The 105,145-nt window shown below is 41.9% G+C and overlaps 1 protein-coding gene across 3 annotated transcripts; it reads left to right on the top strand.

The window, feature by feature from the left end:
• The first annotated feature begins 20,664 nt into the window (after nt 1-20,664).
• Nucleotides 20,665-79,668, top strand: PLEKHA1 (pleckstrin homology domain containing A1). 3 transcript variants are annotated; one of them, XM_081074486.1, is made up of 13 exons: nt 20,665-20,827; nt 33,950-34,110; nt 39,489-39,545; nt 42,941-42,986; nt 51,129-51,226; nt 57,189-57,314; nt 60,962-61,105; nt 62,663-62,731; nt 70,346-70,410; nt 71,021-71,084; nt 74,355-74,444; nt 75,683-75,723; nt 77,034-79,668. In XM_081074486.1, the coding sequence occupies exons 2-13, from the start codon at nt 33,970-33,972 to the stop codon at nt 77,239-77,241; spliced, it is 1,149 nt and encodes a 382-aa protein (XP_080930612.1). In that variant the 5' UTR covers nt 20,665-20,827; nt 33,950-33,969; the 3' UTR covers nt 77,242-79,668. The 3 variants fall into 3 exon arrangements, with proteins under 3 accessions (XP_080930612.1, XP_080930611.1, XP_080930610.1); XM_081074485.1 differs by having other exon boundaries at nt 20,691-20,827; nt 75,683-75,753; nt 77,034-79,646; XM_081074484.1 differs by lacking the exon at nt 75,683-75,723 and having other exon boundaries at nt 20,691-20,827; nt 77,034-79,646.
• Nucleotides 79,669-105,145: the final 25,477 nt, after the last annotated feature.

Genomic DNA, 105,145 nt, shown 5'->3' with positions numbered 1-105,145 from the left:
GCCTAATGCATAGTAGCTGCTCAATACAATGTATTCCTGTTCCTCCTCTCTGCTTGTAGTCATTTAGCACTTGTTGAAGGTCAGGGTAGATGCTGTGTGATCATGGGCAAGTCCTTTTCCGTGTCTGGGCCTGCTGCCCCCGCTGCAAAATGAAAGGGTTGAACTAGGTGCTCTTGGTAGACTTTCCAGCTGCAGTCAGTGAGTCCTCTGATTCTGAGTGGAGAAGAACAAAAGTGAGTTGGTTGAATGTATGAGCCAGGAGGAGGACCTGGGGGAATAACGAACTACCTTATTTTCCTGTGGGCTCATCAGAATGAGACCGAATTAGAAAGAGTGCGAGGTACTGTTTTCATCTCTCCTCTTTAGAGGGTTTTGCCTTCTGGAGACTGGTGTGTCTATAGGCCCAGAGAGGAGAGGGGAAGTTTTCGCCCTTGTAAGCCTAGGATGAGAAGGGGAACTTCTGGGGAGAAGGGCGGGCTCCCCAGGGACCGTGGAAAGTCCTACTCGCCATTTGCACACTGGGGACTGGTATAGGATGTGGTTTAGGCTGGTTCACAGGCCCTGAGCCCTTGAGAGCTGGAGGCAGGGAGGGCAGATTCTCCTGGAGAAGACGGAGAAGGGAGAAACCTCTGTGAGGGAAACCGCAGGGACAGTGCTGTCCAATAGAACTTTCTGCAATGATGGACATGTCCTATATTCACCTTGTCCATGGGGTAGCCACTGGCCTGTGTGGTCACTGAGCACTTGAAATGCAGCTGGTTTGGCTGAAGAATTGAGATTTTAATTTTAGTGCATTTTAACATATTTAAATTTAAATAGCCATAGTGCAAATAGAAGGAGCAGGATAAAAACAGTATCATATCCACCATGGAACAAGAGCCTGGTCCCTTCTGATTGTGGAGACCCTCCAGAGTACCGGGCCTCGGTCTCTCCCCAGGACCTGGAGCAGTGGGGCATCAGCGGCCAGCCATGCCTAAGGCTCAGCCTGCAACCACCCCGTACATCCACCAGGACACAGGGGATGAAGGCCACCTGGGAGAGGCAGGGAGAAGCCATGTTGGGGGAAAGGAATGTTCTACAGTCAGGGAAGCAAACTCAGTTCTGTCGTGGGTGTACCACTGTTCCCTGCTCCTTCTACCTGCACTGATGGTTATTTAAATCCAAATAAAATGAAATAAAATTAGCAACTTCATTTCTCAGTCACATTGGCCACATTTCAAGGGCTCAGTGGCCACACATGACTGGTGGCTACCATATTGGACAGGGTAGATATAGGACAAAAGGCTCCCGTCGCCTCTTTGAGACTTTGTGCTTTGTGATTTTCAATGAGTCATGTATTGTTTGTGCTTTCGTTCCCTGACTCATTCATTCATTCCACAGAGTTCTAGTGGGCAGCTGCTGTGGGTTGGGCTTGGGTTAGGGTTTCAAAGGTGACAAGCCAGGCCCTGCCCTCATGGAGCCTAGCATGTGGGAAGGGACAGTGTTGATGGAATAATTGCACAGCAAATGCCTGAGCACCCTGAGGAGAGGGAACCCAGTTCTGGAAGCATAAAGCAAAGAAGCAGACCTAGACCCCAGGATGGGGTGTAAGGCTCAGTGAGGGCCTCCCCAGGGAAGTGACGCTTAGGCTGAGAACTGAAGGAGGAGTGGAATTACAACAGGTTTGCATACAGAAATCAGAACCCTCATATGCTGCTGGTGGAAACTTAAAATGGGGCAGTTGCTTTGGAAAACAGTCTGGCAGTTCTTTAGATAATTAAACATAGAGTTACCTTCTAATCCAGCAATTCCATTAGCTATATACCCAAGAGAAATAAAAACATATGTCCACACAGAAACTTGTACACTAATGTTCATAGCAGTGTTATTCATAGTGGCCAAAAGGTGGAAATAACTCAAATGTCCATCAACTGATGAATGGATAAACAAAATGCAGTGTAGTCATATAACGGAATATTATTCAACCTTAAAAAGGAATGCAAAACTCTCTGAATATGCTAAAAACCATTGAACTGTACACTTTAAAGGGTGAAATGTATGATGTGTGAATTATATCTCAATAAAGCTGTTAAAAATAAAAAGAGGAGTTGGGGGTTCGGGAAAAGATTCCACCCAGACAACAGGTACAGGGGACTTGGCACCTTTTGAAGATGCGGAAGAAGGCCGAGAGGCAGAGTGAGCAGAGCAAGGAGAAGTAGCTGGAGCCCTGGGTGTGTGGGACCTCACCGGGACCTGTAAGCCACCTGAGGGATTTCGGTCTTTTTCTGGAGAGCAGCCAAGAGTATTGAAGAGTTTTAAATGTGGGTCTAACCTGATGAAATCTGCATTTTGAAAAAAGTCACTCTGGATGATATATGGCAAAAGGAGTGGGTGGCAGGCACAGTGGGAAAGAGGATACTAAAGAGGCTTTTGTGGTGATCCTGGAAGAGATGAGGGGCTTGGGCGTGAGTGACAGCGTGGAAAGGGTGCCAAACAGCCTAGGAGAGACAGAGAGCTTGGCCCCCACTCTGTCCAAAGGGAGTGACCATCCCTGACTGCCTGCATGAATGCTAGGTCCCAGGTTACCACCCAGGGGTATAACTGTAGCCCCTCAGGGGACAGAAAACCCCTCTGCTATCGCATATTGTGTGCACTCTTCCAGACGTGGCTGCATCAGTTTATTTTAAAATAAATATTCCCAAAGGATACTGACAGGGGCAGAGTAAATTGGCGCTGCCTTCCCGAGGACAATTTGACAGCATATTAGCAAAGGGCTTAGGATGGAAACTACTGAGATAGGTCATTATGATAATGGCCCCAGGGACTCCCACCTCCCTGTCTCCACACCCCTTGGCCTTACGAGATGGTGTCCATTTCTTCACCCTCTAGAATGTAGGCTGGTCCTGGGCCTTGGTTTGGCCAATAGAATGTGGCAGAAGTAGAATGTGACTTCTGAAGTATTGACTCCAGGGACTTTGCAGCTTCCACCCTTGCCCTCTGGGAACCCTCAGACCATGCCAGCAGCAGCCCAGACTAGCCTGCTGGAGACTGAAAGGTCGCGTGGAGGAGAACTGAGGGCCTCAGCTGAATGCCAGCACCAACTGCCAGAAACGTGAGTGAGGCCACCTGAAGCCTTCCAGCCCAGTGGACCCTCAAATGGAATACGGCCACGGGAGTGACCCCAGAAGGGGATCACACCACAAAGAATTTCTCCCGTCAGCCCTTAGAATCATAAGACATAATTAATTGTTGCTTTAAGCCACTTAGTTTTGGGGAGGTGTATCTCCCAGGAATAGATACTGAAATACATACCCTTTTATACGTACATACCCTTTTATACAGACCCTGCCACCTTTTAATTAAACAAATCCACCTTAGGTATTTATACCAATAAAAACAAAACCCAGAAAACGCCAACGATTTAGCTACAAAGGTGTTCTTACAACATTGTTTATAACACTATATAACATCAGCACCATCCTAGATGTCCCACAGCAGGAATTCGATACAATATGGTATATCTGTACACTGTGAAATCACTGAGAAGTTATTGTTGAAGCATTCTAGTGGCAATATTTCCGGAATATACCATTCATTAGAGAAACAAAACAATGTCTAAAAGTGCATAAGATCCCATTGAAATATGCATATTTTAAATATATTTTAATATGAAATTAATGGGTCCAAAGGCATGTGCCACTTCCATTCGATATTGTTACATGTTCTCTAAAAGTGGGTGTTAACACTTAATCTTCTGACCAGTGGTCATGAGCCTTTCTGCTCCTCTCTGTCCCAGTCACTTCCCACCAGCCAGTGGCTGACCCATTTGAGAGGCAGGTCAAACCACTCTCAGAGCTGATGTGAATTGCAGCAAAGGTAGCTCCCACCTTTATTTCACTGAACAGGCTTTCCTGGTTTCTTGGTCACCCAGAGACATCTTCCCCTGACCCATTTCTCACCCAAATAAAGGGACCTGAGTAAAAGGGACACTCAACTCTTTACTCCTAGACTCCCTTACTGAGAGGGACGTTTGGGTGCAACATCAAGAAAAACCAGTAGGAAGCCAGGTGTCACACATGAGACTGCAGCTGGCAGCAGGGGAGTTGTCATGTGTTGGCCTGGCGCCCCAGAAAGGGCTCAGTGAGTCTGGAACACAGTGATTAACTTGGCTTTAATCTCTGCATCACTGAACAGCACGGCCAACGGCGTGGCTTCCCCAACAAGCTCTGCTTGAGTCACTCAGTGTCTTACTATGGCCTGAGCACGTTTCATTCCATGCAGGTGCGACTGTTCCTTTATGTGCCCTTGAGATACCCAGGGAGGGAATGACGCCTGCTGTCCCGCTCAACACCAACTAAATATTGAATCTACAGTGCCTTATTTAAAACAAAATAATGTTGTTCTAGAGTCTTTTTGTGCTGGTTCAGAACCAAAGAGATGAGGCCCATTTCTTTCCCCTTTTCCTGGCTGTTGAATCAAGGTGGAAGATCCCCGGGATAAGGAGCCACTCCTTAAGTAACAGGAAGTTCATGAACTCATGGGTTAATTGAGAAAATCATTTACCAAGCTGCATTTGTGCACACTGTTTGGGCAATCCTTGAACTGCCATAAAGACCGGGGCCCAGCTGTGGCCTGCTTAGCTCTTTATTCTAATGTGGGTCACTCCTTAAACTAGGACAGTCTGCAGGTGTTCCTTTTGTGCTCAGACACTCAACTCTTACCCCTTGAAAGAAAGGAGAGGAACAAAGGCCTGCTGGGCATGTGGACGAGCAGAAATCACGGAGAGAAAAACTGCAGACGTTTGTCACACTGCAGATGACTCGTCCTCCTCTTACTCTGTGATATAATCTGCTCAGTTCGGTCAGAATCACACAGACCTCTGCTCCACCTCCCCTTCCCTACAACTTCCTAGCTGTGTGACTTTCGGCAGATGGCCTAACCTTCCTGAGCTTTGGTTTCTCATCCACAGAGTCATTGTGAAGACAAAATGAGGGGATGAATGGGGATGTGTGGTAGCCAGAATAATGGCCCCAAAGTTGTCCATGTCCTAATCCCCAGAACCTGTGAATGTTACCTTCAAGGCAAAAGGGACTTTGCAGGTGTAATGCAATTAAGGGTTTTGAGATGGGAAGAGTAGCTTGGATTATCCAGGTGGGCCTGATGTAGTCATGGGGTCCTTAGAAGAAGAAGGCAGCAGATCGGAGAGGCAGAAGGTGATGAGAGTATGGAAGCAGAGACTGGGGTGATGTGACCACAAGCCAGAGAATGCCAGCACTCTCTAGAAGCTAGAGGATGCAGGAACAGACTCTCCCCTGGATCCCTCAGAAGGAACCAGCCCTGCCGACACCATGACTTCAGCCCAGTGGGACAGTTTCGGACTTCCGGCTTCCAGAACTGTAAGATGACAAATGTGCATATTTTGTGGGGACAGAGCCCCAGAGAGCAGTTTCCAGGCTCAGGTAGTAGATGGCCGTCAGCTGTGGCTAGTTGGCCGTCGGCTGTAACCAGTGAGCTATTGGCCACTAATATAACTGCTGTGGCTACGCTGGCAGAAAAAATGGGAACTAGCAAGAAGATGGTGGCTGAGCTAGCAAGAGCGGATTGCAGAGAGGCGGATGCCGCCAGCGAGAATACAGTGATATGACTTCCCTACCTATGGCTCCGTGGGTGTTCCTTTTTGGCGTCGCCATGTCCTGCTTTCTTATGTGGGGAGCGGGACCAGAGACCCTGCAGGTCGTCCCGCAGGACAAATGGCGCAGCGAGCAGGGTCTCCCGCACAACAATATTGCAGGCCTCACAGTTTGTGGAAATGTCTTACAGCAGTCACAGGAAACAAATACAGGATAATATGTAAATAATAAAATCCTGAACAAATGGAAGAATTTGCTGTACTGTAGCCAGAGCCAGGTGGGGCCAAACACAGTGGGCGTGTCTGATAAGCCGGCAAGGTGTCTATTTGCATAAGCTTATTTGCAGGGAGGGAAGGTGCCTCCGCAAAGGGCTGTGAGTAGCTGTATGGCTGGTCACCCAGATTGGAGCCCCAGGCCAGTGGGGAGAGGCTCCAGACAGAGCAGAAGGAACTGTTTTCCAGGTGACAGCCTGTGCTGCTTTGGGGCCCAGTGACAAGGCAGGACACGGAAGGACGAGGGAGCATTTGCCCTGTAGTGCACCGGACATGGTGTCGCTGCACCTCAGTAGGCACTGCCTGGCATGTTCTGGCAACTGGAGGCTGCATCCCAAGGCCACTGGCCTACCTCAACCTTGACCTAAGTCACTGCTCAGGTGGCAGTGGAGAGACACCATTCTTGGGGCCTTGCAGGCAGCAAGTGTCACCAAGAGATTAAAGCCAAAGGCCCAAAGTTTTCCCTGAAACTCCCCCAAAGAAATAATGCCGTGTGCCATTGGGGCGGTTGGATAAACAGAAGCCATTGGCATTCAGACGAATGTGTGATAGAGCCACCCGCTGACAACGCCTTGGGACGCCCAGGTCACTGCATGGCCAGCCTGCTGGCCTTCACCAAAGTTTCTCCCCAGGACAGCCGTTCTCCAGACTATCCACGGACCTGGGTCACGGCCACCCCTGCACTCCCTGCACAGGTGTGAGCACACGTCACATTTTGTAATGTGGTTAATCTACTGGCACTCATGTGTGAGTTCTGGGAATTCCTCCTCTCCTGCCACACTCATTCTGAGTCTACCCAGAGAGCCATCAAACGTGGTCGCCAGGCGAGCTGCTGGATGTCACAAGGCTTCTCATGCTCCAGGTGTCTCAGCGAGTTTTGTTAACCCAGAGGTGCTGCAGCTGATGAAGGGCTCCTGCAGCCTGGGGCTGGCGGGAGCAGTGGCATTTCCTCTGCCCACGTGTTCAGGCAGCAGATCCGGAGGGGATGCGCCTCGGGCTTCCTCTGTGGTGAGTGCATGCCCACCTGCTTGGCCGCCTCCTCGCTACCGGGCTGGTCCAGCAGCCTCTCCTCCCTCCTAATCTTCTGCCATCCCCACTTCTCCTGCCCCACCACTTCCCATGAGCCCCATGGTGGGCCAAACAATACCAATAGGGTATGAATCAGATCAGATCGTCACTCCATCACTTTACCCTCTAAAGCATTCCAAATAGGGCTTGGAAATACATTTAGCAAATAACAATACAGGATGCCGAGTAAAATTTGAATTCCAGATAATCCATGGATAATTATTTTTTAGTTTTTAGTTTGGGGACATACTAACCAGAAATTCAAATTTCACTGGGTATCCTGTTTTTATCTTGTTTCAACCTAATAGACACGATTAATGCAATCTCAACTGCTCACCGGGCCGACGAGATCCTGGGTCTCACCTTTGCCACCTTGTGGATGTCATATTATGCTCTCCCTTGCTCCACATGTCCCACCACATTAAGCTTCTGCCTATTGTTTAAACACATGAAACCTCCCTCCCTACCACCCTGTGCCCAACTAGCTTGTACTTTCTGTTCCTCTGGCTGAACAGTCCTGCCGAACCTCCCACAGCTGACCTCTGCTCAGCTCAGGTCTCAGCTCAGGGTCACCCCTCGAGGCAGCTTCCCTGCACCTGTCCAGGTGCTCTCTGCCTCATCACTCTCCTATTTTCTTCCTGCTGCACAAACACTGCACATGCAATTCCACTGCTCACAGGGCTGGAAAATCTCAGAAACTAGCCAAGTAGAAAAGGCGCAGGAAGGCCACAGAGTGATTTTCCATCGGGATGGCCTGAGCGAGGGTCAGTGGAAAGCTCTGGAAAAGTAAACCAGGCTCTTCTGCCACATTTTCATTTACTCTTCTCCGAGGATGCTGGAGAGATGGAGGGGGGAGAGGGAGGAGGAAGCAGGAGGTGTTTCTCCTCTGGGGTCTTTTTCTGCCTCTCTCCTCGTTTTTGGCCTCGTTCTGAGCATCATTACAGGTTGCTTCTTTCCAGCCTCACCCCTGTCCTCCCTTCTCAAGCTTGGCTCCTCTGGTCAGGTATTAAGAATACTTGGAAAGTTCCTCCTGGTCACCGGTATTCAGGAAAATTTCACACAAGGGTCTTAGCATTGCTGTAAGTGTTCTTCTGGATACCTTTATCTAAACAGAGTGTCCTGAGTCATTCTACAATTCCAAAATTTATAGTACCACGAGGGAGCCGGGTAGAGCGAGAGTCAGAGAAGCTCTTGGTTTATGTAAGGTCATCTCCTGGAAGTTGATACCCAGTCTTCAAAATCCCACACGTTCTTCATCTGAGTCTCTCAAAGGCCGCAGAGGCAATGCTCGTCTGTGGTAGGGACCAGTTTTCTTTTCTTCCCCCAATCCATCTCAGGTTGACACTTCTATAAAATACAATGAAAAAAGGAGTGACTAGAAAAACAGACAATGAAATGCAACCTCCCCGACCATGCATTTGTATTTTGTAACAACATCAAAATGCTACAGACGTTTCTAAATGCTGAGCCTCAGTTTCTGCATATGTCCCATTAAGGGTAGATAATAAATGTTTGGGTGCTTGTACCCATCCACAGGGCATATTTCGAGAGCATGGTACTGATTGGTTTGTTTGTTTAAAGTGAGGATCTTGAAAGTGTTCTTTATTCTTTAGTGTATGAATCTACAATTAATGTGATATGCAATGAAATGACCAACTCCTAATACATCCTAGAGGGCCCCGTTTCATGCAAGTAAATCAGGAAAACACACACAGATTCAGTGACATTATTCTTGGTTTCAATGAGCAAGGATTTGTTTTGATTTTCCCATTGGGGAATTGTGCGTGGAGGATTATGACAGTATAATGCACTGGTGTGTGTGTGGGTGTCTGTCCATTAAGCTCAGTGCTCATTTATGTCCATTAGACACATGGTTGGTGTGGAAGGAAATGCAAGGCCTTGAATCCAGGCTCTTTCACCTCCCAGGTGCATGAGCTCCAGTTTCCTCACTTGTGAAATGGGAGAGATACCTGACAGGACTGTTGTCAGCTCTAACTGAGACAACGCACATAAGACAAGGTGTAAATAAAGCAGGGTCTGGCCCACATGTCTGTGTGTTAGTCAGCGAGAGACGATTACAGGTCCACAGTTCCTTTGCTGCCTTAAGGACATAGCAAAAGTCTAGATGCAAAAAGGTCTGGAGGGGAGAAGCAGGCAACAGGTAAACAGCTAGTTGGCAGACATGACTGACTGTTGCAAGATGTTAATGGGGATCTTTAATTTAACTGAAAGTGGGTCTCAGCTTTTTATTGAGAGCCTGGAGAGAGCCTGGAGAGAGGGGTGGGGGCATGTTTTTCACGCTCTGCTGTTTCCCTCTTAAACCCTGGGCAAGACTTTTTCCCTAACTGGGCCTCTATCTGTTTAAGGGCTGACCGAGGGGTGAGCACTGCCTGGCTGCCTCCTAGTACGATGATAAGAAAGAGACCAGCACTGTGAATGGGTCCTTGTTCCTTGCCCCAAGGGTGATAATGTGAATGATGGAGCCATATCGTGCCCACAAGCTCATGATCAGCAGGACGGGGCCATGGCCCACCTCGCTCCAGATGCTCTCTTCCTTGGATCAAGTCTGACCCACTTCCGTAGCTTGCTCATGCCAGCTGCATCTTCTCTAATGAAACAAATGATGTGCACCCCCCCCAATAGGAGGTCAGTGGCTGCCAAGGATGTAACCCCACTCCAGACTTGGACAGCACCTGGCCTGAATGTGCCCACTGATTGCTCAGAGCGGGCACGCTCTCTAGTCCATGTAGCTCCAGAATGTTCGCCCTTGTAGCCAAAATAGACCCGGAAGCACTTTCTAAGGAGCCGAGTGCTGCTTCTCTTCAGGAACCTGGTTACCCTGGTTACCTAGCAGGGTTACCTCTCTGTCTGCCACTAAGGGTGGGCTTTCAAGGTAACTAGTGCTTTTCTCCCACCATAAACACCACGGGAGATGGTGGGCTTCTGGGCTAAAGGAAAACAGTCTTTCACTGTCGTATTCCTCCTTTCACTCATTTAGTGATTCATTTACTCCATTCATTGCTCATTCATTCAGGCATTCATTTGCTCCTTGATTTTATTCAGTTTGGTCATCCACTCATTGATTCCTTCATTCATTCAGTCAGACATTCATCCATCCATCAGTCATTTACCCCCCCCATCCCCACCCCATGTATTCATCCCTATATTTTGTGGGTCAGTATTTAAATTAGCCAGGCAATCAAAGACATATATGTACTCCCATGTCTAAAGCACTGTTGTTAGGCCGTGAGGAGGACAGGGCACAAACACCCATCACCAGGCTACTTTGTGCCAGGCTCGGTGCCAATCTCTTACCATTAATCTCAGAGGCAGGTTCTAAGCTCCCCACCTACAGAAGAGGAAGAGAAGTAAGTCCAGAGAGACTGGGTAGCCTGTCTAGAGATAGTCAACCAGTAGGAGACAGAGCCAGTATCCCACCCCGGGTTTTCCGGGTTCTGCAGCCCTGCCTTCCCTAGTTTTTATTTAACATCACTGTCTACAGAGTGCTTTTACCTTCCCTTGATACCTGCCACAATCCTGGGAGAGGCATCATATTGCCCTATTGTGCAAATGAGCAGTGTGACTCAGAGAGGTGGGCTGATTTACAGAAGACCACAAGATGCTAAGGACAGAATCTGAACTTGAACTCAGGTCTTCTGACTGCAAAGTTTTTGTTCTTGCCACAGCACGAGTGCTCCGAGAATTAGTCACGCAGGGCAGTAAGTTCTGAGTGGCTCTGGCCATTGGGTGGGTGGCTAAGAACCTTGGGTTCTGGGAAGTGAGCAAGGAATCTGTGCTGGGGGCCAGGGCAGGGTTTCTGGAGGAGGGAGAAATAAGCCAGGCCTTGAAAGACAGTGCTCAAGTGGGGCAGAGGTGCAGAGTCTGTTCAGGCATTTGGCTAGAGCAGAAAACCTGTGTGGAGCAAAGAAAGGAGATGATGCCGCAATGTAGGTGGGGCCTTCCCTTCCAGAAAGACTCATCAAAGAGTCCAGAACTTTTCTAACCCACAGATCTGATCGTGTCCCTTTCTTATTTAAACCCTTTAGTGCTCCCTCTTTGTTGCCCCAGGATAGAGCCAACACTCTGTGCCCAGCCTACAGGCCCTCTGTCCCCTCATCACTCTGTCTGTGCACCCACCCTACCCCCCAGCAGTCCTGCCCACAGAGTAGTGTACCTCTGACATGTCTGTGTAGGTGCTTGGATGTGTTGGCTTCTCCCAGCAATGAGTCAGGGAGCAATTTTTGTTTCAAGGAACCGCATGGGCAGGCCCGCCACTCCCTGGCTGGCCTCCTGCATCCAAAACAAACAGTCTGGCGGGCGGCATGTGGGCACCAGAATGAAGTGGGGGAGGGCATTTCAGGATAACCAGGAGAGCTTCCAGAGAGAAGCCTGTTTTGTTGTTAGGAAATAAAGATGATGAACCCAGGAACGGGGCTAGGAGTGGGGGGAAGGGAGCAGATGCCTCCTTGATGGCCTGGTGAATACTCTCATGACAGTCACTTATTAAGCACCTGCTGTGCACTAAGCCTCATCCTCACAACCTCTATGCAGCAGAGAGATCATCAGGCCAACGACGAAACTGAATCTCCACACTGGAGTGAGCGGCTCAGAGCTGCACCGCCAGCAAGTGATAGGTTTAAACTCAGGTCTGTCTGGCACCAATGGCGTCCCCTTCAACAGAAATCATGGGTCAAAAACCTTACCGTGTTTCCCCCAAAATAAGGCCTAACTGGAAAATAAGCCCTGGCATGGTGTTTCAGGATGCCATCCCCTGAACATAAGCCCTAATGCGTCTTTTGGAGCAAAAATTAATATAAGACCCGGTCTTATTTTCAGGGAAACATGGTAGGTCACAGAGATGTGATCACTTAGTTCTTTGCAAAAGCAGATTTTCTAAACAATGCTCATCATCTCTATGACAAAACACATGAATTGATTAAGAGCAGTTGATCCAGAGACTGGGCTTCCTGAGTACTGCTATTGGATTGCCATAGTGGACTGAGAACCATACTGATGGCGTTATTTAAATGACCTACCTGAAGGACAAGAGAGAAATCAGAAAAGGAACCTGCAGCGGGAAAGGCAGTCAAGTCTCGCTGGCCTGCTCTGACCAGCTTCCTAGGCAGCTCCAAATGCCCCACTGGAAGACGGATGGCAATCAGGAGGGGTCAGACCAGGTGGCAGTGCTCCAGAGTTCTGGGCCAGGCCAAGGCTTGGCAGCCCCCAGTCCCTCATAGCTGGACCCACTGATGCCCTGCCTCAGGGCTCCATTCTCCCAGGCTCCTGAGCCCATCTCAGGTGTGTGGGACTGTACATCCACAGCTAAACCTGGGGCTTGTAATTAAGTCAGCTGGGGCTGCCACCAGGAGCCCCGGACAGCTGTACACCGTGCTCATGCCCAGTTTGTCCCACTGGCCTTCCTGTCAGGCTGTCCTTCACGGCCTCTAGGCCCTTTCTAGGCCTGGAACCTGCCTAGTTTCTGCCAGCCTCCCTTCCCAAAGCCAGATCTGTCCCATACCCCGGTAGCCTCCCAGAAACAGGCTACAATTCCTAGGTTCCTTCTATTACCTGGGTCTGTGCTTGGGGCTGAGGCAAGAGAGAGTATTAAGATATGGTTCCTGCCCTTGTGGAAATCATGGTCCCTTGGCAGAGAATATAACCTTGGCAGAGATGCCCCTATAATTTCGAGATGGGGAGAAGTGGGGTCATAGGAGAGAGGGTCACTTCTCTCTGAAAGGTCAGAAAGATTCTCAGAGAGGATGAATTTTCACAGGGATCTTCAGGCTTACCTCTCAGTACAGGCAGGTTTCACCTGTGAGAGATTAGAGGGTGGGAAAGGGCTGGAAGGAAAAACCATTCTGGGCTGGAAGCAACATGAATAAAGAAACAGGGGCACCAATCAAAATGTCCATCAACAGGAGACAAGATAAATTGTGTGTTACTCATAAAATGAAACATTACACAGCAGTAAAAAGGAACAGACTATTACAGCACACAGTGACGTAGATAAATCTCACAGATACAATGTCGAGCAAAAGAAGTTAGACCCTAAAGAGTACATAACACAGTGTATAATGATATTTATACAAGATATTTAAGATATTTATACAAGAACAGGGAAAACTAATCCCTGGTGATAGAAATCAGAATGTGGCTGGTTTAGGAAGCCTTTGGGGGGTGTTAGAAATGTGTCTTGAGCTGGATGGTGGTTACACACTTCATCAGGCTTCATACATAAGAGTTGTAGACTTTATGTCTTAGCTTGGGCTGCTATAACAAAATACCACAGACTGGGTAGATTAAATAGAGATTTATTGCTCACACTTCCAGGAGCTGGGATGTCCAAGATCAAGGTGTTGGCTAATTCAGTTCCTGGTGAGAATTGTTTCTGGGCTTGCAGACAGCTGCCTTCTGGCTGAGTCTTCACATTGTTTTGAGGGGAGGGAGAAGAATGAGCTTTCTGGTGTCTCTTCTTATAAGCACACTAATCCTGTTGGATTCAGGCCCCACCCTTATGACCTCATTTAACCCTAATTACCTCCATAAAGGCCTTATCTCCAAATACAGTTACATTGGGTGTGGGAAATTCAATATATGAGAATTTTGGGAGAGACACAAATATTCAGTCCAGAAATCTATATTTCAGTGATACTTCAAAACAAAAAGAAGAAAAATAATACCAACGTCAATTCCTCGTTCCCAGAGATTCTAGTGCAGCTGGTCTGGCATGGGGTCTTGTCCTAAGAATTTTTTTAAAATACTCCCTATGATTCTAACATGCAACCGGGCTTGAGACCCACTGGAATAGTCCTTAAAAAGCATCCCTCTCCGAGGTTCTAAGACTTGAACCTGCAGAAGAAGCCAGCAGATGGGCTTATCCTGGAATGCACAGGCTACAGGGCCAGAGAAGGAAATTAGTGCAAAGCTCTCTTTTATCTAAAGGAAGTCTTGCATGAAGTGCTGGTGTAGAGAAGGCTGCTGAAGTCTCCAGCCTCGGGGCGATCCGGCTCTGTGACCACGTGACTTCAGGCTTCTCGGGCCAGCCCTGGTGCACACCTGCATGAGCTGCTCTTGGCAGGGGTCCAGGCTTGGCATCCCTTTCAGCCTCTTGAAAGCCTGGCCGAGGAGGCTGGAAAGCAGTGATTCGAATAAGTCACAGTGGGGCTAGGCGAATAATTGTGAATGGAATTCATGTTTGAGACTTCTGGTTCTCACAGCTGCGGCTGGGTAGGGGGTGGTTGGGGGATGGTGGAGGTCACCATGGGAATTCTGAGTATTGTTCAGTGCTGCCTGCCACTTCCATTGTTGGGCTCTGATTACAGCTTTTGTTTCACTATAAAGAACAGTTATTAAATGCCAGCCAGGAACAAAGATGTATTTACATGCCAGGGGGTCGGTGAAGGCACACTAATTTTAGAGCTGCCCCTGCTGTTAGCCGGCTGGATGGGGGAGGGGCTTGTGAGGATGGGGGGGGGCGCCTTCCAGGTTTTAGGTAAAAGTGAAATGTTTCTAAAGGAGCCAGAGATGATTAAAAATGGTGTAGATGCGGTCACAATCCTGTAGTCTACCTAAATCAATTTGTTTATACAGTATTTATTTATTTGTGTGGTCCAGAGAAGGTGGGGTGCACTTGGGAAAGCGAACTGAAATCCTCCTGTATTAGTCAGGGTTCTCTAAAGAAACAGACTAATAGGATATCTTTATATAGATAGATATACACGGGAGGATTTATTATAGGAATTGTTTCATGTGGTCATGGAGGCTGAGAAATCCCACGGTCTGTTGTCTGTAAGCTGGAGAACCAGGAGAGCTGGTGGTATAATTCAGTTTGATTCTGAAGGCCCAAGAAGCAGGAGCCCCAAAGTCTGAGGGGAGGAAAAGATGGATCCTGAGCTCAAATAGAAAGAGAGTGAATTCGCCCTCGCCCTGCCTTTTGGTTCTATTCAGGTCCTAAAAGGATTAGATGATGTCCACCTACATTGGAAAGGGAGATTTTTACTCAGGCTTCTGATTCAACACTTTCTTCCAAACATACACACACACACACACACACACACACACACACACATACACACACACACACTCACACAATGTTTTACCAGCTATCTAGACATCCCTTAGCCCTGTCAAATTGACACATAAAATTAGCCATCACGTCCCCCTTACACTGGTATCCTGGGGCCTTCCAACTCAGGCTCCTCCTACTTTCCCAGCACCATCCTCACATGGCCCTCCTCTATAGCCATACCAAATTCCCCAAGATCCGAGATGACAATGAGCCCTTCCATCCCAGTCACTCCAGGTTATGTGTGGGGTTCACAGCAGTCAAAGTCATTCTAGAACCTACCCACTGCCCAGGTGAGAGACTCTGAATGTGTCATCCACTTTGGTCAGGTGAGCTCAGGGATTGGGCTAAATGAAATAATACCATTGCTGACATTGATGGAGCTATTAATATACGCCAGGCACTTCGCCCAGAGCTTGACATGCATTATTTCCTCTAAGACTCATGATGAGGCTATGAAGTAGGAATTATTATCAACTGCATTTTACAGATGAGGAGATGCTGAGGCTCAGAGAAATAAGATAACGAGCCCAAGGTCATGGCTAGTCAGTGCACATGGACTCCAGAGCCCAGGCTCCTTGCTTTCCTTCCCTGGGGTCGGGCCCATGATGTCCACAGGGTCTGCTGGTGGAAGCTGGAACTTTGGCTTCTCTTCCTCTGGGGGTCAGAGAGCCACAGCCCTCCCAAACACTTCAGGCATTGGCTCTTGTTGTTGAACCTAAATAAACTTTTCTGACAAAAGGCAAGATGGATGAGAAAAACCAAGGGCCTTTGACTTAAGGAGAAGGTTGGCTAGAGCTGAACAGGTGAGTTGCAGGGGTCTGAGGAGGAATTCCCACAGGCTGAAGACCTTGTAAAGCCCCAGAGGATCTGGGAATCCTCTCCCAGCTTTGTCTGGAAAGAGCCCTACATCTTCTAGAATGTTCCCCACTTTAGTGTGGCAGTTAGCAACCCAGCTGTGACCCTGGACAAGCACCTTGGCTTCAGAAAATCTTCCTTTTCAAGTTTTTATGTCACGTTGGAGCGAGAGCCCCCCGTTTGGATGACAGCAGGCATTCTGTGCTCCGCAGTTCTGGGGCTTACCGGCATCCCAGACCTGCCATAAGTGGTCAGGAGAGTTAGAATAGGACCTAACTGGGGTATCTGCTGGGTCTGGATCCTCACCAGACCCCAGACATCACAGGGCTTGCTGGGGACTTTTAGGGTTCCTGTGGCATTACGTGATATTCAGTGTCAGGTTCCCTTCCTTGTTGCCTAATGACCCTAAGCAGGAAATACCTGGTTTTGAGCTCTGAAAATCTTGGAGGCGATCATCTCCTCTGACCCCCATTTTTTTTTTCCTCTCTGAGACTGGAATTTGGGTTGGTTGCTGACCTGTTCGGAAATCCTGTTCTTGCACCTCAGTAACTATGATATGTGGATCGTTGGTTCCTTCTAGTTCCTCCCTGAACGATTGTCCTCCCTGGGACAAAAGGGTTCGTTTCAGGAGGACAATTCAGTTACCTGATCTGTGTTCTGGGCATGTCACTTAATCCCACCCCACCTGCAGTAATTACCGAGGATCATCCTTTCTATCCTTGGCTGAGGACAGGTATGTGGGAGGGCCAGGAGGGCCAGGAGGGCCAGCCTTCGGACTCAGTCACAAAAGCAACCCCACCGACTCCCTTCCCAGGTTTCATTTTCACACTTTAAAATAAAGAGCTGTTTTTAACTCTCTGCTACCCAGTTTCTGGAGGGGACACAACAGGAACAAAGCTGGGTTCGGAGAGTATTTAGTTCATTTTTAATCCCCGCTCTATCCCAGTCCTGATTTCTAGTGAGAATGTGACCGAACATATATATGCTGTGTATATATACACAGCCTTAGAAGTAGCCTGGCATAGACTTTTATTTAGAATTCATCACTTGGCTCAGACTAACCTGTAAATCCACTTATATCACCTTAGTTGTTATCAGGTGTGCTAACCACATCTGTGATTTGCTAAGAGTTTAACAGAGGGCTGAGATTTAATTAGTGAAACTTTCTTCTCTACCAATGCCATCCCTCACCTTGGCAGTTGCCAGACCTGTTCTTTTCAGGGAGACCACGGAGATGATTTGCACAACCAGGGGTCTTGCCAAAGCAGCCTGGAGGACCCTCTGCTGCCCTCTTCCTGAACTTTTCTCATTATAATTAAATCTCCTCCCGGGGTGGAGATTTTCCATCATTTCTGAACATGTGGTGTATGTATAGGCAAGTTTGCTAACTGCGCAGGTGCAGGAATGTCCCCACCTATACGTGTGATGATGAAAGCTCGCCTTGATGTTTATGCATGATTTCCCTGAGTGAAGAGGAATCCAGTCCTTTGTTCGGGGATGCACTGCTCTGGGAGTGATCCCCAATTTGTTACTTGCTTGCCGGCTGGCCATAAAGTTCCTTTTCATAGAATCATCTTGGAGTTGTCTTTTGACTGGCAACTGCTGAGTAATCGGACCCCGTTCGGTCTGGTCACAAGAACAGGGCTTACTTTTGGAGTTGGTCCTTCTGTTGACTTCTGATTCTATTCAGTCAATAAGAGGGGCTGGTGGCATTCATCACTAAATATTTCTGTGCTAGGCACTGAGAATATAGCGATGAACAAAACAGATAAAAAGCCCTGTTTGTGTGGAGGTTACACTGTAGTGAGACGTGCAGAAAATAAACAAGATGAGGTAAATATATAATGTGTGGGAAAGTAATCACTGCTAAGGAGAGAAAAATAAAGCCGGGAAGGAAGATATGAAGTGTCTGTGAGCACAGGGAAGGTCAAATATTAGAGGAGCACCAAGTGCTCAGTAACTTTCTGTGTGACTTTGAATCAGTCGCATGACCTCTTTACATGGTTCTACTTTGAGCTGTCAAAAGGGTTACACACAGGGCCCAGTGTGTAAACATATAGAAAGGCCTCCAAAGATATTTCTGAACACACCTCCAAGTGCTTTACACACACAAGTTATGATGATGAGCATGACAATGATGTTTTAAAGGTAAATTGCAGATTCTGAAATTCAGACTCCTCCTCTCCCTTTTCTTCAGATGACAAGTATCCATGGAATATTCCAGCATTCCTCAGAGCTGTCTGTGGGTCCTGAACGTTCTTGGTTTGCTCTCAGACTGTAATTTCAACAAGGGAATATTCCACATACTTTAAAAAAAAACACAAAACACTGAAAGCACTGTTATGTAACAAACCTCTCCATCCAAAAAAAAAAAAAAAAAAAAAGGCTGGAGGAAACGCAGAAAGAATATATATTTTTTGTCACTGCATTTACTGGCTGCTCCTGAGTCTTCCTCACAGAAATGTGTTAACAGGTTCTGGTTATACTGCAACCTCCAAGTAACCTTTGGATTACCTTGCTGTGTGTCTTTGGGCCACTGGAGTCACACCTCTGGCTTCCCTCATTGTAAAGTGGCTGTCATATTAAACAGCCTTTGGGGCTTGTTAGGCAAAAAAAGCAAAGGAATCATTTAAAACCACTAAGTCAATAACGTCAAATGGTAATAACAATGAAGGGAAAGAGTCCCTCTGGGTTCTGCCCTGAGGGAGTCAGAGGCTCTCTGCCTCTGTGGTCTGATCTCTGGGGTAGACTTCTCAGATCAAATACAGGACACTAAATTTGAATTTGAATGTCAGAGAAACAAGGGACATTTTTTGTTTTGTTTTCAATTTAAGTATGTCCCAAGTATCCCATCTAGAATCTTCCAGGATTCCGGAGCTGGAGATCCCTTCCAGACCTTCTAGCGGGGAAAGGCAAGCTCAAATGTTTAGAGGGACCAGGCAGATGACATCTGGATTTTTATGTGAATGCTCCCTACTATTAAATGTTAACCACATATTCAGTTAAAAGAGAAATTAAAAAAACAAAAAACAGCAACACATTGTGGATTAGAGGAAACAGTGCTCTGGCCAGTTCATAAACTGTGATGAAGCCAAACACTTTCAACTATTGTACAGGTGGAGACATGAGGCCTCTAGAAAACAGGTGTCAGCAAGGCCACACAGTTAAGTGTTTAAAAAAGATAACAGAGCAATCATCTGGGAAATGGTTGAAGATGAGAAGTCTGAAAGAGCCAGGATGAGGGCATTCCAAGAAGTTTGCAAGTGTTTTCACCTCCATCAACTTAAGGGACTCTGAGAACATTCTGTAAGGTGAGCAGTTGAGGTCACACGATGCCTAAGGTCACACACTAAATCACCAAAGATAAGTCTAAGGTTGTCTTTCACTTAACCTCTGATTCAGATGAGATAATGTCTAAGCTGCCTTTAGGATCCTGAGAGAGACAAACTCCAAATCGATTTTCTGCCTCATAAACAGAATGGAGTCAGGAGGCCAGGTCGAGGGCCCAGAGTTTTAACCCAGTTCACAAATAAAGAAAGGTTAAGTAGTTAGGGTTCCCACCATGTCACCAGGCTCATTAGCATTTACCTGTTTTCTGTCCTAGCAGCTGGACATTTTCCTAGCTTGTCCTACCGCTGGACGTTGATTTGTCTCCTGTACATCTTCACATAGGAAGGATGTTCTGAAAGGTGTTGATACAGATTTTGAAGGGGGAAGGATGTGATCTGGGAAGGATGTGATCTAAGGCTGTGCCGGGGAAGGAAAGGAAGGAGGACCGAAATGGAACACATATTTATTGAGAGCCTAATGTGTGCCATGCATTCTGAAAGGTGTGGCATATAATTCTTTCCCAGATCTTCGCATGTCTGAATAATTCTCATTTTCAGGTTTCAGTTCAAACATCACTTCCTCAGAGAGGCTTCCCTGACCACCCTCTATAAAGAACCCCTTCTCCCTCGCTATCTCTTTAACTTGCTCAGTTTCTCCACCGCATTAAAATCTGTAGTTATCTTGCTTATGGACCAGCTCCCTTTCCAGATTGCCGACTCCAGGAAAGCGGGACGGGTATCTTGTTCTCAGATGTATGCCTAGCGCCTATCACGGGACTTGGCACAAAGTAGGTGCTCAACAGATAAATGTTAAGTATTTACGAATAGATATTTATGAGACTACATGTTTATGCTCCATCCTTCCTGCAAGAATTTCAACCAATCCTTTTAGTTTCTCTTCGCCTCCTGTCCTTTTAAGTAGGAGGTGGAGCTACAGCTTTAGGGAGGGAGAGATGGTTAGGAGTGAAGAATTGGCGCGTAGAGCTGTAAATCGTTTTTCTCCAGTTCACATAGCAGCCTGTGAATTTATGCTTTCTGGACCGATTATGGGACAGCTTGCAAACAGATTAGCTGCAAACAGACGAAGCCTATTTTTAAAGATCCCCGTGCCTCGGAGCTCGCAGCGATGACATCACAGTTCCACCCCCGAGCCAGCCCTGTGGTCCTCGAAAACTACGAATCCCAGAATGCTCTGCAGCGCAGGAGCCCCAAGCTCCTCGCACAGCTCTCCCGACGCGCTCCAGCCCGCCTCCCCTGGAACCAGGAAGACACCCTATCCCCAGCCCGCCACGCCGCCGGGATCCGCGCGGCGCCTGCCGGGACTTGTAGTCTCGTCCGCGGGGAGTGCCCGCTCCGGAATGTCGGCCGCCGTCTGGGGGCAGAGGCGGCGCGGGTACGCGTGCGCAGTGCGCGGGCGGGCCGTCCTGGGCACCGCTCCGGCAGCTGGGCGCCTGTGGGATTCGCGGCCGAGGCGGTGCGGGTGTTCCGGGCTGAGCGCCGCGGTGAAGTTCGGCGTGAGGAGCGCGGCCGCGCCGGGCGGAGTGGGCGGGGCCGGGCTTCGGCGCGCGGGGCCGGCCGAGGCGAGCTGGGAGGCGGCCGCGCGTCCGCCGGGGGCCGCGGGCGCTGGTGAGTGCGGGGCGGCGGGCGGCGCGTGGTCCCTGCTGCCGGCCCCGCGGTGCCTGGCCCCACGTGTCCGCACCTGGGCGAGGCCGCGGGGTCGGCCCACCTGCGCGCGCGGGCTCGGGGCGGCGGGAGGGAGCGGCGTGCTCTTCCCGCGGCGGCCGTATTGTTTTGCTGACCTCAGCCCCGCGTCCGGCCGAGCAGGGCGGGAGGCCGGCGGCTGTGGCGGCGGCGCCGGGCTCGCCGGGGGCTGTGCCCAGAAGCTCGGGGGCCGCTGCTCCCGGGCCCCGCGCCGCCAGCTGCTCGGGGCTCCCCGGCGGGCGACGCCTGTCGGAGCGGCGGCCTCCGGGGCCGTGCCCACGGGGCTGCACTGCCGCGGGCATCGCGTCCCAGCGCGTTGTGCTCCTTCGCCGTGGGGCTGCCCGCGTCGGAAGTCGGCGCCGCCCCGGGTCGTGGGACCCTGGGTGTCCGTGTCTCGCCGTGGCCGCTCCGTGGTGCAGGTGGCGGTGCGGGCGTTGAAAGGGACTTGTCCAAGGTCACCCGGGGAGGGGCGGGGGCGACCGGCACCGGGGGTTGGGGCTCGGGGCCGTCCCGAGCGGCGGGGGCTTGGCCCTGTGCTCTGTATCGACTCCCGGACGGACGGCGGAGGGACAGTGCTGTCACCAGCAGCGCGGGCTCGCGTCCTCGGCGTTCGCCGCCCGCGGTGGCGCTCGGCGGGGCGTCCGCTGTCCCCGGGCCGGCACCGCGGGGGGCGCCGGCGCCGCGTGTCCGCGACGAGGGTTAGGGAAGAAATTCGGTTTCACCTTCACGTCCTCGAGCCCTGTCGTCGCCTTACCTCCCAGTGGGCCGCTGTCTGTCTGCATGCGATTTTCCGTGCTGTAACGAAGCCATTGCCCTCTGTGAATTAGTTTTCTCACTAGAGAACCGCGTTTCCTGTGTGTTTCATGAGTGGAGCAAACGGCGCAGCGCGAGGCCTAACGCGTCGTCTCATCTCACGACCCCGGGCGCTCTGCCGGGTGTCCCCCCGCGCGGCGGATGCCGTTGACACGCCTTTCGGCGAAGCCTGCCGACGCTCGGTGTGATGCCGAGGAACCCTGACGTCGTTTCGTGAGACTGTGCTTTGCTTCGCCATCTGAAGAACTGGGACTGTTCTTTCACAAACAGCGCGATTTGTTCCCACTGAAATGCCTCTTGGCACGCTCAGACTTACACGTTAGCACACTCGTGGCAAAATGTGTTTCCCTACATGGAGGTCGTTCAGTACTCCTTATCTCGGCCCACTCTTCCCGAGAGAAATGACATTTTAGAATGTTGTCATAGTTAAACACGTCTATGGAAGCTTAGCAGAAGGCGGGTTAATAGTTAGTTTATTTTATGGTGCTATAAACCGTACAGTGTATCCATTCAGAGATTGCTCTTGAAGAGTGCACCTGCGTCAAGAAAGATGACTGGGAACTTGCCCTTTGTGGTCCGCAGTGGAGAACTTTTCGAGGTTGAGAACACAGGCGTTGAAACTGCTTCCGATGGCACTTTGTTGGTTTTATTGTTGCTTGGGGGGGAGGTAGCAGGTTTGTATCTTTTCATTTTCCAATTTTAGCAATGTAGCAAAAATAGGAAAGAGAGGTGGTGTGTAAATTTGAGTTTGTCATAGACTGGGAGAGACAGTAAAACAGGATAAGTATACAATTGTTAAGGAAATTGCCATGAGTTCATAAGCCGGAAGGACCTTTTTAGAAATGTTTAAAGACATTAAGAATAGCATTGGATTATTTTGTTTAAAAAGTCACTGGGCAATACTCACGCATTGTTAACGTGTAGGATAGGATATATCGAAAACTCCTAGGAAAATACTTGGGAAAGATGGAAACATTTTATAATTTCATAGAGACTTTTTCTGTAAAAACATTTAATGCACTGAAAAAAAAAAGACTTTAACTTAAGCCTGTACGTTCTTACAGTCATACTGTAAAAACCATAGTTATTTTGACTCTATGGTATTTCCTAACCCAGAATGAAATCTATGAAATAATTTAGTAGCATAATTAAGTCACTTTGCTATTGAAATATTGCTTGATATCAAATAGTGGTGTAAATAACTCATTTAAGAATGGGGAAGATAAATAATTTTATGAATAAAATGTAGTAATTATTCAGATGTGAAAATAGTTATACTCTGGTTTTGTTAGATAGAAAATTTCAAGTACTGTAGCAGTAACGACCTCAGCTGTGAGCTGACGTAATATACAAATACTACCTTTTCACGCGCTTGCACATTTTACTTTTGGTAATACGAAAACTTGATATTACATTTCAAGAGAATTACCTTCCTCTCACTTCAGATCTGCAATGATACAATAAAATGGCATCAGTAGGAGATAAATATTAAAATTTGGTTTTAATTCTTTTGACCATTTGTAAGTACACAGCATTTGGAAATTTACTGATGTAGTGTCTGAAACAAGTTCTTAAGGCAGAAACTTTTGGTAGTTTTAGATGCTTCTCTATAATTTGTAATTATTTTTAGAAACATAAAAAATGGGGTATTTCTTTTTAAAAATCAAAATTCCTGCTGGTAGTTGTTATAGCAATAGGACTCTGTTATGCTTAATGAGTAATGTTAAACCATTTGAACTCTTAAGTGATATTTTTTCCTAGTAGCTCCTGTGTAATAAAGAATGTGAGCTTATGATTCCTAAAAGATATTTCAGCAAACATGTTTGCTGTTTATTTTGGTAAGCCTTTTGATTAGTTGAATTGCTTTGATTCAGGAAGATAGTATTTTGGGGATTTCCCCCCCTATTTTATTTATTTAAAGATTATTGGGGTGACAATTGTTAGTAAAGTTACATAGATTTCAGGTGTACAATTCTGTAATACATTATATATATCACATTGTGTGTTCACCATCCAGAGTCAGTTCTTCCATCACCGTATATTGGATCCCCCTTTACCCTCATCTACCACCCCCTCCCCCTTACCCTCTGGTAACCACTAAACTATTGTCTGTGTCTATGAGTTTTTGTTTCTTCATTTGTTTGTCTTGTTCTTTAGTTGTTTTCGGTTTTATATACCACATATCAGTGAAATCATATGGTGTGTTTTGGGGATTTTATATCATAAACTTTTTGCACTGAAATTTCTGTTGAATATAAAAGAAAATCGGTCATGTAGGATGTTTTTAAACATTTAAATAAGTCTGAGAGTCTTAAATATTTAAACATTTTTAAGTCTGAAGTATTTTTTCCTACATAGAATCCTTATCAGATTTGTCAATCTGATAGTTTTATTCTCCAAAAGTTGTGATTTTATCCCTTTACGCAGCCTCGCTTTTTATGAGTTTAACCATTGAACTCTGGATTCTGTATTCAGTTTACCCTCTTCTTGAAGAAAGGACAATCACAGGCACTTAGAATTGGAAGCAGTCTCAGAGGACTTCTAATGTAGCATCTTACCCAGTACAGTACGTCCCCCCTGGGAATTTCCATGTCAGGTGTTCCCTCTCATTACTGAGGGCACTACTGCTGTTCAGTATGTCATCAGGTTAGTGAACAGTCGGAACTTGGTGAGAACGAACACAAAACAGTGTTGTTTTTTCAATATTCACTGCTTTCAACTGTGATTTGTAGGATATTCCTCTTTCTCCTTTCTCCTGTGACCTCTTGGGCAAATGATGGCTTTTATACATTTACAGCTATTAAAAGCTGCAGTCTAATCTATTTCAGTTTAAACCTTCAGTCTCCTATTCAGTTGAAAGCTTCTCTCTTCCCTTATCCCATTGTCAGTCCCCTTATGCTTGAAGCACTTGGAGTGAGGAGGGATTGTGGCATACCCCCAGGATACCGCTTTCTCTTTGCCCTTCTGGGATCTACTTGGACAGGGACTAGTCAGAAGAAAAAGGACAAGTATTTCTTACCTGGTACTATTAGGTTGGTGTGAAAGTAATTGCGGTTTAAAAGGTTGAAAGAAAACAAGTGCAAAAACCACAATTACTTTCGCACCAACCTAATATTAAAGCCCTCTTTTGATTAAGAGCGGTGAGGCACCGATATCCATTGACAGGCACCCAAACTGGAATTTTTGGTGGTATTTTTCATGGCGACTCCCCCCTACACAGAGTTTCTGAATATGAAATTTGCTGTAGGTCAACCGTTTCCAACCTACACTCTCATCTCCTTGTTCCTTTCCTGTCAGTCCATCCCCTGGTTCCTGAGCGTGTAAGCATGAGGTGGGTTGGGGATCTTCTGTCTGCAGCCACAGTTTTTGATGCTAGCAAGATAGCTCAAGTCTAGCCACCTTCTGCAATGTCCACTTAACCCACTGGAAACACACTTCCTTTTGATGCCAAATGGTGGCATGCAGGCTGCTTAAGTCTTCCCCCCCTTTCTCTTCCCTGCCATTTCTCATCAATTCTCTTTTTCTCCTTTCTCCAAAAGGGATAGGGTCAGTCACTTAGTCTACTAAATAAGCAGACTTTGAACTGGAGAATGAGATGCCAATGTCTTCCCATCTCCCCAATGTCTCTTTTTTTTTTTTTTTTTTTTAAGATTTTATTGGGGAAGGGGAACAGGACTTTATTGGAGAACAGTGTGTATTTCCAGTACTTTTTGTTGGGGAACAGTAGTGTGTTTTTCCCGGGACTCATCAGCTCCATTCAAGTCAAGTTGTCCTTTCAATCTTAGTTGTGGAGGGCGCAGCTCAGCTTCACGTCCAGTCACCGATGTTACTTGCAGGGGGCGCAGCCCACTTCCCCTTGCTGGAATCGAACCGGCAACCTTGTGGTTGAGAGCCTGCACTCCAACCGACTGAGCCATCTGGCCACCCCCGGAGCTCAGTGGCAGCTCATTGACTTCATTCTAGTTGCGGAGGGCGCAGCTCTCTGGCCCATGTGGGAATTGAACTGGCAGCACTGTTGCCCAGAGCTCGCGCTCTAACCAACCGAGCCACCCGTCTGCCCCCCAATGTCTCCTTCTTGTAGGTACTTCTCTTGGTGAATGACTCTTGGGTGCCTCCTGCCACGGTTTTTGGGTGAAACCCCCTTTCTTTCCCTGTGCTCTCCCTGAAGACTTGAAAGACTTCTTTCTAACTTTTTTCTCTCTCTTATGTCAACTGCTTGTATAGCGTGGAATGATGGTAACGCATTGGTGAGGGTGCCAGAGCCCTGAGGGGTTGTGTGTGTGGGGGGCGGGGGTGTTAGTACTGGACTCAACAGATGTTTGATCCTTGATGTCTCGATATCCTCACTTTCTGTTTGTCAGCAATTTGGGGACAACAGGGTTAGTCCCACCCAACATCTAGTTCACAAGTAATGGTGAAGTCCTGGGCCTAAGGTTGTCTCACTGCAGAATTTAATTTTTCTTCTTTCTGATTTTTGTTTTGTGTTTGTTTTATGGCTTACTTCCTGGTTCCTGACTGATGGAAGTATTAACTCTGAGTTTGTTAACTTATTACTGATTGTATTATCTAATTACACCTTAGAGCGTAAGTAATATTGAAGGATAAATTTTGGTGAGGTTTTACTAATATAATTGTATCTATTTTAGCCTCATATTAGCTTTACTAAAAATATAAATCCAAACAGAAATACAGTGTTTGAACCTTTTTCCTTCCATCTTCTAAACAGACCAGTCAGTTAAATCTGCTAAATGATTTCTTGTCTGATGAGGAAAAAGCAACTTTTTATTTGGAAAAATTAAACATTCGTATTGATGCAGTAATTATGGGTTTCTTAATGCTTCATTCAGCAAATAATTATTGAGTGTCTTCCATGTGCCAGCCACTGTTTTCAGCAGTGGAGAAACAATATTAAACAGATAAAAAAGTCCCTGCTCTCATGGAACATACATTCCAGTGTGGGGAAACAGACGAGAAAGAGGTAAATAAGTAAATGACATCATTTGTTAGCAATAAATGCTAAGAAGGAGAAGCAGAGGCGGGTAGGTGGGAAGTAGCAGGACAGTTTGGAGCATTTGCAGTTGTAGATAGTGTCAAGGGAAGGCTTCACTGAGAAAGGACATTCAAGTTAAAAGGCGGTAAGTGGGGAGCTTGTGTGATGCAGGAAGAGTCCAGTGGGCAGAGGAGTGAGTGATGGGGGATTGGGGCAGGGTGAGGGGTGGGTCGGTGAGGCCTGTATGGCTGTGTGAGGGCTTTGGTTTTTACTTGGAGTGAGATGCGTTGCACCAGAGCAGTGGTCCTTAACTCTGGCTGACCACTGGGATTATCTGGGGGGCTTGAAAATGTACTGATGCCTAGATCCCATCTCCAGACTTGCTGATTTCGTCAGTCTGGGGGTTCTAGCCGAGGCCTCAGGATTTTCAAAAACTTGCAGATTATTCTAATAAAGAGCCGAAGTTGAAGTTTTCTGAAGAGTAATGTGACATCGTATTGGAGAGCATGGGCTCTAGGGCGTCCCGACTTGAATCCTGGCTCTGCCACTTCCTAACCATCTAACCTTGGACAAGTTATTTTTAAAATCGTCTGTGCCTTTGTTTTCTCATCTGTAAAATTGTTGTTACAAGGGTTAAATAACTGACATTTAAATATTTAGAATAATGCGTGGCAGGTAGTAATATGTATAAGTGTTTATTGAATAACCACTTGAATATATGTTTTAATGGGAATCTCTGACTGCTGAGCCGAGCGTGAAGGAGGCCAGGGCAGAAGCAAGGAAACCATCGCAGTAATCCAGCTGAGAGGCGATGGCGGCTCGCACCACAGTGGCAGCAGTGTGAGTGGTGGGATTCGGGATGTATTTTGAAGATGGAGCCAACAGGATTTGCTGAAGGTTTGGACATGGAATGAGAGAAAGAGAAGACTTAGTCAAGTGTGGCTCCTGAACAGCTGGAGAAGGGAGTGGCTATTTACTGAGATGGGGAGGACCACCTGGAGCTTTGTTAAGTACGAGATGGCTGTTAGGGAAGTGAGTGGATCTGTAGAGCAGGCGGTTGTATACAGAGGGTGCCAAAAAAATGTAAACACATTTTAAGAAAGGTGTCACTTTGGTCAACGTTGCTCAAGCAGTCGTTTGTCATAATTAGAAGTGTCGGGACACTCATGGTAACCACTTTTAGCACCTCTTGTAATTGCAGATGTCAAATGTAACTTGTATTCATCGTTTGTTACTGATATATATTGAGTATTACAATTTTAATACAGTTTTAACTTTCTTAAAATGTGTATACTTTTTTTCCCCTTGTACCTTCTGTACATGAGTCGGGAGTTCAGAGTGTCCAGGGATAGAGATAGCAATTTTGGAAGTCATTGGTATTTAGACCTGTGAGAATGAGTGAGCTTACTAAGACTGGGAGTATATATATAGAAAAGAGGTCTGTGGACCACCCCCTGGGACACTCCACCATTCAGAGGTCTGGGAGATGAAATGGTTCCTAATAACAAATAATTGCTTTATTACTTTTATTTCAAATACAATCATAGCATGAATGTTTACATTATCCTAAATGCACAAAAAATACTATCATATACATAGTTTCAAAATTACAATACCAAGTAGGATTGCTAGTTCATAGGGATAAAAGAATTATGTGATTTTGTTAAACAGTGCCAAATCCATGTCTCTAGGGTTGTACCGTTTTGCTTTCTCACTAGCAATGTAAGAGTCCCTAATTTCTTAACAGTCTCACCATTGTAGCGTGTTAAGCTTTTGAATTTATGGCAGTTTGATAGGTGAGAAATGGTATCTCTGTGTGGTAAAGGTTTATTCATTTTTTGAACTTTTCTATTATGAAGAATTGTGAACATCCACAAGAGTAGACAGAATCATGTAACTACAGTACTTATCATTTAACCCCAACAGCTGTCAACCCAGGCCATGCCTCCTTCATCCATTCCCTCCTTCAAAATTATTCAGATGACATTTTATTTTATCTCTGTATCAGTAGATACCTAAGTTTTTTATTGCTACTGGATTTTTCAATTAACTTTTTGGAATTTGTTAACATAAAATACACTATCTGCCCAAAGAGTACAACTTGATGAGTTTTGACTGTATTGTTTCATGTAGCAGTAGTCCCTTTATAGTGTAGAGTGTTAATACATTGTGTAGACACACCACATTTTATTTACCTGGTGATGGACATTTGGGTTGTTTTAGTTTGGGGCTATTATGAATAAAGCTGCTGTAAATATTTATGAATTAGTCTTTGCATGCATGTATGTTTTCATTTCTCTTGAGTAAATACCTAGGAATGGAAGGGCTAAGTCATAGAGAAGGTGTATGTTTGCTTTTGTTATCAGAACTTTTTCCATAGTGGTTGTACCATTTTACATTCCCATCAGCAATATGTACATTCTGGATGCACCACGTCTTTGATAACATTTGGTGTTGTCATTCCATTTAATTTTAGCTCTTCTGGTGGTGTGCATGGCATCCTTTTTTAGAAGTCAGGATTGTTGAGGTGTAATTTGCATATGGTAAATTTTACCCGTTCTCATGTACAGTTCTACATGTTTTGACGTACGCATATAATTGTGTACACTCCACCGCAATCACGATATACAATAGTTAGCATCACCACACGTTGCCTCGTGTTCCTTCTCACTCAGTCCTGCTGCCGGTTCCAAGCCCTAGCACCTCTGATCTGTTGTATCAGAGTAGTTTTTATCAGTAGTTTTATCAGGAGTTTTTATTTTTTTTCCATTTGTATGCAGTGCACCGTCTTTGGTGTATGGACATATGAGTTTTGATAAATGCATAGTCGTGTATCCCACCACCTTGAAGATACAGAACAGGTACATTACTCCAAAAATTACCCTTTAAAGTCAGCCCCTCCTCTATCCACTGACCTGTTCTCTGTCCCTATAGCCTTTTTTGGTCCAGCTACTTTCATTTAGCAAAATAAATTTGAAATTTACCCATGTGGTATGTACCAATAGCTGTTCCTTTATATTGCTGGGTAGTATTTCATCATATTGGATGTACCACAGTTTATTCATTTACCAGTGGAAGGACATTTGGGTTGTTCCTGCTGTTGCCAGTTATGAATAATGTTGTTATAAACTTTTCCATACAGGTTTTTGTGTGAGCGTAAGCTTTCAGTTCACTTGGAGAAATACCTAGGAGTAGGATTGCTGGTTCATATTGTAAGGATATGTTTAACTTTGTAAGAATCTACCAAACTGTCTTCCCATGTTTCTGTACCATTTTGCATTCCCACTAGCAGTGTATGGGAGACTGTTCGTTTGTTCCACATTCTTGTCAGCTTTTGCTATTGTCAGGTTTTTTTTTTGTGGGTTTTTTTTTTTGCCATTCTACTGCGTATATAGTGGTACCTCCTGGTTTTTATTTGTGATACCTTTCTGACTAATGATGACCATCTTTATATGTGCTTATTTACTATTTATATATCTTCTTTGTTGGCTTGTCTGTTCATATTTGTTGCCTGTTTTCCTATTTGGTTCATCTTATTGTTAAACTTTCCTTAATAATTCTTTGCCTGTTCTTGGATATCAGTTATTTGATAGATGGATGTATACTGAGTGTTTTCTCATTCTGTGGCTTGTTTTTTGATTTCTTAATGGTTGTTTTCAAAGAACTGTTCTAAATTTTGATTAAATCAAAATTTAATATTAACCATTATGTGGTTCAGGCTCTGTGTATTATCTAAGAAATCTTTGTTTACTCCCCAAGGTCATAAAGACTTTGTCCTATATATTTTGTAGAAGCTTTCTTTATTACTCTGGCTTTTCCATTATGTCTCTGATCCATTTCGAGTTAATTATATTCCACATGGATAGCTAATTGTTCCAGTGCCATTTGTTGAGAGACCATCATTCCCTTATGGAATTGTCTTGGCATCTTTGTTGAAAATCAGTTGACAGTATATGTATGTATAGGTCTGTTTCTGGATGCTGTTCTGTTACACTGATTTATTATATCTTATATTTTCACCAATCTTCCACGGTCTTTATTTCTGCAGCTTTATTGTAAATCTTGAAATCAAATAGTGTAAGTCTGTTCTTTGGGAACTAGATTTGGCTTTTTAGGTCATTTGCATTTACATATGTGTGTGTGTGTGTGTGTGTGTGTATACACATTAGAATCGCCTTGTCCATTTTTATAAAACATACTGCTGGAATTTTGATTGGTTGGCTTGTAGCAGTACTTTATTCCTTTCTATGTCTGGATAATATTTCATCGTATGGATATATACCACATTTTGTTCATTCTGTTGGACATATGGGTTGTTTTAATTTTTTAGCTATTGTGAATAGTGCTGCCATGAACGTTCAGGTATACGTGTTTGAGTGTCTGTTTTCAGTACTTTTGGATAAATACGTAGGAGTAGAAATGTTGTATGGTAATTCTGTTTACTTTTGAAGAATTACCAAACTGTTTTACATAGTTTTTGTACCATTTTACATTCCCGCTAGCGATGTAGGAGGGTACCAATTTCTCCACGTGGTTCCCAAAACTGGTTATTTTCCTCTCTTTTAATTATATCCATCCTGGTGGGTGTGAAGTGGTATCTCATTCTGGTTTTGAATTATATTTCTTTAATGACAAATAATACTGAGCAATTTTTTGTGTTTTGGTTGATCATTTGTATTATCTTCTTTGGGAGAAATGTCTTTTCAAGTCCTTTGCCCATTTTGAAACTGGGTTTTGAGGTTATTGTTCAGTTGTGAGAGTTAGTTATGTATTTGGATACTAGATCCTTATCAGATACATAATTTGCAGTATTCCCTCCCATTCTGTAGGTTGTTTCATTTTCCTTTTTTTAAAAATCAATGTTCTTTTTTTTTGGTTGTTTCATTTTCTTAAGTCCTTTGGTGCAAAAAAGGTTTTAATTTTTATGAAGATGAGTTTATCATATTTTTTCTTTTGTTGTTTGTGCTTTTGCTGTCATATTTAAGAATTTATCACCAAATCCAAGGTTCTGAAGATTAACTCCTATATTTTCATAAAGTTTTAGCTTTTACATTTAGATTGTTAATTTTTGTATATGGTGTGAGGTAGCGGTCCAGTTTTGTTCTTTAGCATGTGGATATACAGTTGTCCCAGCACCATTTGTTGAAGAGGCAGTTTTCCCATTGCATCATGGCTCCTTATTGAAAATCAGTTGGCCATAGGTGTATGGGTTTATCTTTGGGTTCTCAATTCTATTTTTTTTTTGAAAGATTTTTATTGGAGAAGGGGAACAGGACTTTATTGGGGAACAGTGTGTACTTCCAGGACTTTTTTCCAAGTCAGGTTGTTGTCCTTTCAGTCTTAGTTGTGGAGGGCGCAGCTCAGCTCCAGGTCCAGTTGCCGTTGCTAGTTGCAGCGGGCGCAGCCCACCATCCCTTGTGGGAGTTGAACCGGCAACTTTGTGGTTGAGAGGACGTGCTCCAACCATAAGCCATCCAGGAGGCAGCTCAGCTCAAGGTGCTTCAATCTTAGTTGCAGGGAGCGCTGCCCACCATCCCTTGCGGGATTCAAGGAGTTGAACTGACAACCTTGTGGTTGAGAGCCCACTGGCCCATGTGGGAATCGAACCGGCAGCCTTCGGAGTTAGGAGCCTGGAGCTCCAACTGCCTGAGCCACCGGGCCGGCTCCTCAGTTCTATTTTTTTGATCTATCTCTACCTCAAGGCAGTACCACGCAAGTTGATAGTTTTTACCTGTAGTATATGTTAGTATAATATATTAATTTTCAAATTTTGATTACATTTTAGAAATTTTTAAAAACTTTGGGTAAGTTTGTTAAAGAAACTATCTCTGAATGCCAGATTTTTAATAACACATACATGCAAACTTAATGGATAGTTTTATTTAAAACTTTTTGATATGTTTCACCATTTCTCTGGCTGCACACAGAATGGTGATTTAGACATGCAGTATGTCAGGTTGCATACTAAATTGAATTTTCATTGTGAGTTAAACTTTTCTTGAGCCTTTAAATGAGAACTAGTTCCATAAATAAATTCAACCTGCCAAAAGATGTTGGTGCTGCCTAAAGAAGTACCAGAATAGAAAAGGTCTGCACATTTGTATAACATCAGGAAGGAATCACATATCTAGTTTCTAGAGAAAAATGACTATAAACACTGCTTTTTACCCACCATGGTTTTGAACTTTAATCACTACAATAAAAATTTCAGTACTTCAGAATCAGCATATGATATGACTCTGAAGTCTTTTTAATCTATAACCTCTCTCTCTCTCTCTCTCTGTCTCTCATTTTTCTCTGTAGTTATTTATTTGCTGACGAAACTGGGCTGTTTGTCCTGTTGTTTCCCACAATTTGGCTTTTGCTTATTGAGTCCCTCAGTTTTGCTTATTGACTTCCTCTGTGTTCTTTATTTACTCTTAATTGATGGTTGGACATAGATCTAGAGACTTGATCAGATTCAGATAAAAACTTTTTTTTGTTACAGTATGTTCACTTCATTGGTAATGTTTGTGTCTTTCATCTGGAGGCACATAATACTTGCTTATCTCTTCATGATGTTAGCTAACTTTATTTTGATTCATTTTGGTTTTAACAATTCAAAGGGTTTAGAGAGACAGGATGCTGTAGAGATTAAGATACAAGTTTGAGAGTCTAAGAATCTGTTTCATGTTTTGATTCATTACCTACTAGTTCTCTAATCTTGGAAAATCACTTCCCCTTCTCAGTGTTAAGCTTCTTATCTGAAATGGGGGAGATGATGCCTACTCATGGGGTCATTTTGAGGATTAACTGAGAAAGTGAATGGAAAAGACTCACACAGAGCCTAGCATATAGTAAGTAAGTGGCCAATAAATGTTAGCTACTGTTTTGTGAATTTAAAAATCTAAAACAGTCTGAAAGTTCATTTATCTTGATTTACAAGTGAGGAAATTAAAGTCTGGGTAGCTATTTTTTGGCTCACTTGGGCTTGTTTAGGGAAAAAGGTAAGTAAATTATTTAACTGAGGTGAATAGCTCTCCTTTGTCCTCATCAATGTGAACAGTTGCACTTAGTAACCACTCATAATAAGCTTAATTTCAAAAGCAATTTTTGCCCATGCTTTGCGAATACTTGTATACACATTAATCGGCCCCCACCTAATGCTGGAAAATAGGCTCCTTGTTGAACAAATCATATCGTAGCACATTTTATGCTTGAAGGTCCATTGAGAAATACTTGCTGTTAATGTTTTTGTTTTACAGTGTAATGTTCAAGCTTAGAAATGCCTTATGTGGATCGTCAGAATCGCATTTGTGGTTTTCTAGACATTGAAGAAAATGAAAATAGTGGGAAATTTCTTCGAAGGTACTTCATACTGGATACCAGAGAAGATAGTTTTGTATGGTACATGGATAATCCACAGGTTTGTGAAGTCCAAAGGGTTACCTTTCTTTAAAAGCATACAATAATTTTAATTATTAAAGTATTTGACATGCTGTACTGATGTTAGATTGGTCTTTCTAAACAGTATATATTTAGATTTATTTCTACTGGCTACACTCTCCCTGCCCTGCACCCCCAATTCCTACTGTCTTATTTGCATTTCAGAAGATGAAACTAAGTTTATTTGATAAAAATTTATGCAGCATGTTATGTTTTTCCTCCCTTGGGAGAGAAACACTATCTCTGATAGAAAGTTTTAAAATCATTTAGATTTAAGGTGCTGTCTCTAGGATATAGACTACTGTCTTTTGGTAAATAAACTACTGAAACTGTTGACACTCTTCATGCATGTATGTAGGCCTTCCATCTTGTAGTGTCAAACTTGAGTGTCAGCCATTGTAATGTTATTCATGAGTTGAAATCCACTTTGATTTTGTTGTTGCCTTGTAAATCATTGGGTGTAAATGCCACAAATTAAAAATTGGAATCCTAATTTTTCTTTAAAGGTATTTTTGTTTTAATTTTTATTTATTTAAGTGTGTTTTTCTAGGACCCATCAGCTCCAAGTGAAGTAGTTGTTTCAATCTAGTTGTGGAGGGCCCAGCTCACAGTGGCCCATGTGGGGATCGAACCGGCCACCTTGTTGCTAAGAGCACCTAGCTCTAACCAACTGAGCTCACCCGCAGCCCCTAGAATCCTAATTTTAAGGTCTTAGAGACCTTGCAGTAGAGGTCATCTGTTGAGCAGTTTTAAGTTTTCTTTACCTGTGAAACTCTATTCAGACTGAGATGCAGCTCCGGGGCTCCTCATGCCCTGAGGAGCCTAAAGGTGAGAGCAAGAGCAGGGGAAGTGACTGGTAGGAGGTTCCCTTCTGTTTCACAGCAGGGACTAGGTCCCCCGCCAAGGGCTAGTATTCTTTACCACCCTGTACTGATTTTAGGTTAGAGAGACATACATGCAAGTGCATTTATATTTGATTATATAGAATTCAAGTTATAAGGGACCTTGGTATTAATTCAACCTCCTTAAATGCAAAAACCTATTTCTCCCTGATCTTCACCTTAGGCCTTGTTTGAACAACACATTACTAAAAAGTATATATTATACTTGACACACCTTTAATTATTATTTGTCCTGTGAGCCATGCCTAGTTCCTTTATCTTCTACCCATTAATTCTCCTTTTGCTCTCTGATTCTATAAAGTAAGTTTAGACCTTTATCTACATGCAGTCTTTCAACTTTTAGAGGATAATTTGTGTTTTAATTCAGTGTATATTATCTGAGTGCTAACTTTGTATGAGACTTTTTTTTTTGCCAGGAATTGTCTTTTCTCTATCCTTATTCTTAAGAGTTTACTGACACTCTGTTTTATTCCCTTACCTCTGGGTATAACCAACTTTCTTGGGTGTTAGTAACCTTGCTGTGCTCCTACATGATTACCTTCACTTACTTGACCAGAGTCAGTGGGAGAAGCAACAGGTCAGCAGAAATCAAAAGTTTATTTTCTACTTTTTTTTTTTTTAAACATAAATCACATTCCTCTTTTTTATGACCTCATCTCTATCTGTGGCACAGTCCCCTCCCAAACGCCTTTTCCCAAGGTGGAAAGTAACCTAGTCCCCCTTGATGGCCTTTAATTACTATATACTAAATTTCAGTTTCTGGTTCTTCTCTCCAGTGCAAGCCACTGCACAGTTCTGCTAGTCTTCTCTCCGTTGTTTGTCTCTTCACAAGATGTGGTTGACTTACATAGGGTTTATCCTGAATTTTATTTAAAACTCCTTGTTTTTCTGTCTTCATGTATAATAGATTCTCCTTCCCAGAATTCCTGCCTATATCAGTACTTCCCACTTAAACAGAGCTACCATGTTTCCCTGAAAATAAGACCTAGCCGGACTATCAGCTCTGATGTGTCTGTTGGAGCAAAGATTAATATAAGATCCAGTATTACATTATATTACATTATATCTGGTCTTATATTAAAACAAGACCGGGTCTCAGATTAATTTTTTGTTTTAAAAGATGCATTAGAGCTGATGGTCCGGCTAGGTCTCATTTTCGGGGAAATGCTAAAAGTCGATAACTACAGAATAGAAAATGTTTATTACATAGAAGGAAACATAAACCTGGAATTCAGAGGGAGGGTGTGATTATAGCTAGCAGAGCGAGTTAACGTCTTCATGGAGGTGGTACCATTTGAAACTGACCTATTAGCAGTATGGGTATGGTTCTGGCCAAGAGGTGGAGGAGTGGGCATTCCTTCCAGTGCTCAAAAAGAACAGCATGGGTAAAGAAGTCAAACGTCCCGAGAATAGTTCACTTTAGCTGTAGCCGGGAGTGTGCACCTTAAGCACTCAGCTGTGTCTTTTTCACACAGACTTTTTTTTTTTTTTTTAAAGATTTTATTGGGGAAGGGAAGCAGGACTTTATTGGGGAAGTGTACTTTGGGACTTTTCCAAGTCAAGTTGTTGTCCTTTCAGTCTTAGTTGTGGAGGGCGCAGCTCAGCTCCAGGTCCAGTTGCCTCCGTTAATTGCAGGGGGTGCAGCCCACCATCACTTGTGGGAAGTCGAACTGGCAACCTTGGGGTTGAGAGGACGCACTGCAACCAACTGAGCCCTTTGGCCTGGCCCATGTGGGAATGGAACCGGCAGCCTTCGGTGGTTAGGAACACGGAGCTCCAACTGGAGCTCCAACTGCCTGATCCACCGTGCCTGCCCCCACACAGACTCTTTTGAAGCCAGATTTCTATGATGTGATTAGCACATTGGTTTTTCTGTATGTAGTGCAGAATTTGAAATCTGTCTTTTTATTCAGTTGTTCTTAATAATTTTATCTCTTCATTCCAACTGGTGAGAATCTTTTACAATCTCGATTCCGCCAACCATTGTATTAGCCATCAATACCAACTTTGTGTCTTTTTTAAATGTTTTGATCAAGACTTATATCTCTTTCATGAAAACTTAAGTAAGAGGAAGATACTAAATTGAACCACGTGAAATTGCCAATGTACCACCACTTTCATGTACTAAAAAATGGCAATTTTACATGATGCAATCTGGTTGCTTATGTTACCATGCTGTAACATGTTATACTGATCATAATAATCCTGATTATGAAAGAAAATTAGTTTGGTTCACCTTTTTTTTATGGAGCCGTTCTTCTCTGTTTTGTTTTCTTTACCAGTAATCATTGGTTTAAAAATCCATTCTAGTGTATTACTAGGGATCAATTTGGGACTTTTTTTGTTTTGTTGAGGGCGTGGGTAATGGTGGAGAATTAAATAATTGAGTAACTGTATTAGGAAGTGTATTTGAAAAAATTGAGAAAGTCTTGGCAAAAAGAGTACAGGAACTCGTAAGAACAAATTGCTTATTTCCTTTTTTATCTTAAATGTCATATTAGTTTATTATTTCTTGTTCATTGTCAAGTAACACATTTTAAAACCTACTATTTTCTAGTTGAACTTGGCAGCAATCGTACTGGTCCATAGGAAGTCGGCATTTTGAATATCCTTTATTTCCCAGCTACTTATATTTCTCTGTACTGTGCCACTGTTTAATCTATGACCCTTTATGTCATGCAGCCATGACATAGCTTCTCATTTCTCTTCCTGACACAAAGGCTTAGAGCTGTATTCATCTAGTTAAAATGATGGGCTTATGGAGGACTTAAAAGAAAAATAACAATTTTGAATGGAAGGGTGGCTGTGTTCGAAAAAAAGTCACTTTCGTAGTAGTTAGGAGGTCTTCGAGACATCTTAACATTTCATTTCCTTATCCAAAATTAAAAAACAAACCAAAAAATAAAAACCTCTTTAAATGGAAAACATTTTATATAAAAACACAACCATTTAAAATTGCATATTAAAAAATTATAATTTTATATCCATATTTATGTATGTGTATGGTTTATATTTGGAAGCTTATACATCATATATAGTTCAGAGCAGCACATAATGCAGTTTTACTTCACATAGGAGTGAAAGTTTTGAAAAGACCTGTCCCGTCAACAAACAGACTCATGTTTGGGAATCTTAAGTTTTTGAAATGCTTAGGCTTCTATATAATTAACTGTTTCCAGTAAGCTAATAGAGGTCTGACAAAGGTACTTCCTAGTCATTCATGAAAGGAAGCCCAAATATATTTTTTTATATTAACATTATTGTAAACTCAGTTAAAATCTTGCTTAATCTATAGCAGGGGAAACTTTCAAAATCAAGATTGTTTTAATTTTACTTGTGAAATATTCTATCATTTTTTCCTTTATATTTTTATTATTTTTTCCAGATTCTTTTATCTGCTTTCCCTACTTCCATCTTCCCCCTCTATAATCCATCTAATTTATTATATTACATGTTACATTAATAAAGCACGATTTTGAATACAGAGCTGCTCACAAGCCTTCTTTAATGGTTTCAAATTCTTAACAGTATTAGTTCATTGCTACTTTGCTTTTTTTAATTAGGTTCCTCTATAATTAGGTTCTTAGTTCAAGTTCCCACACCACCATTTTCTCCTATAACCCTGTATGACCCTGTGTTACAGTCGAGCACAGCCTCTTTTCTGTTCCCGTACAGAGCTTCTGGGCTTCCTCGTCTGCTTGTTGTAGCTTGTCTGTTTTCTCTGCCTGGAGTAGTCTCTCTTCCGCTCTTTGTGTTTCAGATTTTTCCTTTAAGGCTGTTCTCTTCATTCTTCCACCCAGTCATTCCCGATAGTCTTAGCCAGAAATGATTCTCCCTCTTCTTAATACTTTCTCCTTAGCTCTTTTAAGACAAAAACCACATTCCAAACCTGTGAAGGAAAGAATAAAAATGTTTTGTATGCAAGTGTCAATATATATATTCCCTAGTATGGTTTAAAGAGTATCATTTAACGATTTTTTTGAAAAATGGTATCAATATAAGTATGGTGTAATAAATCTAAATATATTTAAATAGGGAAAATCCAAATACTTGATTAATTTTTTTTAACAGAACACTGGTTAATATGTATAGTCTTGAAATTTCTTACAACTGTATTTCTTTTATGTCTCTAAATGTTTTTTCTCATTGCTTTCGGGACCAAAATCTGATCTTGTTTATGGCTATTTAAGCTCATGGGACAGAAAATAAGTTTAGCTATAATGATAAAAATGGCCTTTTAGTTATGAATGTATTAAGGTGGAACAAAATAGAGTTCAATTTTGTTATCCACACTGTAAACTTGATTTCAGACCTAGTAAATACTTGAGCTGAAAAAGTTGATTTGTAAAACGTGATATTAAAAAAATCTAATTTATTAACTTTTTAATGTTTACATTATATTATAAAATAAATTCATCATGGTGGTATTAATTATGTATTAATCATTTGTTTCCAGAACCTGCCTTCTGGATCATCACGTGTTGGAGCCATTAAACTTACCTACATTTCAAAGGTAGTCTTTCTGTATTGAATTACATTTATGTTTGAATTAATATACTTTAGACTGGGTGGGACCACCGTCTTCCAGTAATTCATCAAAATGACCAACACAAAGGGAAACAGGAGAGGCCTCTGCTGTGTGTTCTTTAGGCCTTTTAGAAAACGTGGAGTTGTTGCTTTGGCCACATACATGTGAGTCTACAAGAAAGGTGATATTGTAGATATAAAGGGAATGGGCACCGTTCAAAAAGGAAAGCCCCTACTAATGTTCCCGTCGCAAAGCTGGAAGAGTCTGCAGTGTTACTCAGCATGCGGTTGGCATTGTTGTAAACAAACAAGGGCAAGATTCTTACCAAGAGGATTGATGTACGTATTGAGCGTATTAAGCACTCCAGGAGCTGAGATAGCTTCCAGAAACGTGTGAAGGAAAAGGATCAGGAAAAGAAGGAAGCCAAAGAGAAAGGTACCTGGGTTCAACTGAAGCACCAGCCTCCTCCACCCAGAGAAGCACACTCTGTGAGAACCAATGGAAAGGAGCCTGAGCTGCTGGAACCCATTCCCTATGAATTCATGGCATGATAAGTGTGAAAAAATAAAAGACCTCTGCACTGTTAAAAAAAAAAACCAAAACAAAACTCCCTTAGAATGGGAGTGTGAATAAAAGGAGTGATTTCCTTTCTGTGTCATTTAATGACAATGTTCAGGTTCATATCATTCTGAACATAGTACCTGATGACTGTGTTTAGGATGCTGTTTGATAAAATTTGGAAGAATCTGGAATTAACTTACAGGATGTGGCTCATTGCAAGAGTTAACATTAACTTTTATGATTCGGTATCTGAACATCAGAAGGGGAGAAATCAGTTAACAATTAGGTTCTATCTTTGGGAACTCAGGAGAGTTCTCTAAGTCTGCATTATTTATTTAAATTGTTTCTTGTTTTTAATTTCATTACCTTTGACTTTTTGTTTCTTTATGTTTTATTTTGAGGAAAATATGAACCATCTTCATGATGAAAGAATGATTTTTCCCTTCATTTTACTTTGTCTCTACTAATTTCTGTTTTCTTTGGTGATTTTTCTGGCATTTTTGGAATACCTGTTCTTTTTAAAAAGTTCGATTTGGTAAAATTTAGATTTAGTTTTCTTTTTTTTTTTTTTTAAAGATTATTTATTGGGGAAGGGGAACAGGACTTTATTGGGGAACAGTGTGTACTTCCAGGACTTTTTTTTTTTTCCAAGTCAAGTTGTTGTCCTTTCAATCTTAGTTGTGAAGGGTGCCGTTCAGCTTTAAGTTGTTGTCCTTTCAGTCTTAGTTGTGGAGGGCGCAGCTCAGCTCCAGGTCCAGTTGCCGTTGCTAGTTGCAGGGGGCACAGCCCACCATCCCTTGCGGGAGTCGAGGAATCTAACTGGCAACCTTGTGGTTGAGAGGATGCACTCCAACCAACTGAGCCATCTGGGAGCCCAGTGGCAGTTCAGCTCAAGATGCCGTGTTCGGTCTTAGTTGCAGGGGGCACTGCCCACCATCCCTTGCGGGACTCGAGGAGTTGAACCGGCAACCTTGTGGTTGAGAGCCCACTGGCCCATGTTGGAATCGAACTGGCAGCCTTTGGAGTTAGGAGCGCGGAGCTCCAACCTCCTGAGCCACTAGGCCAGCCCTAGATTTAGTTTTTATCCTTATTTTCTTTTATTCATGTTTTGGGAACTGAGATAGAGATACTGAGGAGAGCTTATAGCTGAGTGTTTTGTGTTTTACACATTTGTTGACTTAAGATATGAGATGTGAAAAATAGCAACACAATATGATTAAATAATACATGTATGCATACTATGTTGCATATATTAGAATTTGTTAGCAAAGGTCTTCAACAGAGGACCAATTTGCAAGTGTTGCCTCTTTTTAAAAGATACTTTTATAAATACTTTATCAGTATAACATTGAGGGTATTTTGAACATTATGTTAAACTAAAAGAGAGATGCATTCATTCTCATTGACAAAAACGAAAACAAAAATCAAACTAGCCCTTGCACAATAAAGATTACATATTTAAAGGGAAACATTATATTAAGGCCATATTACGGAAATTTATAAGACAGATGTTTAAGTTTACCTCAAGTGCTCCTGTAAATTAAAACATGTACTAAATGCTTCAGGGTATCTTGCAGTTTAACTTCTATAGAGACCATTATTAGCAAGCATAAAATTCCATTGTAAAGTAAGTTCTAGATCCTCAGTTTGCCTGGTTGCCTGCAGGATATGTGTACTGTGGTGTAAATACACTGCTAGCATTTTTGGCTCTCAATGAGTGATGTGGAAAGGACTATTTGATTGGAATAAGCATTCGGGGGGGAAATTGCCCATCAGCTTGTATCTTTTCAGTTACTTGTTGCCTGGTCTTTTTAAAAATGGGAGCCCTTTTGAAAAATAAACTATTAACTAAGCAAGCAGGCTGATTGGCCAGCTGCTTTTCCTTTCTCCGTTGCTTTCCCCTTTAAAATACAACCTCTGTAGTTCTGTTAACTTTCATCTCTGTCCCTCAGCTTACGGAAGTTTGAATTGTACAGTTTGTGCTCTAATTTAGACATGCCACTTTTTCCCCCCAGAATTTATTCCTGGAACAGATTTCAGTGTGACTCAGAGCTGTGAATTCATGGTTGGGATCAGTCAGAAACCCCAGACGTAAGGTTGCTTTTGAAGACACAAAACAGATGCTACAAGCGTGGGTTCTGACCCTGGGCAGCAGCGTGGCAGTGGGCAGTGAATAGGCTCTACGAGAGCTACTTTACTTAAAGGGATAGCAGCTCCCAGTGCCGCTCGTTGCTTCACCTTGTAAAAGGAACCCTGTGCTTCATTTAGCAAAGTGACCCCCTTCTCCCTGGGTATTCTAATATACAAGAGGGGATCCAGTACCATTTTAATTTTCTCATTGCAGATTAATGCCTTCTGGATTTTTGGACTTTTAAGTATACGATCTTCCCCTTGCCCACCATTATTTTTTCTTATAGTTCACAGCAAATTTACAAATATACAATTTGGGAAGAATTCATAGTTTCTGTAGAGTATTCATTGAGGGTATTTTGAACATTATGTTAAACTAAAAATATTTATGTGTGTGACATAAACTTTAATTGTTTACTTTCAATTTCACATTTCCTTTGAAGAAAAAACAAGTTTGTTCAAAGAGAACATGGAAATACCACTTGTTATAAACATCTTACAGTTGAGACCCATATCCTAGATTTAATTTGCATTTGTTTTTCAGTTGCCTTTCGAATTTAATTTTAGATGTGTGTGCCAAATGTGTATGACTATTGGGAAGTTATCCACATAGAAGTTTACACTGTATTTAAGGCTGGTTATAGCAGCATATGAAGAAGTGAGTGACTTATCTCTCTCTTTCTTGTTAGGTTAGCGATGCAACTAAGCTAAGGCCAAAAGCTGAGTTCTGTTTTGGTAAGTAGCCATATTTTGTATGTTATATTTTAAGTTGGACTAATATAATTATACCATAGTGTGAAGGAAAATAGTCACTGAAAACTACACAACTAAAACCTAATGGCTAATGAATTATGCTAAGGCAAAGTCCCTTGAAACCACCATCTAAGGGAAGAAATCAAAGTGCTCCCTCGCCTGACGCCTGTCCTGTGTCCCGTCCCGGTCACAGCCTCCTCCCTCGACCCACATGTGTCATTGCCTAGGTCTTAATGTCAGCACCTTCAGCGAGAGTTCAGGTGATTTTGTACTTTCTACCTTGTTTTATTCTATAGTAAATATATAACTAATGGGAAGGACTTGGTTTTCGGGTTGTGGGTAGGTTGTGGGTAATGGAAAGTTTACAGTTTGGGGTAATTGAGGATATCTGGTTAGCTTGTGCATCAGACATTTGATGAATATCTAATATATGTTCACTGTGCTTGGCGCTGGGGCTATGAGAATAATAAGACGCAGCTGCGGCCCTTCAGACCCTCACAGGCTGGTTGTCTCACTGACAGATACAATACCAGGTAATTAGTTTATTGATTATAGTCACTAGATAAAGGAGTGGTCCGTCTATTTGAAAAGCACAAAGGAAACACTTCAAATCCTTATTGGGGATCTTGGTAGTCAGAGTCACACTGAATGAAGAAGCCCTGGAGTTAGGGGCCAGCTAACCCTGATCATCCCTAACCATTGGGGAGGAACGGTGGGAGGACCTATGGCCAGGAACGCAGAGGAGACAGCGCGGTGTATGTGGGGAACTGAGCGCAGAATGTAGCTGGAGGGCTGGTGAGAGACTAGACAGGAGACAGGCAGGCTAAAGTCGGGGTGTAATATGTGGACAGGTGATTTTTTTTTTCTTTTTTAAAACAAGAGGTGAGAAATTAGCATCTAGAAAGTAGACATAAGGGGAAGGTAGGCTTCTGTTTGTATGGTTAAGAGAATTTTTTATTTTTATTTTATTAAATTTATTGGGGTGACAATTGTTAGTAAATTTACATAGATTTCAGGTGTACAATTCTGTATTACATCGTCTATAAATCCCATTGTGTGTTCACCACCCAGAGTCAGTTCTCCTTCCATCACCATATATTTGAGGTTAAGAGAATTTTGATGCAGGTAGATTAGTTAAGTGGTTTTCAAACTACTACCCTTACGTTAGGGCCTGAGTTAGGAGAAAGAGGAAGAGGAAGGATGAAAAACATTCGAAGGAAAAGTGCAGGGACTTGGTGACTGGATGTGTGGGAGTTGAGGGAAGAGAGAGGTGTCAGGTAGGTTTGCTTCAAGTAAAGAAATGAGGAATGAAGAACGGGTTAGGTAGGGTAAAATGTTTGGTAAGGAGTTTGACATGGTGGGAAACAGCCAAGTAGAATGTTCTGATGACAGTAATTGAGGACTGGATGGAGCTTGAAGATGAAGAAGAAGGGAAAAATTTGCAATCTTAAAATCGTGGGTGACAGTTGAAGCTGGGAGAATTGATTCACTCTCCTAGAGCATATTAGTGGACATTAATGATGGAAGGGACAGAAGTTAGGACATCAAAAGGGACTATTTTACGTTAAAGTCAAGATACTTCTTGGGGTAGAGTTGATGTTAAAGTTCTTTGTTCTCTTTTGCGTGAGAAGGGTAGGTTTGTTCTGTAGGCAAGTACGTTAGGGAGAGCATCTGATGGCGGCAATGAAAGTGGAGTATGGTCAGGATGTGAAAGAGTATTCAGAGAACCCTCTGTATTGCTTTTATCACCGCTAAGAAACTAAACAACAAAAGAAGCTATATACTTATCACAAATGTATAATTTTGGTTATAAAATCGGAAAATACCTCAGAGCCTTGTGAATGAAAGGCTGCTGCGGGCAAGTCAAGTAACAGAACTTTGTATTTTATAATTTGTAATGATACACACACTCTTGACAAAGTCTTTTTAACGTAAAATCTCAAACTTACGTTTTGAAGGAATAGGAATATATAGTAATAGGTTAGATACTTAGTCATCGCGGTTGTATATGGGTGATTTTAGTTGGAACCAAAGGTTACGATTAGTTATTTATTGGTCTGCCAATAGTTTTAGTCCTCTGCTACTAGAGAGGGTGGAGAAAAGATTTATAAATGCCTGCCTTTAGCGGGAGACACTGGCATCTAAGATGGAACCACCACTTCCATTCACAATGGCAACATAAAGACTTTTCCACCTCTGTTTCCTCCCAGATTGCCCCAAAACAATGAGAACAAGAAGTAAACTATCTTTGATGAAACTAGCAGATATCTGTAATTCACAGTGTAGAAAGATGGAAAGTGGAGGATGGAGGAATGGTATAAACAACTCAGCGGAACAGAAGAAGAGACCAATGAAAAGCTGGCCATTTCAGTCCTTCCCACACTCCAGCTCTAGGTAGACTTAGGTACTGGGTATTGTCAAGGGAAGCAACAGTGAGGAGGGGCCGAAAAAAGGGACTTTGTTTGAACATCTATATAAGAAACAACCTCAGTCTCTGCCTCCATCTGGCTCAGTCAGGCAGCTACCCTTCACCCATGCCATCAGGAAATGGTATGTGTAGTAGCTCCAGAAATAGAATCAGTGAGTCTCTGTGCTTGGGGACACTAGTCCTAGATGAGGGGAGAGATGAGGCATGAAACTGAAAATAGGATTAAATGAAAATCTGCACACTGAATGTAACCTCTTTCTGTGTCCATCCTCAGAGCATTGGGCAGCCAGGTATAGGTGGAATAAGCATCTGAATACCCTAGTGAAGGAAGCTGTGCATACTGACATCTGGGCATTTCTGCTGGAAGAGCTCATTGTACAGTGGAGTCCACCAGTCAACAACCCTACATACATTCAAGAGAGCTTCCAATCAGTATCGTAGTACATTGTTTTTAAATACAAATGGATAGCCCAAGATTATATGACATTTGAGGAGAGAGATCTATCAAATAGAAAAAGAAACATGAGACAATGCAAAATTCAGAAAACAAGTCAAAAAAATCTAAAAGAACAAAGACAAAGATAGGTAATAAATAAGAAAATTAGAGGTTTCATTAATAAAGTCCAACGTCTGACTGAGGAGCGGATAGAGAAAGACTAGAGAAAATTGACAAAATGATAAAATGCCTCATAACCATTTGGCCCACGATCAGTTGACCCCAGTTGCAGTCAAGCTAATATCTTTTCTTCAAGTTTTATCCATTCGATCTATCCACTCCAATGGTAAAGATTTGAAATGAAATAAAGAAGTACTCGAGGAAAAGGTAGTAAGGACACAGACTTTTGGGATGTATTCATTACACACGAAACCCTTGCTTTAAAAGCATGGCAACTTCCTGGTTTCGTACAGTTGTTTCTTTTTTTAAAATCAAAGTTTTATTTCTTTCTTTCCTTGTTCCCTCCCCCAACATGGCTAACACGCTACTTTTCAGTAATTTGCTTTACATTTTCCATGATGCTTTCTTACTTGGAAATCTCCATATGATGATAAAGAAGATCTGTTTTGTCCCAAACACTATGCTAGTTTCTTTATATAGGTCACCTCCATCCCTCAAGGAAGAAATGGGTAGCATTCCGCCTCATAGATGAGAAAAAACGGGGCTCGGAGAGATTAAATAATTTTTATAAGATGATACTGCTAATAAGTGCATGAGCTAGTCAGGTCTGAGTGACTCCAGGCTCTGATTTTTTAACACCCATCATATCCCTGCCTCTTCCTGCCATGAAATAATAAGACTTAAAGCACATGAATTTTATTCAGATTGTGAGGTGTGCTAAGAGTTCTTTTAGTGGTACATTTACTTCTCTTCCTTACCTTAAAAGAGGTCCTCACATAAGTGCTATTTATTGAAAACTGTATGTATTAAGCACTTCCTTTGTAGGAGGTGTAGTGTATTACTAAGTGCTTAGAGTTTCACTCTTCAGGTGCTCTAAGCAGATGTCCAAAACAGTTTTGAGAGGAAGAAGCCATTATGAGGAGAACTCAGCTTCAGCCTAAGCTGGGGAGAGATTATGAAAGGATGCTTTACTAATTGTTAGAAATTAAAAATATTAGCTAAATATTGACATTGTCCTAGTGAGTTATTAATTTATCTTAGTTTTTATTTATGGCATTTATAATTTCTCCAGTATCTAATAAGATATGAAAGAACTGATTTACGGTGTTTTAAATTTCTTTAGTTTTCAGACTAGTTGTTTTATAGCATTTCACAAGAAATGATTTAATTTCCTTTCTAATACCTTCATCTCAATTCAAGGAAACTCTTGTTTAGTGTCTTGGTCTCAGTTACAATTTCAAAATCTTCTGCATTTGAGAAATAACTTCTTTTTCCTTGAGAACTTTCATTTCCCCTTGCCCTCATTCATACTCAACTGAATGCTAGTTTTTAAAATTTTGATGGAGATTTTTGGAAATTATTTTATTTCAAAAATTGCAACAGTAGCTATTCAGATGCCTTAACTCCTAGAATAGATAATGTATATGTTTTAAAAAATAAATGCATGTGATGTATAATTAATAAGCTTTAATTCAAGAGTTGACTAGGGTAGTTTGTAGACAACTGTATATTTAGAGGTGGACTTTGCTTTATACAAGTAGATGGTCACTAAAGGGGCATATATAAATTTAATTGCATAAAAGTTCCAAATGTACTAAGATTTTAAATAGAAAATACCGTGTTTTCCCAAAAATAAGACATAGCCGGATAATCAGATCTAATGCATCTTTTGGAACAAAAATTAATATAAGACCCGGTCTTATATTTTACTATAATATACGACCAGATCTTATATAATGTAATATAATATAGTATAGCACAATATAAGACTGGGTCTCATACTTACCTGGCCGGGGAGATACCATGATCACGAAGGTGGTTTTCCCAGGGCGAGGCTTATCCATTGCACTCCGGATGTACTGACCCCTGCGATTTCCCCAAATGTGGGAAACTCGACTGCATAATTTGTGGTAGTGGGGGACTGCATTCGCCCTCCCCCCCCCCCAAAAAAAAAAGACTGGGTCTTATTCATTTTTGCTCTAAAAGACACATTAGAGCTGATTGTCTGCCTAGGACTTATTTTCAGGGAAGCACAGTACATAAGCTCTGGAAAAATAAAAGGGTTTATTTTTATAATTTTGAGTTGGGGACATTTTCTGTGTTTTTTAATTAAAATTTATTGGGGTGACAGTTGTTAGTAAAGTTACATAGATTTCAGGTGTACAATTCTATATTACATCATCTATAAATCACATTGTGTGTTCACTACCCAGAGGGCTGTTTTATTCTTCATTTCTTTTATTGAGTTCTTAATCTCCAGAAATTCTATTTGGTTCTTTTTTAAAATTTCAATCTCTTTGGTAAAATGTTCATTTTGTTCTTTGATTGTGTTTCTGAGTTCATTAAACTGCCTGTCTGTGTTTTCTTGCATCTCGTTGAGTTTTTTAAGAACTGCAATCTTGAATTCTCTGTCATTTAAGTCACATATTTCCATGTCTTTAAGTTCATTTTCTGGATACTTTTCATTTTCTTTATGAGTTGTCTTGTTGCCTTGGTTATTCAGGGCAATTATTGATTTATTATTTATCTTCCTAGACATCTGCAGAAGTGGCTTTTGCAACAGGTTTATAGGAAGAGGTCTTTCTTTTGTTTTCCAGTACGTGTTTGTAGAGTGTTTTATTTTCTCTCCTACTGCATGCAGCCTTTTATTCTCTCTCACACTCTAGTGTTATATTTTTTTTTGCAGTATTCTGGCTTCTCACACAATGGGGGGATTCCCTGGAAGGCGGGCTTTCCTGTGAACAGTCGCCTGGGTTATAGGGCACTGCCTCCTGGGGGATGTGGAGAGCTTCTAAAGTTCCAAAGCTCTTTCTGCACCAGATTCAGAGCCCGTAGGTTTCAGCAGTTCTGTTTACTCCTGCAGGGATCCGCCCAGATAGGTGGGGCCAGGGGCGGGGTCAGTTGTGAGAGGTGGCCCAGAGCAATGGCGGCGACCACTACCATAGCCGGTCCTGCTTCCACAGCTCCCTCCCCTTTGCCAGAACTAGTTGGGCTGCGAATGTGTGTCTGTGGGCCACAGTTCTCAGAACAGCAAATATTCTGTCCTTTGATCCGACACTGCTACTTTATCGCTTCTAGCACCGGGCAGGTGGGGGCGGGGCGAGCTCTGGGAGGGTAGGGAGGGGGCGGCTAATCTCCGTGCCTAAGGCTTCCGTTCTCCGCTCGGCAGTGAGGGCTTAAACCACCGATTTCAGCCCTCTTCCCTCAGTCTTTGCTCCGAGGTCTGTGTGAGCGAGCGTTGGGTTCAGCGGTTTTGTATGCTGCCCCCTCAGCCCTGTGGGCCGTAAGCGGAGCCCTAGCAGTCCGAGTTCTTCCCTCTCCCGCAGCTGCGGAAGATCCGGGAGCAGCGAGCTCGGAGCACTGAGCTAGGTCTGTGTCCTGCGCCCGCGCGGCTCCGTCTCCGCACTTCTCCCCTCCTTCCTCCCCTGCTCGCGCGATTCTCCCACCTTTAGGTGAATTCAGTAGTCGGCCTCTTCGTCTTGCCTGTCTGCTGTGCAGGGAGTCCTTTGTGGAGTCATAGTTGTTCATTTGTTGTAAATTCCAGGGGAGATTTGAAGAGGCTCACCTCACGCCACCATTTTTATGATGTCCCTGGGGAGATTTTCTAAGTACGAAAGCAAGAGTCATTAAAGGGAAAGGAAAAGATTGATAGAATATTTCTGTTTGATAAAAGATACAGTGAACAAAGTGAAAAGACAAATGACAAATTAGAAAAAGTACATGTAATAAAACAAAGGATTAATGTAAAAGCTCTTATAAATCAATAAAAAATTAAATGAACAACTCAGGAGAAATATGGGTAAAGAAAGTACACGAAGCTCACAAAACAAAAACATGTGGCTAATAAAACATATAAAACTATTTCATCTTAATAATCAAAGACATTCATATTTAAACAAGGTAGAATAATTCACTGAATAGGTAGTCAGAAAATGCTGTATTAATCAGGGGCCAGTCAGAAAAACACCAGGAAATTTGTTACAGGGAATTGATAACTGATATATTGGAAGGCTGAAAAACACACAAAAGGAATGCTGAAGTAACCTAAACCACAAATTAGAAACTGAATGAGGCAGCCATCACCCCCCCAGGGCTGGAGCGACTAAAGGAAGAGGTAGTATTACCAGAACCTTCGGAGGAGGGGCCGCCATGGAGCTACCGTGTTTCCCCGAAAATAAGACCTAACCAGAAAATAAGCCCTCGCATGATTTTTCAGGATAACATGCCCTGAACATAAGCCCTAATGCGTCTTTTGGAACAAAAATTAATATAAGACCCAGTCTTTTTTTCGGGGAAACACAGGAGTGACTGATGTGTGATGGGAGTCCATGGCTGGTGTAGGGAGCAGAAGTAGCGGGTGGTGTGTGCCGGGGCTGCTGCAGCTGGAGGGCAGTCAGCAAGAGCAGGGATGTGAGAGTCCCCTCTCCTCACCTCTCCCATGGTCAGTATCCCATCAGTACCCCGTTAGCAGAACATGACTTCAGCTAGCAACCAAGGCTAGGAAGTAATTGTTTGCAGACTCCCAGCCCCAATGTCACAAAGCCTTGGGAAGCTGCAGACATATACAGAAGTAGCACAGGTGCGAATGGCCAGTGCTGGTGAGGAGTATTAGATGAAAGGTCTGCGCATACACTAGTGGTAGGAATATAAAGGGATTCAACCTTTTGGGAAACAATTTGCCAATATCTGTACAAATTTTTAATGTGAATTCCCTTTGATTCAACAAGTCTATGTTAAGAAATTTATCCTATCGAAATGCTAGCCGAAGCATGGAGAAATGTAGGTATATGATATTTCATTGGGATAATTCCAAAAATTGGAAATAGCCTAAATGTCTATCATTAGGGGATTGGCTAAATACATTGTGGTATTTTCATTTAATGAAAAACGTGGCCATTAAAAATAAAGTTTTACCTATGTTATTGAGTGATAATAGCAGTATTATATGTGGTCTAACATTTTGTCAAATCTGAGAGTCACAGTATTGAACCTGGCATAGTTTTTCAGCTGCTGCAAACGTAAACTTAGAGGTAACAAGTGCAAAATTTCGTGTGTTGTAGTTTATTTTTTCTCTCAACAGTTATGAATGCAGGGATGAGGAAATATTTCCTACAAGCTAATGATCAGCAGGACCTAGTAGAATGGGTAAATGTGTTGAACAAAGCTATAAAAATTACAGTAAGTATTTTTTTTTTAATTTTTAATGTCTGGAAGTAATCTTTACATTTTGAAAATACACCTACTGAATAATAATTGAATTACCAATAGGCTGCATAAAAGTTTATTTAAAAGACAGGTGTAGGGAGGGGGGTTCACAGTGTGAGGGATATAAATGATGAACGTCTAAGTATTACCTTGACTTGTACACCTGAAACTAATAAATTAAAAAATAATAATAAAAATAAAAAATAATAAATTGTAAACAACAACAACAAAAAAGACAGGTGTATATAATGTGGATACATTTTCTTGTGCTTGGTGTATCTAGGCCCTCAAAATCAGCCGATAAATGCCTTTTTAACCCATTATATGCTTGATAAGGGTGTACACTACTCTAGATTTTAACCACTGCTTACAATAATGTTTGCATTATTGTAGGGGAAAATGCATGGTAGAGTTTTACCTTTAGGATGTGTCCCCCCCACCCCCCAGTAGAATAAGAGGCTTCCTGCTACCTGCACCAGTAATAGAAGTAGGCATTCCTGTCTTCTAAGTCATGACTGGGGTTGGTGTTCCATACGGTAGACGTTGAAGATAGGAGCAGGATGGGTGAAGGGCTTAGAAATGAGGAACCGGGTTAGGGACTGATTTGAAGAACTGGCAGCCAGAGGGTCCTGCCCACGTGGCCCTGGGGCAGTTGTCTTAGGCTCTAAACTTGTAGCAGTGCCCACTTTTTTCCCTTGGTTCTAGAGCTTGCTGCCCTCCCACTCTTTTTCTATGCTACAATTTCCTGCTTCCAACCGGCGCTCTCTTTTTGGTTTTCTGATAAACATTAATATGTATTGACTATTTACCGTGTGCCAGGCCTTGCACTGAGGTTTTACCTAAGTTATCTGTAAACTTGAGGCTTAGTAGGAGTAACTTGCACAGGTTTCATAGCTGGTAAGTTGTGGAGCTGTGACCCTAACCCAGTCTGACTCTGGAGCCTGACTCTGGAGCACATGCCTCACTGCTTCCTAAGAAAAGAGCTCTTTCCTTATTCTGTGTCCCTAAAACAAAAAAACACTTTTCTGCAAGAGCTTACGACTGATGATGATAAGCAAGTACAGGTTCTGTTCCCTGATTATACTTCTTACCTTCTTCCTCCTGACACACTGGTAGAAAAGGACATAGTAGGCCCATGTGGAAAGGCTCCGGAAGGAGTCCTGTGTGAGCTTCGTGTAAATTGAAGCGTGTTTTCACTAAAGTGCAGTTATTTTTCTGACCCCTAACAGCTTATTCTCAAAACACATGTCCTGAAAGTCAGCATATGTTAGTCACTTGTTAGTTTCCATCTAAAATAGATTCCATATTTACATCACAATACAGTAAAGAGTTAACATAACTGAAGCTGTTCTCAGCCCTAAGTCGAATTTTTGGTCTTGCACCAGAACAGCTTGTTACCACATGACAGAAAACACCCACGCACCGCATCTGATCTGTGCATGAAGTAGAAGTTATTTTAGGTTTGTGCAGTTTCAGGAAAGCAATTTTTTTAACAAATTCTGAAGTAGATAGTCTTAAAAAGTTTTTGTTGGTTGCTTTTAACTCTTCTAATAAATATTCCCTATTTGGAAAATTTCTGTAGAAAGACAATATCTAGTAATTTTATGAACTAATTCATTTTTTACAATTTGCAATAAAAAGCAGCACTGACTTCTTAGTGCCTTAAGAGAAAAGGTAGTGACTGGTCTCAGGCTTTTCACCATTTGAGTTAGTGGTATAGAAAACGATCTTATACATATGACACTGTTAAGCTTATTTGATGCAAGAGAAACTGATCAGGGATTGGGTAATGCTCCAAAAGTATGCAGACCTTTAAATAGCTTTTATAGTCTTGCAGCTTTGTTTAACATGTTGAATTTTTATATTTTTTCAAGATAAATCCATTGGTATTCATGTTTTTATAATTCCAATTTAGAGAATATAAATATCTATAAGATATAAATATCCTTAGCATATCAAAAAAGTGGTAACTACTAGTATATTAAAGTAAATATAGAATGGACAGCACTCAACTAAAAGTCATCTTTATAGAGATACACATTTAACTCATAGAATAGCAATGGCAGAATGTCCCATGCTTTAATAAGATACATTTTATTTAATTTTAGTCCTTAAAAAATCTTAGCAGTTTTAATTTCGTATGCATTTTGTACATGTCCATGTTATTAGGGTGTGGTATCTCTAGTTTGTCCTACTTCCCTATGGAAATTGCTGATGATATTTACATGTAGATTTCTCAGAAAAATTAGAGTTTACATTTGAGTATATGTGCAGTTTACTTTGTATGGAATCACTCCAAATGATGATTTGGTCAACTGTGTAATTTATTGGCATGAAGAGGACACTGTGACATACAAACTTAAGATTGTCGGAAATCCAAAATGAGATTTGGAAGTATGTAGTTTCAGAATAGGAGTGGGTGGTTAGAGCTAGTGACTGTGAGGGAATGGGGATTATTTCCATGCTTCCTAGTTATAGTACCTTGCCATCTTAATGGCCTCTCCTCTGATGCCAGAGTCTTGCTTTCCTGAAGTCTGTGTGAATGTGTGACGATGGCTGCCTTTAAAACATTTTTTTCTCCTTATTGAAAAAGAAAAGAAAAAAAGAGTAGTAGTAGAGGAACCAATCCTGCACTTATCAGTGACTAAAGTTTGGAAAATCAAATTTTAAAGTGTGCTTTCAGCTATTCATTTATATTAATAACAATATATAGTGGTCTCTGGCCCATTATTATTAAGAAATGTCCAAGATGTATGCGGTGTATTCCTAGAAAGAAACCCACTCTTTTTTAAAATAGTGTCTTTTTCCATCAAAGGTTTTAATTTAAAATTAATATTAGATTTTAATTTAAAACTTAATGTTTTAAAAATTGTGGCAGAATTCCACACTTTTTTATAATTTGCAACTGGGAGCAAGTAGAGGAGGCTGAATACAGGACTTTGGTCCTCACAGACTAGTTAGTATATGTGCCCCAGAGTGCCAGACCTTATTTCCACTTTATTTTCGAGTGTTGCAACTGGCACATCAGGGGTAGAACCCTCAGAAAGATCATAATACCCAGGAGTTTGTGTGTAAACATTTTAGGTTTCAATCCTCAAGCTCTGTCATTAATCTTCATTTTGTTTATCCCTCTATTCTCTGGTCATTTTTTTTACCTTTTCTTTAATCACTATCAGAATTTCCTATTATTAGGATCACATGTAAATGCTTGCTAAAAATACATTCACATCTCTCAAAAGCAGTCACAATAAAAAGGATAGAAAGCAAGGGAGAGAGAAAAAGGCAGTAGGCAGTGACACCAAGCCCGTGCAGTGTGTTTGATACTTGCTGTTTGCCTGGTGAGTCGCTTTTCTGATTCTCATTGAATGGTGGCTGGCTTTTTGGGGGTGGGGGGAGGGGTACTAAAAATGGTGTTTTTTAATGGCTGAATTTAGACTAATTTTCATTCACAATTTTAAAGAAAGTTACCACATTCATGGGTATTTTGCTTGTATAAGGTGATTATAATTTAGCTATTTTTATTATAAAATGCAATTCTGAGTTAATTCTTAAACTCTATCATTGGAATTATGCTATATTTAGCATTTAATTTTATTGTAAGGACAAATGAGTCGCGTTGGACTTAACAGCATGGGCAAAGATTTTTAATAGTAACTCATTTCTAGAAGGAAAATGGAAAAACCAATCAATATAAATGTCATTATATATTTTAGGGTGATATTAAAGGTTTTCTTAGGAAATTCTCATGCGTGACTAAACTCAATTTCTTGAAAGAGGGAGTAAGGACTTTTCATATGGCTCACCTTTTAACAGCACGTTTCAGCTCATACAGTTGAATGGTTAATTTTCTCGGTTGTCAAATTTTCTTAATGCTATTTTCTGTCTTTAATGGGATGCCTTGGCCACGTTTTCTGTATCCAAATAATTTAAATACATGATGCTGTTCGTTAGAAAACACCGTGGGCTTCTTAGTGAATTGTTTGTGGGTGTTGTATCCTTTGCAGCCCTTTCACACGTATGTGTTTGTGCAAATCTTTTCAAGTAAAATTTGTCCATTGTAACCCTGCCTTTAACAAGCACTCCAAAACATGCAAACTCTTAGGAAAACAACTCTTAGAAGAATTCAGGAGGCATTCCCCTTCAGGATGCATTTCTCTTCCTTTCCTTTCCTATTTCTGCTCTCTTGTTTCTGCCAGTGACTGGCATTGTCCTGTAAATACAGATGAGAGGGGCGAGGGTTGGGTTTGAGGCCTGGGGAGAAAGCCTTGACGAGAAGCATCTTAAGGGACATGGGATTGGGAAGGAGAGAAGAGGGAGTTCCAGAAGTCACCGAGAGTTATCTCTGCCCGTAAATTACACATATGTGGAGTGGGATCTGCTACAGCTCAGCGCCCTCTCATACACACATACACCATGTTGGCCCAGTCGCTTGCAAGAGGCTTCTATGTAAAGGCTTGTCTGCCAACACTGTCGTCTACCTGCTTTTCCAACAAACCCGGTGGGAGTAGCCTCATAAAAGAGCACAGTCTTTGGAGCAGTGTTTCTCAAAATGTGGTTTATAAAACTCCTACCTCCGAAAAACCTGGTATTCCTGCTTCAGGCACAGTTTTGTGGCCTGCACTCCAGATGTACGGAAGCAGAATTTCTGGGTGTGGAGTCTGGGGACCTGAAGTTTTTAATAACGTTCCAGGGTGAGACTTCACACACACGAAAGCTCAAGAAACCTCGCTGCTTTGGAATCGTTAATAAATGGTCTGGGTCTTTGAATGCTGTGCGAATGGGTGTTCCCGAAGCTGCCAGGACCCTGTAACAGGGATTAACTGTATGACAGACAAGTTACTTATTACTTAATTTTCAAGGAAATGTTTTTACACAACTACTGTGCTTGTCGGTAATATTTGTCACAATGTTTCTGAAAGAACGCAAAATCCTCAAATGCCCTTTAATCTTTGGAGAGACATTAAATATCACGTTCAGTATCATAACTGGTGCTGAGCCTATTTCACTACATTTTATTCAAAGCCTTAAAAATTTATAATTCAAATACAGACTATATGATACAGTCTATTGACGGGAATAGTGATTAAGCAAGTACCTTATTCCCTGAGTAAGCCTCATAAGAAAAACTAAAATGTGTGTTAAACATTTGCAATTATTTTGATTGCACTTTAGTGAGGTGTTAATATATGAAATTCTACTGCTGTCAGTCATTGTTTATACTTGTGAGTGATTTATCACTGATACAAGTATTGGAATTCCTTTTTAAAATTCCTAGTAAGTTTTAAGTTAATTTGAACATTTTGACTTTTAATTTATGGTAAATATTCTGTTTTCCTGCTGATTTTGGATTCATCCATTGAGTCAGTCTTTCAGCATTTGTTGGCTGTTTGGTATGTGCTCAGGAATAGACTGTCCTGAAGCCAGTACTGACGACTTGCCACAGTCCCCACCCTCAGGGACAGTGCAGAGTCTTGGGTACGAAAGGAGGGAGGGGAAAGCTAACAGCACCGAGCTGCAGGACAGTGTTAAGTGCTCTGATAAAGAGGGTGTCACACATCTAGTGGTTGAGTGTGGAAGAGAGTTGCACAAACTTAGCTGGAACATAGTATAGCCAGGATGTGAACCTACGTTCCTTAACGCCCGAGCCTCTGTTTTCTTACCACTACTGTGGAAGTACCGCCCTGTGCACAGGGCTGGACAGGAGGATTCAATGAGAAAAATGTATGAAATAGCACTCTGTAAATAATGGTTGTATTGTGCAGAGTTACAGAAGAATTTGTATGAGAACTTAAAGGGGTACATCCACATATACTGTCAATAATTTTTTAAAATGTTAGTTACGTATGAATAGACTATTACTTGGAAATTCTGGGGTAAAAGAGGGTATCATATGTGATGCTGGTGGCCAAGCCATGCATTTGGCTTATTGTTTTAGGTACCAAAGCAGTCAGACTCACAGCCTCATTCTGATAACCTGAGTCGCCAAGGTGAATGTGGGAAGAAGCAGGTGTCTTACAGAACTGACATTGTTGGTGGTGTACCCATCATCACCCCAACTCAGGTAATGAATTAATTCTTCTATTGTGTGATGGTGTACTTACTGTATATTGATGCTGTATTGTTAGCCAAACTATACGTCTTCACTGAATTAACAGTCAGTACAAAAAAACCTATGTTTGTTTCTTATTTCAAAAGTGTTTATTGTAAAAAAAATTTGGAAATCACAAATAAATGAGCCTTTTTTCTGTGTACTTTTGTTCCCAGAAAAGAGATAGAGTTGAACCTGAACAACACGGTTTGAATTGCACAAGTCCATTTCTATGCAGATTTTTTCAGTAAATACCTGTACTGGTTGTCACCCATGGTTGGGAATGATGGGTGATGCAGAGGGCTGGTTGTCTGCATTCATCTCCACCATTTTATGTAGAGAACTTGAGCATCGGTGGATTTCGGTGTCTGCAGGGGGTCCTGGAACCAATCCCCTGCAGCTACTGAGGGACAGCTAAGTTTTGGGTGCCCTAACCCCACAATGTGCCCTAACCCCCCACATTGTGCAAGGGTCAGCTGTACTTTGTAAACAGCTTTTTCAAACTTACATCTCAAACATTTTTTAAGTCATCAAAAATTATTCTTCATCATTTTTAATGATTTTGTGGTAATTTTACCACGAATTGACACAATTTACAAATCCACTGTTGTTGGACAGAGTTCTTTTTCCTTTCGTTTTCTTTTTTAAAATAAACAATGTGAGTAGGAAAAACCCACTCTTCCTCCTGAGTGTTTCTTCTCTATGCTCACAATCCCGTCCCTAAAATACTGATATGGTATGTTAAATCTTAAGTGGGATTTTAAGATTTAAATCTTAGTTAAATTAAATCTTAAGGAAAAACACATTTATAAACAAAGTTGTGATGAAATTAAAACTTTTGTCTGAGCTTAAATTTCTTGTATTGCCATTGAGTGAATGAGTTTGTAACGTTAATTAAATTACCAGCAGTGGAGAAAACAAGAATTTTAAAGTAATTGTTATTCCCAGTGTTGGGCATTTTCATTACCTATGTGCCTTTTTGAATTTAGAAGACTTGGGCGCTTTACAAACCGTTAAAATCCAAGCATATTATCCACCATACTTTTCAGGTCTTTTGTCAGGGGAGAGTGATTAGCAGAAAGAGAATTCTTACTACATTAAATAATGGATGAGGCCTACACCCTAATCCTGACTGTCATGCCCCTTAGGCTGGGAACCCTGGCCGCTCCACATTCAGTCCTCACCACAATTCTAGGTGAGGGGAAAAAAATAAATAAAACAAATTATTATTATTATTATTATTATTGAGTGCTTTCTTTATGCTAGGCAAAGGATATATTAGTGAGCAAAAAAAAAAATCCATGCTTTAGTGGGAGGTTATGTTGTTCATCAGAGTTCAATAAAAAATAATCTAGGATTTTGTGTGTATATGTTTTTACTTTTTTAAAAGTAATGATTTTAACCTATAAGACTTCTTGTTAAGATATAGCTAGACTAAGCTGCTTCCTCCTGGATTATGTCTTGTGTAGGACTTGAGGGGTAATAAGACTATTTATAGTTGTATTAAGATATTGTAGTTATTTGTAGCTGGTTGTTTTAATTTTGTGTAGAATTACGATTTTGTTGTGTTTTAATTTTCACCCTGCTCACCCTCAGACTTCTTCTCGCATTTCCTAAGGACTATTTAGATTATTTAGTAGGTTCTAAGATTCTGTGGCAGTTTCTATATTAAAAATGATCCCAAAGAAGATTATTGCTTTATCATTTTGCAATATAGTTTATTGAATTATGAAGCAATATATACTCATTATAAAAGCATATAGATGATATATTATTCAGAAAATGTCAAATCTCATTTGCATGATTAATTTATTCAGTACCTGTTGGGTTAACATTCAGTTAAGTGCTGGGATTACAAAGTTAAGTACATAATTAGTGCTATTGACTTGTTTAAATGTAGGACAGATTGAAAATTCCTCCAGTTATTATTCGAATACTTAGTTTTTCTCTTGAAATTTAGGCATTCTTGAAAAGACACCTTTGGTTGATGTGTGTAGTGTAGATTATCACGTGTTGTATATTAATAAATAAGCAGGAAGCTAATGCTTTGGGGGACGTGAAAACTTGAGTATAGTCAGTTTTTTAAAAAGCACTGGACTTACATGTAAAAAAATAAAATTACAACACTTTCAGAAAAGAACAAAGGAGAAAACCTTCAAGATCTAGTACCAGGCAAAGTATCTTTAGACTTGATATCAAAAGCACAGTTCATAAAAGGAAAAAAATTGATAAATTTGACCTCATCAAAATTAAAAAATGTTTGCTCTCTGTAAGACCCTGTTAAAGGAATGAAAAGAAAAGCTCTATGCTAGGAGACAATATTTGCAAACTGCATATCCAACTAAGCACTTATATCTAGAGTATATAAAGAACTCCACAGTAAAACAAACAATTCAATTAGAAAATTGGCAAAATTCATGAACAGAAGTTTGAAGGAAAGATAAAAGATACACAAATAGCAATTAAGCACTAGAAAGGATGTTTACCATCATTAGCCAGTAGGGAAATGCAAATGAAGACCACAGTGAGATACCACCTCACACCTATGAGAATGACTCATCTTAAAATCGGTGATAACACAAACACTGAAAAGAATGAGGAGAAACTGAACCACGCATAAATTGCTGGTGGAATGTAAAATAGTACAGCCACTTTGAAAAAAGGTTTAGCAAATATTTATAAAACTAAATTTGCAATTAATATATGACCCAGTATTTACACTCCTAGGCATTTATTTTAGAGAAATAAAGACTTATGATTACACAAAACCCATATGTGAAAGTTCATAGCAGCGTTTTCCTAAGAGCCCAAAATAGAAACAACTCACATGCTTTTTAATGGGTGAATGGTTAAAAACCGGCACATGCAAACTACCCAGCAGTCAGAAGGAACGAACATATGATACAAAGAACAACCTGGATGAATCTCCAGAAAATTATGCCTAGTGGAAACAGCCAATTTTAAAAGGTCACCTACTCTTTGGTTCCAGTTATATTCTCTAAATGTCAGAATAGTAAAGATGGACAACAGATTAGTGTTTGCAAAGGGATTGGGAATAGGGGCTTGGAATGGGTAGCCTTCTGTACGGTGGTGGTGGTGGTGGTGGTTACACAAATCTGCATGTGACAGAGTTGCACAGAATGACACAAACACACGGAGACAAAGGAGTACATGTAACCTGTGGAATCTGAACAGAGTTTGTGGGGTGTTTCGGTGTCAGTTTTGAAAGTGTGCTGTGGTCACACAGTTTGGAACAGGTTTGGGGAACCTGTTTGAAGGGTATATAAGACCCTCCGTGCATTTTTTAAAATAACTTCTTGTGAATGTATATAATTATTTCAAAATAAAAAACTCCCTCCCTGTCCCATACATATGCAAACAAAAAGCACAGGTGGCAGGACTTTGCAGAACAAGAGGAATGGAAATCTGTGGTTTAATCAATAATGTGAAAGTTACGATTCAGTATCTCAGATTCATTAGAAACCTTTGCACTTCCAAATCTGTGTTCCTAACTGAACTAAGATAGAGTTTAAGATTTTATACTAGGATAACATGAAGTACAAGTATGCTTTGAAGCTAAATAAGCAAGAACAGAATTTCTTTATTTTGCTTCATTTTAGAAAGAAGAAGTAAATGAATGTGGTGAAAGTATTGACAGAAATAATTTGAAGCGGTCACAAAGCCATCTTCCTTACTTTACTCCGAAACCACCTTCAGATAGTGCAGTTATCAAAGCTGGATATTGTGTAAAACAAGGAGCAGTGGTGAGTAGCTGAACAAAATATGTGCAGCAATGAAAACTGAGTGTGTATCAGCAAATTCTCAGCATACAAATTGTTTGTTTTGTGAAAGACCCAAAGTGAGAGAACAGCATGTGTTGAGTCAAGAGATGGAATAAGGGTTATTCTATGTTCATAACTTAATGCTATTATTTTTTTGGTCTGTGAGCAGCTGGGTAAATTAATGCTTATTACCACTGACCATCACTTTTAAATGAGCTTTGCTAACAGTTTATTTCAGAAACATTTTCTATTGACCTACCCCTCCTCCCCCCCACTCCCTACCTTGGGAATAGGTTGGGGAAAGAGAGCTCCAGCTCCAGGGGAGATGACGGAAGAGGAGGCCGCGGACTGCTGTGGGAAGTCAACCCAACACTCCATTTGGTGTTGGGGTGACCTCAGCTGAAAGCTCTGTGACCTTGGGCTACTTACTTCTCAGGTGCTCAGTTTCTATGGAAAGAGAATCATATAGAACCCACTATCCAGAGGGGTTTTCTGAAAAGTGTAAATAAGAGAGCACTTAGTACCTGGTCCTTCGTTAAGAGCTTATGGGTTAGCCTAGATGTTCTCAAACAACCAGATTCATTATGCACAACTGTAGGAAAAGCAGGTAAACTTACCAGGATTTCTAAGGTTCCAAAGTTCCTTTCTAAAATAGAAGCCATTTTTTTCTATGTGAGCTAAATCTTTAGAATTTCATAACAAAATGAACATTAAAGTCTGAAAAAAAAAATTCTGAGAGAAGAAAATAATAAAACTCTTGGTGGTTTTGTGTGACTTCACATCACTTCTGATTAGCTTCACTCAGCCAAGGGAAAGTTCTTTCAGCACTAATTGTTTGACCTTCTTTAGGTTAAGGGAAATGAAGGTAAGGGCTGCAGGTTTCTCCTCTACCAAGTCTACAGGTAAAGTCAGAATTCTCATCAGGCTGTAACTCACTTTGAGTGATAGGGCTTTTAAGGAGATGTTCCTTTCTTTTTGTTTTGCACTTAAAACCAAAATACCAACTTTTAGTGATATTGAAATGCGTCCACAAAAACTATATTTCGTTGACAAAAAATGTTTGTACAAAGTATGTTCACTTTATTAAGTATTTATAGCTTTACTACTTAAGTATAAAGTACCTGTAAAAGGATTTGTACATTTTAGAGATGGAAAAACTTGATGTGGTTTAATAACATTTCCTGTTCTTGCTCTTCAACTCTTGAGAGCATTTATATTGTGGGGGTTGGGGGATGGGGAGGATGGGGAAGTACTTTTTTCTTTTCTTTTTAACTTTTAGAGCATTAAAAATATGAAACCATGGTATAAAATCATGTAATAAAAGCTAAAAGCCAGTCACCAAAGTTGGATTAGAAGTTCAAGGCCTGAGGGGTAAAAGAAATGAAGTTTCCTATATCTGTCTCCTCACTAAAGGAGGGTAGTGAGCCTTTTCAGTGCTTGACATTTCTGATTGTGGGTTCATATCAGAATAATTAAGTGGTTATTAACATTTGACATTCTTAGAAACAGAGGTCTTATGTCTGTGTTCATCTCTGGTAGATGAAAAACTGGAAGAGAAGATATTTTCAATTGGATGAAAACACAATAGGCTACTTCAAATCTGAACTGGTATGTTGCTGTGTCATAAATGTTGCTTTAAAGTGTTTGAGAAGTGTTACACTGTGGTGATTTTATATATACATATATATACATTTCTTGTCCTGTTTTCTATTTTTACAATCTTGGAGAGGTACATATAATTCTTTTTCTGTTGTGATGCTTTTGGTTAATGGTATTTTTGTTCAATATATATTAAATAAAAAGATCGTATCTTCAAAAGCATTCCATCTTGAAAGAATTAAAAATATCAGAACCCCTCAGTCTAGAGATTTTCTTAAAGGGGCACTGGAGGAGGTGGAAAGAATTAAGTCTCCAAAAGTCAACATTCAACTGTCTGTATTTCTGCCTTCTCTTCCCTGCATCTCTTCACATTTTCGTTTCCTATCAGATTGACTTTTAAGTTTCTTCATATAAGATGTTTTTGTCTTATCTGAAGGTAGAATCAGAGATTGAAATTCCCCCTTTCATTTGTTTGAGTAACATCCTTATTTAAAATATTCTTGCCATGTGACCTGAGTTCTGCAATGGGTGGTTGGATAAATTGAATGCAATTCTATACTTTACACATCTATCCTACCTCTTTCTGTGCTTTGGGATCTTTGGGGGGCACCATGTACTTCATTTGAATAAAGGTACCAGAACAGCACTGTCCAATAGAACTGTCTACACTGATAAGCATGTTCTGTGTCTGCATTGGCCGGGTCTACTGGCCACACGTGCTGTTGAGCACTGGAAGTCTGGCTCGTGTGACTGAGGAACCTGACTTTATTTAATTATAAAATGAAAACAGATTGTGTTTAATGTTCATTAATTTAAATTTAAATGATTATACATAGTTAGTTGCTACTGTATTGGACAACAGAGCACTAGAGAATAGGAAGAGAATATTGTACGATTCAGGTGTCTGTTCTGGGAAGCTTTGGGTCTGGGTTGGATGCCTCCATTTTACACGCTGTAGGACCTGGTGCTCGTTTCTGTTCGAGTGTCATTACCACTCTGTTGGTAATTGCATGCTTGCTTGTCTTTACCTTCACTACATGAGCTTCCTGAGAGCAGAGATTTGCTTTTGTACTCTATTATGAACACAGCTCCTGGTACTTGGTAGATGATAAGTGGTTTTGAATGAATGGAAAATGGCATAGCATAGCAGCAGTAGCCATGTTAGCATGGGAGCCTTTCTCAGACTTCAAATTCCAAGATCCTTAACTCTAAGTACTAGTTACTTGGTTCAAAAAGTACCAGCCTTGGTGTCTCAGAAGGCTACCCGCTTGCTTGTTGGCAGGTGATTCAGTGCTTTTTAGTTAATGCCTCTAGGGAAGAGGCATTTTGCAGCGGGTGTTCCTTGAGCTCCCCATGGCCCTGGTGTAGTGCTACGGGACCTGGGGATAAAAATCGGCAGTGTCTGGCCTTCAGACACTTCAGGGGTTCTGTTTTGGGTTCCGTTTTGGTAGAGAAACTTGGCAGAGAAATTGACATGGACCCCTCTCACCTGCAGTCATTATAATGAGACAAGAGCTATTATAGAAATATTACTAAATTTTGAAAACCCACCTATGGACGTTATGCTGTAAAAAGCTGAGACAAAGATATTACGTATATTTAGGATATGTTAAGTAGCTAGAAAACAGATAAAACTGAAAACTTTAAATATAATTACTGACCTCTGTCAGTTGCTAAGATACACATTGTCCCCCACGTTTTAACTTTTCTGAAATCTTAGGGTGTCTCAGAGGCACTGCAGGTGAGGGGCAGTCAGGTAGCAGCGGTGCTGTAGTTGTCACTGGTGCACGTGCGCATTGCCTTTGGGTGAGATCTGGAACACACCAGCAGCAGGATCTGCAGAAAAGGTGCCTGCTGCTGGGAAGAAAATCTCAGGGACACAGGGAACTCTCCTTAAGAAACGCATCTTCAACGCTCTTTTTGGCACAAAGAACGGTCTGGAGTGAAAAATACTGATGTTGATGGCTCCTTATCAACAAGTTATTCAGCAGAGCTGGGATCTATGAAGTTTTAAAAAACCTTAACCAATTTGTTTGGCTTATATGCTTGTATTTATGCTCACAAATGATTTCTGATAAAATCAATGTTTAAAGTATAAAAGGGCTCTTCTATAAAACCTTTTGATCATGGACAAGTTTAAACATAAAGTAAGTCGGTAGAATAGTAATCTCATCTTCTGTGTATCCATCACCCAGATTTCATAATTATCAACACATGGCTACTTTTGTTTCTTTTTTTAAAGATTTTATTGGGGAAAGGGAACAGGACTTTATTGGGGAGCAATGTGTACTTCTAGGACTTTTTTCCAAGTCAAGTTGTTTTTTTCAGTCTTAGTTGTGGAGGGCGCAGTTCAGCTCCAGGTCCAGTTGCCATTGCTAGTTGCAGGGGGCGCAGCCCACCATCCCTTGTGGGAGTCGAACCGGCAATCTTGTGGTTGAGAGCCCGCGCTCCAACCAACAACCATCTGGGAGGCAGCTCAGCTCAAGGTGCCGTGTTCAACTTTAGTTGCAGGGGGCGCTGCCCACCACCAGGGACTTGAGGAATTGAACTGGCAAACCTTGTGGTTGAGAGCCCACTGGCCCATATGGGAATTGAACCCGCAGCTTTTGGAGTTAGGAGCATGGAGCTCCAACCACCCCAGCCACCGTGCTGGCCCTAGTTTTGTTTCTTCTGTCTCACCATCCACTTCCCCCCTTCATATTTTGAAGCAAGTCCTAAACATATTCCCTCTGTAAATATTTTAGAATGTATCTCTAAGAGATAAAGACTTAAGTTGTTTTAGTAAGTATAAAAGATTTAAGTACACAACTGAAACACGAGAAAATATTTGCAGTATATATCAGAGATAAAACAATATCCTTAACATATAAAGAATCTTAAAAATTGAGGGGAGAGGTTTTTTCCTCATCCTTCTTTCCCTCTTTTCCTCCCATCAATCCGAACAATGTAGAGTTGAATTTTTTGCACGAGGCGAATCAGTGTAGGCGGGCATGGCAGTGGGGCAGGAGCAGGAGGAACTGGAGTGGCTCGAGGTGGGCAGATGGAGCCCAAGCAGTAGGATGAGGCCGTACTCTTGGTGGGTGAGCTCAACGTGGAGTAGAGAGGAGGGCATCCGCTCTGGGGAGAGGGTGGTGGCAGAGATGGGAGAATGGTTACGTATATGCTCACTGATAAAAAAGGCAATTTATCACGAGTAATAGAAGCCAGATTTCTCACTGTTGAATACGGGAGTACTAAATACGAACAACAATTTTTATGTCAGATTGGAATGGAAAATATTGCTGTGAACTTTTCAAAATATATAAATGTGGAAATATTAATAAATATACGTATAAATGTATTCATGTGTTTACACGTATCTCTATGTAGATCATATACTCCCTAGCTCTGGGTACTGAAAAAACTACCATTTTGCATTGGAAGAAACCTAGGCTCCCTGGAAAAATGGCAAGATTTCAGAATTGGGACAGAAGAAACAAATATAAAATAACCCTGTACTGTCTTGTGTCTCAGAAGGCAAGGAAGTGCTCGCAGAATGATAGGGACATGTTAGAAGGATCCAAAATCCAACTTGAAAATTTTCCTACTCACCAAATGTGGCGCAGTTTAAGCATTAAAATAAGTAATGATGGTGACAGATTATTGTCCATTGAGTAAAATAAGAATCATGAGCCCATACAGACATGAATGAGTGAATGATTGCACATATGTATGTATGATGAAGAATGGAAGGTGACATAGTTTCAGAGGACCTACCTGCAAAATATGCAGTAAGTACAATGGGGGAAAGAGTGATCGCAGTGAAGCAGCCTGGCAGGTACCACTTTAATCAGATAATCAGATGACTAAAGTGTACTTCATCAGTGATGAGATGAGTGAAATCATTTAACACAGGATAGCTTGAGAAGAATGCAGCGTCACTTCGGTGATTTTTTCTGCCAAAGGTCCATAGCTTGAATCTAATCTTGAAGAAGCATCAGGCACTCCCACAGGAGGGGCATTCTACAGAATAACTGCCCTGTAATCTTCCATAGAGGCAAGACTGTGGACGTCAAGGAAAGAATGACTGACGGAAAGAAAAGAAAGACAAGTTTGATTCTTTTTTTGAATTTTAATAAGAGTTTATTTGAGCCAAACTCACCACGGTTGCCAGGAAGCAAGATCTCAAATGCTTGTAAGACGAGTGTCATTCTAAACTGAATTCTTTTGCTTTAATAAAAGACATCTGGGTGACACTTCCTGATTTTGATGGTTGTATTGTGATAACATAAGAGGATTTCTTTGTAGGAATACACATGAAAATGCTTGGGGTAGTGGGTGCCAGGTCAGCAACTCACTCTGAAATGGTTCTGGAAGATCAGTTCTTTGTTCTGTGTTTTCGACCTTTGTTTAAGTTTGTGGTTGGTTCAAAGTTTCAAAAGAGAAAGTCGAGGAGAGAATATCTGGTAGAAAAGTAAACATAAGACATAAACAGACAATTCATTTACAAAGAAATTAAAACGGTCCTTAAGCATATAAAAAGATATTTAACATCACTTGTAATTAGAGAAGCACAAATTAAAACAGCAGAAATATTACTCCTCATCTATCATGAGAAAGCCATGGCTGAGTGAAGAGATGGGCACATCCTCTCCCCAAAAAGCAACTGTAAATGCCATTCTATAACAAAAGAGCCCCTTGGAGAAGTGACCAATTTTAGAGCTGAGGCAGGGAAAGGACGAGCTCAGCCCATGTAGAACATCTAGTTCTGACAGAAAATAAGGAAGTGGCTCAGAGAATGATGGGCACGGATACCAGAACCCAAAACTCAGACAATTTGAGCAAAAAAATAAATGATAAGAATGGATTATAACTCAGAGTTCAGTGAGTCATGAATAAATAAACGGAGAAGGAAAAGCATTTTCTTAGAGTAAAATTCCAGCTAATATATATAGATGGATTGATAAGATTAGACAAACCACCATTTGGTAGCCACTGTAGTAATGATAGTTTTAGGCAAGAATCCTCAGTTTTCATAAAACTAAAGGGCAAAATTATGATGGGAAAGAAACTGGGTATTCTTTAAGCTCCAAGCATTTCCCCACAAGATACTTAATAACGACAAAGGGAAAAAGAGTAAGTTTATAGTTAATGGCAAGCATGACCTTCAGCAAGAGATGAGAGTTAACACACTAGTAATGGGACAAACCACTATCATGTGCCCCTGAGAATGATGTGCTGAGAGCACAACCTCACATCTGTGGTTTCCTGCCTAAACTGTATAACCTGAATGTAAGCACGATTAGCATCAGACAAACCAAAATGAAGGACATTTCTATGAACTAACTGGCCTGGCTTTTAAAACTGTAAACGTCAAGAAAGACTGAAGAACTACCCCAGTTACCGGAGCCTAAGAGACGTGACATCTAAAATGAAGGTATGATCTCACATTGAACCCTGGATCAGAACATACATAGTTTCTCTTTCGCTATAAAGGGGGACAATGAATGAAATCTGAATGTGGTGTGTAGATTAGATAACAGTATTGCATCAATGCGGAGTGTTTGGTTTTCATAATTGTACTGTGGTTATATAAGAGAACATCCTTATTCTAGGAAGTAGCCACAAGTATTTAGTAGTAAAGGTATGTGTTTAAAGGTATGCCTTTAAACATTTCAGGGAAAATACATATACACACATTCACATACATGTACACAAAAACATAATTTATCAAATGTAAAAATATTAACATCTTGAAAAATGGTGCAAGGTATACAAAAAGTTTTTGTACTATTTTTGTAAGACTTTTCCAGTCTGAAATTATTTTGAAATGAACTATTTTGTAAAACTTTAAGAAAGATTTGTGATTTAAAAAGTTGTCAGTCATGTTTGTTTTCCTCAGTGCTACATAAAGTAATGGTATGTCTTAATCGCATGGTGTCATACTTGGTGAGATACAATCTGTAGTATTTCATGGAATGTATAGGACACATATTATGCTATTAGGAGCTAGTTTTGTCTTATAGTTGCATCTTACATCAAGTTTGTAACTTTAGGTGTGGTACTTAACATGTCTAATCCTGTTTCCTCGGATTAACAATAATGCGTGCATTGTAGGGTTGTGGAGAGTTTAAATGAGAACACATTCAAAATCTAGGGGGGGTCCTGGCACTTAGTAAATGTTTGAGAATGGTGCTTGTTAAGATAATGTATTCATGTAAGCATGATATTCTTTTTTTTTTTTTTTTTTTTTTTTTTTTTTGCAGGTCTAGTTTTTTATTGCAATTACCAAATACTACCATATCACCAACCCAAATTTATGGGGTCAGCAGTTATCTATCACATCTTGTTTTTTTTTTTTTTTTTTTTTTTTTTTAATTAATTTATTTATTAGTTTCAGGTGTACAAAACAAGGTAATACTTAGACGTTCATCATTTATATCCCTCATACTGTGAACCCCCCTCCCCCCATCCACTATCCCTCCGACCTCACACTGAACCATCACATTATATATATAAAATTATAGTTGGCATTCATTAATGTTTAGCTTCTGATGTACAATGCCATGATCAGGTATCCACAGTATCCCTGAGGTGGTCTCCCAAATAGGACGCATGTCCATCGGATACCCAACAAAATCTTTACAACATTATAGAATACCTTCCCCAAATTAATTTTCAAAAGAAAAACCCTGAGGCCATCTTGTGGTTACCAGCTGCTTCCAAATCCCTTCACCTTTCCCCTTATCCCCAACCCCCTCCCACACACCCATCTAACCACTCTCGGTTTTTTCTCTGCGTCCCCAAAACTGACTCTGATTAGTTCATTCACATAGTCTTTTCTTTAGATTCCATATATAAGTGAGATCATATGGTACTTGTCTTTCTCTTTCTGACTTATTTCACTTAACATAATGTTCTCTAGATCCATCCATGTTGCTGCAAATGATAAGATTTCTTTCTTCTTTATGGCTGCGTAATACTCCATTGTATAAATGTACCACAGCTTCTTAATCCAGTCATCTACCGATGGGCATTTTGGTTGTTTCCATATCTTGGCTATTGTGTACAGTGCTGCAATAAACATAGGAGTGCATACAGATTTTTGAATTGGAGTTTTGGATTTCTCCGGGTAGATGCCTAGGAGTGGAATTACTGGATCATAGGGTAGTTCCATTTTCAGATTCCTGAGATACCTCCATACTGTTTTCCATAGTGAAGCATGATATTCTTAAAACAGTGAATTTAACTTAAAGAAATCCGGGTATTTAGGACTCTGGTGCCTTCTTTATCAAAGTAACATTCCAAAAGAGAGAGTACTCCACTTACTAAGTACATAGGGGTTCATCAGGGAAAGTCTGATGGGTAATGGCTTTTAATTAGCGACACTGTCCTTAAGGTCAGAGAGAATGTGATCAGGTTATTTGCCAGTTTCCTTGTTTCAAACATACAAGGTTATGATATTGGAGCTATTCTGATGCTGAATAGTTCAAGAAGGTAGATTTATGTCTTAGATGTGCTTCAAGAAAGAAGCACAATTTTCACATAGATCTCCAAATAAGACAACTAACCCTTAAAGGGATTTTAAAAACATACCTCATATTATCTGTTTGTCGGCTTTTTTTCTTTTTTTTTTTTGGCCAGGAAAAGGAGCCTCTTCGTGTAATACCACTTAAAGAGGTTCATAAGGTCCAGGAATGTAAGCAGAGGTAAGCCCCAGCTCTGACTTGTGTATTATTATAATAGCTATTATTAGTGCACACAGTGGCTCAATTTGATCGAAGTGCTTACAGATGGTATTTTTCTGTATTACTTCTAGCTGTATTTCTGATTCCTTATAGTTGGGATATGGTAGAACTTTTAAAACCCTCAGCTTAAAGTATTGAGATTTTTTTTGTTTGAAAACTCAAAATTAGGAAACAATAGAAATGAAAAACTTTTATGAACAACTTCAATAATATTAGACAAATTGATGTATTAGTAATTTTAGTATTTCGAGGTTGGTGCAGAATAGAGTTTTATAAGAAAATGTGTGAACTGTGGCAGTGTTTCTTTGAGGAAACTGATTTCTTCACAGTTGGAAACTGCATTTTGAAGTTATTTTATGAACCTTTTCTAAAAATATATATAACTATGTAAAATAAGTAAAATTTAATGTACAACTGAATTGAAAAAGATGATAATTTGGTTTTGTTAAATCAGTATTTTACCTCTGATATTTATTTTCTTATCGATACATATTTGGTATTGGGTAAATAAGTGAAAGAAAAATCATCAAACAACTATTTAAGTACAATTGGGAATTTTTTTTGTTAACAGTGACATAATGATGAGAGACAACCTCTTTGAAATTGTAACATCATCTCGAACTTTCTATGTCCAGGTAAGATACTTTGGAGATAATAGATCGTCTTAACAAGAAATTAATTAGTTTAGAGATGAAATAAACTTGTTGCTTTTGAGAATAAGTAAAAAATGACAACTATAATGAACAAAGTTAATTTAAAAATGTTATGTGTAAGATTATTGGTAGGTCATATGTTCAGCAAATAAGCATATTCTTTGCTATCAGTTAGTCAAATAGAATTAAGTAGAATTTGAAGGAAAGGAAATGCTACTTTAATTTATATGCCAAGTTTGTATTTTCAACTTGGGTTATTTTTGCACATGTTTTAGAATTTTGATCATATGGTTTTGGTAATTTTATAAAAGGGGGGCTCAAATATCCACAATACAAGTAGATAGGAAGTCTTACAGTTTCACTAATGGTAGATAGGAATTCTGTATTTAAATTTACCATACACTTTTTACTTACCACATTAATTATTTAGTGGAAGTTTTTTAAAAGAACATTTTATTTTATAAAGTTTACATACCGAGGTCTGACAGTTAAGTTTGCAACCTTGCCACCGTGTGCTTACATTGGCAGCACTGTAGAAACAGCTCGGTAAGGTTTCATAACCTTGGTATATCAGTGTCTCACAGCTGTGTTCATGTTGATGTGTGGCGGTGTCTTGCTGAGTGGTGTTCATTGTTGTGTGTTTTTGTGTGCTGTTGCAAGAATGTCTGAGCTTGAATTAGACAATGAACAGATACTAAATTTTTTGTTAAACTTGGCAAGAGTGGAAGTGAAATCAGGGACATGTTAGTCCAAGTTTATGGGGAGAATGCCATGAAGAAAACGGCAATGTACAAATGTTTTAAACATTTTTCTGAGGGGAGAGAATGCGTCACTGATGAAGAGAGGTCTGGGCAGCCAGTAACGAGCAGAACTGATGAAAACATTGCCGAAGTTCTTCGAATTGTGTGTCAAAATCGTCGGCTGACTGTGATTAGCATAGCAGACCAAGTAAACATCGATAGAGAAACAGGAAAATCTTAACTGAAAATCTTGAGAAAGGTGTGTGCAGAAATGGTGTGAACAAAAGCAAAGGAGAGTCGAAGTTTGCCAAGACCTTTTTGAGAGGCAAGACGGTGTTTTGGGCTGAGTTATCACTGGTGATGAAATAATGGGTGAACCGATACTCTGAAACATAGTGTCAAAGTGCACAATGGAAGTCAATCAATTCTCCATGACCAAAAAAGTTCCATCAGTCCAAATCAAGAGTCAAAACCATGTTGCTAACCTTTTGTACCAACTGGACAATTAGCCAAGTTTACTATTTGGAAGTGCTGTAAAGAACTTTTTTTCTTTTTCTTTAAAGTTTATTGGGGTGACAGTTGTTGGTAAAGTTACATAGATTTCGGGTGTACAATTCTGTAATACATTATCTATATATCACATTGTGTGTTCACTACCCAGAGTCAGTTCTCCTTCCATCACCATATATTCGGAAAAGAACTTCCACTGCGTGAAAAAGTTAGACAAAAACGACTTGTACTTTTTGCCAACAATTCATGGCTCTTGCATCACGACAATGCACCAGCTCACTCGGCACTGTCTGTGAGGGTTTTTAAGTCAGTAAACGAATAACTATATTGGAGCCCCTTCCCTACTCACCTGATCTGGCTCCCAGTGACTTTTTTCGTTACCTGAAGATAAAGGAAATATTGAAAGGAAGACATTTTGATGACATTCAGGACATCAAGGGTGATATGATGGCCATTCCAGAAAAAGAGTTCCAAAATTGTTTTGAATGGTGAACTAGGCACTGGCATCAGTACATAGCTTCCCAAGAGGAGTACTTCGAAGGTGATCATAGTGATATTCAGCAGTGAGGTAGGTAGCACTTTTTCTAGGATGAGTTTGTGAATGTAATTGTCAGGCTTCATATGCTTATTGCAGAAAAATTAGAATATGTAGAAAAATACAAAGAAAAGGATGGTTTATAAAACACAGAATCCCACATTCAGGCAACCATTCTTATTTTTTTACTGCTTTTCTTAAGGCATATATTTTTATAACGAGGGATCATATGAAATAGTGTTATATCATACTTTACTGTATTATGGTCATATTTTTCCCTATTATTAAAAAGTCTCTGAAAACCTTTTAGAATTATACTATACTCTATTGTATGAATGCTCCACAGTGAAACTGTTTCTCTACTACTCTGTAACTTATTAATTTACATAGTTTTCACACATTTACTATAATAACTAATGTGGTGGACATTTTTGTATGTCAATTTGCCTGAATTTTTTCAATAGGAAAGTTTCTAGATTGATAATAGCTATTAAAGCATAAACCTTTTTAAACCAGTTTATTTTGCCAAATAACTTTCCAGATTTGTGCTCCTGTTTGCAGTGAATGAAAGTATATTCTTTACCTTTGCCTACTTTGAGTTTTTACTTTTAAAAAGTGTTGTGTTTATTAATATCGTTTCAAGCATATCTTGTATCTTTAAAATGTTTGACCTTGAGTAAAGGACAGTATCTTTATACCCCTTTTAGGACCTAGTTTGATTGGATTAAAGGAATCATAGGTTTTTAATTCGCACTGAAAGCCAAGGTCCTAGCAAGGACTATGATACTTTGGAATATGACTACCCATACTTCCTGTAGGATTATGACATCACTAAAAACTATTTTTAGAATCTATAAAATGATGTCAAAATGTTTTTGTAACTATACAATTACATAAATATTCTTGTAGTAAATACGGCAGCAAATACAGATAGAGCAAAATGAGATCTTTCTTGAACTTATTCCTCTTCTTGTTTTCTCTCCAGAAGTATTCATATTGACACTTTTTGATGTTTTTGATCTTAAAATATTGTTTCAACTTATGTCTATGTGTAATAACTTACCCAGCAAAATTTGGTTTAAAAAAGTGATTTTCAAGATGCAGACAACAGTTAAGTGGTTACCAGAGAGTAAGGGTGGGGCGGTGGTAGAAGAGGGAAAAAGGGGATCAAATATATGGTGACAGAAGGAGAGCTAACTCTAGATGGTAAACACGCAATGTGATATATAGATGATGTGTTATAGAAATGTACACTTGAAACCTAGATAATTTTACTAACCAATGTCATCCCAATCATTCTAATGAAACATTTTTTAAAAGGTGATTTCTAAATTTTTTTTGAAACTGTTGCCTTAGAATGATGTTGTTGTTGACACTATTAATTACTAAAATGCAGACATTAGATTGATAGCTGCAGGCGCTGATTTTGTGGAAAATTGGACTGACTGGGTCCCCTCTTTCCCTTAGGCTGATAGCCCTGAGGAGATGCACAGTTGGATTAAAGCCGTGTCTGGTGCCATCGTAGCCCAGCGGGGACCCGGCCGATCTGCGTCTTCTGTATGTGTCCTGTTCTCTGGGTGGTTCTCCCCTGGGTTTCCTTCCTCTCCCCCTAATCCTTCTGGTTTCTTTCTGTATTGAGATTTATTTGCATGGTAACTTTCATACCAATTGGACTTGCAAAAAAAAAAATGCATTTCTAATTTAATGCTTCCTTGTAGTGTTACGTATAACATAACTTTCTGTGCATTGTGTTGTCTTAAATGCACAAGCAGGGCAACTAAAGAATGAACGTTTCCTTGCTTTGTTTTAGGAGTTCTTACTTGTCAGTAGGACTAGGTTTGGTAAAACTGTATCACTCTTAGTATGGTACATGGCTTACCTTTGGTCAACATCTCAGTTTCCTCTTTTCTTTCTGTAATTTCAGTTAAGGGTGTTTTATTTTTATTTATTTATTTAGTTAGTTATTTAGTTAGTTAGTTTTGGCTTAATAGTGCCATAAGACCATTGAGCAGCTGGAACCTTAAATATGATTTAGTGCTCTCAGTCAATATTTTCCACTTCATGTTTCATTCTCATTTTCTAGTACATTAATTTAAAGGGTTGCTTTTACCCCCACAGTCTTACTTTATCTTTTTGGTAGTATGATGATAAAACTGATACAGTTAAACATTCTCTGAAGTAGTAAGAAAAATATTTTAAAATTTAATTTATTATGTTCAAGTGCATCATGGGAATAAGATTTGTCTTTAGAATACTTTGGTCACTGATCTCTGATGTGACAATACTAAGTAGTGAAAAATTTTAAGTGCCTTGAAATGTAGCACTTTGACCTGCAGAATGTAGTCTGATAATGTAGCATGATGACCTTTATTATCTGGATTAATTGTAAATGCTAGATGTATACACTTTTAGTATTTTCCTGGTAGTAATATTGTCTTAATAGTTTCCTACTATTAATAACTATAAATCAGTAAATAGAAATTGTCTGTCTCATTTCTTAATTAAGTCATTCTCCTTATATCCTTTTTGGAATATCTCAGAAATTACTTTCATGGGTGTTAATTTGGTAACTGCCTGTGTTTCATGTGACCTTTTCAGCAGTCAAGTATGAGACTCTCTGCAAAAACAATGTCTGTCTGGAAGAGGAAAGTTCGGAAAAGGGCCTTGGTGTTTTGTTTTGCTTTGTGGTGGGGGCAAATTGGACTCTCTAGCTCTAACTGTCAGCAGAACGTTCTGTTTTCCTCCCTCTCCCCAGTATAGGTGAGCTCTAATCCTAGCTTTGCACTGTGTTCCAGATGCGGCAGGCCAGAAGGCTGTCGAATCCTTGTATACAGAGGTATACCTCAAGAACTGGTGAATGCGGCACGTATGTGGGCTCTTACGCAAACGTGCCTTCTTACTAGAGGGCCCGGACTTACTCACTACTTACAACTCATCCTAGAAAGTTGAGTTAACCAAACTGCCTTTTGCAGTTATCGTAACTGACTTTGTCAACACTAACGCAAACTATTTCACTAGTCATCAGGTTGGAGATGTATTTAGGAAAAAAAGATAAATGAAAAAAATGCAACTTTATTAATTGAAGAAATCATATTAAGCGGTCTTCTAAAAATTAATTTACTGAATTGCCACAAGTTTCAATTTCTGTCTTACGTATTTTGAAATTTTTTAATACTACTCCACTTGAAATGCACCTTTGTTCTAATATGTGCAAACTCATGCATGCAGACGCATTGGATAAACTCCACATTACTGTGGTTTGCATGGCAGTTTAAATCCCAGGTGACATTTAGCCATCTAATGGTAATCTGTCTAGTTGGTAATTTACCACTTTGTTTTCAAAGCCACTGGTATCATAACTGAACACAATCTACTAGGAACTACATGGTGATGATGCATTTGGAATGGTCATATGTAAGGATATCTTCAGATTTGATATAATTAGAATCATTGAAATTAATATACACCACTGAGAATTATTCTACCACAGTTATGAGTGATTAAATACATAACCTGTTGCCTTTAAAATTTTAAGTCATATGAATGTATGACATATTCAAAAGTAAATAAACGCAATTAAATAAAAAGCCAAAAAGGACTATGCTATTGGTTGCAGTGAAATTCAGGGAAGCAACAACTAAGTTTGTCACATGTCCAGATAAAATAAAAATAATAGGTTTGAAAATATTGAGTTCTTATTAAAGAAACATGGCCTTTCATTTTTATATTCTACATTTTCATTTTTTATCTTTCTAAAACATGTAGGATAATTCCGAGCGTTGATTGAAAATACCCTTTTAAATAGAATAAAGCTGGTAGCCCCCCTTTAAACACAGCTCATTTGCAGTTGGACCCCTGTACTCCACTTAGGCGGACTGAGTCTTCAGAGTCAGAGCTGCCAAATCCGGCTTTGGTGACAGAACTGGTTCTTAGTGGAAATGGTTGTTGGCCGTCACTGCTTTAAACTCACTCCTAAAAATGCGTTGCTTTGGGAGAGAACTTGCACATGTGTGTTGCATGGCTCCTGCTTCTGCTCTGTGTATGTGTGTTTCGTTTCGTTTGTTTTTCAGAGAGTAAAGTCTCACACTGAGTTACTAACCTTGTCGTCTGTGGTTGACTGTGCCTAACCCCCACTCGTCTTTCCAGGAGCACCCCCACTGTCCAGAACCCAAATGCGCCTTCCGCCCCGCCGGTGCCGCCGCCGCCGTCTCACATCCCACAGCCTCTCGCAGCCACTCTCTGGTCTCCAGCTTTCCCGTGGAGAAGCGAGGATTTTACGAATCTCTTACCAAGGTCAAGCCAGGGAACTTCAAGGTCCAGACTGTCTCTGCAAGAGAACCAGCTTCCAAAGTGACTGAACATGCTCTGCTAAAACCTCCAAGTAAAAACGGCCCTCAGGACAATGATTTGGACCCAGTGGACTTGGATGATGCGAGCCTTCCAGTCAGTGATGTGTAAGATGGAAGCACCTGGAGCCCGACCCGCCTCATCAGCCCCTCAGTTTCCTTTCATGAGGCTTCTAGCCAAAGATGATAAAGGGTGAAACGGTTTTGAATGCATATACTATACTGCCTCTTAGGTATACTCTTTACAAGCTGGTAAACCAAGAATCTAGGGAGTGGCCAAACTAAATGTAATCTTTTTAAAAGTAAGAAAGGAAAAACCTAAGTGTCTCAGTATCAACTGAAGCTTTGTGTGTTCTCATTTGGGTGATGAAAATGTGTGTATGATATTTTTTCCTAGTGAATCTGACAGTTTAAATGTTTAACAACTTAAAACATTAAAAATGCTTATTAATTAATTTGGTCGTTTTAAAATGCTACTATGACTTCCTATTAGATGGTCTGTATTTACATATTCTTACTGGTTAATATTATTGAATGAAATATTACCAGACTAGGATATCTAAACTGATGATGTCTGTGGTGCTGTAGAATTGATACTACAATGTGGGTGGACTGTTTGGACGTGACAGCCATTTTGGATGTGCTGGGTCTCAAGGTGACTGGTAAGTTTCGCATGGAGGATATTGTTGAACTGTTAGCGAGGGGTGTGGGTATACCGGGATGGAGAAAAGTGGAAATTTGATTTTAAACAACTGTATCTTAGACATTTGTTTGATAAAGATTCAGTAAGACTTGCAGCAGTCATTGCTTTATTTAGTGAAAATTATTTGGTATGAAATTTCTGGGAGATCTGCTTTTCTTATCAAAGTTTTGTACCAAGTTCTTATTTCTATATTTGGATCAGTGGAAGACCTCAAATTTATATGTAAAGACATACTGCCCTTAGTCATGCTATTGTGGCCTCTAGTTTTTTTCACTAACAACCTGTATTCATTCAAGTGCCTGTGTTTTTCATCTTGTTAATGTGCTCAAAAGTCCTATATGATTGGCTTTAAACATTGGGATAAAAGTAATTTTCAGTAGCATAGTTTAATGTGTTAAATAAGATAACACTTTATCTTAGAGGTTACCAGAATGCTGGTATTCTACTACCTGTGCAATATATATGTTTTAAAAAACAAATTTGAGTATACATTTAGTCACAGGGATATCATAAAATATAAGCACCTCTAAAAAATCCTGAGTTTGAAGTGTTGAATAATAGACTAGTTTGAGCAAGTACCATTTTTGTGGTTCAGTCTTAAACATTCGCTTTAAGAAAATAGTCTTGAATTTCACATGCTGCTATATTTTTGATATTTTACCATTTTACAGTACTGTTTAGTTTTGAATTCACACGTCATGTTTCTCCTTTTCGTTCTAAAATGACTCTTTGTCTGAGAGATTTCCTACTGCAGTGGTGGAGTCCAGAGGTTACTATATGATATTATATTAGAATTACCATAGCATCTGTTGAAAAACTCAAATGCATAAAGAATGCACCACTCAACTTTTTTATTCATAAGCTAATATTTTTAAAACTTAGCTTTTTTTTTCTATTTTGCAGTTACATTTGAAAATGACAGAATGAAAAGGCTTTGAGTAGTTACCACTCTTCATCCATTATAATGGCTCTTTTGAAAATTCCTTTTTCATGAACACACTTAAGAGATCTTGTGTAGACACTTTGAGATATTCAGGAGCCTAATGCTATTTTCTTTGGTACAATTTCCACATCGCATGTTTATTTTAGCATATTTTGGTAAGTGGTAATTTGATATATTTCATAGTGGCCAAATACTAGCTCTATTTTGGGACTTTTTATGGAACTACCCTTATATACAATAGCATAGGAAAATGTTCTTGCGATCGTTGGGGTCTCCTAATATTTATCTCAATACTTTTATAATTCTATGAAAATTATTTAATTATTTTAAAACTTATACTTTTCTTGTAAATATGTCACATCTGAATTGTCAAAAATTACTTTGAATACCTTAATATTTGCTGCATTTTTTTTCTGTACATATAACATGTCTTTCAGAATGGGAATATATGTGTGTTTCCCAATGTTTACTTTTACGTCTGTTATCTTTATATGTCAAACTGGTTGAACACTGTAATGAGTTGAGAATAAACTGCTCACAGTTAATTCTAACTTGTCATTTGGTTTGGTTCAGTTCTTGCGTGAACAAGTACATAGAACTAGTACAAAATGTGTTTGGTTAACTGATTTGTGTTTAAGGACAGACTAATTATTTGATAACCTTTGAAAGACATAGTTCGATATGAAATTGCACATGAAAAGATGAATCTTTTTGGGAAAAAAAGGCTTATTTTGCTTAAATAAAACATTTTCTCAACATATGCAATTAAATATGTTGGCTTCAGAGTGTAATTTGGGTCGTCCAGGCTGCTTGCAGTGTTTGGTGATTGGTTAGACGGGACCTGACTTGAGGAAGGCTGAGTGCAGAGGGCATTGTGGTGCCCAGCTGCGCTGTTGGCTTGTACTCTGTAAACACTCCCTATCGAGGGTTAGAGGCTCCTTGCAAACCTGTTATTAGTAACAAATAGTTCATGTCTGCTTGTATGTCCAGTGTCTAATAATAATGGAATTGGATGAAAGACATCTGTCTTGGTACTGATGCAACTTAATTTTCTTTCCCTGAAAAGTATTTTAAATGTTTGGGTTTTTTAAAGCCAAAATAAGAAAGTTCTGAACTTTGTTGCTTTCCCAAAAGAGATCCCTTCCTCAGCTTTCCTTTTCTAGTTGCAGATTTTTCCTTAAGTGATGCTCAGACCTTTATCCAAGTTCTATCAACAGTCGGTGAGGCAGGAAATATTTGTATAAAAAGTGCCATGATTTCACAGCTTAATACCAGATTTGGTAAGAATCTTCCTGGTCTTTGGAAGGGTTTGCCAGTCCACATAAGACTTGAGAAATATACTTAGAAGGGTTTGTATTCTCTATATGCAGCCTTCCATGTTACATAGATCCAAAATTATTGTATGTTATTTGTATCATTTTTATATGATTTTTGAAAATTGAATTCTCCTCCCAAACTCACATAAGACATGTATTGCTGAATTGGGGTTAGCATTTTATTTTAATTGATAAAATCCTAGTATTCCATTATTAATGGCATTTAAAGTGAATAGTGCCTTGCTGTGGTGGAGTCGTGTGGTAATAGCGCCACCTTCTGGTTACGTCATTGCTAATTTTAAAGCAATTTTGAAGCAATTTGAAGTCTATTTCACATTATTTTACTCAGAAAATGAGAGAATATCATGTAATTGCCTAGGATTGTTTTGAAATTAATATAAAATTTAAGCTAAAGTTAGTAAATGTCTTCTTTAAACCTTTGGAGATAATTGTAGATTTCACATGTAGTTGTAAGAAAAAATACAGAGCGCTCGTATGCCCTTTACTTACCATAACATTGAACGATAACATTGAAAAAGTTATAGTAAAATAGAACTAGGATATTGACACTGACATAGTCAACTCCATCATCACAGGGACCACTCATTGTTGCCCTTTATAGTCTTTTCCACATCTACAGGTCGCATTCTACAGGCTTGGAAATAAACTTAGTCACATGCCCAAAATCACATTAGGTTTAAAATCCAGTCTTTTTGATGCCAAGGTTTGGGTTCTTCACCATTACGGTATTACTGCCTCAGTAGAATTCTTGAAAACTGTTTATATTATACTGTCTCCAGATTATTCAGTGAGTTGAATTTTCACTCAATCTGTTGTCAACATCTTCTAGAACCATAATATTTCAAATGCTACCTTTCTTCATACATTTTAGTTTGGGGCATTCAATAGTATCCTGATCATAAAGTCCCTAAGAAATTTTAAGATCTGACATTTGACACTATAATAAGGTACCAGAATGAGGATTGTGAAATAGCTTTGGGATGCCCAATTCTTACACTGGAAATAGTTGCAGGGAATAATTATAGTCACTGGTGTAGTTGAAGGCTGAGGTGTTTTTCCATGTAAAGAAGCTTTTGCCCTGATGAAGTCTTAGGTCAAATGGATATCTTCAGTGTACAATGTGCAGCACACCGGGAACCTAAGAAGATGATGAAAACGTCCACAAGAAATTTGCCAAAAGAAATATAAAGTGCAATATGTGATAAAATCGAGCATGGAAAACTACAGTAGCATGGAAAAGTCCAGAGACTGAGATGGTCAATGAATGATGGAGTGGGTTAGAAGCATCATACTGGAGGGGACTTTAAAAGGTCCCAGAAGAGAAAAAAGAACTAAAAGTAAAACAAAACAAAACAAAACAAAAAACTACTTGACGTGACAATTTATGAATGTTGATTTGGAATTTGAAGGGTCAGATTGGTACATAAAAATTTTAATTGTCCTCTTGAAGGTTCATTGCCTCTTTCTTCCAAACTATGGGACTTAACACCAGTCACACTTGTTTTCTTGAGCAGTGTGTGTATGTGTTTGGGAGGGTGGAGTATGAGTGGGTGGGAAATGTGGGGAACTTTCCATGATTTAGGAACTTACCATGCCAAAGCCTGTTTCTGCCTAGCTTCAGTACCTTCGTAATGTGAAGGGAGCCTATTTCCTGTGGAACCTTATTTATTATTTCAGATCGGGGCTTTTGGTTCCCGTGACATCTGTCCCTTTGTGACTTTCACACACATCATGCTTATTTTCTTGGTTCATGTTGTCACGCGTCCTCACCCTCCTTTTGCCTGTCTGTATTTTGAAGGTGGAAGATTTCCTAACGGATTAGATATGGCAAGTGAAAGGAAGTGAGGGTAACTGCAAGTCTTTCATCCTGGACGACTAGAAGAACAGAGGCCATGAACAGGTGGCAAAGGCTGCAGGTAGGGCAGGGTGGAGGGAAGAGATTGTGATGGTGGTATTGAATGTGATGGTGGTATTGAATGTGATGGTTTGCGATAACTCAGACATCCACGTAGGAATGTGAGGAAGGTCATTAGATACACAGATTGGGGATTGAGAGAAATCTTTATTAGGGTTAAACATTTGGGAGTCTTCAACATACTAGGTAACTATTTAAAGCCACGAGACTGGATTAGGGAGATGAAAGAAGGGGGCCAAGGGATGAACAGAGGCCACTCCGAATTAAGAGTTCTGGAAGAGGAACTGACGGAGAATGAGAAGGTGTGAGTGCTGAGTCAATAGGACATCAAGAGTATGTGTTGTCTTGGAGGCCAAGTGAAGAAAACACCCAGGCGGAGGGGTGATCAGATGTGTCACGTGCTGCTGATAGGTCAAGTAAAGGGCAGACAGAAATGGCGGTTGGGTCTGGCCACGTGGAGGTCACTGGTAATCGTAGCAGGAGCAGTTTGGGTGGAGTGATGTGGGCAAATAGAACTATTTTTAAGGAGTTTTGCTGCAGTGGGATCAAAGAAATGGGATGGCTGCTGGTAGCATAGCGGAGTCAAGATTTTGTTTTAAGATAGAAGAAGTGGTGGCATTTTGGTAATGAGATGATCAAATAGCAAAGGATTCAATGACTAGGGGGTGGGGAGAATTGTTGCAGCAGGCCCTTGAGAAGGTGAGATGAGGTGGAATGTAGAGGGTGTGGCTTTCTCTAAGAGCATAGGTGTTCCTAGGAGAGCATAGTGGTGACGTGGGGACATGGTTAGGGAGGCATCTCTGAAAGGCCGATTGCCTTAGCCTCAGCAAATCAGGAAACAGAATCTTCAACTGTGAATGAGATGGCAAGGCGGGTATTAGAGGGTTGTTGAGAAGCGTGGAAGGTGTAAAGTTGTCTAGGGTTGTGGCGAGGACACAGACTAGGAAATACGGGGTATCCTGAGAAGCCCTGACAGTACCCTTGAGCTCTGTGGTCATGAGTTACAGTGTTAAATGACATGTCGTTTTTGTCATGTTCCTATCACGTTTAGTGTAAAGGCCTCTAGTGGTTCCCATTAAGCATGATGCTTTCTGGCTTTGGGGCTGAAATAGAAATATTTCTATCAGGTTAAATAAGTATTCAACGATTCATATTTTATTGAGTGCTGTTTTTCTTAATGAAAAACGGTGGCTGAATCTGTCAAATATCTTCAATATCTACAGAAATAATCTTTCCCTGCTTAGATCAATTCATGTGAATACCTATTAATCCATTTCCTAATATTTCGCAATCATTCCATTTCTGGAATAAAGACCATTTGGTCAGGATATTATTTTTTACATATGCTGCTTGATTCGGTTTGCTATTATTTTACTTGGGATTTTTGCATAAATGTAAGTAAGATTGGCCTGTATGTTTCTTTTGTGTAGGTTCTAGTCTTCATAGATTTTATGGTATGATATGAGCTTCATAGAAAGAACTTGGAAGATTTTTCTTTTTCTTTTAAGCTGTTCTGGAACAGTTTAAAAAGAATTGGAATTATTACTCTAATGAGCTGGTGGACTTTCCCTATGAAACCCTTTGGACCTCTTTTGAAGGGGTACATCTGACAAGTTCCTCATTTCCTCTGTGAAAACTGATGTGCTTAGGTTTTCTTTTCTGGAATCAGGTTTGATAAATTGTATTCCTAGAAAATGATACAGTCTATGTTTTCAAATATATTTGCATGGAATGGCAAAATAGTACAAGAACTCACTTTGTCTTCAACTCAAAATATATGAGCGAATGTGAAGACTGTTTATATGACACATTGTGATACCATCTTGAAACTGAGGGTCCTTATGACTTTGATTAAATTTAGTTTTGAGTCCTGGCTCTGGAAATTCTATCCTTCTCTCTATCTGTACCGCTCAGAGACCTAGCCTTTCCCCTGGATAATCAGCAACCCAGAGGCAGCAGAGGACAGTGGCCTGGACCTGACTAATGGTCACACGGTAGGGACCTCTGCAGGCTAAAGATAACATCTTGACCTAAGTTAGGTTTCAGTTCCTGCGTCCTGGTGTAGAACAACCCTCTGGCTATGCTCCCATGAGACGACAGAGGAACTCCATAAAAGGCCTCAGAACTGTCCCCAAGACCTAAAGAAATGATTCATTACCTTTACCTCCCCTTCAGCCAATCAGCTCCCTAACCCACGGTGCCCTGTGATTTTGTCATCGGGGTGCCAGGTGTCTAAGCAGTGGCGCCCCTGTGTCTTGGGCTTGGTGCCATTTCCTTAAGTAAACCTCTGCTTTCTTTGCTGCAAACTCCTATTCGTGTCTCATTTGGCTGCGATGTGTGCGGGCAAAAACGGACCCCTTGAGTTCGGTAACAGTCTGGTCGCCACCGGCACCAACGTGATTATAAACACAAAACATGGACACCAGAATAAAGTGGTATAGGAAGGCCATCTAAATCTTTATTGAGGCTTTTAAAAAATGAAAATTCAACTTGTAATGTCTAATTGGAATGTGTAATTTCTCAAAGAAACTGTGGTCCCTGGAAAACAAGTTTCGGTTCCCCATTTGAGAAGCACTCTCATGAACAATGTTTAAACATCTTAGCTTATGTTCCAGGCCCTTCCATCTCTACTCCCCCACAGTGCTGCTTGTATCTCCTACACTCCAGTTCAAATGAACCATTCTCTGTTTCCTGCTTTTCTCACCTCTCTGTCATTGTTCTCGCTGTTCCTTCTGTCTGAATGCCACTTTCCTGGTCACCTTTACCTTTGAATTCCACCCACCCTTCCATTCCCACTAAGAGGCAGTTTTCTCCTTGAGGGTAGGGATAGCTTTGTCATCTTCCCCACAACACAAGCCCTGATGACTCCACGATACCCTCTGCCCTCCCATGCCAACATTCAATTCAGTTCGTTGGAACTGGAATTCAAAGTAAGCTTTTGCTCTTAAACTCTGGGCTGACAAAATAGTTTTTCTCCACTGCAGTCCCCTTTAAAAGCCAAGAACTTCAAAATTTGGAAGATGTTAGAAACTAGCACTTTGTTGATTAGATTGGCCCCAAAGAGAAGTAAATAAGACAGGAAACAAAACGCAAACATCCTGGCAGTTCTGGCCACTCTGTGAGAAAACTACATGGAGGGCTTCCACGTTGGCTCCCAGCTGCTGGAGGGTCACGAGCCGCTTCCATGTGCACGTTCAATGTTACAGTGAATTCAGGTGGCTCATCATCACCTCATGGCCGTGCTCTGCCTGCAGTGAGACAGATGAAACTAACTGTGAACGCAAAGTGTGGCTCCATCAACACCACCTGAGAACTTGCTAGACATGCAACTTGTCTGGTTCCTCCCCGGCCACTGAATCAGAATTTCTGGGAAGGGGGTCAGCAATTGGTTTTTAAAAGCCCCTTGGGTGACTCTGACGCCCATTTAAGTTTGCGACCCACTGCCCTAAGGGGTCTAGTGCCTGTAATGAATGAGTTTCTCTCCCAGCATCCCGATGGCACAGTTACATACCCTCCTGAGGACAGCTCGGAAAAGGGGCACCCAGTCATGGTCTGGATTCTGTGCTTGCGATGAGGCACCACCCCATGTGCGTCCACCTGCTCTGACAGATGAAAGTCACGTTGGAGGAAGTGGCTTTCTTTATTTGGTAGTCTCCTATATGGACAGACATTTATCCGGGATCCAGGAAGGGTGCTTAGTACGCATGAACGCTGTTTAACCCCGAGCCTCCTGGTAATGGAAAAGGCAAACTGAGTTCTGGAACAGTCTTTGTTGTTGGATGGAATGTCACCTTTTTTTGAGCAAGAGAAACTTCTTGGCATTGAATGTTCAGAAGCTTTTGTAGATTGTGCTACAAGGGACATTGTATAACATCGGCCCAATGTCTTTCAACAGCAGTTTTTGTAGAAAATGGAAAATCTTCTAGGCGGCTTTCTATATTCACCCTTAGAACCAAGAACTGTCCATTTTGGAAACTACTTATTACCTTCTGTGGCTCAGCATATACCATGTCACTTCCTCTGGGAAGCCCTCCCTGACTTCCCCAGCTGGTGCCTTGCGTTCTAGCTCCCGGGAACATAGAGCCTCATGAGCCTCACGGGTCATCATTGTATTTTATTTTGCTTCCTTTTTTTTTTCTTTTGCAAAACTAATAAGAGTTCCTTAACACAAGGATTTGTTTTATTGTTTAAAAAGAATAGGCTTAATGCTCCCCTCACCCCCCATGATTTTAAAGTGAACACATTATTGTTGAACACACATGTGAGGAAAAAGAAATGAAAAGCACTTGTAATCTCATAAGTAAGAAACAAGCCATGTTAACATGTCAGGGCTTGTGCTTCCAAGTCTTTCTGTACGTGTGTATGTAAATAGCTTTATTTTTGTGTATGACAAGAAGTCCCTTAGTCTTTGTAAACAAGCCAGATGTCACGCACGTGCATACACACACCTCACACAAAACAATGAAAGTAAAACTCATCTGGCATCCCACCGCTTAACTGCTCTGCCTGTCTCTTTGAGCTTATCTGCACATGTACACAGGGAACCTGTACATTCAGGACCATGTTACACGAGCTGTTGTGTAGCCTTTTTTCATGCGGCAAAATAGTATGGATACTTTTGTATATCAGTAAATGTGTATTGACACTGTTATTTGTAAAGGTTCAAAACTTTCATCTTGTGCATAGCTACAAAAAATTCTTGTTCCTTTATTGGACAATTTGATTGTTTGTGTTTTCACTATTCTAACAATCCTGAGCCCACATCCTCGCCTCCCTACACATGAGTTTGCTGGTCACAAAGCTATGTGTATTTCACATCTTGATATTGCCAAACGATCTTGTAGGAAGGATGTACTAAGGCTCCCACCAACAGTGCGTGAGAGTACGCGTTTCCTCACATCCAGGATAGTACTCCTAATTTTTGGTGCAATCTGGTTAGAAAAAACCCCAATATCTTGTGATTTGTATTTATGTCTTTGAAAACTGTTGGAAGTTAAGTTTTTTTTTTAATCAATCACCTATGTTTATTCATCTTGTGGATTGCCTATTTCTGTCCATATCTATTTTTCCATTGTTGTTTAAATTTTTCTTCATTTATTTCTAATTCTTTATATTAAGCTTTGTTCTATATGTATTTTTGCCTATATTTAAATATTATCCTTGTTTATCGTTTGTCATTTATGTATGGTGCTTTTATTGATGGGTGTCTTCTTTTCTTTATGGATCTTGCTTTTGCTGTCATGCTTAGAATTTTCCAGACAAATATTTGGTGCAAAAGTAATTGCGGTTTTTGCAATTATTTTTAACCTGTTAAACTGCGATTACTTTTTTTGTTTTAAAGATTTTATTGGGACAGGGGAACAGGAATTTATTGGGGAACAGTGTGTACTTCCAGACCTTTTTTCCAAGTCAAGTTGTTGTCCTTTCAGTCCTAGTTGTGGAGGGCGAAGCTCAGCTCCAGGTCCAGTTGCCATTTTCTAGTTGTAGGGGGCGCAGCCCACCATCCCTTGTGGGGGTTCGAGGAATCTAACCGGCAACCTTGTGGTTGAGAGGACGTGCTCCAACCAGCTGAGCCATCTGGGAGCTCAGCGGCAGCTCAGCTCAAGGTGCCGTGTTCAATCTTAGTTGCAGGAGGCTCTGCCCACCATCCCTTGCGGGATTCGAGGAGTTGAACCAGCAACCTTGTGATTGAGAGCCCACTGGCCCATGTGGGAATCGAACTGGTAGCCTTCGGAGGAGCACGGAGCTCCAACCGCGTGAGCCACCGGGCCGGCCCAAACTGCAATTACTTTTGCACCAACCTAATATATACATACTTATAATATCTCTCAGTACATTTATTTTAATTTTTTATTTTTAGAAGTTAAATACACCTGGAATTAATTTTGGCAAATAATACAAAAATCTAATATGCTATCCTCTCAGCCCCAATGCAGGAGTCCAGCCACTCTTCTCTATGCTGTTGGTTTTAAAAATCTATTTCCTCCCATTGTTGAACTATTACTTAGATCACTGTCTTAGTTCAGGCTGCTGTAACAGAATACTATAGACGGAGTGGCTTATAAACAACAGAAATTGATTTTTCACAGTTTTGGAGGTAGGAAATCCAAGATCAAGGTGCTGGCAGATTGGGTGTCTGGTGAGGGCCCATTTCCTGGTTCACAGACAGCTGTCTTGCTCTGTCCTCACATGGTGGTGGGGGGAAGGAGCTTTCTGGGTCTCTTTCATAAAGGTAAGAATGGAGCCCTTATGACCTAATCACCCTCAAAGGCCCCACCTCCTAATTCCACCACCTTGGAGGGTAGGTTTCAACACATAAATTTTGGGGGAACACAGACATTCAGTCTATAGCACTCAGGTAGCAGTTGGTTATACTGGAGAGTCCATTTCTAAACTTTCTATAACATTAACATGAATATTTCTCTACCAGCATCATACATTTGTAATCGTTTATAATACATTTTAATAGCATAGGAATGTTTTTTCTATTCCATTTGAACCTCTGAGTCCTTATTATGAAGTTCCCCCCAAATCTTCCTTTTTATCAATCAGAATTACGTTAGGTTTGATATCATCAGGGTGTTTATTCCTATGAAACGTGATGAAACTTGGAGTCCAACTGTTTGGTGCCTCTGGGCAGGTGACTCCCAGCTGGGAATTTTCCAAGTTGCTGTCTGCGTGTGGGAGCTTTGCCAAGAGGAGGCTGTGTGCACGGGGACGAGGGAGACTGGCTGGGTACTCTGAGCACAGAGAAGGCTGTGAATCCATCCTGCACTTTGAAAATGGGAATGACAGGAAGTGCCATAGCTCAGGATCGCCGTGGCAGAATGGGCACAGAGAAGGGCGTCATCCCCATTTCTGTGGAACCCGATTGGACGTGGGCCATGGAGCTAACATCCCCGCCGTACTGTTGGTTACACCCAGTGAGTGGGGTGCTGGGGCTGGCTCGTGAGAGGCAATTCTTGAATTTTCAGGAATTTTGCAAGCTGGTTATTAAACACAGCCATTCTTTCTTTTTTTTTTTTTAATTTATTGGGGTGACAATTGTTAGTAAAGTTACATAGATTTCAGGTGTACAATTCTGTATTACATCGTCTATAAATCCCATTGTGTGTTCACCACCCAGAGTCAGTTCTCCTTCCATCACCATATATTTGATCCCCCTTACCCTCATCACCCACCCCCACCCCCTTACCCTCTGGTAACCACTAAACTAGTGTCAACACAGCCATTCTTAACAATCATACTATTTACTACATAGTGGTTGGGGTGTCCTGTGTCTCCTCCCGATTCCACATTCAGTGATGTCATATCTGGAGCTTGACATGGTCACAGCGGGAATATTTACACCACGGAAGTTGATAAATGCTACAAATTGGGGCTTGGTTTATTCTTTTGTCGATTGTCTAGATGAAGGGTTGGCGACTTTTTCTGTAAAGGTCCAGGTAGTAAATGCAGGACTTAGGTCTCTGTCACGACGACTGCTCTGCCGTGGCCACAGACAATCCATAATGAACGAGCAGGGCTGTGTACCAAAATAACTTTGTGGGTACCGGATTTTGAATTTCTTATAATTTTCATGTGTCACGACATACAATTCTTTTGACTTGTTTTTAGCCATTCAAAAATGTAAACACCATTCTTTGCAGGTTGTGAAAAAACAGGAGATGGACTGGGTTTGGCCTGCAAGCCATAGTGTGGTAGATCGGGTCTATCATTAAGAAAGCATTCTGTGACAAGCAGTTGGCCCTATGGAATTTGCTATAAAGACTATTTTATTATGATTTGTAAATCGTGTGCTACGTATCCCTCCTGTCAGTAAAATTTATAATTTTTTTGTTTTAATTGTAGAGAACTGGTTGTTAAACATTTACCCATACACCGCTGCTTTAAGAGTTTTACAAATTGTAGGGGGTCAGGAGAGGGGGCCCTGAAGCACCTTCTAGAGACAGTTCTCTCCCACTAAAACCCACTGGCACTGGGGGCAGCAGTCACTGTCCCTTGGAAGATGGGCCAAGACGTGGATTGCTGCCGAGGGAGAACGGAGAATTTCTGCCCTTGGGTGATGTGAACTCCCCTGGGAGCAGCAGAAATAACCCAGCAGACTGAGGTGGGGAGAACGTCCTGTGTTCATAAAGGAGGGGCCTGTGAGTTGGTTAAATTGGTGTATCCACAGAATAAAGAACTGGGAAATCCTAGTTAATATTTTTTCCATCCAGGAATATTGTAGTGTGTTTCTCCCTTTAGTCAAGGATTTATTTAAATCCTTCAGGAACTTTATTCATACATCTTTTATGTAAATTCCCAGGCAGTTTGTAGTTTTAGTTTTATTGGATGGTATCTTTTTTCTTTAATTTTCTACCCACTTATTGCTGGTCTGTAGGTAAGGTAATACGTAGCTTGTGTAAATTAATTTTTTAAAACTAGCACCGTACTAAATCAATCGTTTTTTTAGTTAAATCTCTTGTGTTTTCAGTAATACTATAATATGATCTGCGATAAATGACCCTTTCACCCCCTTCTTTGTAATTACTATTCTTGGTGTTTCTTTTCTTATTGAATTGGCCTGAACTTCTAGTGCTAGCCGTCCTTGCTTTAGTCTGGATATTACTAGGAATGTCTCTGCTGTTTTATTATTGTGTGTGATGCTGGCCGTTGACCTGAGATATGCTTTATCATGTTAAAGAAGTTCCTTATTTTTTTAGTTACCCCCCCAAAAAAATTCTTCTCAGGAATGGATATTAGATACTTTGGGGGATTTTGGAGTTTATTGAGATGATACGATAAATTTTATTAATGCTATATTCTATTCTATTCAATCTTATTCTATTCTTTAATATGCCAGATTTGCTTATATTATATTGAGGAGGTCCATACCTGTACCCATAAGTGATACTGATTTGTAGATTTTGTTTTTCCTTTTTTGCAGGGGGAGAAGAGATGCTATCCTTCATCAGTTTTAATATTGGTATGTGCTTGCTTTGCAAAATGAATGGGGAAGTTTTCCATGTTTTTTCCTTGCTCTTTATCAGTTTAAAGAACATGAAAGTATCTGTTCACTTACAGTTTCAAAAAAATTCAAGCATGAAACCATTTGGCCTCCAGAATTTTTCCAGAGGTGATTTTTGTTTGTTTTTTTGACCAATACTTCTTTTTCTCCATAGATACTGGTTTATTTAAGGTTTTTTCTTTTGTTAATATTGGTAATTTATGATTTCTGAGGAATGTTCTACTCCATCTCTGTTTCTACTGTCTGCCTACAGTGTGTTCTCACATTTAAAATATCAGATTGTCATTCCCCTGGAAACCTTTGAAAGTTTTCCCCGTTCGTAGAACAATAGCCTTACCCCATGGTCTCTGAGCCCTCCACGGGCTAATCCTGGCGTACTCCAGCGTCCTCATGTCTGGGGTTTGGTGTCAACGCCAGAGGAGGCATCCCACTTAGGGTAACAGGAGGGCCCCCAAGAAGAGGACGCAGCACATGCTGAAAACTGGATTTCATTCTGATTCTGGAACCAGCTCCATTCCAGCTTTACTGGAGCCTCGGTTGTTCTGGGATTTGTGCTGACATAATAGAGCTTGGCTCATGATTCATTCTTATCGTTAGGCTTAAAGGGAGAACAGGCATTAAAAAATGCCAGAGAATGTCGTTGCTCGTGCTCAGCCAGTTTTTTCCCAGCAGAAGAAATACTGGGCTTACTTCAATTCAGTCAATATTTTCAAGGGCTTCCTGTGGACAAGAGATTTTGCTGGACTCTGGAGTAGAAGGAGTAAGTGAGGCAGACACACGAAAGTTAACCTCCATTCCAAGGCAGACTAAAGACTGTCTTAGAACATGGCAGGTTATGGTACAATAACAAAATCTCAGAGGTTTATAACCAGAAAGGCTTGTTGACCAGTTATGCTGTATGTCTACTATGAGTGGCAACAGCTCTGCTCTTCATTTTTCACCCCGGGACCCAAGCAAATTGAGCAGCCTCTATCTGGAAAGTGGCGGCCATGACACAGGGAAAAGATATGCTTGTCAGTCATGTAGCCGCCTGTAAAACTTAAGTGTCATGACACTTAAGCTCACAAAATAGCCATAGTATAAAGTACTTTCTCTTAAATTCAGATGAGGATATAGAGAAAAATTGAACTCACAAGTCCTGCATTTTACTAGAGATAGACACATACATACCTCAATGAATTAATTTAAAACGTGCTGAGTTCTGGCAATATGCTAGGCTCTGTCCCAGGTGCGAGGATTGAGCAGGCAAGCAGGCCCTGTCTGCAGGAAGCTGACACTCTAGTTCCTGCTCCACCATCAGGCACAGGTGACTTGTGGATGGGAAGTGAGGCGGTTGTGGGGAGTTTTGGGGAGCTCAGGACCCTCTTATAAGCTCATGTGACATTAACACTCAGGCTTTGTTCTGTCCAGGCTCAAAGCTGATATCATTTTCTTAAACAATCAGGAGCAAACAGCACACAGTTTTACATCCTGCATTTCTTGCTTAGTGTGTAAGTATCCCCCTGGGTCGTTATTGTGCTTCCTCTCGCCTCTCAAAGCAGGGAAGTTGAGCCCTGAATGAAGATTTCCTGCGTTGCCTTTGAATGACCACAGTGGCTGGGCTCGGGCTTCCTGAGGTTGAGGGCTCTGGCCATGCCTCCCTCCCCTCCTATCAAGCTGCAGGTCTGAGTGACAGGAAGGCTGGTAATGCAAGAGCTTGGCTTTCAGGCCTGGTTTCTAAAAGTGATCCTTATTCCTTTTCAAAGGATGAGCAAGTAGATTTCATTACCGTGTGCCAGGCACTGGGCTAGGCTTGAGCACCCAGAGCCTGTGCCTGAGAAGTAGAGCCCAGTGGGAGACAGATGCGATCTCAATAGTGCTGGGTGACGGGCTCTCATGAGGATGGAGAAGGGCTGTGGCCGTGGGCCCAGTGGAAAAGCACCTCAGCCATGATTCCTCGGGGATCACGCTGTGCTGGGGCCACACCATCACCGCCCATGAGTGCCAAGAGCCGACGGCTGGAGGTCACAGCAAAAACGGAACCAATTTAAGGCAAGAAAGTAAATGAAAATCAAGAGAAAAAGGTACTACTTGAGTGCTGTACTTGGCTTCTGCCGCAGGCTTCTGTCTAACTCACCAACATGCGACCAGTGCTTGCTGGTACAATGGGGGAGTCAGGCTTCCAGTTCCAGACAACTCCCAGCCTGCCGGGGAGGGCAGTGTGGTGGCCCATCTGAACCCGGACTGGCTGGTTGCCTCAAGGTTGTGAGTTACAGGCGGGATCCTAGTGCCTCTGAATTCTGGATCTCTAAGGACATCACCCACACTGTGGAGTAACAGGATGGTTTAAATAGGTTTTCACAGTGTCACTCCACAGCAGTGGCCTGTCTGCTGCTCAGCCCCGCCGCTCATCCAAGGCCCTAGGGTCCCTGAAAACCACACAACACGGGTGCTCACTCACACCCCCTAGAGGTTTGTTTTCAAAGCAGCTGTATTGAGATCTAATTCAAACACCACACAATCCACCATGTAAAAGTGTGCAAGTCCATGGTTTTTATTTATTTATTTATTTTTTAAATTGATATTTATTTATTTATTTTTTATTTTATTTATTTATTTTTTTTATTAGTTTCAGGTGTACAAGACAAGGTAATACTTAGACATTCATCATTTATATCCCTCACACTGTGAACCCCCCTCCCCCCATCCACTATCCCTCCGACCTCACACTGAACCATCACATTATATATATAAAATTATAGTTGGCATTCATTAATGTTTAGCTTCTGGTGTACAATGCCATGATCAGGTATCCACAGTATCCCTGAGGTGGTCTCCCAAATAGGACGCATGTCCATCGGATACCCAACAAAATCTTTACAACATTATTGAATACCTTCCCCAAATTAATTTTCAAAAAAACCCTGAGGCCATCTTGTGGTTACCAGCTGCTTCAAAATCCCTTCACCTTTCCCCTTATCCCCAACCCCCCAAGTCCATGGTTTTTAGATAGAGGCAACCATCACCACAAACAATTTTAAGACCTTTTCATCACCTCAAAAAGAATCTTCTACCCTTTAGTAATTGCCTATCTCCTCCTCCTCCTCCTCCTCCTCCTCCTCCTCCTCCTTCTCCTCCTCCTCCTCTCATGGCCCAGGGAGCCACCAATCTATTTTCTGTCTCTGGAGACTTCCCTGTTTTGGACATTTCATGTCATATGTGGTGTTTCGTGACTGGCTTTCACTCAGCAGAATGTTTTCAAGGTTCGCTCACATTGTAGCAGGTCTCAGTGCTTCACTCCTATTTACGGCTGAATAATATTCCACTAAATGACTATGGCACATCAACTGGACATTTGGGTTACTTCCACCTTTTGGCTATAAAGAATAATGCTGCCCTGAACATTCCTGTACACTTTTCCATATGGATATATGCTATTGTTTTCTCGAGTGAACGTCTAGGAGTGGAACTGCTGGGTCATATGGTAACTCTTTAATTATTTGAGAGACTGTTTTTCAAAATGGCTGCGCCATTTTCTATCCCCACCAGCAGTGTGTGAGGATTCTTGCCATCTCTTGTCACCACCTTTTTGATTCTAGCCATATCCTGGGGGGTGCGAAGTAGTATCTCATGGTGGTTTTGATTTGTTGATGGCTAATGATGGTGAGCATCTTTTCATGTGCTTATTGGCGCCTCTGAGGTTTTGATTCAATTGATGAGGGTATTTGTTTTTCTCCTTTTAAAAAGTTTTTTAAATTTATTTTGAAATCATTTTAGGTTTAGAGAAAAGTTGCAAAACTGGTACAGAACTCTCATTTACCCTTAACCCAGATTCCCCAAATGTTAACCACACTTACTTAATCATTCTCAATCTCTGGGACATTTAAGAGTAAGTTGCAAACATGAAGGCCCTTTACCTCTGAATACTTCAGTGTGTATTTTCTTAAAAAAAAAAAAGAAAACCCCCAAACCAACTTCCTCTTATGCAACCACAGTAAAACGATCAAAATCAGAAAAATCAGCACCGACTAAAACTAGAATTTACTGAATTTTGTCAATTTTCCCTAAATTCCTGGTATCAGCATTTTTAAAAACTCCGCAGGTGATGCTGAAGGACACCAGGGATATCTGTTACCTCTTCTTGAAGAGGAAGACCGAGCGGAGAGAATGCCCTCCCTGAGGTCACCAGAGTTGTCAGGGTACCCCAACCCTAGCGCACCTTTGTGCAACTGAGGAAAAGACTCCTCTCCAGAGGCTGAACCAGACGACATCCGGCCTGGCACGGGGACAGCACCTTTGTCATTGCACATGCCCCCTGCATCCTGGCACATGGCATATCCTCCATCCAGGAATGACTGTGGCTGAGAAGGAGGGAAGAGGCAGGACTCCTGGTGTCTCGGACAGTGAGTGTTCTGCTTCGTGGGACATGTGCCCTTCATCTCGGTCCTTGGAGAACCTGTGCTTGATCTTGGAGTGGGGAGAGGGGCAGCTGATTCCAGGCAGAGGGGCAAACTGGTTCTGTGTTGCATTCCATGGTCGCAGCTGCGCGAAGCCCAGCTGAGCGCTCTGTGCCGTGCCCTTTCCTGCTAGCGCCTGCCTCTGGGCTCCCCTCCTGTGCACATCCCTTAGACCGGCTTTCACCCCGCTCTGGTGGTCTTTCCTACATGAATCTGACCCCAACCCTTTCCTGATTAAAACCTAGTGAAGCCCGAGTTCCTCCATATTCACTAAACGGGAGCGAGCAGCGGTGTCTGTGCTCTGCCCTCCCACCGACTGGCCCCTCACTCGCACTCATGCCCTAAGACTTACTCTGGGGGCTCTCTGCAGAAGCCCCTCTCAGGCTGGTTACCCAAGCCTTCCTTCTGTTCCATCACACCACCCAGACTGTGTGCATGGAGATATGCATGTGAGCAGAGAAGGGCCAGGACAGGAGGAGGACACAGGGGACTTGTTACCCAAAGTAGGGTCTGCTGACCAGCAGCATTAGCCTCACCTGAAATTTGTTAGAAATGTGAAGTCTCAGGCCTTGCGGAAGACCTAGAGAAGAAACTCAGGGGGCGGAGCTGAGCCATCTGAGTTTGAGCCCTGCAGGCGCTTCTGACACACTCAAGTTGGAGACCTACTGGCCTAGGAGCTCTGGCCACAGACAGGTCCAGGCAGGACCAAGGTGAATTCAGCATTTCTCTGGTTCAAGAAATTCAAGGTAGATATTCTCTACAGCTGGCTAGTCAAGAATATCAACGAATATTTCCAATGTGCAGACTATTTGCCAGACAAAGGAAATGGGAAGATACAGTGGCTGGGAGAATGGCACCGGATGAGGGGAACTCAAAGCCTGTAAAAGGCCCTCTGGGTGGCCCCTCAGGCTGTGGGCTGGGTTTGTGGTTACACTGATGGAGGCAGAAACCTCAGCCATCAGTGACTACTAGTCCAGACCTTTAGGAAAATTGTATCATACTTGTATGTTCTCATAGCTTTACATGTCACACTGTTCCCATTAGTTCAGGGATTAAAAAAAAACAACACTTGGCAGTATATATGTAAGACAATAACAGTGCAAGTTTGTAGAGAAAGAATCTGGACCATCTAGATCAAGTTGGTTTCAAACTTTGACATCCAAGCACCTCGGAGATTGTGTTGCCAAATAAACTTAGTAAATGCTGTTTAATGCTTATAGAATTTTGGTCCTTTGTGCATGCTTTAATGCCTTTGTAATTAGACAATGAAATAACGGAAAGGTTGAAACCCTCCTCTTTTTAGAAAAATTTCTTTTACAAGCATATTTAAAATCCTGGCTCATTATTTCCTTGACTTAGTGTCAAAGAATTTCGCCCAACAGGCAGTATGTTCCATATGTGACCTTGTTCAGCTTTTCATGCTGCCCTTGAATAAAAAGAAATTGACAAGCTGTCATTCATTACACTTTGGTGGCAGCCTGTGGTTCTGTTCGAACTTCTGTCTGATCTTTGGTCATTGAGAGTGGAAAAATTTCGTCATACGGCATGCACTTTTAATTTTCTAAAGCAAATATGTTGGAAGGAGCCAATTAATGCAAACATGGACTGTTGGTTTTCTGTAATTGATTTAGGGGAAAAGTTCGTCTAAAGTAATGGAAGATCTGAGCTATACGCATAGATCTTGAAAGATTGAAAGGAAACAGAACAGCAGCCAGGCCTGGGGTTGGTTTTTAGGGGTCCTTCTTTAATTAATAGACATGCATGTTTTGTGATTTGATTTTAGAAATGCTAGTATTTCTAAAGTGCTTCAGAAGTTCTGAAAAACATTTTAAACACCCTTGCCATTTGCACTCTTTTTGAAGGAGGGGTTTGTGCTGAAGAGGTCGTGCTGAAATGAATTGTTACAAAGCTGATGGAATCTTTTAACTTCTTATCCTATTGGGTTCCATTAACTGCATCTTCAGTTGACTCCAAAGTGCTCCTTAAGCTAAAATCTAATAATGTATCTCTATTTAAAAATGTATGTTACTGAATTCATTTTTTTCCAATATATCATCTATACTGCAGTAAGGTGATTCTGAGGTGATTCTGGCAAAACACATCTCCTTAAAAGCCTGCTGGAATGTCTCATTGGCACCTGTGTAAAGCCCCAGAGCCTTAGGACAGCCAGAGCCCTTCACACGGGGCCCTCCCCTCTAGCTGCCTCTCCTGCCACGGGGACCCCTTTCCTGCCTGCAGCCACTGGGCAGCTTGAAATTCCCCCAGTTGGGTGGACTTTGGAGGTTAAGGAGTTTACACTTAATTTTACTGGGATTGAGAAGCTCTGGAATTATTGGGTAGAGGATTATTGGGATAAATTTGTAGGAAGAGTCAAAAATATTGCTAGTTCCTTAGGTTTTTAGGCCCTGTGGATTAGGAAAAGCAATGTGAGTCCCCAGCCATTCTGGGTCCGTCATACATTTGGGAGGATAGAGCCCCCACACCGCCCCCCCCCACCCGCCCCCACCGTGGGAGATCTTTCTGCTTCTGGGCAGCACAGATGTGGTTGCTCTGTTCTACATCAGAAGCCTCATTTCCTAATTGAGGCTTTGGCAGCCATGATGTTTCATTGTTCATTTGCTAAAAATTAATTTTGATCAAAATTAATTTTGAGTCAATTTTTTTTTTTTGAGTCAAAAAATTTTGACTTTGCTCAAAATTAAAGTTTAAATGTTGTAATTGGGGATGCAGAGAGGATGGAGGGAACTTGCCTGGGTGGCTTCAGAACTACCTCGTTTTCTCTGGAAAAATCCTCTCTAGGAATCTGTGCCCAAACCTGGTTAAGTGAGAAATGAGTTTGCATGATATATCAAAACATGCCTCTTTTAAGAAATTGTCTTCATAAATGGCATCAGAGGGGGACGAGATCAAAGAGAGAAAGAACCATCCTTTCAGATCAAAAGTATTACTTCTAGATATGGAGGACTAAGGGAAGATCAGTGACGGGCCCGTGACACCAGGCTCCGACCGATTTGTTCTGTGTCCTTCCTTGCATGACCTTGTGCACACATGCAGGTACGTGCACAGCACCCTCCTGTGTGGGCTGTTCGGAGCCCCTGTGACTCTTCCAGTGGGACTTGAATTTCTCTGAGAGTTAAGGGACTTGTTGGGGCCCCTCTGTCGAGTTGCCTGTCTTCTTGGTGGTCCATGTCATCGTCAGAACAGGTGGGTGAGCTCCCTCACACCTGGGAGGTAAACATGATGTGATTATAGTCTTTCTAAGACCTTGGGCACTGTGGATTCCGCTTCCTGGGTACTGCTGGGTCTTTCATTCCTCCCTCTCGACTCCTGATGAACCAGTGTAAGAGACTGTTAGCCTGAGAACTGCTATCTTAAGGTCAGGGTTAACGGCCCCTGGCTTGAAACACAACCTGACTGTAAATTCCAAGATGTGGGCAGTGACAGCGAGGAGACAAGCGGCCCTGTAGCTTATCTTATACTCTTTGAAGCTGTGTAAATCCTGTAGTTTATCATATACTCCTTAAAGCTGTGTAAGTCCTGTAGTTAATTGCTGTGTGCCTTTACGTCCTGCAGTATATCACATACTCCTTAAAGCTGTGTAAGTCCTGTAGTTTAATTACTCTGTGCCTTGAAGATGCTATATAAACCCTGGGTTTTTAGTGTTTGGGGTCCTTGTTGAAACCCGCTGTGTCGGGCAGATACTCGGACCCCAGCTAGCTGGAAATAAACCTCGCTGTGTGACTTGCATTATCGTGTGACTTCTGTTCACTTGAGGAGGGGTTGACTCCGGACCCTAACATTTGGGGGCTCGTCCGGGATCTTAGGACCCTACCTCAGGGGAACAGGACTCCCGATACCGAGGTTTATTCTGGAACCGCGGTAGGAGGTTTGGCCACCTCCAATCAGGGAAGGGCTGAAACAGGCCCTCGGCCGGAGAGACTGAAACAGGTCTCTGCCCGGTCCCAATTGAGAATTCTCACGGGAAGGAAGGAGCGGTTACGACCCTGGAGCTTCCATTACTAGAAGTCGTGGGAGACGTCCCCGACGAGAAGGTGGCTCAGCGACGTCCGCAGTGGACGCCGTTTGGACGAGCCCCCCTGGGTAAGGATCCTGAGTGTGGTGTGACTGGTGTGATTGAAACGGCGCCTGTGAATGTGGTGTGGTTGACCGGCCGGTGGGTATTGAAAAGTCCCGTGCGAAGTTGTGTATTTGCTGGTACTGTGTCTTTCGTCCTTTCCTTTGCCTTTTCTTGGTTTCTCTTTGTGACCGTTATGGGACAGGCTCAGGTAACACCTAAGACCCTGCTCCTGAGCCACTTTCCTGAAATCCGCGCCAAGGCTCGTAATAATGGCATGGAAGTGAAGAAAGGTAAGTTTGACACCTTCTGCTCTGCAGAATGGACAACTTTTAATGTGGGCTGGCCTCCCCAGGGGACTTTTTCCCTAGGCATTATTAAGAAGGTCCGAGATATTGTTAATCGGCGCCATCCGGACCAATATCCCTATATCTTGATGTGGCAAGCCTTAGTAGAGAGTCCTCCCTCCTGGCTTAAACCCTTTATCCCCGAAAAGCCGGAAGATCCCCCTAAGGTCCTGACCGTTTCGGGACCCTCCCGCCAGCCAGCAGTGCCCACGGCCAGCCCGAAACCCCCGGAGAAGCCGACCCAAAGACCCATCCTGCAGGAAGGGTCAAGCATATATCCCTCCCTGATAGACTTAGATTTTGAAGGGACTCCCCCTCCCTACGCGCCTGTGGCGCCGCTCCAGCCTGAGGCGGTTGCCCCGCCCGCATCTGCTCACTCCACCACCTCCCCACCAGCTCCGTCCCCAGCTCCCCCTCCCCCGGCTCCCTCTGCCCCAACCCAGGGACCAGCGAGGGGATTGAGGTCCCGCAGACACCGGGAAGAGACCCCAGAGGAGGAACCGTCTTCCTCCACCTCCGCTGAGGCACCGATTCTCCCCATGCGAGCCCTAGGAGGGGCTGGTTCAGATGGGGAGCGAGCCTACCAGTATTGGCCCTTTTCAAGCAGTGATCTGTACAATTGGAAGGCCCAAAACGCCCCTTTTTCTGAGGATCCGAAAGGCCTAACTGACCTGTTCGAGTCTGTTATGTATACACATAGCCCGACTTGGGATGACTGCCAACAGCTTCTTAAGACTTTATTCACCACTGAAGAGCGCGAGCGGATCCTCACCGAGGCCAGAAAAAATGTCCCTGGCGACAACGGACAGCCAACGACCTTGCCGAACCTGATCGACGAGCGTTTTCCCCTGAATAGACCGGATTGGGACTTTGGGAACGCAGAAGGTAGGGAGCGTCTCCGAGTCTACCGCCAGACTCTTATGGCAGGTCTCCGAGCGGCGGCACGCCGCCCCACCAATTTTGCCAGGGTAAAAGCTATAATGCAAGGGGAAAATGAAAGCCCGGCCGTGTTTTTAGAACGCCTCTATGATGCTTATAGACAGTACACCCCGTTGGACCCCCTGGCAGAGGAAAACCAGTCGGCTGTAATTATGTCCTTTATAAACCAGGCTGCCCCAGACATTAGGAAAAAATTGTACAAACAGGAGGGACTGGGAGAGATGTCCATTCGGGATTTGATGAAAGTAGCAGAGAGAGTCTTCAACACTCGAGAGACTCCCGAGGAAAGGGAGGATAGAATTAGGAAAGAAAATCAGGAGTTGCAGGAACGGATTAGGAAGGAAGACAGAGAGCATCAGAGTAGGGAAAACAGGAGGCAGCAGAGGGAGATGGCCAAGATCTTATTGGCAGGCGTGCAAGGCACAGTTGGGGCGGGACCGGGCCTAGCTGGACCAGCCCGACCGTGGAGATCGCGGCCCCAACTGGATAGGGGGCAGTGTGCATACTGCAAAGAATATGGACATTGGAAGAGGGAGTGCCCCAAGCGCCAAGGCCAGACCGGGCAAGGCACACGGGTTCTGCTGGCGGGAATGGACAGTGACTAGGGGGGACGGGACTCGGATCCCCTCCCCGAGTCTTGGGTAACTGCGTATGTGGAGGGGAAGCCAGTGGGATTCATGGTAGACACTGGAGCCCAGTATTCAGTTTTGAACAAGCCTACAGAGCCCTTATCTAAGAAAACCAGTTTGGTGCAAGGGGCAACTGGGTCTAAGGCTTATCGGTGGACCAGTAGGCGCCAAGTGGACTTAGGCCGCCACCAAGTGACCCACTCCTTCCTAGTTATTCCTGAATGCCCTGCCCCTTTGTTGGGGCGCGATCTCCTGACCAAGATCAGGGCCCAGATCCACTTTGAGCCAGATGGCATCAAGGTATTGGATGGCCAGGGACAGCCCCTCCATATTTTGACCCTGTCTCTTGCAGATGAACATCGCCTGTTCACTCTGCAGGACAACCCCTCCTACTCTCCCTTTACAGAATGGCCCTGTGATATGGAATATTGGCTTAAAATGTACCCGCAGGCATGGGCGGAGATAGCGGGTGTGGGACAGGCGGCCCACCGAGCACCAGTAGTGGTCGAACTTAGAGCCTCGGCCCAGCCTATCCGGATCCGCCAGTACCCCATGTCCACCGAGGCGCGGATAGGGATTGCCCCACATATTAACCGTCTACTGAAAGCCGGAATACTGAGACCTTGCCATTCTGCCTGGAATACCCCACTTCTCCCCGTAAAAAAAACCGGGGGGGAAAGATTATAGGCCAGTCCAGGATTTGAGGGAAGTGAATAAGAGGGTCGAAGACATCCACCCTACGGTCCCCAACCCTTATACTTTGCTAAGTCACTTACCCCCTTCACATGTTTGGTACACTACCTTAGACCTAAAGGATGCATTTTTTAGCATTGCCCTGGCACCCAGCAGTCAACACATTTTTGCCTTCGAATGGCATGATGGCAATACGGGAACCCCCGGGCAGCTGACCTGGACTAGACTACCACAAGGCTTCAAAAACTCTCCTACTCTGTTTAATGAAGCCCTGACTCAGGATTTGGACTCGTTCCGCCGGAGCCATGATTCAGTTGCGCTCCTGCAGTATGTAAATGATTTGCTCCTGGCAGCCCCCTCGGAAGCCTAGTGCCGACGGGCCACTGGAGACCTCCTCCGGGAGCTGGGGCAGCTGGGCTATCGGGCCAGTGCAAAGAAGGCTCAAATATGCAGGCAAACAGTCACCTACCTGGGATATAAGCTGAAAGAGGGAACCAGATGGCTGACAGAGGCCATGAAAGAGACTATTCTTAGACTTCCAGTCCCCACCTCCGCCAGAGAGGTCCGTGAGTTTTTAGGAACGACAGGCTACTGCCGGCTGTGGATTCTGGGGTATGCTGAAATAGCAAAGCCTCTGTATGAGGCAACCAAGGATAAGGTCTCTTGGGCCTGGGGGCCAGACCAACAGAAGGCCTATGACGAACTCAAGGTCGCTCTCTTGAGAGCCCCGGCCCTGGCATTGCCAGACCCCCTGAAGCCTTTTACTCTCTTTGTTGATGAAAAAAGGGGAATAGCGAAAGGGGTGCTAATGCAGCGTCTGGGGCCCTGGAAACGTCCGGTTGCCTATTTATCCAAGAAGCTAGATCCAGTTGCAGCAGGATGGCCCTCGTGCCTAAGGATAATCGCGGCAGTAGCCCTAATGGTGAAGGATGCAGATAAACTCACTTTCGGGCAACATTTGAAGGTGGTGACCCCCCATGCGATCGAGGGGGTCCTGAAACATCCCCCTGGTAAGTGGATGACCAATGCTCGCCTAACCCATTACCAAGGTCTCTTGCTAGACGTGCCCCGAATCATCTTCGCTGAACCCACTGCTTTGAATCCAGCCACCCTGCTGCCGACCCCGGACTTGGAAGCTCCCTTGCATGATTGCCAAGAAGTCATGGCAAGAGTCACCCAGGTGCGCCCCGACCTCCGGGACACCGCACTTCCCAACAGTGAGTTGGTATGGTACACTGATGGAAGCAGCTTCATTATAGATGGTGTGCGGAGGGCAGGCGCAGCAGTAGTAGACCAAGGCGGGAACATCATTTGGAGTGCCTCGCTTTCCCCGGGGACCTCAGCCCAGAAGGCAGAGCTGATCGCGTTGGCGGAAGCGCTGGAACGGGCTGAGGGGAGACGAGTGACTGTCTACACCGATAGCCGCTATGCTTTCGGCACTGTCCATGTGCACGGTGCTATCTACCGGGAGAGAGGCTTTGTTACAGCGGAAGGAAAGGTTCTGCGCAATCTCCCGGAGGTGCAGAGACTGCTGATAGCCGTGCAAATGCCCCGGGCAGTTGCTGTTGTCCACGTCTCCGGGCACCAGTCTGCCCGGACCCTGGAAGCTGAAGGAAACCGGCGAGCGGATGAAGCCGCCAAAGCAGCGGCAGTAGCTTCATCATCAGCTTTAACACTCACCCTGCCTGCACCTGAGCTCCCGCGCCTGCCCCCGCGACCTGACTACACTCCGGAAGACCTGCGATGGATCCAGAGCCACCACTGCCCAGAGTCTGATCGGCATGGGTGGCATCGGGATGCAGAGGGAAGATTGATACTGCCGGCACAGCTAGGACTGTTTCTCCTTTCCAACCTGCACCAAGCCACCCACTTGGGAAAGAAGAAGTTGCTGACAATTCTTGAGTCTGCCCGCCTCCGTTTTCCTCGACAAGCAGCTCAGATCCAAGAGATCGTAGATCAGTGCGTTGGGTGCCAGGCCATGAAACCCAGTAGGAAAGGACCCCTACATACAGGTACAAGGGTACGGGGGAGAGCGCCGGGACGGAATTGGGAAGTGGATTTTACTGAGGTAAAGCCTGGGAGGTGTGGGTACAAGTACTTGCTAGTCATGGTTGACACATTTTCAGGCTGGGTGGAAGCCTTCCCCACGAAACGGGAGACTGCCCAGGTTGTTGCTAAGGCGTTGCTAGAGGAAATTATTCCCAGATATGGAGTCCCCGAGGTTTTAGGCTCCGACAACGGCCCAGCTTTCATCAGTAATGTCCTACAGGGACTGGCCCGAGCGATAGGGACCAATTGGAAGTTACATTGTGAATATAATCCCCAGAGCTCAGGGCAGGTAGAGAGAATGAATCGGACCCTGAAGGAGACTTTGTCTAAATTGGCCATCGAGACTGGCGGGGACTGGGTGACCCTCCTACCCTATGCCATTTTCCGGGTTCGGAACTCACCATATGTACATGGGTTGACACCTTTTGAAATTCTGTATGGGGCACCGCCTCCCATTATTGTTCGTACTCTTCCAGATCATGACCCTAAGGTGGCCCCAAGTTATCTGGCCAGTTTAAAGGCCCTGCAGGGGGTCCAGCATGAGATTTGGCCCCTAGTGCGTTCCCTGTATGAAATTAAAGACGCACCGCACCCGGAACATGGCATCGTTCCGGGGGATTGGGTATGGGTGAGGAGACACAGGTCCCGGACACTGGAGGAAAGGTGGAAAGGTCCTTATGTGGTTATTCTGGTTACTCCCACCGCCTTAAAGGTTGACGGCATCGGGCCTTGGGTCCATCACTCTCACGTACGCCGAGCCACCCAGCTGGAGCAGACACAAGCTGAGGAGTGGACCGTGCGGCGACATCCTGACAACCCTCTAAAGCTGCAGCTCT

This window comes from Rhinolophus hipposideros (genome assembly GCF_964194185.1).
Source record: "Rhinolophus hipposideros genome assembly, chromosome: 15".
NCBI lineage: Eukaryota > Metazoa > Chordata > Mammalia > Chiroptera > Rhinolophidae > Rhinolophus > Rhinolophus hipposideros.
The sequence above is the reverse complement of the archived record's forward strand: the minus strand, read 5'-3'. Positions and strand labels throughout refer to the sequence as shown.

Bases quoted from the DNA above. Each gene is read 5' to 3' on its own strand.
- PLEKHA1 (XM_081074484.1), top strand. From the start codon at position 33,970: ATGCCTTATGTGGATCGTCAGAATCGCATTTGTGGTTTTCTAGACATT. The intron at 39,546-42,940 runs GTAGTCTTTCTG...CTTTCTTGTTAG, and splicing joins AACTTACCTACATTTCAAAG to GTTAGCGATGCAACTAAGCT. The intron at 42,987-51,128 runs GTAAGTAGCCAT...TTCTCTCAACAG, and splicing joins AAAAGCTGAGTTCTGTTTTG to TTATGAATGCAGGGATGAGG.